Source organism: Equus quagga, chromosome 3 (genome assembly GCF_021613505.1).
Source record: "Equus quagga isolate Etosha38 chromosome 3, UCLA_HA_Equagga_1.0, whole genome shotgun sequence".
NCBI lineage: Eukaryota > Metazoa > Chordata > Mammalia > Perissodactyla > Equidae > Equus > Equus quagga.
In genome coordinates, this window is record NC_060269.1 from 121715136 (window position 1) to 121859314 (window position 144179).

The 144179-nt window shown below is 36.1% G+C and overlaps 2 protein-coding genes across 3 annotated transcripts in view; both read right to left on the reverse strand.

Annotated features, from left to right (window-relative positions):
- Positions 1-13060: 13060 nt before the first annotated feature.
- LOC124237240 (zinc transporter 9) lies at positions 13061-107790 on the reverse strand. Its single transcript, XM_046656702.1, has 18 exons — positions 107547-107790; positions 97661-97828; positions 79575-79637; positions 76775-76874; positions 74860-74952; positions 74405-74487; positions 58152-58210; positions 50456-50523; positions 48145-48247; positions 38885-38940; positions 36349-36484; positions 33633-33672; positions 32731-32802; positions 32160-32267; positions 30060-30225; positions 25189-25318; positions 23236-23349; positions 13061-16458 (listed from the first exon to the last, which is right to left on the reverse strand). The coding sequence occupies exons 1-18, from the start codon at positions 107656-107658 to the stop codon at positions 16414-16416; spliced, it is 1716 nt and encodes a 571-aa protein (XP_046512658.1). The 5' UTR covers positions 107659-107790; the 3' UTR covers positions 13061-16413.
- Positions 107791-130692: 22902 nt separating this feature from the next.
- The window catches only part of LOC124237180 (transmembrane protein 33), a 19473-nt gene continuing 5986 nt past the window's right edge, over positions 130693-144179 (reverse strand). For both annotated transcript variants that reach the window (XM_046656580.1, XM_046656581.1), the window contains exons 5-8: positions 142165-142232; positions 141143-141276; positions 136849-136932; positions 130693-132432 (exon numbers count right to left, since the gene is read on the reverse strand). In XM_046656580.1, the coding sequence (XP_046512536.1) occupies positions 132303-132432; positions 136849-136932; positions 141143-141276; positions 142165-142232 (416 nt within the window). In that variant the 3' untranslated portion in view covers positions 130693-132302. The remainder of the gene's footprint in view (positions 132433-136848; positions 136933-141142; positions 141277-142164; positions 142233-144179) is intronic.

Below are 144179 nucleotides of genomic sequence, written 5' to 3' on the forward strand. Positions count from 1 at the left end.
TGGGCCCTGGGCTCCAACCAGCGGGCTCGGGTTGGAAAGAATCAGCTATAGTCCCTGCGAGATCTCGTCTTGGTCCTGGGGAGACAGGGAAGTGGGCTCCACCCGCTACCGCGCCCAGCTTGGTTTCTCCCAGGACATGGTCACCGGGAACGCAGTAGGATCTGGGTGTGCCCCTCACACGCTGTAGCACAGCGTGTCTTACAGCTCTTTGTAAATGGCCCACACCCATTTTTAAATGGAGTGCCGGAAGGGAAGAGTTTCCTTCTAAAGTTCTACGGTTAAAGCCTATGTCGTAAAGAAAAATTCCTAGTTAAATCTTTCTTCTTAAAAGCATCATTCTTTTAGTGGGGTAGAAAGAAAAGGATACATTACTTTCAAAATAATTGCAGGTGACAGCCTAGAAACATTGTGTGAAAAATAAATCACTTGGGTTCAAGCATGCTAAAGTTGAATTGTTTTATTACTAAATAATATTACTTATGTCAGCTTCTAGCTTGGTGGCTTTGTCATAGTTTCAAAGTCTTCGATATGTTGGTGAAAGAAGAAAACAGCTATTCCTGTTGAATTTGTGGATAACGATGAACAGCCACAGGAATATCCTGGAAATTTGAAAGGAAAGTGAATAACATCACCCGGTAATAATTCTTTGGAGAGTGAGAGGGGTAGTTCCTATTTCTCCTCAAATTGTTCCAAATACGTCATCCTATTATCTATCATGGTATTCTGTTGCTTTCATAGCACTTATGACTATTATAATTATATATTTTTGTGATTTTTTGTATAAAGTTTGTATGCCTCATAAAAATTTTAGCTCTATGATGTCAGGGGACATAATTAATTTTTTCAGCTTCTTGTATCTTTTCCTGGCATGTTGCATGGAGCTCCAAAACATTTTTTAACATGTTAGTATCCTGTGCTCATATACGTGTATATACATAGATGATGAACACAGCAAAAAACTTTTAAAGATTTGAAGCGGTTTGCGGGAAACGGTTTAGTTGTGCTAATTGTGGTTAGTGAGACGGTGACATACAGCAATGTTTCTGGCTGATGACACCATCTCATCCCACTCCACAACTGGAGAGAATCTAGGCGTATCCTGACCTGTGAGGGAGAGTGAAGACAGATGGGGAAACACTCGAGAAATAATTTTATGTGGCTGCACTGTAATTTGAAAAGTGAGAATATATTTTAGTTATATAGGCACGCAGAAATTTCAATGTCAATCATATACACAACTGAGGAAGACGTAGCTTTAGTTCTCCAAATGATTCTACACACACAAGTAGCTAGAATGCATGCACATACAATACTACAACACCTTGGCATTAAATAAGGTGCATAGACCTTGGGAGACATGGAACCTGAACTGAAATCCCAGCCCCAGTACATACTGGGCATGTCACCTTGGGCAAGTCATTTAAAGGTCTCTGAGTCTCAGTTCCTCATTTGTAAAATATCTACCTCTTCGAGTTAATATACGAATTAAAGCTAATCTCACTATTTGTTTTCTGTCTCTTCTTGGTTCCTTGTTCACTGTCTTGTTTTGCATTAACTGAGTGTTTATTATGATTCCATTTTGCCTTCACTGTTGACTTATTAGCTCTCTCTCTGCGTGCGTGCCTGTGTGTTTTAGTGGTTGCTCTATGATTTACAATATACATCTTTAACTTATCACAGTCTGACTTGAAATAAAGTCGTACAACTTCATGAATAGTGTAAGAATCTTACAATAATGCACTTCCGTTTCTCCCTTCCGGTCCTGTGTGCTATTGTTGTCATTTTTTAATTCTACATTTTGTGGGGTTTGAATTCAATTCCAGTTTGGTCAAAGAACATGCTTTGTATGATTTAAATCCTTTTCTCTTTATTGACACGTGTTTTATGGCTAAGTATATGGTCTTTATTGGTAAATATTCTGAGTGCCTTTCAAAAGGATGTACATTTCTGTTTTGGGGTGGGATACACTATAAATGTCAAATAGGTCAATTTAGTTTATAGTGTTGTCCACATCTTCTATAAACTTACGGATTTTTTGGTCTACTTCTATTGATTATTGTGAGGGGGTGCTGTATGGATTTCTCTATTTTGCCTTTCAGTTCTAGCTTCATTTATTTTGAAACTCTGTTTTTAGAGACATAAATACTTAGGATTGTTTTGATTTTTTTTTTTTTTTTTTGAGGAAGGTTAGCCCTGAGCTAACATCTATGCCAATCTTCCTCTACTTCCTATGTGGGATGCCTGCCACAGCATGGCTTGATAAGTGCTGTGTAGGTCCACTCCTAGGATCCGGGCCAGCAAGCCTGGGCCACCAAAGCAGAGCGTGTGAAGTTAACCACTATGCCACCAAGCCAGCCCCTTGACCTTTTGAAGAATGAATCCCTTTGTCATTATGAACTAACCTTCCTTATCCCTGGTAATACTATTTATTCTAAAATCTACTTTGTCCTATATCATCTATCCCAGCTTTCTTTTGATTAGTGTTAGTCTGGTATAGCTCCTTCCATCCTATTACACTTGACCTATATGCGTCTTTATAATTACAGTGGATTTCTTATAGGCATCATATAGTCACATCTTGCTTTTTTAAAATCTAATCTAACAATCTCTGCCTTTTAATTGAAATGTTCAGACCATTTTACATTAACTGTGATTATTGATGCCATTCAGTTTAAATCTACCATATCGCCATTTGTTGTCCCATCCTGTTTCCTTTTTGCCCTGTTTTGGATTGTCTATCTTTTATGATTCCATTTTATGTCTTTGGTAGGCTTATTAGCTATCCCTCTTCGTTTTCTCTTTTTCTTTCTTTAGTGGTTGCTTTACAGGTTAGAGTGTGTAACTTCAACTTATCACTCTCTGCCTGCAAGTATTATCCTAGCACTGCAGGTGTAAGAACCTCAGAACTGTTACTTTTTCTTCTCTGCTAGTATTTGTGCCATTGTTGTCATACATTTTAGTTCTACATTTGATGTACACCCCATAATGTATAATAATTATTATGATTGCTTTAAACAGTGAACCATCCATTAAAAAAATCTTAAAAACAGGAAAGCATTTTTATGTTTAATCACTTATTTCAGTGCTTTTCATTCCTGTGTGTAGATAGATCCAGATTTCCATCTGGCTTCATTTTCCTTCTGTCTGAAGGACTTGCGTTAACGGTTCTTGTAGTTAGAGGCCTGCTGGTAATGAATTCTCCCAGCTTCGTGTGTCTGAAAAATTTTTTTTTTCACCTGCATTGTTCTAAGATAGTTTCACTGAGTACAGAATTCTAGGTTGAGAATTTTTCTCTTTTGGCATTTTAAAGATGCCGATCCATTTTCTTCTGGCTTGCATAGGTTCAGATGTGCAGTTCCCTGTACGTCTTGTCTAAGTATCTCATATTATATATATGTCTTTTTTTTCCCTCTGGCTGCTTTTAAGATTCTTTATCACTGGTTTCCCAAGTTTGATTATGATGTGTCTTAGGTAGTTTTCTTTATATTTATATTTATTCTGCTTGGGGTTTGTTGAACTTCTTGGGTCTGTGGGTTTATATTTCTCATCATATTTGGAAAATTTTTCAGTCATAATTTCTTCAGATATATTTTCTGTCCTCCTTTCTCCTCTCCTTCTGGTGCTCCAATTACATGTTGTGGAAGGCAAAGCAATGGTTCTCCAAACATGTCCACACCGTAGCCCCCAGAATCTATGAATGTTAGGTGACATGGCAAAGGGGACCTTTGGAAAGGGAGATTATCCTGGATTATCTGAGTGGGCCCCATCTAATCACAAGGGTCCTGAAAAGTGGAAGACGGAAGCATAAAAGAAAGTTAGAGTGATGCACTGTGAGGATCTGACTCACTGTTGCTTGTTTTAAAGATGGAGGAAAGAGACCATGAGCCAAGAAACACAAGTGGCCACTAGAGGCTGGAAAAAGCAAAGCAAAGGATTCTTCCTTAGAGCTTCAAGAAAGAAATGCAGCCCTGTCAACACCACTGAGACCCTAGTCGGTCTTCTAACCTACAGAACTGTAAGATAATACATGTGTGTTGTTTTAAGCCACTAAATTTATGGTAATTTGTTACAGCAGCCATAGCAAACTAATACACGCATATGTTAGGCTGCTTGATATGGTCCCAGAGGTCACATGGACTTTGTTTTCTTCTGTTTATGCTTTATTATGGATAGTGTATATTGCTTCTCAAGTTTACTAATCTTGTCTTTTGCAGCGCCTCATATGCTATTAATCCCATCCAGTGGCTTTTTTCTTTGAGGACATAGTATTTTTTATTTCTTGAAGTTCCATTTGTTCACTGCAGCATAATTTACAATAGCTCAGATATGGAAACAATGTAAGTGTCCACTGATGGATGAATGGGTAAAGAAGTTGTGAGATAATATATATACAAACATACACATATATACACAACGGAATATTATTAGGCCACAAAAAAGAATGAGATCTTGCCATTTGTGACAACACAGATGGACTTTGAGGGCATTATGCTAATAAAATAAGTTAGACAGAGAAAGACAAATACTGTATGATCTCACTTAAATGTGTAATCTTAAAAAAAAACCAAGCTCATAGACACAGAGGACAGACTGCCAGAGGTGGGGGTGGGGTGGACAAAATGGGTGAAAGTAGTCAAAGGTACAAACTGTCAGTTATAAAATAAATGTCATGTGGATGTTATGTACAGTGTGGTGACAGTAGTTAATAATACTGTCTTGCATATTTGAAAGTTGCTAGGAGAGTAGATCTTAAAAGTTCTTATCACAAGGAAAAACATTTTCGTAACTATGCGTGGTGACAGATGTTAACTAGATAAGTCTACACTAAGTGTGGTGATCATTTCACCATATATACAAATATCTAATCATTATACTGTACGCCTGAAACTAACGTATTGTTATATGTCAATCATACCTAAATAAAAGGAATTAAGTAAGTAAGTAACTTATAAGAAAGTTGAACCCCTTTAATGTGAAAACTCTGCCTAGCTTTGAGGGGCAATCCTATTGCAACACTAGGCCTGTCTTCAGGACATAGCAAGGTCCTGGGCCTCAGAGAAGTGAAGGTAGCCAAGAGACCCCAGGAGGAAGCTTGCAAGGCAGGCCAAAAAAGGAGTCCCGTGGAACAAATGAGGTGGAAACAGCTGTGACATCTATTTCTTCCCTTCTGGAGGTCCAAACTTTTTCCCATTTAGAATAAGCTGAGAAATTCTATATCAAATATAACTGCCTGTAAAATTTTAAATTGCTTCAATCTGAGTTTGAGTCACCGCTCATCTCTTACTAAGTCATCTTAAAGCTACATCCAGAATTCAATAAGAAAAATTACAATAAAAATGGGTTTTAGAGTTTTCTCAGATTTATTTAATACTTCTACTGAGAGAGATAAATCACAATTCAGAACTCCAGCAAGAAACAATACCTTGAAGCTACACTTATGAGGAAACAAGTTAAACATCCAGGACCTCCAGAGACACTATATATACCATTTCAAAATAGGCAGGAGACTGTCATCCGTTTTGATTCTCCAGATCCAGCAGAAATGGAGCAAAGTAGAATTCACTCAGCACTGAATGCTGGAGACGATCTGTATTAACACTCAGGGGAAGGGGCCGCGGGGATGGAAACGCACTCTAATATTCTTGTTAGAATAAGATTGTGTTAGCCTAACTGGACATGGCTATCAATTGAAGATCAATAGCCATATTTTTGTGCACGTTCTGTCCCTCCTGCCTAAAACACTCTCCACCCCGCTCTCTCTGTGCTTGGCCTTAAAAGGCACTTCCTTGAGGAGGCTTTCCCACCCCCACCCCCTGGGTAGTTATGAGGTAGGACAGTGCCTAGTGACACAAGGCATGCAAAAAATAGTTGTTGAGTGAATGCAATAATTGAAGGCTGTTTTTGTTTGCTTGTTTGTTTTAGAAGATCAGCCCTGAGCTAACATCTGCTGCCAGTCCTCCTCTTTTTGCTGAGGAAGGCTGGCCTTGAGCTAACATTCGTGCCCATTTTCCTCTACTTTATATGTAGGACGCCTTCCACAGCATGGCTTGCCAAGCAGTGCATGGGTCCGCACCCAGGATCCGAACCGGTGAACCCTGGGCCACCGAAGTAGAACGTGAGAACTTAACCACTGTGCCACCGGCCCAGCCCAAAGGCTGTTTTTAAAATTTTTTAGTTTTCCAATAGGACAGTTGCTCTAGTCTTCTCTCACATACTGTTTTTATGATGAACCATAGTGAGATCAGAGAGCATTTCAGATTATATAAACAGAGAATTAAGCACACCACCATGTTGAGTTCCAACATTACATGTCCCTATGGGCAGGGATGGAAATCCCTATGGGAAAATTTTGAAGTCTAATAGTATTATAAACCCAAGTTTAAAAATAATTAAAAGAGGGCCAGCCCCACTGGCTTAGCAGTTAAGTTCCGCACACTCCACTTAGGCGGCCCAGGTTTGGTTCCCAGGCATGGACCCACACCACTCATCAGTGGCCATGCTGTGGCAGCAGCTCACATACAAAATGAGGAAGACTGGCAACAGACACTAGCTCAGGGTGAATCTTCCTCAGCAAAAAATAAAAAAATAAAAGAAATGAGCTTATCTTCAATTCCCTTTAAAATTTTTGGTTCTCCTTTTGAAAAGTATTAAAATTAAAATTCTTATTCAAGGATTCTCACATCTTAGTTTTCTGACACTCTAATGTTTTCAATTATCTCGAGAAGATTGAAGAATTGATTTTCCGTTTTAATTATCTTTTTATTATAAAAGGCAAGCTCATTGTAGGAAATCTATAAATGACAAAAAAAGAGAGAAAAGAAAAACTACCCATGTATGAGCATTGTTAATATTTAGTGTATTTCTTTTCAGTTCTTTTCTATGTACACAACATTAGAATTATTCTGAATATAGTCAGTCATGTATCCTGTTTTTATTTCTCCACTAAATGAGTCTTAAGCACTTTTATAAAACTAACAAAACTAATAGCTGTTCATAAAAATATTTTTAGTGTGCACAATAAAAAGGAAGGCCGTCTCCCACTGCAATCCCAAACCTTAACAGAAACAACTGAAAGCGCTGGGTGTGGAGTCTTACATTTTTCTCTATCAAAGGCGTTTTGCCATATTATTAAATATTCTGCAAAAAATTCTTCCCAAGACTGCATTATATTCTACCTTATAAATATGCCATGCTTTATTTAACCATGTTCCTAAACTTTTCCGTTTTTTCACACTGAAGCAGCTCTATTTCCTTAGACTGTATTCCTAGAAGTGGGACGACTAGGTCTGAAGGCACAAACTTCTTCCAGACCCTTGATACTTACTACAAAATACCCTCCAGACACGTGGCCCCGATTTACACTCCCCTCAGCAGCATATCAGCACGCCTATCTCACAAACCTAGTTCTGATGAAGATTAGTATTAATCCACTTAAAGGATATTTGATAAGCACACTATCACACTGTACTGTAATCATTTGTATGGGCTTCTTCTTGTCAATTAACTAGACTGAGTCAGTAGAATGAGTATGCCTTTTTTATCTTTATACCTCTAGAGGCTGGCATCATACATGAAATACTTATTCAACAGATGTTTACTGAATGCCTGTTATGTGTCAGATGCCATTCTAGTTTATGGAGATCCAGCTCTAATGGATGTTTACATTCTAGTGGACAGAAAATAAACAAGAGTAAAATTATAGAATGCCAGGTAATAAACACTATGGTCAAAAATAAAGCAGAGAGGGGCCAGCCCGGTGGTGTAGTGGTTAAGTTCTGATGCTCCGCTTCAGTGGCCTGAGGTTCACAGGTTCAGATCCCGGGCGCCGACCTAGAACTGCTCAGCAAGCCACGCTGTGGCAGCATCCCACATAAAATAGAGGAAGATTGGCACAGCGACAATCTTTCTCAGACAAAAAGAGGAAGATTGGCAACAGATGTTAGCCCAGGGACAATCTTCCTCACAAAAAATCAAAAGAATAAATAAAGCAGGGAAAAAATGGCTGGGGGGGAGAAATGGAGAGGGTTTGCTATTTGATACAGGCAGTGAGAAAAGGTCTCAATGATAACATGGCATTTGAGCAGATATTTAAAGCAGCAGTATGCTGTGCAGGTATGTAGCAGGAAGAGTATTTCAGGCAGTGCAAAGGCCCCGAGTTGAGAGCACGCTTAGCATCTATGAAAAGTGAAGAGGAGGCCAGTCTGACTGGAACAGTAAGGGAGAGAATAGAGAAAATGGGGTCGGAGAGAGAGGGGAAACTCATCATGGAGGACTCGTAAGCTTTGTCATTCCATGTGCAATGAGAAGCTATTAGGAGGGCTTTGAGAAGATCATATCTGATTTATTTTCAAAAAGTCACAAGTTGCTATGCTGAAATAGAATGTGTGGGCTAGGATTATGTGGGAAACCAATTAAGAGGCTTCTTTGAAAATTCACGCAAGATATGATGATGGCCGACATTAAGATAATAATTGAAATGGTGAGAAACGGATTCTAAATCTATTTTGGAGGTAGAGCCAGTGGATCTTGCTAAGGTACTGAATGCCCTCTGTATGAGAAATGGAAAGGAGCCAGGCGTGAACCCAACGTTTGGGGTTACTGAAAGGATGATGATGCCATTTACTGAGAAGGGAAAGATTGCAAGAGGAGACTTTTTAAGGGTGAGGTGAAGAAATTAGGAGTTTTGCTTTTGGATATCTTGATTTTGAGATATTAGTCATCTCCCAAATCACAGCGATAACTCACCTGATGTTGGTTGTAGATTAGTTGTCTTGCTGTTACATGTGTCTTTTTCATTCAGGAATCTAGGTTGAAAAAACCCCCTATCTGGAAGGTGTCATTCTCATGGAGGAGGGAAAACAGCTATGGCAGAATCATGCAATAGCTCCTAAAACGTCTGCTGAGATACGGCACATATCACTTAGGCTAGCCAGAGCCTGCTGCCTGACTAAGCCTAATGTCAATAAGAGGTACTGCAAGTCGTATGGCAATGAGGTGATGATTCAACAGGGATGTGTAATATTTTTATATCAGGGAAGTGAATAAGTGGGAACAATCATATACCCTACCACATCACCCAAGTGGAGATGTCAAGAAGGCAACTGGATTTCTAAGGCTGGGGTTCAACTTATAGAGAGAATTCAGGTTTTAATGAAGAATGGTTTTTTAAGTCATAGGACTGAATCACTCAGTGAATGTGTGTAGAAAGAAAAGAGACACAGCCCTGGGACACTCCAATGCTTGGAGGTTAAGGGAAATGAGGAGAAACTTGCAAAAGAGACTGAAAAAGAGTGGCCAGTAAGGTAGGTGAAGAACTCAGAAAGTGGAGTTCTGGAGGCTGAAGATTCAGTGTCAAACGCTGCTGATAGGTCAAGTAGATGAGAATTTAACACTGACCAATGGAGGCTGGCCCAGTGGCACAGTGGCTAAGTTCATGCGCTCTGCTTCAGTGGCCCAGGGTTTGCAGGTTTGGATCCCAGGTGCGGACCTAAACACTGCTCATCAAGCCATGCTGTGGCAGTGTGCCACATACAAAGTAGAGGCAGAATGGCACAGATGTTAGCTCAGGGCCAATCTTCCTCAAGCAAAAAGAGGAAGACTGGCAACAGATGTTAGCTCAGGGCCAATCTTCATCACCAAAAAACAAACAAAAAGTCTGACCATTGTATTTAGTAGTAACAGGACAGGTTTAGCAGAGAAAGACTGACAAAACTCCTAATTAGAGTGGGCTTCTGAGAAAATGGGAGAAGAGGAGAGCAGCAAGTATAGACGATTCCTTTGAGTTTTGCTGTAAAGAGAAACCAAAATGGAAAAGTAGTTGAAGGTATTTTTGCTTTTAGGGTTTTTTTTTTTTTGTACATGTGTCATTATTTTAGTCAGTTCTTCTGAGAAGGGAGAAATGACAGCATGCTTATAAAAATCCAGAGATTTTGTGAAGATCTTATGCATTGTCAAACCTAGGAAGTTTAAGTGAACCTGGAAAAGCAAACACAAATTAATTCTTCATGGGCATTGCTCAGAATACCTTCCATTAAGTGGGCTCAGATTAGGATCCCAACACCTTCTATACCCGAAACAGCCTGCCCATCACTGGCCATGGTTACCAATTGCTTGGTTCTGATCCAGGCAGGCCTTAGTGACCCCAGGAAGGCCAGAGGTCACAGCCATGAGTAACTCCTCTGTTCCGGTTCTTGGAAGAGGGGATGATCTGGATGAGACACTCACCTCTCTTGACCGTCAGGAATGATTTAGCTTATCTGGTTGACAACACTGCCATTATCTTTCTTCTTCTAGAAGGGTCCCACTGGCTTCTAGTACAGCACATATCATAGTATATAGTTAAGTGCTCAATAAATTTTGACATGGGCTGCCAATCCATACAAAAAGTCTCATAAGAAAACTGAATGCATCTGACTAACTCCTTGGAACTTCAGGTACTACTGATGTTGGACCACTTATCACCCAACCCCTTAATGCTCTTCTAACCTCAACCTCATCTGTCATAGTTCCAGCAGTAATCTAGGGTCATATCTTCTTTCAACAAGATTGAACAAAACAGAGATAATAGCATTCACATTGCAAAAGGATTTCTTTAAATTGTGAGCTCCTCTAGTGCGTTTAAAAATAGATTTAAAAATATTTAATTTACACATCTTCCAAGAACTTATTTCTTGTATTAAAATGTGATAAACCTCTAACTCCTTCCTTTCTCGCCACTTGAACCCACTAACCCCAAGTTTTCATCCCTCAGGCCATTAGATGATAAATGGTGTCATACTGATTTAGCTCTTTGCTGGACCACCACATAAACTAACACCCCTCAGAATCACAAAATTTGTCAACCTGGTTAAGAACGTTTGATGGCTCATGGACTTCTTTTAGGGTTGACTTATTCCCTAATGTTCAGAATGTTGATTGTGTTCTTTGGAGAGATGAAGTCAAGTTCAAACTATTTTGAAGATGAGAAATTTTACCTGTCCAAAGCAACACTAACTAGTAAGTAGCCTAAAGTTATAGCCCAAGAGCTAACTATATAGCAATACATTTCTAAGAGCTAAGCTAGAATTTCTTGGCCCTGCTTCCAACAACAGAAACTACCATTTTGCTTTACATTTATAAGGATGCTCTCAACTATTAAACAAAGATTAGGATTAATTTAATCCACCATATTAGTGCTGTCCAAAAGTAGTTTCTGTGATAATGGAACTATTCTATATCTGCGCTGTCCAACAGGGTAGCCACTAGCCACATATTTAGCACCTGAAAATGTGGCTAATCTAACTGGGGAAATGAATTTTTAATTTTATTTATTTAAATGTAAACAGCCCAAGTCACAAGTGGCTATCATATGGTAAAGCACAGCCCTATATTGTGTTACACCTTCTTGATGTAATAATTTTCAGTGAACACAAATATATATTAGAGGAAATATACATTATACATGTATATACGTTACGTATGTATGTGTACATATATACATCAAGTATCTATAAGGATACATCACAAGCTTGTAATATTAGCTGCCTCTGGGAGAAGAAAATGAGTAGCTAGGGGTCAGACTTGGGAGAATGTTCCCTTTACATCTGTTTGAACATTCTTAATTTTGGATCATATGAATGTTTTTTCTATTCAAATACAATTTTAAAATATTTTTTAAAATTCTGATTAACACTAATTTTCATACCTTTCGCTAAATTTCTTTCCTATGTGGTTCAAATCAATGACTTGACAGTTGAACTAAATATCGTCTTCTGGATATGCCTTTAAGATGGCCTGTAAGTAATGCTTGAAAATCAATCTCAAAAGTGAGAGAAAATTCCTCAGCTTTCATAAAACATCAATGTCCCATCCACAACCCCACCCCACCATCCCCCTGTCCCAAGCAGTGCAAGTAAGATCCAGCTAGTTGTCTGACTACTGAATATTAATTTAGTTGCTTATTTTATAGCAAAATGAATACTTCATTTCCACTTTCCATACAGTGTTATGTTTCTTGGTCTCTTCTGCTCAGCAGAGTACCTGTAGAGAGCCAGACTTGAGTTCAAATCCTGACCGCCTCTTACCAGCTGAGTGTCCTCTTATCTACTGTATCTCAGTTTCCTCATCTGTAAAAAAGTGAATAATAATCCCTACTGCACTGGCTCTTTGTAAGGATTAAATGGGTTAATACTTATAAAACAGTACCTGGCATAAAGAGCTCAAATTATCCTGTTGATAGCTATCATAAAGCAAACAGGTATGTTTTTACTTTTAAGTCTATTTTTTTAATTGAGGTAAAATTGGTATACATTATATTCGCCCACCCCCCCGCAACCCCTTCCCTTCTGGTAACCACCAATCTATTCTCTGTAACTATGAATTTATGTCTATTTTAAAGCACAAGCCCTTAAAGACATAGATACAATTCTGTATTTTGCTATGCAAATTCTAAACTATAGTGCTTCTATTTTCAATAAGTTTTGATTTTGGAGAGGGAACTATGCCCTCCAAAATATCAAATTTCTTTGAATAATTACTTTGCTTTAGTTTCTTGTGAAAAAGAAAATAAACCTGGCATTTCTACAGGATTAGTAAAGAATTCAACTTGGATACCAGTGCTGGCTGGCTCCAGGTTGTAGCATTGGTGTTTTTATGTTTTGCATTTTTTTCTCTAAATACACTATATAGATACATCTCAAAAGAAATAACCTAATTAACATGTTTAAATAACTCATTTTCTCAAAACATAATGTTAATATGTATCACTAAGGGATATAACTTTTTGGATTTGCACTTTACTAAACACATGATTTCCTAATGGTGTATGAATAACAATTTTCTTTATACTAAAAACTGATTACAAAACGACTAAGAGTTGTTATATTTTGGTTTTGTAAAACCATGAAACTTACAAACTAACAAGCATACTCAATGAATAATAAATTCTGTTCAAAAACACAGACATGATTTTCAAGGTAAAATGTATCAGATTACAACAGTTTGTCTCAGCACATGAAGTAAACAAGGATTTATGTTTAACAAACATTTATTTATCAGGGGAAAAAAATCCCAAACTAGTAAGTGAACTGCTCTTATTTACATAAGACATTTATTAAGGAAAAAAGCATCCTGAGAGACCAGGACCATCTTAATCTGCCAGCAAAATCAGACAGATGAAATACAGTGTAATAGAAACAAAAATTTTCTCTCTCCATAAAACCAAGTGTGGGGATGCTAGTAAACTTAATTCAAATATAAAGGCTGCCAGACCAATCTTCTAAATAAATGCCTTCCAAAGTTCCATTTCAGAGGCAGGGATGAGGGATTTAGGGGAGACAATCTTTGAATCAACATTTTACCTTCAATTCTTTGCTTCACTGACTTCTGACAGTTTGGCAAATTGGGGGTCATCACATTTAAAAGAAATGCCAAAGCTTGACAAATGCAATCTAAGATAGAACAAATTCCAAATGACTGCAATTTTCTGTAGTTCCCAGCATTCTACCTCAAATAAGATTTAAAACTTAAGGCATCTCCTTTACATGATATAATTTTAGCAAAAAGCATTATTTAAATTATGGGATAATTAAGGTAACACTAAAATCATAACCCAAAATTCAAGTCATATCATTTTGTTATTCTGAGTTATTTGCTATGTGTGTAGGTGTATGTATGCAGAGATTAACATTGTTTTTGAAAAAATTGAAAAATTTTCCAATCTGATCCTATCTCATCATTTACTCAGTATGTTAAGGAATCTCCCTCTTTGGAAATGGATACTATTGACCACCAACATGGTCCACTTAAAAATAGGTCTCCATTCCTCATCCTTTCACTGCCAAGTCTAAAAAATGTGCCACCTTACGTAGTTTGGGACCTGATACTTACAGTTGATTAGAGATCCATTCTCAGCCAGAGCTGAAAACAAGTATACTTTACCTTTGATAGTTCCCAAATTTCAGCGTTGTACACATAGGCATTATGGGTCCTTCACTGCCCTCTTCTCCGTGCAACATTAGTTTTGCAATTATTCAACTACAGAAGCTATTTTCCTTGAAAATATTAAAATTTATATGCTTAAATATTCAAATACTATGCATCAGGGCAAGACTTAAAGTAAGAGGTATTAATTTGGAAAAAAACAGAAACAAGAAACCTGGACAACTAGATTATGTATTATGTTAATTTGTAAAGAAAGAGACCCCAATCCTTGGTTTTATATTCAAATTTGACTCTAGTTTAAAAGGAAAAAACAAAAGTACTAGTGATGTCATACATTGCCTGATTCCACAGAAATATTCAAAATTCCTAGATAGGCTGTAGCTCTTTATGTCAAATTTTGCTTAAACAAACTTTAAAATATCAGTGCAGGACAGAACTGGAAAGAAAAGTCAGAAACATAAGCCTTCAATTATTTAAGAAGTATGACCTCAATCAAAATCAAATTAGAAAACTCAAAGAAATATCAGGAACGGCCCTCTTTCAGGAAGTTCTAAAACAATCTACCATTTGGAATCACTTCTACACATCAACTTTGATATTTTTTTCAATGAGTTAATTATTCTTGTCTAGCTATGTGAAATTTTTCAGAGTAATTTTACGAGGAGGAAATTGGATATAATTTGGTACCCTCCCACATGGCAGTGACATGAAATAACAAATGGCAGGTGGGAAAAGGGAGACAGGAAGACATAGAAAGTATACAGTGAATTATAATGGGTAAAAAATAGTTTTTTAAAAAGTAGGGGTGAAGAATTTGAAACCGTAAGAACAGAGAATCAAACTGTGTGTGTTTGTGTATATATGTGTGTGTATGTGTGTGTGTGTATGTATATATATTAAAAAAACAATTTTATATCTTAAAAAATAAAACTGGAATGTTATTTTGCTTAAAATGTACAGCACACAAAATGCTCTGCAATGGTAAAAAAAAAAAGGTACACCAATGTAAACTTTCACAATTTTCCAGTAAATGACATTTCTGGATCAAAAAATTATCATTACAAACCCTTTAATCAAATGTTTATTTTTTGCTTCCAGCATTACAATTTGCTGTAGTTCATAAAGTTCAATCTAAGTAAGTTTTTAGACACTGACTTCACACTGGTAGTTAGGTCTAATGTCTAGCACTCACTTATCCAGCAAAGAGATCACCCAGCCACCACTCTTGCATGGACAATGCTCACTGAACTGGACAATGCTACCTGAACAACTTAAAGTGCGTATGAGTTGTTCTGATGAATGGAGACACAGCCGTAGTTTTGCACTGAATTTTCAATTACTGAATTACATGTTTTTCCATCTTGAAACTTTATGATCATTAGAAAGTTACTTACTTATATAAGTGTTATAGTCATATATTGTGTTAAATGCCCATTTGTAACTGCAAAAAACATGTTACAGACACACTATCGACTATGACATTATACAAAATCATGGCCACAAGTTTCCACGAGAGATTTGCTTTTCTTTCTCTTAAAGCAAGAAATATCCCACAGTCCAGATTTACATAAGTAGTGCCTCTTTTTAAATAAATTAAAAATAAAATGCTGTCCTGACTGTAAAATTATAAATATTTCTAGTCCATTTTACAGAATGTTAAAATGCTTATAAATGCATTATCTCCTAGTAAATACATATTATGGCACTGAAGCCACTTAAAAAACAAAAAGAAAAAACCAGTCATCACACTGGCCTATGGAAACATCTAGGGTTATTTTCTATCTTCTACCATTAGAAAAATTAAACTAAACAAGGAGAGAAAGCAAAGGAAAGGTAAGAAATTTTACAAAATGGCAACTACTATGACCAAAGAAGTGTACTGAAATGTCTTCCTTCAATTCAGTAACTAAGCCATTTCTGGAATGAACATTTACAGATAACTAGGTTAGAAGAGTGTTCCTCCATAGCACTCAGGGCAAAATTACAAGGTATTATAGAAATAATTTCTACACTCTATAAGGAAAGATAAACTTTGAAATGGAGTGACTGTTTAAAAAGCACAAACCAAGATTTAGCCAGAATGTTCAAGATTGGCAGGATGTGATGGAGTGAAATCTTCAGTGGCAACAAAATTAAAAGTCATAATCCTGTGGATGCTGCTTCTTTTTACCAACGTGAAGAAAGGAAACATGATTACAAGGTATAATACACTCTGACAGACTAAAGTGAGAAATTATGAACAATTTAAGTAACTAAAATGTTTCCTACTGAAACATGAGAACACGATTTCCAAATGGATTCCACTTGTAATACGTCTCTTAGAAGCAAGAAGTAGTTTTAGTTCTGTGGACTACTGAATTGCCCTTTACATAAAATATTTCCTCCATCTTCAAAAAAATGGCTTCTGAATGGCGTTGACTCCTTCAGCGTGGGAGAGTAGGCTGGACAACCTTGTTTCCAAGGCTCCCTCCGAGGTGATTCATTCCAGCAAATCTATAATATCTCCAAATCTACATGTCGAACTTCAGGATTTCGTTTCTGGAAGGAAAAATCACCACCATATTATTCAGAGCAAAGCAAAACCTTCTGTTTCCATTACTCCTTTTGATCACTAAGGCCACTGAAAACATCTGGTGAAACTATTTCATTCTATCATATCAGCAAGAAAAATATTTGTATAAATAAAAAAATAAGATCAATACATAAATAGACCAATTCCACACTATAAACAGTACAGCGAGTAGTCCTACCTCCCCGAGTGTGTGCATTCACTAATACAATAATGGATTAGGAATCTAGTACATGCCAAGCATTGCAAAGCACTGGAAATACGCTCTTGTTCGTAGTGAAGAGAAACCACCGCAAAACAACAGTAATCAGAAAGAGTAAACTGATACTCACTTATTTTATATATTTTAGTAACAATCCATATAGTCTTGGGCCAGGCACTGTGCTAGAAAGTGGAGCTATGATTATTACATAAGACTGTTCCTGACCCTGAGGGACTGAGTTTAGGCAGGGAGACAAGTGTATCAATAACCATCTAGGAGTTAAGACATTATAGCTGATAATAACAGTTAACATTTAAAGAGCAGTTACTCATGTCAAGTACTGTGATAAGAGGTTCTATATGCATGTGTGGGTTTTAAAATCCCTATAATAATCCAATTATTTCCATTTTACATATGAGAAACATGAAGTTTGAAGAAATTAACTAACCTGTCCTAAGTCATACAGCTAGTAAGTGATGGAGCCACGATAGATTCCAGGTCTGACTCCAGACCCCAAGCTCCTAACTATTACAATGTACTAAATAATAACTCTGGGGACAAAAATGTGAGATTACTTTTGCTTATGAGATCCAGAAAGAGGTCACTGAGGATATAATATCTAAGTAAGGTTTGAACGTGGTGAGTTTTCCAGATAGATGATGAAGAGGATGTAGACAGAAGAAACAGCATGAGCAAAGTCAGAGCCTGGAAAGTATACACTGGCAGTACGGTATAGTCAGCACAGAACTGTGAAAAAGGCAGGCTTAGTAACGAGGCTGGAAAGGCAGGCAGAAGCCAGGTTGTGAAAACTCTTAAATGCTAGCTTAAGGAACTTCAATTCAGTAACAACAAAAAATATCTTCCTTACACGACTACTCTGTACCAGGCACTGAAGTATACACAACAATGCACAGGACACAAACAGCACTTGCCTTCAACGAACTCACTTGTAAGTGAGGAGATGAAGGCAAGTAAGCAGGCAATTATAATAGTCTGCTACTACAGAGCAAAGTAAAGATTTTGGGGGTTTTTCCTTAAGAGTACATAAACTAAGGACACCTAACTCAATCTAGGAGTAATTAAAAGTGTAATAAAGTGCAATAATGATATTATGAGAATGCAGAACAGAAAAGAGTGTATAAAATAAGTAAATCTACCCCTAACAAAGAGGAAATAAACAGTGTTTAAATCAGGAGGAGCGATATAAGACTTTTATGTAGAAATATGGCAGTAAATATAAAAGAAATAATAAAAGTATTAAAAATAGTTATCTCAGAAGTAGAACTAAGGATTGAGGAGAGTGAGGGAGGTGACACATTTCTGTTATAAGCTTTTCAGTTCTGTTTGGCTCTATAAACTTTATGTATTATTTGATAAAAACTGTAAAAGTAAATCAATAAGGAGAAAAAAGCTCTTTAGGTGCCCAGTCCTGTGGCCAAGTGGTTGAGTTTGCACGCTCCGCTTCGGCAGCCCAGGGTTTTGCTGGTTCAGATCCTGGGTGCAGACATGGCACCGCTCATCAGGCCACACTGAGGCAGCGTCCCACATGCCACAACTAGAAGGACCTATAACTAGAATATACAACTATGTACCGGGGGGCTTGGGGACAAGAAGAAGGAAAAAAAAAAAAAAAGCTCTTCTACGTGATTCTAATAATCAGTCAGGATTAATAATTCCAAGCTGAAAAAATAATGTCCCAAAACATTTGAATATTACTCATATTAAAGGAATTCAATTATAAAGACAAAGATCTGGTATAATACTGGAGTTTAGCTCCAGTTAAGGAATTCTATTGAATGTGCACTGGGATTTTTCTTAAAACCAGTGTTATTCGAGTGTACCTAGGGATACTTTCCCCTTGGATCCTGAGTGGTCAAGGACCACCAAACATAGGGAGTACACTTTTGTTCTCAATGTTTTCTTTATCTTAAACTATTCCCTGTGTCTAGAATGCTTTAAATTCAATATGGAATAAAAAAAGATTTCCTCATACAGAAACGAAACAGTTTTATTTTCCCATTCCAATCAACCCTTACCCATCCAACATGAGGTGAAAAATTTTAGCTGTTCAAGGAAACTTTGAAATTACTCTATCTAAAAAGCACTATATAACAAATGTGTCCTAATAAAAATCTGATTTCAAGAAAAAGAAACTAAAAAGTTAATTTACTCTGCTTTTTTAAATCAAGTTTTCAGAGAGAATAGTAATCAAATTCCTAAATGTAATGTGTCCAATACAAAGCAGACACACATAATGTTTGCTGAATAAGTGAATAAAAGAAATAGGGTTAATATCCTTAAATTTGAATGTGTAGTGCCTAATAAAATATCACGTGCATAGTAGAAACTGAATATTTGTTAAATAGAATTGAAAATCAACCATTGTTATCCAACTTATAATTTTCATTCATTTATTCAACAAACACCTATAAATCTATTATGTCCCAGGCACTGTTCAACACGAATTGAAACATGCTACACACCACAGACAGATTTTATTCCAACACTCATATTATGGAGAGATGAAAATCAAATTACATAATTTATTTTGGAACGCTGCAGACTCAAGTTGAGAAAATACTATATAGGAGGATGCATTTAGAGAAGCAAAAGACAAAGTAAAGGGCAGAGCATTTAACTGGAACATTACTCATTAGGAATTTGCAAATGCTGTGGCATCTTCCCACTGAATTAATTTCCAACAGAATTATTTCCTCCCAAACACAAAATATTTCACAGAGGGATAGGAGAAGAGTCTATCCTCAGATTGAAATATAGACGCAGAACAAAAAAATTTAAGTTAACAGTTCAAAGAACTTCAAAATAAGAACAAGATAGGGACCGGCCCGGTGGCCGAGTGGTTAAGTTCTTGCACTCCGCTTTGGCGGCCCAGGGTTTCAACAGTTTGGATCCTGGGCGCGGACACGGCACCGCTCGTCAGACCACACTGAGGCGGCGTCACACATGCTACAAATAGAAGGACCTGCAACTAAGATATACAACTATGTACTGGGGGGCTTTGGGGAGATAAAGCAGAAGAAAATAAAGAGTGGCAACAGTTGTGAGCTCAGGTGCCAATCTTAAAAAAAAAAAAAGAACAAGATATATTTCACACTTACAATATGGGACTTCATAAATTAGCTTCTATTATTTTTAAAATCCTTACATAGAACTATGCACATTATAGACTTCAAGCCAAACAAATCACCTATTCTAATATATAGATCAATGACATTACTCAAGAGAGACATCTATACTGCTGCAGAATTTTATCACTGGCACCTTCCAAAGTAATTCAATAATTATTAAAACTTAAACTTAGAAGGCAACCATAACATGACACTAAAAAGGACGGAACAAGCTAATGTACAAAGTTTTAGTTTTCAAATGAAAATCGGCTTACTTTCTTGACAAGAAAAAAGAATTACATTCATGCATTCTCTTGGTTTGGTAGCACTATAAAGAACTTTTCCTTTGACTTTATATCAATTATGCCTTATTACCTTAGAGATGTTTGCACCTGAACATGGGGGTTAAACTTGGCTTCCTGGTTTGAAAGGCTTACATAATTCAAAAACACTTAAGAGAGAGTTCAATCTATTAAGGATTTAATAGCTTCTAATTAAAGCACAAAGTTAGCTAAACAAAAACAATAAGCTTATCTGATTGTGAAAATATAGTTAAAAATGACCAATTTGTTAATTATTCTTAATCTGGCTTCTGACTTACTGTTTCTATTAAAAAGTAAAGCTAAAATAAAAATTTAGTTTAAAAGTCCATTATTTTCCTTGCCAGGGAAATAAAAAGATAGAATGGAAAAGCAAAATTTATTCATTCTCAGGTCACCTTGCACAAAAATAATCACCTTGCATTTTATTTGTAACAGTGGTTTTCAAAGAGTGGTCCAAGGATCACTGGGGTCCTGAGACCTTTTCAGGGGGACTCCGAGGTCAAAACTATTTTTGCAAAACACTGATGTTATCTGCCTTTTTTATTATGGTGACATTTCCTCTGATCGCAAAAAGGCAATGGTGGATAAAACTCCTGGCACCTTTGCACAATTCAAGGCAAATGGCACCAAACTATACTGGTAGTCATTGTGTTCCTTTACTGCCAGGAACTCAATTGGAAAAAAAAAAAAAAGCCAGTTTCATTTTAAAGTGTCCTGCATGAAGTAGTAAAAAGTACTGATTCATTAAACCTCAACCGTTAAGTACACTTTTAAAAATATTCTGTGACAAAATGGGAAGCATGTAGAAAGTCCTCTGCTTCATACCGAAGTCCAATGTTGTCACAAGGAAATGGCCCTCTGTGACTGCTTGAGTTATGAGCTGAATCACATACTTTTTTATCTGAACACCATTTTTACTTGAAAGAATAATTAACAAACTATGATTATTCAAATTTGGGTATTCTTAAAATATGAACAACGTGAGTCTGGTACTTCAAGGAAAACAACTAACAGTATTTGTTAATAATGATAAAATGCAAGCTTTCAAGTGAAAATTAGAGTGTTTGAAAACTATCCATCAGCATGAGCATGACAGTTTCCCAATACTTAGAAATGTATCAACATTTGAAAGATGTGCATAAATTCAGTGAATCAATATTTTCCAAAGGACCAATCCATAATGTTATGGAATCATGCATGGGTTAAAAAATCTGTTCAGAGTACAAAAACAGACCAACAGATTTTAATATAATAGTTTTTAGGAGAGAATTAATCATACCCAAAGAGAGGTCTGACCTTTGCTGTTGGCTACTGGGAGGTGATCTCTAGGCCCTTGCAATGTCCTGTCTGAAAATTATGTCTCTGTTTATCTTTTGGCCACAGAGTACCTGCTCTACCTCCAGAAGGGGCTGAGACAAAAAGGCAACTATGAAGTCCCAATAAAATCTCTGGACACCAAGGCTCAGCTGAGCTTCCCTGGCTGGCAATACTCTGTATAAATTGTCATACATTGTTGCCGGGACAGTAACACTGTCCATGACTCCATGGGGAGAGGACAACTGAAGCTCCATGTTTGGAACTCTGCCCCATGCACCTCTTCCTTTGGCTAGTATCAATCTGTATCCTTTGATTGTAATAAACCACAGCCATGAGTACAACAGCATTCAGTGAGTTCTGTGAGTCCTTATAGTGGATTATCAAACCTAAGGGTGGTCTTGGGAACCCCTCAATCTTTGCACTTTGTGTAAGAAACCAGGGTAGTCTTGTGGACTGTGCCCCTAACTTCACAGTGTATGAAAAGTTCATTGATATGATTTCAGATTCCAAATTGCAACTAAGCTTTAAGAGGCTACCAGTTGTCAGGTTTTGGCATAATATCAAAAGAGAATAGCATAATTATCTGAAAAGACTATGACAATACTTATGAAGGCTCCTCCCTTTTCTTCACATTCTTCAACCAAAATAATTATACGGCAACAGAACAAATCCAGAAGCAGATATGGGAATCTAGTTGTCAGATGTGAAACAATACCATTCTTCCCACTATTTTTTTGTTTTGGAAGATACAGTTATTTTTTGTTAAAATGTAATTTACATTAACGTGTAATAGGTTTATTGTTTTTTAAAATGAATAAATATTTTTAAATTTCTCAGTTTTAATTTATAATTTAGTAAATATTGATAATAAAACTCAAATAAATAAAAGCTTCTTGGGTCCTCAATAATTTTTAAGAAAGTAAATAGTCTTAAAACCAAAATACTTGAGAATTGCTAATCCAGAAACTTTGAAAGCCATGCCGGATAAAGCTCATGAACTATACTATTAACATTAAAATCAAAATCATTTTATTTGAAGTGTTTCTTCTAAAAGAAAAGACAGTAGTGACAGAAATATTTCCCTTCAATTTTGGGGGTTTTTCCCTTCAATTTTTAATAAAACTAAAAATGGTCAACATCAACTGAAGAAAGTGCATTGCTTTAAACAAGGTACATATGTTAAAGATCACTTATAAGTTTTATTCATTGCAAACAAATAGAACTCATATATCAATAAATGACAATTTCAGAGCACTGAGACACTTTTAAAGGCAGTCTGATCAGGTATATTTCAGTAAAAAATCAATAGGTTGTAATGATCTCCAACTGAACAGAAACAAACAGAAAACATAAAATAATGTCAGATGGACTAAAAGCAAGATGTATGTATATGTTTAAGGTCATACTCTATTTTTTCGACTTTTGAACAGAATCTAAACTTTCCTTTCTACCTTTCTCTAGAAACTTTTGAAGTGCTTCCTGTTTAAAAACAAACCAAAAAACCCCTCTATTTTAGAAACTAAGCAAGCAGTATAGCATAGTGGTTAAACATACAGAGTTTGGAATTAAACAACAAAGGTTCAAATCCCAATTCCCCTACTTCCTTGAATAAATTATCGAACTTCTTGAACTCAATCATTTTCTCACCCATAACTACCAATACATCAGGAGGTTACTGAGAAGATAAAAGTATACATATGATGCAATTAGCATAGTGTCTGACATGGAGTCAAAACTAGTTGACATTATTAGATTATTATTATGAATGCATCTTACTTTCAGTTCCTTCTCAAGTCTATCCACTTCAGCTCCTAAAGTATCAATAATATTTTCTCCATGTTTAAGCATAAAGGTCTCCAGTTCTTCAGGAGTTTTCACTTGTTGAATTTCCTATAAAGAAAACGATAGCAGGAAAACAATATAAGTTTTTAAAAAATCACTGATATTTCTTTTATAAAAACTGTAACACACACCATTAAGTTTAATGAAAAATGAAAAACTTTCAAGCCATAAGCAATGGACCACCTATTTCTGAAAAGAATTCAATTCAAGAAAAAACTGTGTACAATGATCCACAGGTAGTAATTACAAAATTACTGGGAAAAGAATAGACTATTCAATATTAGTGCCAGGGCAATTATCTTTCTTTAAGAAAAAAATATTAAATCTCTACCTCAGACCATTAAACAAACAAACATTTCTAACTGGATTAAAAACCTAAGAGTAAAAAACAAACCATAAAACTTTTAGAAGAAAAAAGGGAATATTTTTATGATAATGGGATGAGGAAGGATTTCTCAAGCAAGATAAGAAAAAGAATAAAGTAAAAGATTACAAATTTGACATAAAATTTAAAACCACATTAAATCTTCTGTACGACAAAGTGAAATGGTAAATCATAAATTGGAAAAAGACACTTGCATATATGCAACTGAGGAAGGATTAGTATCCAGTATCTAAAAAAATAAAATGTTTAAAAATCTGTCAGAATAACAGAAATTAACTAAACAAATCAAGAAGCAAAGAGGAACTCCTAATGGTCAATAAATGTCAATGCTTATTAACCTCACTACTGCCAGGGAAATATAAATTAAATCAGCTAGATAAGATTTCACATCTATCATAAAGACAAAAATTTTCAAAACGCCGTTAATACAATCTAGTGAGAATGTGAAGCAACAGAAACTTTGAAACACTGATGGTGGAAGTTAAACTGACACACTTTGGAGAACAGTTTGCCAATATCTAAGGCAGCTGAAGGTATCGTTCATCCAATGGCTCACCTATTTTAAATTTAGCTCTATATTACCCTAAAGAAATTCTTGCACGTGAGAACAAGGAAACATGTATGAGAATGCCATTGTGGCACTGTTCCTAATAGTTTAACATTGGAAACAATATACATGTCCGTTGACTGGAGACTGGATAAATAAACTGCAACATATTAACATGGAGGAATCTCAAAAACATGCCAGGAAGCAAATTGTAGAGGGGATCATACAGTATGATACCATTTCTATAAATTTTTAAACATCCAAATTGTTATTACATATTATGCTAAGAAAAAATATGTTGAAAAGTATAAAAACCTAAATGGAAATGATAGGTACTAAATCCAAGATAATTGTTAGTTTCAGGGATGGAGGAAGCAGAAAGGGATCTGTAAGAAAACAGGGCTTCAATTGTTTTCATAACAATTTATTTCTTTTTATAAGATCTTAAGCAAATATAGTACAGTGAAATGTTAAGATTTGACAAAAGCAAGTGATAACTTCTGCGCTGCTCATTATATTATCCTCTGTAAAGTCTCCTTTCAACTACTCAACAAAAAAACATGGGTTCTGCAGTCCCAGAGATCTAAATTCATATCTGATTCCATATTATGGCTCTGCAATTTTAGGCAAGTTACTTAATCTTTCTGTGTCTCAATTTGCCTATATATAAAAAGGAACATATTATTTTTTTACCTCACAGGGTTGTTGAGAGTAAATTAGATAACACATATAAAATGCCTGGCACATAACAAGCACTTTAAAAAGGTTGCTCTTTTGCTGTCTTCTCTGACCCACTGTGTAGTAAATAAAAGGGTCTCTGTCAAATTTTAGAACCCTAAGAAGTTAACTGAAGTGACTTTAAGACTTGTAAAAGAAAAAGTTTTACTTTACTTACTTAAAAAGTAATTTTTCTAACCCTTGGCTATATAAGAAAACAATAAATACATAAACTTACTTGTAGCATTTGGTCAAAATCTTGTTTTTCCAAATAGGATCTTGTAACAACTCGTCCATCAAAATCTACTTCTGCCTTAAATCTTACTTTCCCTAATCCCAAATCTGTGGCTTTAACATCATGAATTGCCCTGCAATCAATAAGAATGCATACAAATTTATACACACACACACACACATTCTAATAGCACAAGGTCTAGAATTCTTTTTTTCCCACCAGTGATGAAAATGGACTAAGATGGCTTTCAGAGTGTTCACCATTAAGTGTCATCTATCATTTTCCAAACAAATGTCCATTTAGCTTCTTCTACATAATGCCAAAGGTACAAACTTAACAAATATTATTTTATGGCAATTCGTATATATATGAATTATATAGTTTGCGGATTAAAAACTCTAAATTGCTTTTCTACAATGTTGTTATTTTATCTCATAATCCTTTTTCCAATAGCTTCTTTAAAATCTGCAATACAAGTACTGCATTAGAATGAGGTTAATAATAAACCTAATGAGACTGATGTGGTAAATAATGAGCCAACGCATATACAAAATGTTTACTATGGTACCAAATAAATGGCAGACATTTAACAAATGGGGTTTATAAAGTAGGTAAGATGTCATCTTTACTCTACACATGATAAAATAACCCCAGAGGGGCATAAATGACTTGCCTAAGGTAATTCAGCCAGTCAACAGCAGAGCCAGGATTCATTCCCAGATCTTCAGATACCCAAACCCAGCCGTCTTTCCACTATACCATTATATCATTCTGCCTTCCAGAAAGGGGAAGCAGATGTTCAAGCATAACTGCTTTTCATCCCTCTTGCCCTAACCCTCAGGAATCAATCTTCCCTAGAAAACTGTGGAAAATTCTTTTCTTTCTTTACAGATATATAAAAAAATTAAAAACACTCTGAATCCTGGGGACATAGAAAGCTACTGGGAAAACAAGCCTAAATGAGGCTCCAAGTACTCTCAGAGCATTTGACCCTAATTTCTGAGTGATCTTGAACCGAGTTACTAAATACCGAGCCTAAAATTCTTTATCCATATAAATAAAAAAGCATAAGTGAAAATAAGAATTAATGATTTAATATTTAGAAAGTTCTATGTGCCCAAATTAAAACAAAACTTGCCCAGATTGGCAAGAGGCTATATAATTTATCCATTTAAAAAAAGTCTATCTTACCGCAGTCCTAACAAAATATTTTAGAATTTTATTATTTGACTAATACTTAAATAACAACTAATGAAAATATTCTGATATACTTTTTCCTTATGTTCTTACACATAACTAACTGTAGACATAAAACTGTTTTTGATAGGCAGATTCTGTCACAGCTTCCAATGATCCCCGTCTCCTGCATTCAAGGCCTTGTGAAATCCTCTATCCTTGGTAGGCGAGATCTAGTGACATCTCCTAGCCAACAGAATCTGGTAAAGTGATGAGTTGTCATTCCCAAGATTAGATGACTAATCGGTGACTTTTATCATGTTCACACTCAATATCTTTTGCCTTCTTAGGTTGCACGCTTTGATTAAGCAAACTGCCATGTTGGAGAGGCCCACATGGCAAAGAACTAAATCCTGTCAACAATTATGGAGTAAGCTTAGAAGCAGATCCTTCCCCAGGAGCTGACTAGAGCCCCAGCTAACACCTCGACGGCAGTCTGTGAGAAACCCTGAAGCAGAAGACTCAGGTAAACTGCGCCCAGATTCCTGACCCACAGAAACTGTGAGGTAATAAATGTTGTTTTAAGTCACTAATTTGTCACACAGCAACAGATAACTAATATACTGTTTAAAAAGCTACTTACATGTATTTTTTCCAACAATTTAATCTACACTCTTCCAGAAAGTTTCAAATTTGCCACACTGAGTCCTTCCCTTCACACTTTTTACAACTTTAATTATAAACAATATATAAAACTTATAAACTCACATGTACCAAACAACAAGGCACCAAAATACATGAAGCAAAAACTGATAGAAATGAAATGAGAAACAGGCAATTCCACAATAATAGCAGGAGACTTCAATATTCTATTTTCAATAATGGATAGAACAAGCAGGCAAGAAGATCAACAGGGAAATAAAAGACTTGAACACAGAGTGACATCAGCATCATGGCGGCGTGAGTTTTTCCAGTAATGTTTCCCCTCCAACATACAATCAATAAACATCCATACTCCAACAGAGGACATCCAAACACAACACAAAAAACTTGGGAGAGACCCATGCAGCCATGCGATGGAGGGCAGAGAGCCTGGAGCCCCCCTCAGAGGAGGTGGGACAGGGTAAGAGACAACTTCGCTCTTTCCCCTAAAGACTGCAATCCAGGACCGTGGGAGGCCTCCAAAAGGGAAGGAATGGCGGGAGGACACGTTCATTCGCCAGAACATCAAGGACTCCCGACGGCTCTTGCAGCCTAGAGGGAAGACCTCTACCAGGGTGAGAGCTTTCACAGGGGTGACCTCATCAAGCCAACACCCCAGGAGAGCACATAGCCAGAGCAGAGGGAGAAAACCTGAGAGCACGCAGGAGAAAGTGCCCCTCCCCCCACCCACTCAGTGCAGCTTCAGCCCTTGGATTTCAGCTGACGGCAGAGGGCTCAGAATACGTGGCTCTTAACCCCCACCCAGTGGCTATAGGTGGTAACTGCAACCAAATAACGCGAGGATGGGAAAAAACAGAGCCACTACCTCTAGCAAGACTTGAACACTATAAATCAACTAAACCTACTGGACATCTACACAACACTCCACATAACAGCAGAATATACATTCTTCTCAAGTACACACAGAACATTATCCAAGATAGATCATATGTTAAGCCATAAAACAAACCTCGGTAAATTTAAAAGGACAGAAATAATACAAAAAATGTTCTCCAACCATAACAGAATGAAATAAAAAATAATGAAATAAGAAATAACAGAAAGACATTTGGGCAACTCACAAATATGTGGAAACTGAGTAACACACTCCTTAAAAACCAACAGCCAAAGAAGAAATCCAAAGTGAAAGTAGCAAATACTTTGAAATGAACGAAAATGAAGCCCCAACATACCAAAATTTATAGGATGCAGCAAAAGTAGTGCCTAAAGGGAAATTTATAACTATAAAAGCCTGTATTAAAAAAGAATATAGATGTCTAATCAAAAATTTAACCTATCATCTTAAGACACTGGAAAAAGAGCAAGCTAAACCTAAAGCAAGCAGAAGGAAGGAGATACTATAGATTAGAGTAGAAATTCATGAAAAAGAGAAGTGAAAAACAACAGAAAATCAATCAAAACAAAAACTGGTTCCCTGAAAAGATCAATCTAACTGACAAACCTTTAGCTAGACTGACCATGAAAAAAAGGAGAGGAGACTCAAATTACTAGAATCAGAAATGAAAGAGACATTCTACTAACCCTAAAGAAATAAAAAGGATTACAAAGGAATCCTATCAACAGCTGTATGCCAATAAATGAGATAACTCAGAAGTAATGGACAAATTCCTAGAAAGACACAAATTACTGAAACTGACTAAAGAAGAAATAGACAATCTGAACAGGCCTATGGCAAGTAAAGAGATAGAATAATTAACCAAAAAACTACCCACACAGAAAAGCCCATGCCCAGATGGCATCACTGCTGAATTCTACCAAACATTTAAAGAAGAAATAATACCAATTCTTCACAATTCTAAAAAACAGACGAGGGGGGAACTGCCCAACTCATTCTATAAGGTATTACCTTAATAACAAAATCAGACAAAAGACATCACAAGGAAAGGATATGAACAGGGTTATCTCACATTAAGTTACTAAGGCTAATACTGATTCTAAGAATGCTCAACTTCTAATCTTAATCCAGCTAGGTAACTTTTTTTTTTCTTTTTGGTGAGGAAGATTGGCCCTGAGCTAATGTCTGTGCCAATCTTCCTTTATTTTGTACATGGGACACTGCCACAGCATGAGCATGAGCAGTGTGTAAGTCCATGTCCAGGATCCGAACCTGTGAACCCTGGGCCACCAAAGTGGAGTGTACAAACTTAACCACTATGCCACCAGGCCAGCTCCAGGTAACTACTTTTCAAGAGTAAGCACATAGGGCTTAGAACATAAATCCAGTAATCACTTAGTCATTTGTTTTACTCATTCAGATATTCAGGTCATTCTTAAAAGATTTAACTTAAAAGATTTTAATTATAACACAAAAGAAAAAATATTTTTAGTTTAATATACATATGTAGCTAGTAGAAAATTGGGATTTTAAAGGTTTGTTTCTTCCACCTTGCTCTGAAACCACACTGCTGCTGAATTTCACTAAAAAGTACCATAAGAACTCTATCTCTTCTGATTATCTCCTAAGTCTTCAGTTCTTTATTCTTATGTCATTTAAAAGATAAAAATTATAAGGAAAAACTTTTAAAACAAGCTAAAACAAGAAGTCTATTTTCAAAAGGAGTATAAATTATACTCAATTTGGTAATCACTTCCCCATAAATAAAAAAGTTCTTAAATTTAATACATTCAATTTGTAACTGTAATACAAATATAAGGCAAATATAAATATGAAGGTTACACATAAGTGGTTCCGCATGAAAGAGGCAACTACTTTGCAAACTTCTGTTCCCATTACATCATCTAACGGTTCTTTATTCTAAAAATTAAAGATATAGAGAATTTAAAAGGAAACTTCACACGTTTCCTAAATGCTTTCACTTGCTTTCTTGTAAGGCTACAGTTCTGAAAAGCAATAGATTAAAAAGTTTTGAAGGCTAGGGATCCAAAACCTCTTCTTAAAAGTATTTACAAACCGAGCATTTCTATTTCTTAGTATGTTTTTGTAAACCTTAACAGCATCACTGGAATAAGCTGACCTTACTGATGGGTCGTTCTCCAGGAGTTCAGTAAGCCGCTGTACTTGTTCTGGCTGGATGGATCGCCCTAAGAGTGCTTCTGTGTTAGTGTAGATGAGGAATGCTGAGACCACGCCTAATAAGGTACCCACACCCAAAGAACCTAGGCTGTCGTACAGTGGATTGCCTAAATAAAGCACATAAGAAGTCAGTAAATTAACATTTTCTGTTATTTCAATGAGCTTTAGCGAGCAAAGAACCAGAATCAGTAAATCAAGGGACCTGAAATTCATTCCTAATTTCTTTAATAACTTTCTCCAAATACTTTTACTGTACTACAAAATGGGGATGTTACAACTTGCTTTATACTACAAAGAAGCATTATACAGTTTAATTACTTAAGATCTGTTTTTTGCATCTGGTCATTACATGGGTGAGGGTCCAGAGCATTTTCAGATTAGAGACAATGATATACATATTAAGAATCTAATAAAGAATCCATTTATTTTTGATGTATCAATAGCACTTTTCCTATCTCAGGCTGACAAAATAATTGTGAGATAAAGCTGAGTGAAATAATCATTTTTTGTGTCTTATTCTTACCAAGGTTCTGTGAGAGAATTAAACCATACAAAAATGATGTGGGTCACTCTTTTCTCATTCAACCAAGGATGATACATAGCTAGTACCATTCTCCAAAGGAGAGAGATTAATTCACTGCATGCTACAGGTACCTTAGAGCAGTGGTTCTCAAAGTATGGTCCCTTGACTAGGAGCATCAGCATCATGCAAGTACTTGGTAGAAATGCAAATTCCCAGGGCTCACCCAAGTCCTTCTGAACCAGAAATTCTAGAGGTGGGGCCTGGCATTCTGTGTCTTCCCAAGCCCTCCAGCTGACTCTGATTCTATAGTCTGCCTTAGGTGGTTAGAGCTTAATTCTCTCTCGTTCAACCAACAAGAAAAACTGATTTATTATCTATGAATGTATAGGTTAATATTTATACAATAGACAACAATAAATATTATATTTTAAATCTCTATAATAAATTTTACACATAAGGATTTTATGATTAGAAGTCTTTTTATTCCAAAGATCAAATGTCAATATTAAATTTAACTCTCTTAATACTCGATAAAACATTCATTTTACTAAAAGAATCTCAATTTACATTCTAGTTTTACTAACATTTAGTCAAAATATAACACTAAAAAGTAAACTAACTTATCTATTAAAGTATTAGAAATGATCCAACTGTTTTGTAATTATAGAGTTTAAAATCAAACACTGCTCTTTAGAAATTCAAATTTAACTAATTATTTTTATTTAAAATATACATGTATAAATAATCCTACAGAAATCAGAGGAATATTAACTAGAAAATATTTTATTTATTTCTTGGCATGTTATTTAATTTAAATGAATTAATTTAATTAAATAAAACAATGTGAAACTCTTAAGACAAAAATTTTGTAAGTTTGATTTGACTGGTTTATATTATTATGCAAAAGAAAAGAATCTATTAAAAGCTGACTTATTCATCAAGTCACACTGTTCTTAATATTTTTGTCTCCTCATTCACTTATACTGTACAGGCCTTCAAAACACTTAACTAACTACCAAAATGAGGATGGAAACAACTAGAGAGTCAAGGAAACAGGAAAGTAACAACAGTCATTACTGGCACTAACAGTGGAAAAAGACAGACAAACAAGAGCCATAAAACATACTTATTTAGAATTTTAGAGTTTATTAAAGGTCTCTGTCATATTATCTTAATAAACCTGTGAGGTCAGTAGGAAAAATATTATCAATACTCTTATAGTAAAGAACTTAAAGCTCAGAGTAGCTACATAATACATTAAGTCACAGCTAGAAAGGTTTACATTACAGAAATGCCCTATTAACAGCCTTCTTTAATTCTAACTAAAAGAAATTTCTAACTCAGAGAAATGTGAAAATTTTACTGTCTTGTCTTATACAAAGAAATGGTTAGTATGGAATTAGCATTTAACTATCTATTGGTTTAAAATTATTCAATGAACATAAAAGAAAATACCAAACATATTAAAGAATTATTTAAGTAAAACAAATAAATCACCTGTAACGTAAGTATATTTACCTGTTATAGAAGTCAGGCCCATACAAGTGGCTGCTATTGTCACTCCCAGGACTGCTGCAGTATCCTCCAATAATATAACATTTGTACTAGGATCGCGACTTTCCATGACTTAATCATTGGGGTAAAGGCAAGAAAAGAAAACTTTCTGAAACCTTAACTTGATACTATCAGGTAACATTTTAGTAAGCATACATTTAAAATTAAGACATAAATTAAGATAAAAAATGTATGAGACTGTGATTTCAAAAACCCTGTCCAATGTAAATATAAATTCTTGGTTTAAATGTTAACAATAACTGATATTTAAAGTCAAATTACTTTCTCAAGTTACATAAGCATAGACAGGAATACTGTAGTTCAGTTAAGTTAAATCCAAATATAAACTATTCATGGTCAAATTACACTACATTTCTCTTTTTTGAAAGAGCTGATGTATATGTAACAGCCACACAGGTAGGAAAGATACTGAGATATATTTTGTACACATCTATAAGGAACAAAGTAATAGTTCTAGGCAATTTTAAGCAAATGAAGGAGATGAAATAATACACCTCATTTCTAAAATACGTACCATACTTGTAAAATGACATTCCTTTGGCCCGAGCACTCCTACGAAGTTCATTTACAGCAACAAGAAGTGTTGCTGAAAGAAAAGCATTCATATCAGCATGGAAGAAACTTCATGCCTCCAAACTTTAAAGATGGCATCTCAAAAGATAAATAAATAGGTACAAGACTTTAATGCCAGGTTGTCAATAAAGACAAGTTCTATATCAACTAGTCATTGTAAAGATCCCAATTAATCATCATAATACAATGAATCCCATATTTCTAAACCATAATAATTTAAATATCGTTACCACAACAGCTGCCTTAATTTATTGGACAGCTACTATTTGGCAGGCACCACACTAAGCACAGTCACTTTGATCCTCCCAACCTTTTGAGGCAAGTGGTATTATCACCATTTTACAGACTGTGAAAGACGAAGGGAAAATTTTGCATAGAAAATAATGTTTGAGGAGAAAACATACTATGAGCAGAACAGTGAATTAGGCAGTTTCATACATGATATTAGCACTTCTCTGTCATAATACTGCTATAGCTGAAACTTCCAGAAACTTTGAGATATCTGAATTGCAAAAAGAAATATCCTTCTCTGATTAACATTACTAAAATTTGACTTTTAAAACTCAGTATATAGTTATGTTTTTAGACTCCATTTAAAATGTTCTGAGCACTGTGATATGATGCTCAAGAACAAAAAACTAGTTTTTCCCTCGCCCCCATCCATTACAGGAACAACCATAGTACATCATTCAAAGAATTTCCTCCCTCGAAGTAGGCAAAACTTAGATTCCAATTCCTTCAGTTTTCTTCAATCAATGGAACTTAGCAAAGCAATCTATAGAAACTGACTGCTGAATATATATTACAAAATTAAGAATAAAGAGATACTGTGACAGTACATACCTCCTTCTGATACCAATGATCCCGCTAAAATACAATATGCCTAGAAAATAAGTATTAAAATAAAGCATAAGCTAATATTTCACTAAAGAATAACAATGGTTCATGCACAAAGTTTGTAATGTTTAAAACAGGAATATAGATTCAAATCCTAGCCAGATAAGCATCTTGATGGGAAAAGCTCAAATGAAGACAATGAGATAGACGGTATCTTCATAAGAGGAAACAAATAAAAGTTAAAAGAGTGATGACCATCTCATTTTTTAATACTTGGAAGAATAATCTATATATATATACTCCACAGAATGATATACCGTGACCTAAGTTAAATTCATGATATAAAAGATGAAAGAATTACTTAATGAGAATAGAAATTTTTTTGAAGTTCAAAACGAAAAACATTTGAAATCTGGGGTGTGAATACCAGATACAGTGAGATCCACACCCATACCCAATAACTTCTGGATTTTGTTCAGGTGCCCAGCACCAAGAGAATCCTTTCTGAATCCTGATTCAGAAAGATAAGTAGTTACAAACAGTAATCAATTTTTTGGGGGGGGAGGTAACACACTTTCCTTGCAGTTCTAGGACACTCTTGAATTAAATAAAGACACCAAGAAAAGCTTTAATCCAAGCTCTGTAGAAAGAGTTAATCTAGCAACACAAATTTTTAAAAATTTTAAATGAAACCAAACCAAACATCTGTAGAATTTTCAACATTACCTTTTGGGAACCCTAGCGCTTCCCTGAAACAGAGGTTTGAAAATTTCTAACCTAGTCTAACACTCTTATAATTCTGTTAAGGCAAATGAGATTTCCCAAGGCTATGGGATTTGCCTGAGTGCACAGAAACGACACAAGAGTAAGAACTAGAATACTAGCTTTACAGTCTCAATTCTAGGCACTTTCCACTGAATCTTACTGCCAATCTGAAATTTAATTAAAATAAAAGGCAAACTTCCCAATAATTCTTTTTAATCTTTCTATCTCCTTCCAGAAACGATTTAAGATACACTTCTCACTCAATAAAGGAGACAGCATATATCAGCCAAGGAATCCAAGATAATATCAATCAAACATAAACTGGTCTATGGTGTGTTAAATCTATTTATTAATGAAGAGTCCATAGTCTGATGGGACCCCATTTAGTTACAAAAAGATAAAGGAACTTCTAGAAGCTTTAAAACTTAGACACAATTAAAAATTTAACTAATTAATCAATCCCTAACTCTAGAGTCACTGGCCTCTTTGCCTCTGTAAAGTAATATTGTACAAATCAGATGAATGCTAGGAGGATGAGGTATCTATAAAATGGCCAAACTTGTTCAGAATGGAGGAAATATACTTGCTCTTTTTAATTATATGAAATGTATTATGGTAAGAAGTTATTCGATAAAAAATGTAGGAAAAACCTAGTTTAATAGGCTTGATATTGTGTAGGTCTAACAAGATGTTAAAATGAGACTCATTCTGGTTGAGAACAAAACAGGTTACAAGTTCCCCTACATTCCAAAATGAGGTTCTATACCATCGATTCAGGCCTTGCACAGAAAGGGGCCAAAGCCTGGTATTACAACTCCCAGCTCCACAGCCACTAGCCCATATAAGAGGAGCTGAGGTTAAGAAGGTCAAAAGTGAAGATTTCTTTGGAGAAAGCTGTTGAGCTGTTGAGATTGCTCAGAAAGCTTAATGTGTGTCCCTGGAGTTTAAGATCGCAGTGAACTGAATCTAACGAACACCTGAAAAATAAAGCTATAGGCAAGTCTACTAATTGATATAGGCTGTGGAAGCAGAGTAGATGTTTGTGTTTGAGAAAAAAACTGCACTCTCACAGAGAGTGTGTTAAAGATGTCTGTTAAAGATGTCCATTCCCACTCAGACATGGAATTCTGAGTAGGAGTGTTCTGAAAAGAGATCAATTGCCCAAAAGGCCTTCATGCCAAATGCAAGAAAACATCAGCAGAAATAGTCTGGAAGTGCTAAGATGCAGAAGCTGAGAGGGGGTGCCACGTGACCAATCTGTGCTTGTCAAGGAAGCTACAGTTAGAGAGGTCAAGGAGGGTAATCTCCAAGAAGTTCCCATGAGAGAAAAAGACAGCTTTAAGTACCTACCACGGCCAGGGGAAATCAGCGCAAAATGACATAGGTACTAGTTAAGTACTACTTTTCTGGGCCCTATCCCTGCCTTCAATGCTGCCGGAGGCAACCTGGGAAGTAGGAGAGAAGGGTAGGGGCCCTAGGTGGGAAAATACAGAAGATGACCATGATCCCATCCTCTCACTCTCCCAGTGCAGGCTTCCTACCAAGAGGAAAGCAGAAGCTTTAACTTTACATACAAGTCCAACATACAACACCTACATTGGACTGGATATTTTAATTACTGATAGGATTATTATTCTTGGGACTAAAAATGAAAAGAGGTCTTCTTGCTCTCCAATAGTAACTAGAGAAATTAACAGAACTGCCCAAGATTTTAACCAAAAAGGCCGTGCTTAATGATTGTACCTACAGAGATACTCTTGTTCAACAACATTGAATTACATGGATTTAGAGGTCATGGGCAGTTGTGTTCTAAGAATCACAACTAGAGATACATAACCCTATATTACAGTCAAAAGGTATATGTTAATCCCTTTAACATCAATATGGACAATGGCATTTTACTGTACTTAATCACTACTTCATAATACTTCAAAACTGAAGGAAATAAAAGGATTACCCATAGAAGAGATTCCATTGGTTGAGGATTAAGCAATCCCATGATCCCATGGTACCAAGATAATCCTGCACCCATCATGAAAATACCAACACCACTAATTAGCGAAACAATATAGCGCATATTTGAAAATCCATACCTGAAAAATAAAAAAGATAATATAGTTTACAAGAAATACAAATGGCTTCCTTTCAAAATCTATCTCTAATAGGTCAACGAAAAAGAAAAGAAACTTCTTACAATATTAAGATGTTATAGTTTTATACTTAAGTAAAATCTAAGTGCCAATCTCAAATCTAATAAAAAAATCAATATATAAAGTGGAAGAAACTGCAAGATCTTTGAAAATACATAAAAATAGAGTGAATATGATTTAATTCAGGTATTTTCTAATCCCTTTTCCACACAGTCTGTTTTGATTTACTAGAGTTACTTTACTATTATGGATCAGAAATGCTGGTAAAATTAATCTTTCTTTGAATATATTCAGATGTTTAATAAGAAGACAACACTTAAATTTCCTTGTAATGGAGCTTCTAATTGAATATTTTGGTCTTCTTGTACAGCCTATCAATGATTTATATTACCTATAATTTGAAGCTGGATACTTGTTGCTGGTTCTGAATAGTTTAGCACACAACAGCTAACTACTATTACTAGGACTAAGAGATTCACTTTTTTGGGTATTTTTACAGCAATGTTTATTTTTAAATCTCAATTATTTTTCAAGAATCTTCAGTAAATATGTGCATTATTTTGTATTGTTATTTGCACCAATAAAGTACTGAGAATTGACAAGTTCAAAAATACGACATACTGTAAGAGGGAAAGAATCTCTCATTAATAAAAATATTTCCTGAGAAATTTACTCCCAAATCCAAACTCTACAGCACCCTTCTGGCAGATGCAAATTTAAACAAGAGTTCTCAATTAAAATTATTTTTTGAATTATTTTTCCAAATACATACCTTGCCATTGTGAATTCTAGGTTTATAGATGTGACAATGTTCTACCAGTTCGATTTAGAAAAATTTACTTTCTTCTAAAGTCCCCCAAAGTAATACATGATACATATATTTATTTAAGTTACAGTAAATTAAGATCTAAATTAAACGGCATTACTTTTATTTTATATGTTTTCAAGGAATTTGTAGGTTCTTATTCAAACTTTTAATCATGTATATCTCCACTGTCCAATATAAGTCACTAGCCTCATAAGGCTATTTAAATTAATTAAAACTAAATAAAATTTTAAATGTAATTCTTCAATGCACCAGCCACATTTCAAGTGCTCAACAGTCACACTTAGTCATACTGGACAGATATGAAATCCTTCTGTCATTGCAGAAAATTCCATTGGGCAGCACCAAAGTAGACTTCAAAATACTTTAAGAAGAAATCTTCACAACCTAAAATTTTAAAATTTTACCCTGTTTTTACATTTTTGGTGTATAAAACTGGCCAGGAAAAAAACCTTTTTTCTTGAGATAGTAAAATATTGTAATATGTAATTAGCAGACTAGAAAGCTAGTTCTTTATACTAGCTGACTGATAGTTCTAGGATATTTAAATATGCTATTATTTATAAGAAAACAGTACTGTCTTCCTTTCAAGTAAAGTATTTATATAAAGCATAGAGGTAGATTCCTTTACAGAGATAAAAGTGCATTTTTTCTGCCTTAAGAATGATCAAGTTCTATTACTGAACTTTGCTAAAAAAACATGATACATGTGGAATTCAAAAACTTTATTTAGGGGCTGGCCCCGTGGCCGAGCGGTTAAGTTAGCGCGCTACACTGCAGGCGGCCCAGTGTTTCGTTGGTTCAAATCCTGGGCGCGGACATGGCACTGCTCATCAAACCATGCTGAGGCAGCGTCCCACATGCCACAACTAGAAGGACCCACAACAAAGAATATACAACTATGTACTGGGGGGCTTTGGGGAGAAAAAGGAAAAAAATTTTTAAAAAATCTAAAAAAAAATAAAAAACCTTAAAAAAAAAAACTTTAGCTGGTTATGTTAGTAGAAGCAGCAGAAAAAAATCTCTATCAAATAACTGATACAATTCAAAATAACATTCTAAAAAGTATACTCATTTTACAAATAAGCAATTTTGAAATATTAACAGAATACAATTTCCAAATTACAACAGGCGGATTAAAATATATTAAGTATGCATTTAACAGAACGCATTACTAAAATGTTAGATTGAGTGGCCTATTAGTCTAAATGTGGAATATATGTTTCCTTTGACCAAATGAAACAGAACTCTAAGATCAAAATATGTGCTGTGTTAAGTTATCAAATATGAAGGGGACAACATCTCTATGCTATGTTACAAAGCATAAAAATGAACTCCATTTTCAAACTCTATCTTGAAGTTACTCTGACACAGCAGTGAGTCTTGCATTTTAGATACATACTACAGTGGAAGAAATGACCAAATTTTTAACACAAAACAGGTTTCTAAAATTCAGCTGCTTTTGTTTCAATCACTTGCTACGCAAACAAACAAAAGCAAAATAAAAATGTCCTTACGGATGAGTAGGATCTGGCGTCTGAACAGACTTACTGATGCCCAATGCTAGTAAACCCTATGGAGAAGGAAAAAGAAAAGGTAAATTATCATCAGCAAGTTGGGGAGTATAATGTGGTAAAGCCAATCTGGAGGGTGCAATCTGACAATGACAAAGAAACACTTAACATGCATATGTCTAACAGCCCGGCAATTCTGGTTTCCAGAACTTACCTTAGAGAAATAAAGACGACCCCAAAGGAGTTCAAAACACTACTGCTTATAAAGATGAAAAATGTGAAAGCAACCTAAAACTCCATCAAAAGGAGTGGTAAAATAAATGATGGTATAGCCAAATCATAAATTACTTCTACAACAGTTAAAAAAAATGGAGTTGGGATAGAGCTATCTATAGTGACATGGTAAAAGCTCCCAGAGATACCATTAAGTGGGAGGGGAAAAAGCAAGTTTAGGAATAGTATGTACAGTACAGAAGAACTTATGTTTTTATCGTCTTTGTAAACTACATATAATGTAAAGAACAGGAAAAGGTCTGGAAGAACACACATTTACCTGTGTTTATACCTCTGAAGAAAGAAGTAGGAATAGGGTGGTCTGATTTTTTTAGAGGAAGCCTAACTTGTTTAGCTGTACAAATAACAAATAGTAAAAATTTTAAACAGTATATATTGTATATGGACACATACATTTCTGGTAAAACTGCAAAACCACGCACAGGAAGTATACACATCAATGTATAGAGAGCAGAGATTATCTACAGTATAGAAGGAGGAAATAAAGACGTAGGACTTGGGGCCGACCCCGTGGCCAAGTGGTTAAGTTCACACGCTCCGCTTTGGTGGCTCAGGGTTTCGCCGGTTCAGATTCTGGGCATGGACATGGCACCGCTCATTAGCCCATGCTGAGGTGGCATCCCATATAGCACAACTAGGACCCACAAGTGAAACAGACAACTATATACTGGGGGGGATTTAGGGAGAAAAAGAAGGAAAAAAAAAAAGAAGATTGGGAACAGTTGTTAGCTCAGGTGCCAATCTTTAAGGAAAAAAAAAAAGACATAGGACTAGTTATAACTAAGATTTTATTTCCTTAAAAAAAAACTAAAGAAAATTTGGCAAAAATGTAACATGTCTTTAATCCTGATTACCACTGTTCTCTCTTCCCTTCCTTCTTCCTGTGCCTTCATCTTTTCTTCCTTTCTTTGTTTCATTTCTATTTATTTGGTTTTTTGGTTCTATCTTTTGTTAGAAAGTGTTATCCACTGGAACCTCTCAATTTTAGTACACTTGCCCGTAGTGTCCTTTCCATTCTAACTTGATATGAATTTAGAAATCTGAAAAAGATTACCTTGTTAGAATTATTTATTCAATAAAAATACAAAGGGCTCTGAGTGAGTACCCTATGTGATTTTATTTGACTAAGCTGGGGCTTTTCCATTTTTTCAGCATGGTATCAAATAATCATAGAGGTAAAGCTTCAGGATAACCAAATTCTTCATGGATGTGGTTTCCCTGTAGATTACAAGACATTTAATAGAAACATTCTCTGTAGTAAAATATATGGAGATTACATCACCTTGAAAATGGCTATAACAAATACATATTGGATTTTAAATTTTGATATTGGAACTCCTACCCTAAATACACAGAATATTACAAGATTTTTCTACTGGATTCCAAAGGAAAAGAGGGTTAAAACTAACTAAGACACAGATGATGGCTTTTCAGTGAATTAAACCACGAGAATGAGAGTAAATTAAGAACATATAATTTTTAAACCTGTACATTAAAACTGAAATATTCCTAATACTCTTTATCAATTCGCACTCTGTGTGTATACATATATGTGTGTGTTCATGTGTGTTTATAATGCTTATGAAATAGTCAATGAGTATTCAATCATTTTTTTTCCTCGAGGCATGATTGACATGTTATATTAGTTTCAGGCGTATGACATGATTCAATATTTGCATACATTTTGAAATGATCACCACAATAAGTTTAGTTAACATCCATCACTACACATGGTTACAGAATGTTTTTCTTGTTATGAGAACTTTTAAGATTTACTCTCTTAGCAACTTTCAAATATGTGATATAGTATTATTAACTACAGTCACCACGCTCTATGTAACATTCCCATGAGTTATTTACTTTATAACTCCAAGTTTGTACCTTCCGATTCCCTTCACTCACTTTGCCCACCTCCACCCCGCAACTTCTGGCAATTACCAATCTGTTCTTTGATCTATGGGCTTTTTTTTGTTTTAGATTCCACATATAAGTGAGATTAAACAGTATTTTGTTCTCTGACATTTCACTTAGCATAATGCCATCGAGTTCCATTCATGTTGTAGCAAATGGCAAGATTTCATTCGTTCCCATAGCTGAGTAATATTCCATCGTATGTTTTACACACCATATCTTCTTTATCCATTCATCCATCAATGGACACTTACACTGTATCCATGTCTTGGCTACTGTAAATTATGCTGCAATGAACATGGGAGTGCATATATATTTTTTGAGTTAGTGTTTTCATTTTCTTTGGATAAATACCCAGAAGTGGAATTGCTGGATCATATAGTAGTTCTATTTTTAATTTTTTGAGGAGCCTCCATACTGTTTTTCATAGTGGCTGCACCAATTTATATGCCCACCAACAGTGCACAAGGGTTCCCTTTTCTCCACATCCTTGCCAACACTTATTTCTTATTTTTTTGATAACAGCCATTCTAACAGGTGTGAGGTGAAAGCTCATGATGGTTTTGATTTGCATTTCCCTGATGATTAGTGATGTTGAGCATCTTTTCACGTACCTGTTAGCCATCTGCATGTCTTCTTTAGAAAAATATCTATTTGGATCCTCAGCCCATTTTTTAATCAGATTGTTTGGATTTTTTTCCTATTAAGTATGAGTTCTTTATATATTTTGGATATTAACCCCTCATCACATATATAACTTGCAAATAATTTTTACCATTCAGTAGGTTGCCTTTTCATTTCGTTGGTTTCTTTGCTATGCAGAAGCCTTTTAGTTTGATGTAGTCCTATTTGCTTATTTTTTCTTTTGCTGTCTTTGCTTTTCTTGTCAAATCCAAAAAATCATCGCCAAAACCGATGTCAAGGAGCTTACAGCCTATATTTTCTTCTAGGAGTTTTATGGTTTCAGGTCTTACATTCAAGTCTTTAATCCATTTTGAGTTAATTTTTGTGTATGGTATAAGACAGTGGTCCAGGACGTTACATTCTTTTGCATGTGGTTGTCCAGTTTCTCCAATACCATTTACTGCTCATTGTATACTCTTGGTTCCTTTGTTGTAAATTAATTGACCATATATGCATGAGTTTACTTCTAGGCTCTATTCTGTTTCATTGATCTATGTGTCTGTTTTTACACCAATACTGTACTATTTTGATTACTATAGCTTTGCAATATAGTTTGAAATCAGGAAGTGTGAAGCCTTCAGCTTTGTTTTCTTTCTCAAGATTACTTTGGCTATTAGGGGTATTTCGTGGTTCCATATAAATTTCAGAATTGTTTGTTCTATTTCTGTGAAAAATGCCAATGGAATTTTGATAGGGATTGCACTGAATTTGCAGATTGCTTTGGGTAGTATGGATATTTCAACAATATTAATCCTTCCAATGCATGAGCATGGAATATCTTTCCATTTATTTGTGTCTTCTTCAGTTTATTTCATCAATGTCTTATAGTTTTCAGTGTATAGGGCTTTCATTTCCTTGGTTAAATTTATTCCTAGGTATTTCACTCTTTTTGATGCAATTGTAAATGGGATTGTTTTCTTAATTTCTCTTTCTCTCCTTTTTTTTTTTTTGGAAGATTTGTCCTGAGCTAACATCTGTTGGCAGTCTTCTTTTTTCTTTTTTATACCCAAAGCCCCAGTACATAGTTGTATATCCTAATTGTAAGTCACTCCAGTTCTTCTATGTGGGATGCTTCCACAGCATGGCTTGATGAGCGGTGTGTAGGTCCGCACCCAGAATCTGAACCAGTGAACCCTGGGCCACCAAAGTGAAGTGCACGAACGTAACCACTTGGACATGGGGCCAGCCCCTTAATTTCTCTTCCTGATGGTTCATTATTAGTGTATAGAAACACAACAGATTTCTATATATTGATTTTGTATCCTGCAACTTTACTGAATTTATTTATTAGTTCTAACAGATTTTTGGTGGAGTCTTTAAGGTTTTCTATATATAGTATCATGTCATCTACAAATAGTGACCTTTTGTACTTCCTCCTTTCCAATTTGGATGCCTTTTCTTTTTTCCTGCCTAACTACTCTGGTTAAGACTTCCCATACTATGTTAAATAAAAGTGGTGAATGTGGGCATCCTTGCCTTGTTCCTGATCTTAGAGGAAAAGCTTTCAGCTTTTAACTATTGCTTATGATGTTAGCTGTGGAGCTGTCATATATGGCCTTTATTATGTTGAGGTACAAGCCCTCTATGCCAACTTTGTTGAGAATTTTTTATCCTATCAATTTATTTTTAAAATCCTTAATATTCAGGTTGGCTGTGCCACGAAGTGTTGGATACAATCAAGTATTTTATAAATTGAATGTGGACCATATTTATTAGTTCTAACTATAAAAATAAGACATCACAGACCATCCCTAATCCTGTTACCCTTAGAGGTACAGTAGCATCAGTTATGTTTGATGTGTCCTTCCAGACCTTTTTCTCCTCACTTACAACATATCTAGATGTGCATATATATATACCAAATATGTATATATAAGTGACATCTGTTTGGTTTACAGCATCATGAATATTAACATCTAATGGCCAAGAAGCATTATTAATGCTCCCCACTCCATGATCATCTTTCCCTTTTTTGGTTTTCTCCTTTGTTAGCATATTATCACACAACTGCTTAAATGTTGCTTGGACTATCTTTCCAGTTTTTTGTGTGTATGACTTGCTTATAGAAGATAGAGCAAGAATTGTGTCTTCTTCTACACATTTACCACACTGCAACCTCAGGTGCTCAATAAATTCATAATTAATATTAAATGATGTGCTATGTATTATTTAGCAGAAAAGTTTTCTAAAATGAACTGTCAAAGAAACTTTAAAACTGGATATCATTAGAGACACAGGTCTAATTTAAAATTTGGAGGTGTTTTACTCTCTCAAAAGGTAAAGAAAAAAATACTATGGCATATAAATATTACAGCAAATTAAATTTTTTAAAATGTGACTACAGGTTTCAAAAGAAATAGTTTTCAAAAGGACATGAGAAATACAATTTCCATCGTTTCAGTAAGGCCCAGTTGAAATTTTTTTCATCAAAGCCTTTCTAATCACTCTAAACCATACAAACTCTTTACCAAGGAGTTCTTCAAGCACTTGCTATCACATGATCTCAGCTTTTATTTACCTCTATTGTTAATCTGTTACAAAAATTGTTATTGTAGTTACAAACCTAATACATGCTCATTGTAAAGAAATTCAAATAGTATAGGAGAACAGACCACTTAGGAGTGTGGAGTATATTTCAGACTAGGTTTATATACAAGGTTTATAAACTGTATACAGTTTTTAATGTTGCTTATGTGAATATGTTTCTGCCATATTGGGGGGGGGAGGTGTACACTTAAAAAGATGACCACAATCTACATATTGTCTTTCTGCACTTTACTTTATGGAAACATTCTAAAGTACAGATAGATAGATCGATAATACAATTCAAAAAACCCAACAGAACATTTCAATAAACGCATCTCATCCATTACTCAGCTTCAACAATTACAAATACATGACCCCACCTGTTCTATCTAATCCATATCCACTTCCCCATGAACATTTTAAAGCAAATTCCAAGCACCATACCATTTCATCTTTAAATATTTTGGGTAAATCTCTAAAAAAAAACCTAAGCCTTTTAGAAAATATAGTCACAAAACCATTGTCATAGTTTTAAAAATTAATACTAATTCCTTAATATTATCAAATACGTACTCAGTAATCACATTTCCACAAATGAAAATTTTTAATTTTGATGTAAAATTCACACACAATGAAATGTACAAATCCAGAACATACAGTTCTTTGAGTTTTGACAAATTCACACCCTTGTAACACACATTCCTATCAAGACACAGAACCATTCAATCACCTCAAAAAGTTCTCCTGTGCCTCTTTCCAATCAATCCTCTCCCAACATTAGAGACAACCATTTTTCTGAAATTTTTAAACCAAAGATTAAAGTTCCATTTTACAACTTCATATAAATGCAATCACTCTTTTATATTTGCCTTCTTTTATTCAGCATATTGTTGGAGATGCATATACACTGCTTACTAAGTATTTCATTTCTTTTTATTGCTAGATAATATTCCATTGTATGAGTATACCACAATTTGTTTATCTACTCCATTGTTGATAAGACATCTGGGTGGATTCTAGTCTTATGTCCATTATAAAGAAAGGTGTTATAAACATTCTCATCAAGTCTTTGTGGACATTTTTCCCCATTTCTTTCTTTTTTTTTTTTTTTTTTGAGGAAGATTAGCCCTGAGCTAACATCTGCTGCCAACCCTCCTCTTTTTGCTGAGGAAGACTGGCCCTCAGCTAACATCTGTGCCCATCTTCCTCTACTTTATATGTAGGATGCCTGCCACAGCACAGCTTGACAAGCGTGGGTAGGTCTGTGCCTGGGATCTGAACTGGCAAATCCTGGGCTGCCAAAGTGGAGCATGCAAACTTAACCACCATGCCACCGGGCTGGCCCCTCATTTGTTCTTATTTCTATTGGATAAATACTTGGGCGTTGAATTGCTGAGTCAAATAGTAGGCATATGTTTATAAGAAACTGAGAAAGGTTTTCAAGAGCGGTTGTAACATTTTACACTCCACCAGCAACGTCTGAGAAGTCTAGTTGCTCTACATCTTCCCCAACATTTGGTCGTCAGGCTTTTTAATTTTAGCCATTCCAGTGGACGTGTAGAGATATCTTGTTGGGGTTTTAATGTACATTTCCTGATGACTAATGGTGTTAAGCATCTTTTCATGTATCCACTGACCACCATTCATGTATATTTATTTGTGAAGTACCTGTTCAGATCTTCAGTTGCTTAAAAAAGTTGAGTTGTCTTTTTAATACTAAGTTGTAGAAGTTCTTTATTTATCCTGGATACCAATCCTTTGTCAGATTATATGCGTTATGAATATTTTCTCCCTATCTGTGGCTTGCCTATTTATTTTATTGAGAGTGTCCTTTAATACGTAAAAATTTTAATTTTGATGAAGTTTAATTTGTAAATATTTTTCTTTTATGGTTCTGTTTCTATGCCCTGTTTAAGAAATTTCTGCCTACCCAAAGACCTAGAAGATATTCTCCTAGCTTTTCTTCTAGAATCTTCATAGTTTTTTGCTCATACATTTGGGCCTGAAACCCACCTAGAATTTGTATACGGTGTAAGGTGGGGGTCAAAGTCCTTTGGTTTTCTTTCCATATGAATATCCAATTTTTCCAGCACCATTTATTGAAAAAAGTTTCTTGGGGCCAGCCCCGTGACCAAGTGGTTAAGTTCACGCACTCTGCTTTGGCGGGCCAGGGTTTCACTGGTTTGGACTCTGGGCATGGACGTGGCACTGCTCATCAGGCCAGGGTGAGGTAGCATCCCACATAGTACAATGAGGACCTACACCTAGAATATACAACTATATACTGGGGGGCTTTGGAGAGAAGAAGAAGAAGGAAAACAAAGATTGGCAACAGATGTTAGCTCAGGTGCCAATCTCAAAAAAAAAAGAAAAAAGTTTCTTTTCTTCATTGAATTGCTTTGATGCCTTTTACAAAAATCAACTGACCACATAACTATGGGTCTGTTGCTGGCCTCTCTGTTCTGTTCCATTGGTCTGTCAATCCTTATGCCAATACCTCACTATCTTAATTATTGCAGCTTTATAATAAGTCTTGAAGTCTTCTAAATTTCTTTCTTTTTTTCCCAAGATTGCTTTGAATATTCCAGGTTCTTTGCACTTTCACATAAATTTTAGAATTCATCCAGTTTGCGAATTTCTACAAAAAAAAGTCTGCTGGGATTGTATTGAATCTATAGATCAATTTAGGGAGATATGACATATTAAGCCCATGTTATTCAATCCATGATCATGGTATATCTCTCCATTTCTTTAGATCATCTTTAATTTCCCTCAGTCACATTTTAAATTTTCAGTATAAAAGTCTTACACACCTTTTGTTAAATTTACTTATGCATTTAATATTTTGTTATAGCACTGTAAATGGAACTTTTTAAAAATTTCAATCTCCATTTGTTTGTTGATAGTAGAAATGCAACTGATTGTTGCAAACCAACCTTCTATAGCTACTGATTTTGAATGTTAAACTAATTTTGTATTCCTGGAATAATGCTCACTTGATTATGACAAATTATCATTTTTATTTATTGCTGGACTTAATTTGATTATATCTTAAGGATTTTTGCATCTAGGGTTAGATTTGTAGTATTCAAAACTTGGATTAAAGGGGGTCTAAGAAGGTATTTTAATTTTATAAAAATCCTTCTTCATTTGCAAATTTAAGGAAAAGAATTCAAAATACTAGTCTAATGGGGCCGGCCCAGTGGCGTAGTGGTTAAGCTCATGTTCTCCACTTCGGCGGCCTGGGGTTCACAGGTTTGTATCCCGGGTGTGGACCTAGCACCACTCATCAAGCCACAGTGTGGCGGCATCCCACATAAAATGGAGGAAGATTGGCACAGATGTTAGTTCAGGGTTAATCTTCCTCACAACAAACAAAAAAACCCCCCCAAAATACTACAGTATAATGTGAAGTATAGTAGTATAATGTATAGTAGTATACTATGAGTATACTCAATTAGTATAATGTGAAAATCATTTTAATTCATCAATCATATGTAACTATTTTATATCTATAAAATTCACTGGCTCTTACAGTTATAAGAGCTCATATTCAGAGACAAAATTTCTACCTAATAAAAGAATCCCTTCTACAATAGTCTTTGCCCAAACACTTAGTGACTGATAATCTTCTACTTCATATTCCATTGCCGGAAGCTCTTAAAGCATAATAACCTTCTTTAAAATACTATGATCATATTTCTATGTACTTCATCATTTAAAACAATTTTCATTTTCTTCCACAAACTAACTACAGGAATCATTTGGTTTTTAAATAGGTCAACTTTTAGACTAAAGCTTAAAAAAAATTACTTTAAAATTAATAAGATAGAAGCTTTACCACTCACCTGATTACAAGTATCAGATAAAGAGTGTATAGCTTCTGAGAACATACTTGCTGAACCAGTATAAATCCAGGCAAGAAATTTAAAGAAGCAGTTTAATCCATTGCTAGGAGAGAAAAAGACAATTATTTAGCACAGGTTTGGATAAAAATTTCCACCAGAAGCTTATTTAATTGATATTCATACCTCTATACTAGATTCTGTTCAAAGTAAATTAAAAAGAATCCCTAGCCTTCAAGACATATTATGTTTTAGGTAACGGATACAAATTTGAAAAATACAGATTATGGTATCATTAAATACTCAAATGAAGAGGCACAATATGTGTAAGCAAGTTACTTAAGTGCATCTGGAGAACTGATAAGAAAAGAAGGTGTTCTACATTCGGACAGAAAGAAATTAGAGAAGAAATTATGTGTCTTAGGTATGTAAAAGAGGATTTGCACTTGACACAGTCCAGTAGGCCAGTGTCAAAGGCAAGACTTCAATGAAGGTCTGTTTACTTAATTAGACAGATGCTGGAGGTAAAGACAAAGCTAGACCAAGCAATCTCTGTATCACAGCAGACCACAGATGCTAAGAGAAACATGGTTAGCTCTGAGGAAGTTAGCTGTTCAGATTCCAATGATAACGACAGTACAATTTATCCCAGGCACTAGACTATAGTCACTTAACATGTTTTATTCTAACTCTATTATACAAACATTAAAAAATATTAATACCCTCATTTTATAAATGAGGAAACTGTACATCCCCTTACAGCTACCCTTTCCCCCTCTCCTCCACTTCAGGTAATTTCTTGAAAGAATCATATCTGTTCTTGCTGTCTCACTTTGCACTAAGTCTCCAATCCACTAAACAGTGGCTTCTGCCTCAAATACCTCATTAAATTGTTCTTATCAACACACCAACCATTTCTTGCTATTAAATTCCTGGAAACATTTTAATATTTTCCTTACTCTCACAGAAGTATCTGCCACTATTTTCTTAAAATACTGTCTTCCCTGGCTTCCATGATACTCCTGGTTTTCTCCCTACCACTCCCCTTCCTCTTCCTCGGTCTCCTCTACAGGGTTTTTTTCCTCAGTTCATTTCTTAAATGTTAGCAATCTTCAAAGTTTTTTCCTGAGGGCTTTTTCTTCCTTTTATTATATACACATTCTCCAGGTATTCTTAATTACTCCTAAGGCTTTAATTATCATCTATATACTAATAACTCTCAACTCTAAATCACTAATCCAAATGTCCCTCCTGAGCTTCAGACCAATATATATTAACAGTAATAATAATCAAGTACATTTTATGTACCAGGTACTATGCTAAGCAGTTTACACACATTACGTACACTCCTCCAATGAAGAAAGCTTTAATTATTAACCACGTTTTAATGATAAAAAGAATTAATTCTGTTGACCAACTCTACTGGGGTGCCCTACAGATAACTCAAGCTCAAAAATGAACTCACCATTTCCTTTGCTCTCACTCAGCCTCTCCTTCCAGTGTGCCTTCTCTCAGGGATGGTGTAATAACTATCTAATTATCCAAACCAAAAACCTGGGCCTCATCCTTAACCATACCTTCAAAATACTTTTTGAACCTAACCATGTCTCTCCATCTCTACCACCACCACCCTCGTTTAGTAAATCATTCTCTCTTTTTTATATTATTGCAAATGAATTCCTCTGGTCTAGCGTCCCTCCAACTCTTGATGATAAGAATTATGTATTATATCTTTATATTTCAAGACCCTGTGACAATTCCTGGCACATGTAATATGCATATTTTAGAAATAAAAGAACTAATGAATCATGGAATTAATGCTTTTAGACATCCTAAAATAGATTAATCAGCGAAACGTATAAAAGGTAAAGAAAACAAGAGAAATCAAGAAGAGGAAAAAAGAAAGGCGAAAACATCAAGTATGTTCTTCCAAGGTAAGTGGCAGAAAAATAAGAGTATAGATATTGTTCAGTAGCTATAACCCAGATTAGTTTAGTTACTGTGAAAACAACCTTGGGCAAGTCAACTTTTTAAAAAAGACTTCTATCAATTCCAATGAAATAAGAGAGGATTTTCAGGTAGCCACTATTCTTAGATCTTACTACACCAAACATACACATGGCACAAGCATGGGCATCTATGTGGACTCTTCATCACTTTATTGATAAGAACAAAGACTTATTCACTTCCTCCTAAAACAATATAAACCTGTAACTCTTTATCTAGATATCAAATAATAAATTTATTTAATCAGAGATATACACATTAAAAACAATATATTTTTATTTCGAAAGGCTTATTTTTTAGTACTTACATGCAAATGGCAACCATCACCACTTTTCCTGGCCCCTTAAAAAAAACTGATGTAGTTCTGGAGCGTGGCTACAAAAAAAAAGGAAAATCTCTAAAATTTCCCAAAGCAGCACTATAATACTTATAAGTGACTCTAACACACCAGAAGGTATCTCCTCTTTCAAAGCCTCTAAACAACTAGGTTAACTTACTGTTTTTGTGCAAAATTTTCTCTTTAAAAAGTGGGAAGGGGCTGGCCGTGTGGTTAAGTTCACGCGCTCCGCTTCAGCAGCCAAGGGTTTCGCTGGTTTGGATCCTGGGCGCTGACCTAGCACTGCTCATCAAGCCATGGTGAAGTGGCATCCCACATGCCACAACTAGAAGGACCCACAACTAAAACATACAACTATGTACTGGGGGGGGCTTTGGGGAGAAGAAGGAAAAATAAAATCTTAAAAAAAAAAAAAAAGTGGGAAGACGATAATTGAAAGTGCATCTGGGTCCTTTGCCAGAACCTTAATTGTTTTGTTTCTTGTCATTCATTTCCTGCCTACTTCCCGAAAGGATCTGAGCTGCTTATATAGCAACTAGTGGTAAAATGATAAAAATCTATTCAACTAAAATCAACATACTCTAAAATTTTTCCATTTCTTTAGCAACTTCTCAACTTTTAAACGAGCAACAGCCAAAGCCAACAAGTTTGCTGCTCTAATTTAACTCCTAAAGACCAAAGACCTCAAGTGACGATAATGTGTTTAACTCCAAAACAGACCAAAACAAAAGGAAATAAAACAAGTAGAAAAATATATTCAGAGAAAATATTTTTCTTGAGCTAAATGTTCTTTTACTGTCCCTTGAATATATACGCTCTGTGTTTTTTCTCCTTTCTGTGTTCTTCCTCTGCCTGGAATGCTATCATCTCCCACTGCAATCTGTCCAAATCTGTCATCCTCTTCCATTGCTAGCCAAGGGTCACCCTTCTACATAAATCCTTCCTTGGTACCCCACAGAGAATAAATGCTCACTATACTACAAATTTATTATAACACTTTACATTTCCACTAAAGAACTTCATACATTTCTGCCTTATGTCATTTATTCAAGAAATATTTATTGTGCAACTACTACATGCCTGGCACAGTTCTAGATGGTGGGGCATGACAGTAAGCAAAACAGAATCCCTGCCTTCATAAATCTCAGTCTAATACAGAAAGAGAATAAAGCCACAGACAGATATGTAATATCAGATAGTGATGAATCTAATAAAGAAAATAAAACAGAGTACTGAGAGAATAATGTATGTTGGGAGGGTGGTTGTGGTGGGAAGGGTTATTTTAACTTCACTAGACAGGGAAAGAGGCTCGATGATGAAAAGGAGGCAACCATGAAAAAACCTGGAAGAAGAATGTTTCAGGCAGAATATACTGCATTTTCAAACACTCTGGAACAGAAATAAGTTTGGTGTGTACAAAGGATAAAAATAAGGCCAGTATGGCTGAAGCACTGGGAAAATGGCAGGAGTTGAGGTGAGAGGAGGAAGCAGGGGCCACATCTCAAAGGACTTTGTAGACTATGGTAAGGAATGTGAATCTTACTACAATGGCAAAAAAAAGCCGTTGATGAGTATTTTAAGCAGATCCTTGATATAGCTTGATTTGTGTTTTAAAAAGATACAGTTTATGATGCAGAGAATGAGCTATGAGGGCAAAGCAAAAGTGGAGAGATCAGTCAGGAGGTTATTCCAGGTAAGAGATGGTGATGCCCTAGACTAAGGAACATGATGAGGAAGCAGTCATACCAGGTGTCTATTTTAGAGAAAATGCCAATGGGACTTGCTAATGGACTTAAATATAAAAGGCTCTATAATGAATCTCTAACGCTTGAAGTCTGGGTAAAAAAAGCAGAGTCTTTAGCAAAGGAGACAGAGGAGGAAGAGGAATTAATGAAACTAGAGGAAAACCAAGAGAAAGACTGTCTTTTTTTTTTTTTGAGAAAGATTAGCCCTGAGCTAACATCTGCCGCCAATTCTCTTTTTGCTGAGGAAGACTGGCCCTGAGCTAACATCCGTGCCCATCTTCCTCTACTTTATAAGTGGGACGCCTACCACAGCATGGCTTCATGAGCAGTGCCATGTCCGCACCCGGGATCCAAAAGGGTGAACCCTGCGCTGCCAAAGCGGAACGTGCAAACTTAACTGCTGCGCCACCGGGCCGGCCCCTTTATTCTTAATTTTTTGAGGAATTTCCCTACTGTTTTCCGTAGTGGCTGTACCAGTTTGCACTCCCACCAATAGTCTATGAGAGTTCCCTTTTCTCCACATCCTCTCCAATACTTATTTCTTGTCTTGTTAATTATACCCATTTTGACAGACTTGAGGTGATATCTCATTCTGGTTTTGATTTGCATGTCCCTAATAATTAGTGATGTTGAATATCTTTTCATGTGCCTGTTGGCCTTCTATATATCTTCTTTGGAAAAATGTCTGTTCAGATCCTTTGCCCATTTTTCACTTGGGTTGTTTTTATTATTGTTGTTGACTTGTATGAGTTCTTTATATATTGTGAATATTAACTGCATATCAGATATACGGCTTGCAAATATCTTCTCCTAATCATTAGCTCGTGTTTTCATTTCGTTAATGGTTTCCTTTGCTGTGCAGATTTTGCTTCTCTTGCTACTAGATTTCCTTGGACCTTGTCACTATTTCTGACTTAGTTATTACCAACACATTTTCACCTTTTCTACAGCCTTCTTTATCAGAACAATTTGAACTCAGTGAATCTCTTTTTCCTTATTATAACATTCTAGTCTGGTTTTTTTTTTTTTTTAAAGATTGGCACCTGGGCTAATGACTGTTGCCAATCTTGCTTTTTTTTTTTTTAAGGATTGGCACCTGGGCTAACAACTGTTGCCAATCTTTTTTGTTTTTCTGCTTTATCTCCCCAAAGCCCCCCTGTACACAGTTGTGTATCTTAGTTGCAGGTCCTTCTAGTTGTGGGATGTGGGATGTCGCCTCAACATGGCCTGACGAGTGGTGCCATTTCCGTGCCCAGGATCCGAACCCTGGGCCGCCGCAGCGGAGCGCGTGAACTTAACCACTCGGCCACGGAGCTGGCCCCTCTATTCTGGTTTTAAAGATCTCATTTCATTTCCCTATCTGTCTTGTTCATCCCACAAGTTCTCAAACTTTTCTTCTAAAGAAATCTTTTTCCTCTGCCACTTTAAGCAGCATATTTTCATTTATTTGTGTTCATTTTCTACTTACTCTTCCTATAATAATTTGAGTTTTTTCTCTATTCAACCAAAAGATTACAGCATACTCTCATTATAACAACATAATAAAACACACATACTCTGGTCTTTATTTATCAAGAATCAGTAGAACTCAGAAATCTAGAACTGTGGTTAGATTTTATAGTTTACAAATCTAAGTTCAAGTTGAAACCATATGGACAAGACTCGTCCCTGCCCAGTTCCTTGTTTTAGCCCTGAAAGCAATTCAAAACAGAATTTGGGGCATCTCATTGCTCACTGTTTGTCAAGACCTGGCCCTAGTGTTTAAAGCTTGAAGCTTCTTCTTTTGCTTCTTGTGCACAGGGAACTTAGGAGGTGATCTTTAAAGTCCTGGCCTGCAGACTTGACTGAAAAATGCTGTTAAAGTGCACCCCGCCCCCCCAAAAAAAGCATTTTTCTCCCCTAATACCTGAAATGGAATCCCTTCTCAGCTTTTCTTGGCAAAATTGGCCCAGATGCATCTGTACAATTCAAGTTTAAGCTACAGTAGCCTGTTCTACAGAACGTGCACTTTCAAATGATAGCTAATTTCTACTGATTCAAGATTATTGTGGCCTGCCTGCCAGGGGACAATACAGTACTGCCGTAAGCAGTGATGGTCTTACCAAAAACAAATTCTTACATGGCACAGCCCCACTATCAACCTGAAATTTCATTATTTATTTATTTTCCTCAGCTGTTTCTCAAAGTTCCAAGCCAGTGCATTAGATTTTAAAGACTCTTCTATTTAGACGTACCCAGTAAATTATAGCCAGCTCTATCCCTTTTCCCAGATACAGAGTCATGGTGGAACAGAAGAGAGTGTGTACCAAATCCCAAAGTAAAGGAGGTAGCTAAGTAGGCCCAGCATTCTCTCCCAAGCTTACCAGTTTACTTACCTCACTAAACTTAGTCAACCTGCAGGGGGCCAGTGGGGAGGAGGGGAGGTTAATATGCAAGAGACCAACAGTATCAGGGGAAAAAAAATCTCTCTTCATGGAAATCAGAGAAGGAAGAAGTGTGTAAGTGCCCACCACCAGTAGCAGGTATTCCGTTTCCTCTGAACACCTTATTCTCTAGAAACTCAAGACAGTCTAGGGCGACCCAGTGGCGCAGTGGTTAAGTGTGCTTGTTCCGCTTTGGCGGCCCAGGGTTTGCCAGTTCGGATCCCAGGTGCGGACATGGCACTGCTTGGCAAGCCATGCTGTGGTAGGCATCCCAAATATAGAGTAGAGGAAGATGGGCATGGATGTTAGCTCAGGGCCAGTCTTCCTCAGCAAAAAGAGGAGGATTGGCAGTAGTTAGCTCAGGGCTGATCTTCCTCAAAAAGATAAAGAACAGAAATACCATATGATCCAGCTATCCCACTCCTGGGTATTTATCCAAAGAACATGAAAACATGAATGTGTAAAGATATATGCACCCCACTGTTCACTGCAGCATTATTCACAATAGCCAAGACTTGGAAACAACCTAGGTGCCCATCAAGGGACAAACAGATAATGAAGATGTGGTATATATACACAATGGAATACTGCTCAGCCTTAAAAAGATGAAATCTTGCCATTTGAGACAATGTGGATGGACCTTGAGGGTATTATGCCAAGTGAAATAAGTCAGCCGGAGAAAGTAAATAGTGTATGACCTCACTCAAAAACAGAAGATAAAAACAACACTAACAACAACAAACAAACCTATAGATACAGAGATTACACTGGTAGTTACCAGAGGGGACGAGGGGAGGGAGCAGGGTGAAAGGAGTGACTGGACTCATGTGTATGGTGATGGACGGTAATTAGTCTTTGGGTGGTGAACATGATGTAGTCTACACAAGGGTCAAAATATAATGATGCCGGCTGAAATTTATATAATGTTATAAGCCAATGTTATCTCAATTTAAAAAGAATGGGGAAAAAAAAAGAGAGAGAGAGAAGCAAAATCCGGAAAAGCAAGAGATTCACAAGGAGCCAGGATTCACAAGCCTCTTGGGAAGCATCCTGTTAAAGCCACTCATAAGTTCCACAATAAAAGCAATTGGAGAACTGCTCCTTAAAGAAGAGAATGGCCAAACTGTTGATAATTATTGAAACTGGATGAGGAGTAGATAAAACATCTATTTTTTCTATTTTTGTATATATTTGCAATTTTTCATAGTAAGTTTTTTAAAACATTAGAACAAAAATAGAAAATTTGGAAAGATTTCAGAGAAGACTACCCAGAAAATCAGCATAAAATACTCAAAGCACTACTAGTCACTTCAAGGTGATACTATCATTGCAAGTGGAGATGAAGATACTTCTAATGCTCTGAAAGGCTACCTCAAGAAATTCACAAAATTAGGATTCTAAGGGAGGCACAAAAAAGCAGAAACACAAGGCACAAGAAAGTAGAAACGTAATAAAGGGGAAATGTATTAAAGGATAATGAGAAATTACACATCAGAGGGCTAGATATTGTTCTGATGATAGATTGCTTTAAAAACAGATGCATGGGTTGGTGGCGAGAGGTTAAGTTTGTGCACTCCACTATGGCAGCCCCAGGTTTGAAGGTCTGGATCCTGGTCACAGACTTAGCACGCACGACTCATCAAGTCATGCTGTGGCAGCATCCCACATAAAATAGAGGAAAATTAGCACAGATGTTAGCTCAACGACAATCTTCCTCAAGAAAAAAAGAGGAAGATCAGCTACAGATATTAGCTCAGGGCCAATCTTTCTCACAAAAAAATTAAAAATACAACCAGATGCAGAACATAGCAAATTCATATATCTCACTATTGGAATTCCCATAAGACAAAGAAGAATATAATAGAAAAACAAATGTCTGGGTCAGAAAGGAAAAAAGAAGTAAAAGAAGATATTTAACTCCGGCTACTGGCGCCACATGTTTTAGAGAAGGAAAGCAACCATCTTCAGGAGGATAGCAAGTGTTCCTAACACGAATATGGGAACAGTAGAGGGAAATTAAATACTCAAGTTTTATACTATTACTACAAAAAAGAGTGTAATAGAAAGAAATCCTATTTAAAACATGGAAGCTTTCGAAGCTGAGAAGTACTAATCTTCAAAAGGCCTCTGGTGACACAGATTTCAGAAGTTGACAGCTACTATTCAAAAATCTGGTGAGTATGATCCTCCATGTGAAACTCACATAAGGGCTAGGAATAAATCTTCCCAGGAGGCAGGTCTCATCAGCCTAAGTTATTCCACAGCAAGAGGCAGTGGCAGGAGCCGTCACGGCACAGAAATAAAATGCTGCCTCGTAAGACATATGGAAGCTTTACCACTGAATAGAGTTCATACCTCCAGTGCAGCACTGGGGTGCCAGAAATACAGGGCTCAAAGGGGAAATGGAAATTAAAAGGTTCTGAATATAATGAATGGGAAATAAAATTAAATAAGATATGATTAGAGTTGTCATCATAGCCAATTTCTAAATTTTACAAGAAGGGAGCAATGTCTCAAATGTAACTCAGAAGAAAAGAGACAATTTGCATGAGAGCCTTTTCTCCAGACAGGAGATGCACTTCTTAATAGGAGATCCACCTCAGCTAAGTTTAAATGCAAAGCTGATTCTGGACACGACTACTTGGTATCTTGGAAGTGTTGATGGCTCTGGTAAGAGCTATTTCAGTGGAGTGGTGGGGATGAAAGTTCAACTGGAGAAGATTCAGGGGAGAATAAGAGATGAGACGGTAAAGGCAAACTTTCTATTCTGGTCTCAATATTAATTTCTTTCTAGCAGGAAAAAAAGGAGTATTGTGGCACACATGTAAATAAGTTAGCAAATCTGGTAATGGAAAGATGAGGTACTTTTACCAGATTTTCATCTATTTTTTCAATGAAATGGAAACAAGGTCATCAGCTGAAGAGAGAAGAGAGGTTGTAGGAAATTTGGGAAGAGAGGAAAAGGTATGCGATATATCTCTCTCAGATTGGGAGAGCGAATCTAGCATGGAAGTTTACTAAGACTGTCAAATAATATTGAATGTCCATTGATTTTGTATACTCATATAATAAAGAAAGAATAATCAAAATGGCTGTGTAATTGTCTCCTCCGAGGGCTGAGCTTCTCTGGTTCAAGCAGAGAAGTGGCAGTTTGAATGTTTAACCAGGGTCAGAGTCGAAGGAAAGAGGATAAAGGAAATTAAGAGTATATATGAGAGAGCTAAATCTTAGAAACCTAAGAAAATAAAGTATTTTCCTTCATCTAATCTATATGCTTATGATTTATAATAAAGTTATGAATTTAAAGAGAACTTATGCCCCAATTTTTAAAATTTCAATAAAATTAGAAGCAAATAGAACGTAATTCAGTAAATTACAATGTGTTCAAGAAAATTTTGGATTAGGATCACTGACATGCTAAAATTCCACAACAGACTGATACTAGGATTTCGCTGTGCAACACATACACACATAACATTACCAGAAAGATATCCTTACCTTGGTGTTTCCCAGAAAGTCTCTATATTCTCTTAATATTTTTTGGTTTCTAAATAGTCCTATAAGAAAAGAATTACAAAACACATTTAGCTCATATATATTCTTGTCATTCACATTTTAGATAAAGAGATTAACACAATATATTCTCTTTAAGACTATGTTAAATATGCTAACTACCAGCAAAAAATCAGGTTATTATAAGAAATTTGGATTTGCAACCTGACTAAAAGATAGGCCAAGGACTTGAATAGATCTTTCTCTAAAGATGATATACATGAGCAACAAGCACATGAAAAGATGCTCAGATCACTAATGATCAGAGAGATGCAAACCAAAACCACAGGAAGTATCGCCTCATACCCATGAGAATGGCTACTATCAAAAAAACAAAAACAAAAACAAAAACAAACCCCCACTCTGCCCCAAAACCCAGAAAATAACAAGTGCTAGGGAGGATGCAAAGAAATTGGAAACCTTGTGCTTGTTGGTGGGATTGTAAAGTGGGGCAAACACTATGGAAAAACAATATGGAGATTCCTCAAAAATTAAACACTACCACATGACCTAGCAATCTCACTTCTGGGTATATATCCAAAAAGTTAAAAGCTGGGTCTCAAAAGAGATATTTACACATCGATGTTCATAGCAGCACTATTCACAATAGCCAAGAAGTGGAAGCAACCAAAATTTGTTCATAGGTGGATGAATGGATAAACAAATCATGGAATATACATACAACGGAACATTATTCAGCCCTAAAAAGGAAATCCTCTCACATGGATGAGCATTCAGGACATTATGCTAAGTGAAATATGTTGGTCAAAAAGACAAATATTGTATGATTCTGTTTATATGAGGTATCTACAGCAGTCAAATACACAGAAACAGAAGTAGAATGGTGGTTACCAGAGGTTAGAGAGCAGGAAAGGGGAGTCATTGTTTATGGGTATAGTTTCAATTTTTCAAGACAAAAAAGTTCTAGAGATCTGTTTTATAGCATTGTGAATATACTTAACACTTCTGAATTGTACACTTGAAATGTGTAAGATGATAAATTTTATGTTAGTTTTTTTACCACAATAAAAAAAGGGAAGGGGGGAGAAATCTGCATTTGCAGTGAGATAAAAGCAGTTTAATAAGATTCTCTTTTCAATATTACCTAAAATATATGAGTTATTTAAGCTTCATATAGGAAGGAATTCTTCACTTTTAGCTCAAAGTTGAAAAATACAGGAAAAGGGGCCAGCCCAGTGGCACAGTGTTTAAGTGCATGCTCCACTTTGGCGGCCTCAGGTTCAGATCCTGGGTGTGGACCTACACATGGCTTATGTGGCAGGTGTCCCACATATAAAATAGAGGAAGATGGGCACAGATGTTAGCTCAGGGCCAATCTTCCTCAGCAAAAAGAAGAGGATTGGGAGCGGACGTTAGCTCAGGACTAATCTTCCTCAAAAAAAAAAAAAAGGAAAAAATATTACTCTATTACTGTTTTCTCAAACTTTATACTTTAAATATTTCCTTTGACATATATATAAGGCTCTTCATGATATCTTAATAGCAAAAGACTGGAAATGACTATGGGGGAATGATTGAATAAACCATGTTGTATCCAAAAAATTGGAGTATAAGAAGGACAAGGAAATGTCTCCCTTTACTGTTATGGAATGCTCCCCAGGACACATTGTCAAGCAAAAAAAGCAAGGACGGAAAGTATGCATAGTATGCCTTATTTATGAAAAGGTAGGGGGTTAATACCAGTACATACGTTTTTTTTTTAATAGCTTTTCTTTTCTTTCTTTTTTTTTTTTAAAGATTTTGTTTTTCCCCTTTCTCCCAAAGCCCCCTGGTACATAGTTGTGTATTTTCAGTTGTGGTTCTTCTAGTTGTGGCTTGTGGGACGCCACTTCAGCATGGCTTGATGAGCGGTGCCATGTCCGAGCCCAGGATTTGAACCAGCAAAACCCTGAGCCACCAAAGCGGAGCATGTGAACTTAACCAATCGACCATGGGGCCGGCCCATATTTTACTGTATTTTTTAATGGAAAAAAATAATTCCAAAACTAATTTTTAAAACGCTTACCTATGAGAGAGGGAAAGACTAGGGTGGAGAGGACAGAGATGGAAGCTAGATTTCTCTGGAGTATTTTGTGAAGTACATTTGACTTTAGAATCACGTAAATGTTTTACAAATTATAAAATAAAAATTAATCAAAATTATTTCTAAAAATCGAAAGCAAAATGAAACAATGAACCTAATTTTATATCTGTTTGAGGGTCTATCCATACAGAGAGAAATTTCACGTGACTCTAAAACACAGAAATTTGACTATACCTACTGAGTGGGATATACACTAAAGATAAAAAGAAAAGCAAAGAAATCTTAAATCACCCTGAGAGCATTAATACTGATAACATTATTCTGAAATTGCACTACACTCTCTCTCTCTATATGTATACACACATAAGAATAAATGAAATATGTAATTATTTTGGTTATGTTAATGAATTAGGAATTAAGATTTTTCAGAGTGAAAAACAAAGATACAAAACCCAAAGAAAAAAACCTAGAGAGTTTATCAGAATAACTTATGTATTTTCTCTCTTAACAAGAAAAAAAGAAGTTATTTCCTAGCTCCGCCCACTGAAAAGACCTTAAAAATACGTCAACCTATTAAAAATGAGTACCCCTAATGCCCAGAGTACAGTCCCTCAATTTTATTTCCCACTAAGGAAAAGGGGCTCCTTTTAGAAATGGCAGATTCTCAATCTGGGGCAGGAAATATATAAGATAAACTGAAAATATCTTATTGTACCTAAAAGCAAGGATGTTACACTACCAGGGTATGACAAAAGGACTTAAAAGCCAACTCGAGGTACTTCCGCTGGCTGGCCAACAATGGGACAACTTGAGCACCACCCACTCTTGCTTTCCTTGCACCTCTTCTCCACCCTCTTCCCCTCCTCCTTCATCTCCTTCCTATCCCAGTGCTCTCTCTCAATACCAAACTCCCATACTCTCAACAAACTCTCTACCCCTTTTGACCATAATTGTCTCACAATTTCCACTCAGAAATTTCACAAAATCATCAGGGGAAGGAAATATTGTCAACTTTAAGCCTCGGTCCCGTGCAGAATTTAGAAATACAGTTAAAGAATTCGGAATCCTCCTAAATATATGTACTCCAGGGCTTCCAGTTTTACATCCTCTTATTAGGTTACTGGCTACTCCTTCAAAACAAAATGGGCTGGAATCCTAATGAGACCATTAGATGGGGTTGGCAAACTTTCTATATTGGGCGAAGGAGCAAATATCTTATGCTTTGGAGGCCAAGAGGCAATATAAAGGATATTATGAAGGTACTTACGTAACAAGAGAAAACAAATTTCCAATTTTTTTGACAAAATTTAAAATATAATAAAAATATGTGAGTACAATTCTTTATAGTACAGGTTTACTAATGAGAACAATGGAATTCTTTTTTGAGGGTGGAATAACATTTCACTTAACTGAAATTCAAAGTTAGTGTTCTCTATCATCAAAAATGATTGTGCTATAGAAAACAGTGTGAAGGTTCCTCAAAAAATTAAAAATAGAACTATCATATGATCCAGCAATTCCACTTATGGGTATATATCTAAGGAAAGGAAATCAGCATCTCAGAGAGATTATCTGCACTCCTATCTTCACGGTAGTACTATTCACAATAGTTAAGATGTGGAAACTAAGTGTCCATCAACTGATGAATGGGTAAATGTTATATATATACATATACACACACACAATGGAATATTATTCAGTCACAGAAAAGAAGGAAATTCTACCATCTGCAACAACACAGATGAACCTAGAAGACATTATGCTAAGTGAAATAAGCCAGACACAGAAAGATAAATATTGTATGATCTCATTTACATGTGGAATCTAAAAAAGTCAAACTCACAGAGCAGAGAGTAGAATGGTGGTTGCCAGGGACTGGGGGGGAGAGGGTGGGAGATGCTGCTCAAAGGGCACAAACTTAGTTATATGATGAATAAGTTCTTTGGATTTAATGTACAGCATAGTGACTATAGTCAATAATAATATATCGTATACCTGAAATTTGCTGAGAGTAGCTCTTAAGCGTTTTCACCACACACACAAAAAGGTAACTATGTGAGGTGATGGATGTGTTAATTAGTTTGTGATAATCACTTCACAACTATATTTATATCGAACCATCACACTGTACACCTTAAATATACACAATGTTTATTGTCAACTGTACCATAATAAAGCTGGAAAAAAAGTGATTCTAAAATGTGGCAGAATTCTATCATCTGCAACAACATGGATGAACTAGAAGACATTATGCTAAGAGTACATCTTAAATATATATGACATTTACTGTCAAGTGTACATCAATAAAGCTGGGGAAAAAACTGATTGCAAAGGGAGGCAGAATATGCCACTCCCAAATTATTTTGGCACAAGGTTATTTTAATCTAAAGGCACTTAAAAAACAGCAGGTTTAAGAATGTTCTGACCTCCCCCCTTTCTTCCTAAAAGTTGGAGATAAAAATCTCATGTAAAAGATAGCCTCTATACCAGGGAGAAAGAAACATTCTTATCACCAGAGATGGGGAGTTGAGGTGGAGAAAATTCTGTACAGAGAGACCTTGTCAAAATAACTTATCTTCCTTCCCATATATTTTAGTTACTCTTCCACAGCTGTCCCTTTGTTCAACCTAGTATAAAAACATCTAGGTTTGCCACTTCTGTGAGTCTTCATTTCCTTATAAGAGCTACCATATCACGTAAAGCTTATATCAAATAAATCCGTATGTTTTTCTCACGTTAATCTATTTTATGTCAATTCAATTCTCAGGCCCAGCCAAAGACCCTAAGAAGGTAAAGGCAATATTTTGCCTCCCCTACAATTGCAGATGTTCATCTGTTAATGTTGATCTGTAATGAGATTTTACATATTTCCTAATTGAAAATTTCTTTTCTTACAGATAAGTACTGCCAAATACTGGTATCAATACAGAGCATATGCTTTTTTAAAAAAATTTTTTTTGAGTTAATGATAGGTTACAATCTTGTGAAATTTCAGTTGTATATTATTCTCTGTCAGTCGTGTTGTAGGTGCACCCCTTCACGCTTTGTGCCCACCCCCTACTCCCCCCCTTTCCCCTGGCAGCCACTAATCTGTTCTCTTTGTCCACAGATTTAAATTCCTCATATGAGTGGAGTCATACAGAGATTGTCCTTTTCTATCTGGCTTATTTCACTTAACATAATTCCCTCAAGGTCCATCCATGTTGTTGCAAATGGGACAATTTTGTTCTTTTTTATGGCTGAGAAGTATTCCATTGTATAAACATACCACATCTTCTTTATCCAATCATCTCCTGATGAGCACTTAGGTTGCTTCCACATCTTGGCGATTGTAAATAATGCTGCAATAAACATTGGGGTGCATAGGACTTTTAGAATTGCTGACTTCAAGCTCTTTGGATAGATACCCAGTAGTGAAAAAGCTGGATCATATGGTAGTTCTATTTTTAATTTTTTGAGGAAGCTCCATACTGTTTTCCATAGTGGCTGCACCAGTTTGCATTCCCACCAGCAGTGTATGAGGGTTCCTTTTTCTCCACAACCTCTCCAACATTTGTTACTATTTGTTTTAGTTATTTTTGTCACTCTAATGGGTGTAAGGTGATATCTTAGTGTAGTTTTGATTTGCATTTCCCTGATGATCAGCGATGATGAACATCTTTTCATGTGTCTATTGGCCATCAGTATATTTTCTTTGGAGAAATGTCTGTTCATGTCTCCTGCCCATTTTTTGATTGGGTTGTTTAATTTTTTGTTGTTGAGTTGTGTGAGTTCTTTATATATTATGGATATTAAGCCTTTGTCTGATGTATTACTTGCAAATATTTTTTCCCAGTTAGTGGGTTGTTTTTTTGTTTCAATCCTGTTTTCCCTTGCCTTGAAGAAGCTCTTTAGTCTGATGAAGTCCCATTTGTTTATTCTTTCTATTGTTTCCCTTGTCTGAGAAGACATGGTGTCCGAAAAGATCCTTTTAATACTGAGGTCAAAGAGTGTACTGCCTACATTTTCTTCTGGAAGCCTTATGGTTTCAGGTCTCAGCTTTAGGTCTTTGATCCATTTTGAGTTTATTTTGGTGAATGGTGAAAAAGAATGGTCAATTTTCATTCTTTTGCACATGGCTTTACAGTTTTCCCAGCACCATTTGTTGAAAAGACTTTCTTTTCTCCATTGTGTGCCCTCAGCTCCTTTGTCGAAGATTAGTTGTCCATAGATGTGTGGTTTTATTTCTGGGCTTTCAATTCTGTTCCATTGATCTGTGCACCTGTTTTTGTACCAGTACCATGCTGTTTTGATTACTGTAGCTCTGTAGTATGTTTTGAAGTCAGGGATAGTGATGCCTCCAGCTGTGTTCTTTTTTCTCAGGATTGCTTTAGCAATTTGGGGTCTTTTGTTGCCCCATATGAATTTTAGGATTCTTTGTTCTATTTCTGTAAAGAACGTCATTGGGATTCTGATTGGGATGGCGTTGAATCTGTGGATTGCTTTAGGTAGAATGGACATTCTAACTATGTTTATTCTTCCAATCCATGTGCATGGATTGTCTTTCCATCTCTTTATGTTGTCATCCATTTCTTTCAGAAAAGCCTTGTAATTTTCATTGTATAGGTCTTTCACTTCCTTAGTTAAATTCACGCCAAGGTATTTTATTCTTTTTGTTGTGATTGTGAATGGTATTGTGTTCTTGAGTTCTTTTTCTGTTAGTTTGTTATTAGAGTATAGAAATGCTACTGATTTATGTAAATTGATTTTGTACCCTACAACTTTGCTGTAGTTGTTGATTACTTCTAAAAGTTTTCCAATGGATTCTTTGGGGTTTTCTATACAGAAGACCATGTCATCTGCAAACAGCAAGAGTTTCACTTCTTCCCCCGCTATTTGGATTCCTTTTATTCCTTTTTCTTGCCTGATTGCTCCGGCCAGGACCTTCAGAACTATGTTAAATAAGAGTGGTGATAGAGGGCATCCTTGTCTCATTCCTGTTCTCAGGGGGATGGCACTCAGTTTTTGCCCATTGAGAATGATGTTGGCTGTGGGTTTGTCATATATGGCCTTTATTATGTTGAGGTAGTTCCCTTCTATCCCCATTCTGTTCAGAGTTTTTTTTTTTTTTTATCATAAATGGCTGTTGGATCTTGTCAAATGCTTTCTCTGCATCTGTTGAGAGGATCATGTGGTTTTTATTCCTGAGTTTGTTGATGTGGTGTATCACGTTGATTGATTTGCGGATGTTAAACCATCCCTGTGTCCCTGGTATGAATCCCACTTGATCATGATGTATGATCCTTTTGATGAATTGCTGTATTCGGGTTGCCAAAATTTTGTTGAGAATTTTTGCATCTATGTTCATCACTGATATTGGCCTGTAGTTCTTTTTCGTGCTGTCCTTGTCAGGTTTTGGTATCAGCATGATGTTGGCCTCATAGAATGTGTTAGGAAGTGTTCCATCCTCCCTAATTTTTTGTAATAGCTTGAAAAGGATGTGTATTAAATCCTCTCTGAAAGTTTGGTAGAATTCCCCAGGAAAGCCATCTGGTCCTGGGGTTTTATTCTTTAGGATGCTTTTGATGGCTGTTTCAATCTCTTTCCTTGTGATTGGTCTGTTCAAATTGTCTGCTTCTTCTTGAGTGAGCTTTGGGAGATTGTAGGAGTCCAAAAATTTATCCATTTCCTCTCGGTTATCCATTTTGCTGTCACATAGTTTTTCATAGTATTCTCTTATAATCCGTTGTATTTCTGCGGAGTCTGTTGTTATTTCTCCTCTTTCATTTCTGATTTTGTTTATTTGAGCTTTCTCTCTTTTTTTTCTTTGTAAGTCTGGCTAGGGGTTTGTCAATTTTATTTATCTTCTCAAAGAACCAGCTCTTTGTTTCATTGATCCTTTCTACTGCCTTTTTTGTTTCAATAGCATTTATTTCTGCTCTGATTTTTATTATTTCTCTCCTTCTGCTGTCTTTGGGCTTTATTTGTTCTTCTTTCTCTAATTCAACTAGGTGTACTTTAAGATTGCTGATTTGGGATTTTTCTTGTTTGTCAAGATGTGCCTGAATTGCGATGAATTTTCCTCTTAATACAGCTTTTGCTGCATCCCATATGAGTTGGTATGGCATGTTATCATTTTCATTTGCCTCCAGGTATTTTTTGATTTCTTCCTTAATTTCTTCAATGATCCATTGCTTGTTCAATAGCGTATTGTTTAGTCTCCACATCCTCGTGCCTTTCTCAGCTTTTTTCTTGTAATTATTTTCTAGCTTTACAGCATTATGATTGGAGAAGATGCTTGTTATTATTTCAATTTTTTTAAATTTGTAGAGGCTTGCCTTGTTTCCCAACATATGGTCTATCCTTGAGAATGTTCCATGCGCGCTTGAGAAGAACATGTATTCTGCTGTTTTTGGATGAAGTGTTCTATATATGTCTATTAAGTCCAACTGTTCTAGCTTTTCGTTTAGCTCCACTGTTTCTTTGTTGATTTTCTGTCTGGATGATCTGTCCATTGATATGAGTGGGGTGTTGAGGTCCCCTACTATTATTGTGTTATTTTTGATATCTTCTTTCAGGTTTGTTAATCGTTGCTTTATGAACTTTGGTGCTCCTGTGTTGGGTGCATAGATATTTATAAGTGTTATTTCTTCTTGATGAAGTGTTCCTTTGATCATTATATATTGTCCCTCTGTGTCTCTCTTTACCTGCCTTATCTTGAAGTCTGTTTTGTCTGATATAAGTATTGCGACACCTGCTTTCTTTTGTTTGCTATTAGCTTGGAGTATTGTCTCCCATCCTTTCACTCTTAGCCTGTGTTTGTCCTTGGAGGTGAGGTGTGTTTCCTGGAGGCAACAAGTTGTTGGATCTTGTTCTTTAATCCATTTTGCCACTCTGTGTCTTTTTATTGGAGAGTTCAATCCGTTTACATTGAGGGTGAGGATTGATGCATGAGAGCTTAATGCTGTCATTCTGTTGCTCATTTTCCGGTTTTCCTGTGTTTCCTTTGTTTCTCGTCCTGTGTGTTTTAGCTACCCAGTGACTTCTGCAATTTCTTATGCTGTGTTTCTTAGATTTTTCCTTATTTATGTTTTGTGTCTCTGTTCTGTTTTTTAGTTTAGTGGCTACCCTGAAGTTTGTATTCAGAATCTCATGTATAACACAGTCCATTTTCTGGTGGTCTCTTACTTCCTTAACCTAGATTGTTTCAGTCCCTTTCCTCTTCCCCTCCTAAATTATTTTCATCTCTTATTCCAACTTGTGTTGTGAGTTTGTGGTTAGAGTGATAAGATTGTCTTTGCTTTTGTGATTTCCTTCCCTTTATCCTAATGCTATAATTGAAAATTTGCTATCCTGTTCAGATTCTATCTGTCTCCCTACTCTGTGTTTTGTGACCCTTTATTCCCTTTTTTTCTTTTTTCAGGTATGAGAACCTTCTTGAGGATATCTTGTAGTGGAGTCGTGTGACTACGAAGTCCTGAGCTTTTGATTGTCTGGAAAAGATTTAATTTCTCCCTCATATCTGAAGGATATTTTTGCTGGATAGAGTATTCTTGGCTGAAGATTTTTATCCTTTAAAGTTTTGAATATGTGACTCCAATCTCTCCTAGCTTGTAAGGTTTCTGTAGAGAGATCCGCTGAAAGTCTGATGGGGGTTCCTTTGTAGGTTATTTTCTTCTGCCTTGCTGCCCTGATTATTCTTTCTTTGTCCTTCATTTTTGCCATTTTTACTACTATGTGCCTTGCAGTAGGTCTTTTTACATTGACAAATCTAGGAGATCTGAAAACTTCCTCCACATACATTTCTCTCTCAATCCCTAGATTTGAGAAGTTCTCTTCTATTATTTCGTTGAACACACTTTCTGCTTCATTTTCCTTTTCCATGCCCTCAGGAATTCCAATGATTCTTAAGTTGCATTTTCTCATTGAGTCAGCTATTTCTCTGAGATTTTCTTCAGTTTTTTTAATTCTTAGTTCTCTCTGTTCCTCTGTCTGGAGCCATTCAGCCTGTCTATCTTCGATTATGCTAATTTGCTCCTCTATGGTGTGCACACAGGCATTCAGGGAATCCGTATTCTGTTTTATCTGATCCATTGTATTTTTCATCTTTAGTATTTCTAATTGATTCTTCTTTATAATTTCAATCTCTTTTGTGAAGTAACTCCAGAACTCGTTGACTTGTTTCTCTATATTTCCCTTTACACCTCACTGAATATTTTGAGGATAGCTATTCTGAACTCCTCTTCACTTAGTTTACCCATTTCCAAGCCCTCAGGACCTACTTCTGTATTTTTATTGTTTTCCTTTTGGACCGGAGCTTTTATAAATTGCTGGATGGCAGAGGAGCGGTTTTTGCACATGATGCTGTTATTCGGCTGAAATTACAGCCTGTCGCCACTAGATGCGGGTCAAGAGGCTTGTTTTCTGAGCCCTGCGCCTTCAGCCAAGATGGCGGCGCCCAGCGTGGGTTGCGCAAGGAGGGGCACTTTCACTCACACCAAGGGGTATTGGATCAGCTCTTACTTTCTGGTCTCCCAGGGCCCTGGCTTGCTGGGGCTCCCCCACGTGAAAGCTTTCCCCTGTCAGAGGGTTTCCACAGGCGGTGGGAGTCCTGGACGATCCCCCGATGTGCAGCTCCTCCCCAGCTCCTTTCCGCCCCCCCCCCCCCCGGCAGCGATCCCAGTCTCTAGGGGAGGGAGCGAAGTTCTCTCCTACCCACCTCCAGCTCCTCCAAGGCCGGCCGCAGCCTCTCTGCCTTCCGTTGTTTGGCTGCTGTGGGTCTCCGAAGATTTCTGTTATTAGGATTGTTTTTTTGGTTGGAAAGCTGTTGCTCTTTTTGGTTGTACTTTGGAGGGGAGAGAGTCCTGGGTGAGCTCTCGCTGCCATCACTCCCAGAGCATATGCTTTTAAATCACCATACTCACTGCTTAGAAAGCATTTATAGAATTCTATTAAACTCTCTCATATTTGCCTTTCAGCACATCAACAGACTGTTTTTATCACTTCCAAGTGAAGGTTAGGTGGAAGCTCCTCAAATGCACAGCTCAATGGATTTTGGAATATGGGAATTTCCTCCGTACTTACATCAAGGTCTGAAAAACACTCCTGGAACTGAAGGTTGGGCCTAGAAAACATATTTGCTGCAAATTTCTTCTGTTTTAATTTTTAACAGCATGGGAAGTATATAAAAGTAGATTGACGTTACTTGTAATTCAAACAATGCTAGCTACTGTCAAAATTACTGTAGAGTAAGTTTTGTATTTAAGCAGTTTTGCCTTGTAATCTTACACTGAAAGCACTAGGAAACATTATCTGGTGTGCAGGAAAAGCTAATTTTCAAAACCATTCAGTGTTTGATAATAGTGGTTGAGGAGTATGTCTTCTTAATCAGAAAAATTTCAATCTTATCCCTGAGCTCAAAACACTGCAGTAAAACTGCTAAGCCATTGAACTGCCATATAGTAGGGCAAATGAGGATAATCAGCTTTTATTTCTGACAAAAAATTCAGAGAACAGTGATAATGGTTAAGTCCACAAGAGTGAATGAAATTCACTGTTGATGCTACTGGTTCAATTACAAATGAGAGGTTAAGTATTTTCCCAAAGTACCTGCTGACGACAAGTATTTTACACCAACTATCAACTGATGAATAGGCTTTAAACATCTTACATTTTTACAAGCTTTGTAAGTTTGCCCAACTAAGCTTTTTTCTGCACCACACATATTTTTACCACCAGCAGCTTAACACATCTTAGTGGATTCCACTTCATTCAGATTTACTGAATTAGTATTTTCACATATTCTTTGAAAATACTCTTTGCCTGTAATTGTTTCACACAGACTATTCATAAAGGCTAACTGTTCAGTTGCTTCAAATTCAGCATTGACTCCTCAAATAAACAATGATGGAGTAGTTTCAGTAGCGTCTGTCAACTTATCAAGAGCCAAAGAAAACCTCTCAAAATCATCTGCAGTGTTTTTTAATTGAGTATCAATGTTGCTCCCAAAGTCCTCAACTCTTTGAGCAACTATTATTGCCTAAAGACTGCTAGACCTGGACACATTTCTCTAGCTGCTCTATTTAATTTAATTTAAAAAGCTTTCCTTGCTTGGCTAACAAATGAGCAACTCAGAAACTGCAACTTTTCATTTTTTCTATTTGTGAAAAATCCTGCTGTGATGATATTCCATTTTAAATTTTCTAGTTTTTCTGACCATTACTTTCAAGTCAGTAAGGAATACTGTGAAAAGTGATTTGTCTGATAATCTCAGTGTTAATTGTATTCTTTTTTTGACTCTTACACCACTGCATAATAATCACAGTGCTCCACTGTCTAATTCAGTAACAAATAATCCACACTCAACAATGCCTTGAAAGCATGATACAAGACAACCACTTTTCTCTTATTTTGACAAGTATGCAGTGTTATTAAAAAACAAAATGTCATGTACAGTGATACCCACAGAACTCAAAATACTAATGAACTATAAATGTGTTACTGCAATTTGTAGTGCACTGATCAGTTGTGCAAAGCAAAAGGAGTGTCATATACGGTCACTGTTGGGACTACTCAACTCTGCTGTTGGTAGTGCAAAGGCAGCCACAGACAATATGTAAATAAATGAGCATTGTGGCGTTCCCATAAAATTCTATTTACGGGCTCAGAAATGTAAATTCCATGTAATTTTCATTTGTCATGAAATATTCTTCTTTTGATTTTTTGTTAATCACTAAAAATATAAAAATCATTCTGGGCTCACAGACTATACAAAATCAGGCAGCAGGTCAGATTTGCTTCGCCGGCGATGGTTTGCCAATCCTGGCTATTGAAGATACATTCCACAGCACCAAGAAAAGTTTAAAAAAAGCCAAGGGTATAGGTTGTTATAAGCTATCCAGAAAGCCTCCTCCTATTAAAATTGATAAGACTATGCTCTAAAACTATAAACAAAAAAACATAGAATCGATAGGTAATTTTTGAATTAGACTTGCTAAAAATGAACAATATTTGAACATTGACCCTGAGGCACAATGCCAAAAGACCCTTTAAGCCCTCTTTGGCAAAGAGCCTTAAAACAAAAATAGTTACAATGATAAGTATTAGAATGCACTAGCAGTTAGTTCATTTTGGAAGAATTCAAACAAACTGCAGAGCACTGTCAGCAACCACAAGAGAAGATCAAAGGAAAGGAAGAAACTTATGCCATTAAAATTAGACGAGAAGAAACTAAGGGTTTTCAACAGCCATACAAGCCAAAATTTATTAACTCCTCCAACACTAACCAAGTCTACCCCCTTTTTAATACTGATAAAAATCAATGTCATTATTATAAGGAATATGGACCCTAGGAAAAAGAAGGCCCTGTCAAACTGAAAAAGGGAATCATAGCAATGACACACTTCTGGGAAGCCTAAAGATGCTCAGTCATATATGTTAGTCAATTTACAGATAAAAATAAAGTAAGCCTGACTGTCAAAGAAAAATGTGTACTTTTTTTTTTTTAAGATTTAAAAAATTTTTTTCTTTTTCTCCCTAAAGCCCCCCAGTACATAGTTGTGTATTTTTAGTTGTGGGTCCTTCTAACTATGGCATGTGGGATGCTGCCTCAGCGTGGCTTGATGAGCGGTGCTATGTCTGCGCCCAAGATTTGAACTGGCAAATCCCTGGGCGCCGAAGCAGAGAGCGCAAACTTAACCACTCGGCCATGGGGCTGGCCCCAAAATATGTGTACATTTTTTGTAGATACTAGCACCTCTATCTCTACTTTATCCTGACACATTACCATATCAGTTCCCTAAAGTAACAGAATACAACCAAGTGCAAGTATCTAATTCTCCAATGGAATATGCCCTATTGGGACACTATTTGATTGTTATCCTATATTAACACCTGTATAACCTATAAAGAAACCCAATGGAAGCCATTAACTGAATAGTGATACCAAAATTCCAGGGCTCCCTGACCACAATATGTATTTCTTTCAATGAAAGTAAATATTCACTCTTGTGGATTTAAGTGCAGCTGTCTTCAGCAGATCAGCAGACATAAAGACAGTCAACAAGTGTTTGCTTCTTCTGAGGGGCCAAAACCCCTTAGATACTAGGATTCACTGACTCTCCCTCATACTTTTCAAAATGAAAAACCAATGAATTAAAGGACTTGGATTTTGCAAAGAAATCTACACTTATTCAATATGTAGATAACTTAATATTATATATTTCAGGCCTACAAGAATCTCAAATATGTTCCTTATTCCTCCCGACTAGATTAGCTAGAGAAGAACATAATGTTTTCAATTTTGTCAAGAAAAGGAATCCTCAGCAGAAGGTCACTCACTTTCTTTACCAGAATTAAAGCTATACAAGAACATCCTAGACCTTTACTCAAGGGGCAAATGAGAGGATATTAAGACTGACAGGCTACTGAAGGCAGTGGATAGCGAACTTTTCCAAAACAGTTCAAGCATCACTATCACATGAACTAACAAAAACAAACTTCTGATCTATTAGAGATATATATGAAATATTTACAGATGAATGATATAATACTTAGGACTGGTTTCAAAGTAATTCATCAGAGTGAGTGTTAGTGATGGGGATACAGATGAAACAAAGTTGGCCATGTTGACAACTGCAAAGCTGGGAGATAGGTACTTAAGAGGTTATTATACTTTCCTCTGTATTTCTAAATGTTTGAAATTTCCCTACTAAAAGGAGGGAGGGGGTGAAACAAAATTTGAAGAAGGAATGTTAGAAAATATTTAGAACATACAAAACTAAGTATTAAAATCCACCAAAAACTCGTGAAAATCAATTTTAAAAGACAAACAATCTAACAGAAGAGTAAAGGATATAAAAATTATTATGAAAGAACAAAAACCAATAAACAAATCAAAAAATAACCAACCTCAGCAGTAATCAGAGAAACTCAAAATTAGATTAGAGGTACCATCTGTTGCCCATTAAATACACAAAAAAGCTAAAACATTGTTAATATCCAGCACTGTCAAGAATATGAAGAAACAGCCACCCTCATACATCTTGAGTGTAAATATAAATTGGTACCATATTCCCTTTGGAGAATAATTCTTCAGGATCTATCAAATTTTTAAATGCCCAAGTCTTTTCACCCTGAAATTCTATTATTAACATTTTATCCTCCATAAATGAGAATAACAATAGCATTACATGTTAAAGAAAAAGAAAAAGTATGAGGACATTCATTGATTATGCCTTAAAATGGTAAAAAATTGGAGAACATAAAGTTTGCTACATCCATACAATAGAATACTATGCAGCTGTTAAAAAAAAGAATGAGGTAGAGGTAGATTTCTATATATAGACATTAAAAAGATGTTTATTATTACACTGGCAAATGTAAAGAGCAAGATGCAAAACAATATGTATAGTGTCATCCAATTTATGTTTAAGTGAAAAATGTGTGATATAAATTTGAAAATGCATTGAAAATATTCTGGAAGGATATACAGTAAACTGTCAACAACAGTTATCTCTAAGAAAGAAAATGAGAGGGTATCAAAGGAAATGAAACTTTTTATTCTTTATATTTCTGTATTCCTTTTTAAATCACAAATGTGCATCACTTTTGTCATTAATAAATATATACATATATAAATAAAAGAATTATCTAAAACATACTTCACATCAACCTAAATCCTAATTCTATAAAAGTAGTTTTGTCACTAAATCACTGGATTGTTAAATTCCCTATGTTTTATATGCATCTGAATCTCAAGCACCAAGCACAGCTTCTGGTACGCTTGATAAATATATGCTGAATGAATTAAAGTAGAAATGTGGTAGCTGAATTAAGAGACTTTTCTATAAAAAGCACTGTCTAGAGTCTATCATTTTTAGAACAAGTATAATCTTCAAATCAGACCATATGTTTTAATATTCATATGTCTTATAGAAACCACAAACTAGCTTTGCTTCCTCTCATCATTTTAAAAAGCTACAGAGGAGAAAACCAAAAAATAGATACTGTTTTTATAAAATAATTGAATCCCAAAATGGAAACTGATATTTGCTAGAACCAACAGAGCGAGAGCCAAGAGGTGTGCAACCACTAGGGAGTGCACAGTTATTACAGACACGGGTCTTACCTACAAGCTACTTTTCAATTGACTCAGCTTTAAGTTGAATATACTTACTTTCCCTGTATTCTATTTCTGCTTCCTTCCGCAGCTTTTTCTCTCTGGCAAGAGCTTCAGGGCTTCCCCAAACTTCCAAAGACCTGTGCATACACACATGGCAACCAAAACAATGAGCAATTTTAATGACTTTATTGTAACCATATTTAAATGTAGATGAACTATATGAGAATTTTACAAGAAAGCATAAGGTCTTTTAAGAAAAATATAAAGCACTTAAGGAACTTTTCTAAATTAAATCTAAACAATCAGTAAATTCAACAGCAAATTTTCTTATAAATTATGACATATTTTTACTTAATTAGTATACACTAGTAACTCTCAGATAAATTTGCAAATATAAAAATGTTCTGCTTTTAAAATGTCATTTAAAGAATTCTGAATCTGTCTAAAATGTGTTTTTATTAATCCCAAATTTGACTTTTACTTTTATTCTAAAAGAACTATGTTCTTACTTTGCCTCCACATCTGATCTCAAGTATACAGTAAAGGACTCGGTATCTTCATGGGGACTTCGTCGTCTGATTTTTCGAAGTTGTTCTAGATCACTGAAGAAAGAAACATTGAATTTATTCAGACAAAGTTTATATAGTTTATGTACTTAAAAGAATTATTAAGGGCAGATGAAAGGAACTACATTGATCCTCATCTTAAAAGATTATAGATGGGTATAGTCTTTAAAGATCAGTTTAAAGATTGTATTTTGTACACAAAAATTAGTCTAGAGACAGTGAAGAAAACTGTATTCTTGATGCTCAGTATAGATACCATAACATGATATGTAGAGATTCAATTTGTTCATCAGTGCTTGTATTTTACCTGCTATGGACATACCACTGCAATGTGTAACGTAGGAAAAAAAAAGAGAAAAGTAGAAAGAACATGGATCAGAGTATCATTCCTCTATTTAGGAATTTAAATTTAAAAGTTTAAGTCATATTTGTTTACATCCAGATTAATAGTAAATGGTAATACCATTGAAAGGTATCAAGTCATAGAGTATACGTCAATTCCATGCTAATAATTTTTCTTCCTCTAAATTCTGAAAGGTTTATATATAGTTATCAAGTCATTGCTAAACAGTCTTTCTATATCTGATCATTCATCTCCCTAAGGAAATTTTGTAATGGCAATAAAAAGACCTATAAATAAAAATCCAGAGTTAAAAAAAAATCAACAACCAACTATCACATTAGTTAAAAAGTTTGGACATGGGGCTGGCCCAGTGGCCGAGTGGTTAAGTTTGCACGCTCCACTGCAGGCGGCCCAGTGTTTTGTCAGTGCGAATCCTGGGTGCGGACATGGCACTGCTTATCAAACCACGCTGAGGCGGCATCCCACATGCCACAACTAGAAGGACCTACAACGAAGAATATACAACTATGTACCGGGAGGCTTTGGGGAGAAAAAGGAAAAAAAATAAAATCTAAAAAAAAAAAAACTTTGGACACAGTATCAAAAGATATGTATGCTAGTTTCTTCTCTGTCACTGACTCACTAAATGAGCTGTGTCATCACTAACTTCTTTATTATGTTTCCTGGCCTATAATGTGGAGACAGCAATACCTAACCCACTTAATTCACAAAATTTTTGTGAAAAACTAAATGAAATACTTTTTTGTGAAACAGAACATATTTTTACATCATTACAACTGATTGTTGTTTTAATAGTTACGAAAGTTATAAAACAGATTACAGGAATCCTTATTTCTTGATATTATACCATAGAGGATGTGACTACGAGGGAGAAGGAAAGGAATGCTAGATCATGTGATCTCTCTAAAAAGCCAACAAATCTTCCATATAATTAGGGCTTTTGTAGGTAAACATGCAAAGGAGGGGGAAAATTTTTAATTTGTGACAAACATAATCTCAATAAATCTCTACTATTACAAGAAAATTAGTAACAAAAAACAGAAGTAAAAATAATTTATACTCAACAGAAACCGCAGTTGGAACGTGAACATAAATACAACCAGCTAATTATGTGCTCAATTCTGCTGGCCGAAAAAGCAACAAAACTTTAAAAAGTCAAATACAACAAATATGAAAATAATTTTATTAATAAGTATGCCATATATTAACATAACAATAAAACACATAAGGTCTTCTGTGATAGAGATTTTGAAGTACTTGCCTTTTTTAATTTAAGAAGCCCAGAAAGACTGAAATTGCTCGTGCTGGGGTAGAATTCAGTTTATTAAGTTAACATTTTTAACATTTTCTTAACTGAATAAAAATATTTCTTCAGTTTAGGAATGAGCCATGGGAAAGTTTCCACATGGATGGTAGCAGGTAACACATTCTAAGAAATAAATGGTTATTTAGGTTAAATAGAGGAACCTACCACATTTTTTTAAATCACTGTACCTGGATTTAAGGCAGAACTCATTTATTGCTCTGACTCCAGTAATGAAATTATTTTGAGTATACTTTGGTCCATACTCCCTCTTCTTAAGGACTGCTTTGACTAAAATCAAAAATATAGGGAAACATAATAATATGTACATTGAAAGTCACATTTAAAAATGAACATATGCTGAGAGTCGCTAATGAGTTCCATAGAATATTGATCTTTTTCCTGACCCACTGAATGGCAACAGAAAAAAAATTCTTCAAGTGCAGAACAGGATGGAATTACATTTCTAGTCATCTAGGTTTTATCAACATAGTTCATCTGTATCTGATGTCAAAATGCCATTCCTTTGTCTAATGTACACCTTGTATAGTTATTACTGGTCAGTTTAAATTGTACTAATACAATCCAAATTGCTTAGGGTCTAAATGAAAAGGAACTGAGGTTTCAATTAAAAGTTACAGGCTAGTTCAGTGTTTTTCAGACTGTGGGGAAACCAACATTTTATAAAAAAATGAAAATAGAAAGCAATTAAAGAATACCGCACAAATAATTAAGAATACAGTCATGTGCCACATAACAATGTTTCAGTGAATGAGGGACCGCATATACAATGATTGTCCCGTGAGATTAGCATCATATAGCCTAGATATGTAGGCTTGTATACACAATCTAGGTTTGTGTAAGTACACTCTATGATGTTCGCACAATGACAAAACTGCCCAACAATGTGCATTTCTCATAACAAATCCCTGTCATTATGCGACACGTAACTGTAGGTAATTTCTGTGAAAACTTCTGTTCCAGTTACATATAATAATTTATATATATACTAAGTCATTAAGTAATATTTTTTATGTGGGTTCAATCAAAAAAGTTTGAAAGCCATTGGACTATTTCACATAATGTAACAAAGGTAAGGTAAACAAAAGGAATATTTTTAACAGTTAAAAATTATAGGAAGTTTATTACAGATGATTATAGGTAAAATATCACCTTCTACTAAATTATTTGCCTATTATCAAGTATCAAACTGTTCATAAAAAGGCCAAAGACATCAATAACAAAATATCAAGTTGGCATTAATTATAGTCTATGAATTAAAAACTACACTCAACATGGGTCTATGTTTATAAATTGAGACTTTTGGTTACATGATATAGATAAACAACATAAGTAAATATCTGAAGAGCAAGAGCAAAACAATAGAAACTCATGTGTTCCGTTTCAACCTGTCACCTAGTCACTTTCATATTCTATTCTCATATATATTAATTTATGAATTTTCTGTTCTACTTTCAAGTTGAAAATTAAGCAAGTTCAAGTTGAAAATGAGCAAATTAAGACTAAAAATCCTTCAAAAACCAAAACAAGCTCATAGATACAGAGAACAGATTGGTGGTTGCCAGAGGCAGGGGTGGGAGGGTGGACAAAATGTCTGAAGGAAGTCAAAAGGTACAAACTTGCAGTTATAAAATAAATAAGTCATGGAGATGTAACGTTATGGTGACTATCGTTAATGATACTGTATTGCATATTTCAGTTACTAAGAAAGTGATCTAAAAAGCTCTCATAAGAAAAAAATTTCTGTAACTATGTATGGTGACAGATGTTAATTAGACTCGTGGTGATCATTCTGAAATATATACAAATATCAAATCATTATGTTGTACACCTGAACTAATATAAAGTTGTATGTCAGTTATACCTCAATTAAAAAAAAAACACTAAAACTATCCATCACTACAGTAGGTAAAACGACTCTTAAAATAACATTATTAAAATCAAATGCACAAATAATACTTAATTAGAACATTTCAAAAATAAAGTTCAATGTAAAAATCAAAAGCTTATTTGGAAAAAAGTATACAAGGAAGTTAAGGTTTCTTTTTGCATGAGTTTCAAATCTCTAAACTGCCTTACTCCAATAATACTAAAACTCAAAATCCAGATGAACTCCTCAGGAGCACAGAGGAAAATTACATCTCTCTTTTAAAAGATCAGTTTTTTTAATAAAGTACTTTTTAAAAATTTCTTCAAAGTAGTTAGAAATCCCTGTTGGCCAGCCCTGGTCCAGATTATTGATGATGATGACTGCTATCACCGCACTAATTATGCTTCATTGTGACTGTACACTGACATGTACACCATGTATCATCTTCAAAGTTGTCCTAGAAAAGTCCCATTTTTAGCACCATCTTATAAGAAAGAAAATTATGGTTCAGAGAAGTCAAGTAAATAGCCCAAGGTCATAAAGGTAGTATCTGCTGGAGCCACAAATTGAACACAGTTTTATCTGACACCAAAGCCACAGTGCTTCTAATCATCGAGTTACTGCTTCCATGAAACATGCTGCTTTGGAGATGGGAGCCATAGTTCATTATAAACAGCAGAGCTGCAAACAAGAATTCCTTCATCACTCAGTTACTCCCAGAAAAGAAAGTCAAACAAGAATGGCCAAAATCTATCTGGATCTGAACAAGCTGTAGCTCAAAGATGTTGATTTCTTGTTCTTTAGTCATATTACTTTTCTTAAAATGATCAAGCAATTGATGATTTTTATTTGTCATTACTCCTTTCTTTGGGCTTTTGAAAAAACAATTATGACCAAAATGCAAAGTAAACTTCAGCATAGTATTTATCCTCCTTAAGAATAAATCGTAAGAATAAATCTTATGGTCAATATATTTAAAGAAAATTAAAGATGAACTATACCCTTAGAATAACATAACTATAAAGAGCTCTATATAAACTAATTTTATATATTTAATTCAAAACACCAATATAATAAAAAATAGAATAAAATATATTTACCTCTTACTTGGAGAGGTTCTTGCTTAATAAGTGGAGCTTTGAGTTCTGCACCTATATTTTCAGCTGTAAAATTTATTTTAAAAAAGTTACATTAAATAGTTGCTTTCATACAACCCCATAAACTTAATTAATATTAGCTAACAAACTGGCAATGTATAAAAAATACGATACAAAATAGACCAAGCTGGATTTACCCTAGGAATGTAAGAGTGGTTAAACATTAGAAAAGCTATTAATTCTCCTCTAACAAATTGAAGGAGAAAAACTATAGAATCATATTGGGAGCTAAAGGAAAAGCATTTAATAAAACTCAACACCCATGCAAGTTTCAACCTTTTTAGAAAATAAGGACAAAAACGAATTTCCTTAAGGGTAAAACAAACCTATAACAAACACTGTATTCAATGGTGAAAATTTAGATGCATTCCTTTAAAATAAGAAACAAAACAAGGACACACGCTGTTGATTCTTCTATCAAAACTATTCCAGAGATACTATTCAATGAAGAAAGGATGACTACTAAATGGTTAATGGAACAACTCCACAACTCCCTCTGCCTCAAAAAGAAATTAAATAAAAGGAAATTGGAATCTACCTCACACCATAAACAAAAAATTTCAGGTAGATTAATGACTTAAATGTTAAGGCATTTACATGTCTAACAGACAACAATACAGAACATTTTTATGGGAGAGACAGATTTCTTAAACAAGGAAAACCAGATATATTCTGCTCAATTAAAATTCAGAACATCTGTATATCAAAAGATCCTATAAAAGAAAGCAAAGAGAAGCCTCAAACTGGGAGAAAATATTTTCAACAAATAATCAACAAAAGAGAAGTATCAAGAATATTTAAGAATTCCTCCAGATCAATACGAAAAAGACAACCCATTAAAAGAAGGGCCGAAGAACAAACTTGTACAGGAAAGGAAATACAAATAGCCAACTAAAATATGAATAGATGATTACCTTATTATTAACAGAATCCAAATGAAACCACAAGATGCCATTTTACAACCATCAGATTAGGAAGAATGAAAAAGTATGACAATATCTAATGTTGGCAAAGGTATGGAGCAATGGGGACTTTCACAATGCTAGTGGAAATATAAACAGGCACAATTACCTTGGTAAACAAGTTGGGATTAACCAATAGAGTTGAACATAGGCATAACCTATGACCTAGCAATTCTACTTCCAGGTCAATATACTTGGCTTATAGAAACTTGCACAAGGGTACAATGAGAGAGCTACATGAATGTTCAGAGCAGCACTGTGTTCTGTTGTTTCAAATTGGAAACAAACCAAATATCCATAAGCATGAGAACAGATACATAAACAATGTTATATTCATACAACAACATTTAATACAGCAGTGAACAATAATAAACATGATAATGGCTATCTTTCTTTGAGCCCTTACTATGGGCCAAGCACTGGTCTAAGCACTTTACATGTATCAACGCATTTAATTCACAAAACAGACCTAAAAATGATGTGCTATAATTATCTCCATGAAAATTAATGGACTAGACACATATACCATTAGGATAAATCTTAGCAACAAAATTTAATGAAAAAAGTAAATCACAAAAGAATACATACAATAAGTTATAACAATAAAATACAAAAACAAGCCAAACTAAACAATCAGGGATATATACAAATGTCTAAATCTATTCCTTTTTTTTTACATTGAGAGACTGAAACACAAAATTCAGGCTAGTCAGAGAGATACACAGAATGAAAGGGGATGTAGAAGGAGAATGTGATCAAGAATGTAACGTTCTCAGGTTGGGTGCTAAATTCCCAGGTGTTGATTTTACTATGTTTTCTAACTTACATATATATGGTATGTATTCTCTTATATGTATCAACTATTTTGTAATAAAAATCTTACCCTTAAAACATTATCCATTTTATTTATATTCTCATTAAATAATAAAATAACATTTCAGAGTTTATTAATAACAGCTAACATTTACTAAGCACTTACCATGTGCCATGTACTGTACTATGTGCACTATTTCATTTAATGCTCATAAAACTGCTTTGAGGCAAGTACCATTATTACCTTCAACTTACAGATGAAGAAACTGAGGCACAGAGAAATTTTGTAACTTCCCCTCAAAGTCAGACAGTTAGTATTTTAAACATGGAGGCACAGTCAGAATTGTAACCCAAGTCATTTTGATTAGTCTATGCTCTTAACCACTTTCCTATATTGCCTTTATGTTTAAAAAAAATTTGATTTATGAGTAGATATTTGTGAGTTTTTCATGGAGGGGGAAAGGATAGCAGTGGAAAATGGAGATCCCTGGTAACCGTTTGACAATGGCAGTTTCAAAGGGAAGAGTGGGGATGGAGGCTATAGGTTGAGGTGAGAACGGGAGACAAGGAAGTGAAAGCAATATTTGGACTTTCAGCAGGAGCTAGAAAGGAGAATGGAATCAAAGAAAGATTGATTGTATCATAAGTAGAGATCAGAATGATGAAGAGGGAGAAACTTTTAGTATAGTAGATTAAGAGGATAATCACAAGAACAAAGTCCTTGAGCAGATGAGATAGTAGAGGATCCAGAACACGTCTCTGAAAACATGTAATGAAATAGAAATTAACTGTTTCCACATATTTAGAATATGAGTGTATTTAAATGATATGCCACACCATGAAACCTGACTGACTACTTGATTAGTGGCACATTTGGACTTCTGCCATGTTATGGTCAGTTTTCGCTTTACCTTTCTTCTTTTCTTTCATTTTTACTTTACCTTTCCTGCCATCTGCTAGATTGATAGTTTTCTATATCCTTCTCCCGTCCCATCCCCCATGCTGGTCTGGAATTTCTTTTCTGTTTTTTTTCTTCTTTTTCTCCCCAAAGCCCCCCAGTACATAGTTGTATATTCTAGTTGTGGGTCCTTCTGGTTGTGCTCTGTGGGGCACTGCCTCAGCGTGGCCTGGTGAGCGGTGCCACGTCCTTGCCCAGGATCTGAAACAGAAAAACCCTGGGCCGCCTAAATGGAGCACAGAAACTTAACTACTTGGCCATGGGGCCTGCCACCTAGTTTGGAATGTCTAAGACTACATTTCTATTGTTTTCATGCTCACACTTAATAACACACATACTCTCCTGTAAATCTTCCTCACCATCTGTGAAGTTATTTAGTATCTCTACCTTCATCTGGACAAGGAAAACACCTTCAACCACTGAAAACTTCTTTCATCTTATTACTCTTGATTAAAATTCTGGCATTTAAAATTTTTTACTGAAGTTTGCTATTTTACCATCAATAGGTAATTTTATCAACACATTTTATCTTTTTCTTGCTCTTCATTGTCTCTTTTACATCCCAACCCTCCTTTCCCTCTGGGTTTACTCTGCATCTTACAGAAATACATACTTTAATAGTTGTTTTTTTCAATTTGGGGAGTCAGTAGTAAATGACATTTATCTTTATATACGTGAAATGTTTTTATTTTGCCTTCACTCTAGAATGATTATTTAGACCAGTGTAAAATTCTAGGGTAACACATTGAAATTTCCTCTTACCTTTTCACGGATATTACTCCAAATCCCTCCTGCTTTTGTTTTCTGCATATTGCTGCAAATAATCACTCCTTTTGTTTTCTGTATATTGTTGCAGATAAAAAGTCTACTTCAAAAGAGTAACAATTGGACTGACAGCATTCTGACTTTTTTGGGGGACACTTTTAACTTTTGTTGTTCTTGGTTTTGGTTTTTAAATCTGTGGATTTCCTTTCACTTACCCAGCTTAGTACTCAAAGTGTATTTTGGATCTAAGATTCTTGTTTTTCTCAAATTCTGAAAAATTCTCATTCATCATCTCTTTACATTTTTCCATCATTTCTCTTCTCTCTGAAATGCCTATTAAATGTAGGCTAGGGCTTCACACTTCTTAAACACTTTTTCATTTTCTCTCGAAAATCTTTTTGCTTTCCTTATGCACATTCAGGATTTCTAGTCGGCTCTTTGCCAGTTTCATTTGTTTTGGTTTTATTTCTGCCAGTTTGTGTTTCAAAATATGTAAGTACTTCAATCATTCTTTTGAGGATACCAAACTTACTGTAAAGCAATTCAAGCTGTTATTATTATTATTTTTTTTTTTTTAAAGATTGGCACCTGAGCTAACAACTGTTGCCAATCTTCTTCTTTTATTCTTTTCTGCTTCTTCCCCAAACCCCCCACAGTACATAGTTGCATATTTTAATTGTGGGTCCTTCTAGTTGTGGCATGTGGCACGCTGCCTCAGCAAGGCCTGATGAGTGGTGCCATGTCTGCACCCAGGATCTGAACCGGTGAAACCCTGGGCTACCAAAGAGGAGTGCGGGAAATTAACCACTTGGCCACGGGGCCAGCCCCTCAGGCTGTTCTTTTAATACCACCTCGAGTTGATTCATATTTGATTTTGTTGTCTTTCTTAGCATTAAAATTTTTCCTGTTTTTTAATTAAGATATAATTGAGATATAACATTTTATAAATTTAAAGTGTACAACATGTTGATTTAATACATTTTATATACTGTAATACGACCCTTTGTGCACTTTTAAATTTTGGAATTTGCAATCTATTCTGATCTGATATATCCTTTCATGCTCTAGTGCTCAGAAATCAATCTGATCCTTCTGTCCTGAACCAGATCTCATACTACCAGTTTCAAATTCCTACATCTCAATCTACTCTCTAAGCCAGCAAAGAGCAGGCTTCAGCTGCTGTTCTTCCTCTGCCTCCCTACCCTACAGCCTCCAACAAGACATAGCCTCAGGTAACAAATGGAGCAGGCTACTCTCAGCCTCCGTATGGGGTGGGTGGGTAAGTTCAAACAGTCTGACTCTAGTACCTGGCTATGCCCGTAGCATTTGTAGATCCATTATTCCAAGCAAGCCAAACTCCTGGCTGCCAGGACCTGCTTACAGACCCAGAGGCAAGCACTTTCTGTTCCACTTCTTGGACACAGTATATCTTTTTAAGAGCCCAGCTGTTTCTTCAGTTTTCTCTTTCTGTATTTTATTTATCATGGCAACTTATAAATGAGAAGCAGAGCGGGTACCTCAAAGCATCTATTCACAATGCCATCTATCAGAATTTCTGCCTATCCACTGATTTACCTTCTTTCAAGGTTTTTATTCATAAACTAAATGCCAACAGACTCAGCACTACCAAAGGTAAAACTCTTTGAAACAAAAGCAAAAAATCTTATATGTAGCTAGTATACTTCTTAATTATTTCCACTAAAAGCCACTGGGGAAATTACTTAATATGGTATACTATGTTTTGATAACTAAAACATATACAGAAAATCCAAAAAGGCTCTATTTTAACTATTCATCAAATCCTAAGTAAGTTATGATGGCATAATGGTAAATTAAAGATAGGCTTAACAACAATTCTATTTAATTAGTAACTACAGCTTGTAACATTTGACATTGAACAGTTAAATGACTAATATGATTTTATTTTTGTCCAGCTACAAAGCAGAAAAATTCTAAAGCAACTTTATAGAATCTATATATCAATTTCTTAAAATTTTGTTTTAGGGAACATGTGCAGGGCAGAGAAAAGTGAAGGGAAAGGGGTGGTAGAATAATAAGCTTTCAACACTCACCTAATGTCTGAACAACTGAAATCTACTGTCAAAAGTTTCAAAAAGAACCCTCCTTTCCACAATGATCAAAGTCATTCAACCAAATAACTCAAAATGAGTTGCTCTAAGAATGATATTTCTGTATATCCTTCTCACTACAAACTGTCTACATGGTACTAATTATATAGTGTTAAGAATTACAAACAAGAAATGCTAGTAAGAAGTGATGTCAGCAACATGGTGAAGTGAGTGGTTTTGTCTCTCCTCCTTCAAACTACAACTAAATGGACATTCACTGATCAATGGAGGATACTCACACAGCACCTCAGGATGCCTGAGAGACCCTCGCTACTATACATCAAAAGGTGGGCAGACGACCCTGAGGAGGAGGTGGAGATAGATGAAAACTCCCCAGCCCCCAAACGGCCTAGTACCTGCGAGCAACTCTCTCTTGGCTGACATGCTCATAGCACCACTGTGGCCCCAAGGGTGGGCATGTGCATCAGTGTGACTGTGGAAACAGGTGACTACAACCTTAAGGCCCCCGTGATTGCCCTGTGGCCCAGTGGGAAAATCCATAGTCCCACAGTGGCTGCAGGGAGAGTCTCTGGTCGGCCCTAGTGAAGAGGCCCCACCCACCAAGCACAAAGGCTGGGCAACCTTGGGGCAGGAGTGACTCAGCTGGGTGAGCTACTCACTAGCTGCATTAAACACCCACAGCTCTGCTGAGCCCCAAGGGGGCAAGTGAGATCCAGTAGGACCATGCAGGTGGGTGGTGACAATCCGGAGCCCCAGCGTGATTGCTCCTTGGTCCAGTGGGAAAATCCACGGTCCCACAGTGGCTGCAAGGAGAGTCTCTAGTTGGCCCTAGTGGAGAGGCCCCACCCACCAAGCAGAAAGGCTTGGCCACCTTGGAGCAGAAGTGACACAGGTGGGTGAACTACCTACTGGCTGCATTAAACACCCACAACTCTGCTGCACCCTTGAGGGGGCAAGTGAGATCCAGTGGGACCAGACAGCGGCAGAGCTGTGAGTCTGGGTGAACCAGCTCCCAGCTGCCATGAAAGCCCATAACACCACTGCAATCCCTAAAAAGGGAGTGTGTCTAAGTGGGTCTGTGGGAGCAGGCAGCAGTAACCCAAATTCCCCATGCGACTGTTCCCACAGTTTACAGGAGACCCCATAGAGCCACTGTGATCCCAAGGAACAGCCCAGGCTCAGTCAGGCAGCTGACAGGGATCCTGGTCGGTGCAGATTACACAGCTGCTGCCCCCTCTCCCCGAGTGGCACAAGTGGAAGCAGTAACCAAACTCTATCTCTGTGTGGAGGCACAAATCCACGCCATCAAGCAGTATGAAAAAATATATTAGATCTCCAGAAGAGAAGGAAAATGACAAGTACCCAGGAAACAATCCCGAAGACAAGAAATCTATAACCTAAATGACAAAGAATTCAAAATAGCTATCATTAAAAAACTCAACGAATTAAAAGAGAATACAGATAGACAACTCAACAAATTCAGGAGCTATGTCACTAAAGAGCTTGATACTATAAAGAAGAACCAATCAGAAATGTTGGAGATGAAAAACACAATGGAGGAGAGTAAGAAAAATCTGGACTCCCTGAAGAGTAGGACTGATATACGGAGGACAGAATTAGCAGTCAGGAGGATAGGAATATAGAAATGCTTCAGATAGAGGAGAGAGAACTAAGACTAAAAAGAGATGAAGAAACTCTCCAAGAAATATCTGACTCAATTAGGAAATGAACATAAAGGTTACAGGTATCCCAGAGGGAGAAGAGAAGGAGAATGGAGCAGAAAGCTTGTTCAAAGAAATAATAGCTGAGAACTTTCCAAACCTGGAGAGAGAGCTGAAAATCCAAGTGACAGAAGCCAACAGATTTCCAAACTTTATCAATGGAAAAAGACCAACCCCAAGGCATATAGTAGTGAAGCTTACAAAAGTCAATGACAAAGAGAAAACATTAAGGGTAGCAAGGCGGAAGAAAATAACCTACAAAGGTATCCCTATCAGGCTGTCAGCAGATTTCTCAGCAGATGCCTTGCAGGCTAGGAGAGAGTGGAATGATATATTCAAAATTCTGAAAGACAAAAACTTTCAGCCAAGAATACTTTATCCAGTGAAAACATCCTTCAAATATGATGGAGAAATAAAAATCTTCCCAGATAAACAAAATTTAAGGGAGTTCATTGCCAAAAGACGCACCCCCTCCCCCGACAAGAAATGCTCAGGAAGGCTCTCATACTTGAAAGAAAAAAAAGGAAAGGGGTTACAAAACCCTGACCAAAGGAGATATGTAGACAGACAAAATCAGGAAATTGCAGCTCTCCATCAGAAGAGTTAGCAAATGCTTAAGTATAACATTAAATATAAAGGCAAGGGAAACACCAAGAATAAACATAATCTTGTCATTTTAACCACAAACTCACAACACAAGAAGAAAAAAAGATGTGACAATAACAACTTAGAAGGGGAAGAGGAAAGGGATGGAACCAGCTTAGTCTAAGGAAATAAGAGGCTATCAGAAAATGGACTATCTCATCTATCAGGTGTTTTATACAAACCACATGGTAACCACTAAGCAAATAATTAGAACAGAGACACAAATTACAAATCAGGTGAAAACTAAGAATACCAACATAGAAAACTCACTAACTGAAGTGCTAGTCTGAAATTCATGGGACAAGAAACAAAGGAAATGCAGGGGAACTGAAAAACAAGTGATAAAATGGCAGCATTAGGCCCCCACATTTCAATAATCACTCTAAATGTAAGTGGACTGAATTCTCCAATCAAAAGAGACAGAGTGGCAGGATGGATTAAAAGCAAGATCCAACAATATGCTGCCTCCAGGAAAGCCACCTCAGCCCCAAAGACAAACAGAGACTCAGTGAAGGGATAAAACATGATACTCCAAGCTAATAGTGAACATAAGAAAGCAGGTGTCACCATAATTATATCAGAAAAAAGAAGACTTCAAGGCAAAACAGATAAAGAGAGACAAAGAGGGAAAGTTTATAATGATAAAAGCAACATTCCACCAAGAAGACATAACACTTAGAAACATATATGCACTCAACAAAAGAGCACCAAAGCACGTATAGCAACTATTAACAAAACTAAAAGGAGACATCAACAACACTACAATAATAGTAGGGGACCTCAAAACCCCACTAACACCAACAGATAGATCATCCAGACAGAAAGTCAACAAGGAAATTGTAGAATTAAATGAAAAACTAGACCAGATGGACTTGATAGATATATATAGAACACTCCATCCAAAAACAGCAGGTTACACATTCTTCTCAAGTGTGCAGGGAACATTCTCAAAGATAGACCATATGTTGGGAAACAAAGCAAGCCTCAACAAATTTAAGAGGACTGAAATAATATCAAGCATCTTTTCTGACCATAATGCTAGAAATCAATTACAAGAATAAACCTGGGAAAGGGACAAAGATGTGGAGATTAAACAACATGCAACTGAAAGACCAATGGATCATTGAAGAAATCAAAGGAGAAATCAAATATTATCTGGAGAGAAATGAAACTGAAAACACACCATATCAACTCACTTGGGATGCAGCAAAAGTGGTCCTAAGAGGGAAATTCACTGCAAGGCTCACCTCAATAAACAAGAAAAATCTCAAATAAGCAATCTCAAATGACACTTAACAGAATTAGAAAAAGAAGAACAAAGCCCAAAGTCAGTAGTAGGATGCAAATAATAAAAATTAGAGCAGAAACAAATGAAATAGAAACAAAAGACAGTAGAAAGAATCAATGAAATCAAGAGCTGGTTCTTCAAGAAAATAAACAAAACTGACAAACCCGTAGCCAGGCTCACTAGGAAAAAGAGACAAGACGCAAACAACAAAAATCAGAAGTGAAAGAGGAGAAATCACAACGGATACCAAAGAAATACAAAAGATTATAAGAGAATACTATGAAAAACTACATGCCAACAGATTGGACAACCTAGAAGAAATAGACAAATTCCTAGACTCTTACAACATCCCAAAACTGAATCAGGAAGAAATAGAGAATCTGAATAGACCAATTGCAAGTAAAAAGATTGAAAAAGTAATCAAAAACCTCCCCCAAAATAAAAGTCCAGGACCAGACAGCTTCTCTGGAGAATTCTACCAAACATTCAAGAAGATTTAATACCTACCCCTTCTCAAACTATTCCAAAAAAATTAAGGAAGATGGAGCACTTCCTAACACATTCTACAAGGCCAACCTCACTCTATCCCAAAACCAGACAAGGACAAAACAAAGAAGGAAAACTACAGGCCAATATCACTGATGAACATAGACGCAAAAATCCTCAACAAAATATCATAAACTGAATATAGCAATACATTAAAAACATCATACACCATGATCAAGTGGGATTTATACAAGGGACACAGGGATGGTTAAATGCCCACAAGTCAATCAACGCGATACACCACACTAACAAAATGAGGAACAAAAACCACATGATCATCTCAATAGACGCAGAGAAAGCATTTGACAAGATCCAACATCCATTTATGATAAAAACGCTCAATAAAACGGGTATAGAAAGAAAGTACCTCAACATAATAAAGCCCATATATGACAAACCCACAGCCAATATCATACTCAATGGGGAAAAACTGAAAGCCATCCCTCTGAGAACAGGAACAAGACAAGGGTGCACACTCTCACCACTCTTATTCAACACAGTACCGGAGGTTTTGGCCAGAGCAATTAGGCAGGAAAAAGAAATAAAAGGAATCCAAATAGGCAATGAAGAAGTGAAACTCTCGCTGTTTGCAGACGACATGATCTTATTTATACAAAACCCTAAAAAATCCATCAGAAAGCTCCTAGAAGTAACCAACAATGACAGCAAGGTTGCAAGGTACAAAATCAACTTACATAAATCACTAGCATTTCTATACTCTAATAACGAACTAATAGAAAGAGAACTTGAGAACATAATCCCATTCACAATCACAACAAAAAGAATAAAATATCTTGGAATAAATTTAACCAAGGAAGTGAAAGACCTATACGATGAAAACTACAAGACTTTCCTGAAAGAAACTGATGACGACAAAAAGAGATGGAAAGACACTCCATGCACATGGATTGGAAGAATAAACATAGTTAAAATGTCCATTCTACCTAAAGCAATCTACAGGTTCAATGCAATCCCAATCAGAATGCCAATGACATTCTTCACAGAAATAGAACAAAGAATCCTAAAATTCATATGGGGCAAAAAAAGACCACGACTTGCTAAAGCGAAAAAGAACAAGGCTGGAGGCATCACAATCCCTGACTTCAAAATATACTACAAAGCTATCATAATCAAAACAGCATGGTACTGGTACAAAAAGAGGCACACAGACCAATGGAACAGAACTGAAAGCCCAGGAAAAAAAACATACATCTATGGACAGCTAATCTTTGACAAAGGAGCTGAGAACATACAATGGAGAAAACAAAGTCTCTTCAACAAATGGTGTTGGGAAAACTGGACAGCAAGATGTAAAAGAATGAAATTAGACCATTCTTTTACTCCATCCACAAAAATAAACTCAAAATGGATCAAAGACTTAAAGGTAAGATCTGAAACCATAAGATTTCTAGAAGAAAATGTAGGCAGTATACCCTTTGACATCAGACTTAAAAGGATCTTTTTGGACACCATGTCTTCTCAGACAAGGGAAACAACAGAAAGAATAAACAAATCGGACTTCATCAGACTAAAGAACTTCTACAAGGCAAGGGAAAACAGAATTGAAACAAAAACACAATCCTTCAACTGGGAAAAAATATTTGCAAATCATATATCCGAGAAACAGTTAATCTCCATAACATACAAAGAACACACACAACTCAACAACAAAAAATCAAACAACCCAATCAAAAAACGGGCAGAGGATATGAACAGACATTTCTCCAAAGAAGATACACAGATGGCCAACAGGCACATGAAAAGACGCTCATCATCACTGATCACCAGGGAAGTGCAAATCAAAACTATACTAAGATATCACCTTACACCAGTTAGAATGGCTAACAGAACCAAAACAAAAAATAACAAATGTTGGAGAGGTTGTGGAGAAAAATGAACCCTCATACACTCCAGGTGGGAATGCAAACTGGTGCAGCCACTATGGAAAACAGTATGGAGATTTCTCAAAAAATTAAAAATAGAAATACCCTATGACTCAGCCATCCCACTACTGGGTATCTATCCAAAGAACCTGAAATCAGCAATTCAAAGAGACCCATGCACCCCTATGTTCATTGCAGCATTATTCACAATAGCCAAGACATGGAAGCAACACAAGTGCCCACTGACCAATAACTGGATAAAGAAGATATGGTATACATATACAACGGAATGCTACTCGGCCATAAAAAAGGATATAATCGTCCCATTCACAACAATATGGATGGACCTTGAGGGTATTATGTTAAGTGAAATAAGCCAGATAGTGAAAGACAAACTCTGTATGACACCACTAATATGTGAAAGATAAACACACGGACAAAGAGATTAGTGGTTACCAGGGGAAAGGGGCTTGGGGGTGGGCACAAAGGATGAAGTGGTGCACCTATAACATGACTGACAAATAATAACATACAACTGAAATTTCACAAGGTTGTAAACTATCATAACCTCAATTAAAAAAAAAAGAAATGCTAGTAAATGGCACAAATACACGTATAAATACTTATTTGCACACCACCATCTTAATATACTGACACTGTTTCACTGGAGTAGAATCCTTATGATTTCAATAAGTAACTAGACATTCTAGCCATGAATATCTCTAGACATTTTGTTTTAAGCTCAAGCCCTGGCTGTATGCCACACATCTGCTGTCATTAGCAAAATTAAAACTAATTTTACTAAAATTTAAAACATCTGAATGCTCCTTAAAAACTTAAGGATTCCTCAGCAGTCTCTGCCTCTTAATGAACTGTTCCAGACTTTATCATGTGATTTGAATTATTCAAAAGTCAATCTCAAACCCTTATATATACAAATTATCTTTCAATCAAGCAATTACTTGCTGTCTATTTGATGGCTAACAAGGTCTAATTTGGCCTAAGTAAATTCTGAAAATTGAGCCCAAAATAAAACCATCAATAAACACCATATTTCTAATATAAAAAAATAAACTAACATTTTTATTTCAGTCAGCAGAGAAAAAGAAAACCTAGTCATGGATTTCTATTTCAAGCATTTTGTATAGTAGAACCAACATTAACTATTTTTGCCTGAGTCTACATTCACCTCAGAAGAGCACTATAACAGGTTTTACCCCTAATTATATTATTTCATCACTTGTTTCTTCTTCCATTTCTATGTTCTAATAAATATGCTAACTTCTAGAACTTAGGGACAAATCACACTCTCCATTTCTTCATCCTCCAATATCAAACTCTCAATCAATTATTTACCCCAGCAATTCTCCATCATCACAAGGAAAAGAGAATAAATTGGCTAAAACTGCACAGTAAGCCTAAAGGGAGGATGGGGCTTAGAGATAAGGATGAAAAATAGACTCATAAGCATAAATATAGGTTTCTCAAGGAATCTGTAAAATCTTCCCCCGTGAAAGACATCCAACTAAAGGAAAGATGATCTTGAAATGTTTATTATTCCTCACTCTCTTCTCCTGACACCATACACTCCTTGGTTTTTCTCCTACCTCTCTGAGCTGCTCCTCCTCAAGTATCCTTTGCAGGTTCCTCCTCTTCTACCTGTCCCTTACTCAGTGAGGATTTTGTATAAGAAAATCTCACCTCCTCATTCTAAACCCTCTTCCTATACTGTCTCAAATGCACTCATGACTTCAGTTACCACATTTGTATAGCTAGTAACTCCTAAATCTCTACCCCAGGATAGAACTCTATCATTCACTCATTTACAAATATTTATTAAACCCCACTATGTGCAAACCACTGCTCCAGGCACTGAGGTTCCTGCTGTCATGAGGCTTGAAAACAGGTGAGAGATGAAGACATAACTAAAACAAATACTGAAAATAGCAGTCAGTAAAAGGTGTTACTTACACAGAGAATTAAAATTAGGGTAATATTAAAGACTGACTAAGTGGCTACCTTAGATTGAGTGATTAAAGAATGACTGTGCAGAGTTGACATTTCAACTAAAATGTAAATGCCCAGAAGGGGTCAGTCATGTGTAGAAGGGCACCTTGGAAAGAGAAAGCAACTAAAGTAAAGGCCTTTATTACGAGAACAAGCTTGATATTTTCTAAGAACCAAAGGAAACTGATTTGGCTGAAACATAAAGAGCAAGTAAGAGAGTGGAAGCAGGGAGCCCAGGGAGAAGGCTACTGTAGTAATCCAGCCAAGAGATGACGACGTCTCACAGCAGAATAGTAGTAGGCCTAATCACCTACTAGTCATCTGTTAAGATGTCCCAGAGGCACCTACAATTCAGATGTCCAAAACCGAAACATCATCATCTCATTAAAATATGTTTTTGCTTTGGTATTCCTAATTTTAGAAGTCAATGAAATCACCTACCCAGTCACCTAATCCAGTAACCAGGCACTGTCCTTTCCTTGACCCTCTTCTTTATTTACCCAAATACAATCACCAAGTCCTAATCATTCAGCTACTAAATCTCTTGCATTTATCTACCTCCTAAAAAAATCACCGCCATTATCCTAGTCTAGACCCTCATCTGTATTACTGCTTTCAATTTCCCTCCTTTGCAGTCTGTTCTCCAGCCTGCACCTAGTTATCTTTCTAAAATCTTAAATCTAATCAAGTACTCCCTCTACTTAAAATATTCCAATAGACCCTCACTGCCCACAAAATAAAGTCCAAACTTCTGAACAGGACCTTGATCTGATTACCACTTACTCCTTCAGTTTCATCCCTTGTACTGTCAAAACTACCAACCAAAGGGCCTAGTGGCGCAGTGGTTAAGTTCGCACATTCTGCTTCAGCAGCCCGGGATTCACTGGTTCGAACCTGCGTGAGGACCTACACGCTGCTTGTCAAGCCATGCTGTGGCAGGCATCCCACATATAAAGCAGAGGAAGGTGGGCACAGATGTTAGCTCAGGGCTCATTTAAAAAAAAGAACAAAAAAAACTACCAACCCCACCACCATGTCCTCTACTCACTAGTCTAGTCATACTAAATTACTTATAATTTTACCTTCTTTCTCCACCATTCATCACACTAATACTACTTTTTTTTCAGGTCCACAACTAGATATTTCCTTATGGAAACCTTTCTCAACCACTCAAGACTCAGTTAGGTGCCCCTCCTATGTGCTCCCGCAGCACACAGTATTTCCTTTATCACAGTACTTACTACACAGTATTATATTTGTTTGCTTAATTTTCTGTTTTAGTAATAAAGAGAACATAAACTCAGAGTCTTTCTCACTTGCTGTCATATAAAAAGTACTCAACAGGGGCAGGCCCGGTGGCGCAGCGGTTAAGTTCACACGTTCCACTTCAGTGGCCCAGGGTTCGCCGGTTCAGATCCTGGGTGCAGACATGGCACCGCTTGGCAAGCCATGCTGTGGCAGGTGTACTCACATATAAAGTAGAGGAAGATGGGCACGGATGTTAGCTCAGGGCCAGTCTTCCTCAGCAAAAAGAGGAGGATTGGCAGCAGATGTTAGCTCAGGGCTAATCTTCCTCAAAAAAAAAAATTGCTCAACAAATACTTCTTGAATACATTAATGAATAAATAAATGAATAAGGGACTTCTTTTTAATGCTGCACAGCAGACTGGATATCCTGAACAAAATCTTTTCAAATGCATCGCTAAGCTAGCAAAAAATGATCTGAAGAGGGCAAAAATGAAGAAAAAGCAGGACATCTATAGAGTAAGTGGACACACCAAAGCCAGCTTTTTCCCTGATGATTTCTTTGAGCTTTTGAGCTTCAGAACCTTTAACCTACTGATGCTCTTTGAGCTTTAACTTCCACAGCTGCAAGGGGCATGGGAGACCAGAGAGTAAGAATAGATTCTGCTCAAGATGGAAAGTCTAATAGGACACACCCAGAAAAAAAGCTATTCACATGGTATAAGTGTGAACGAGAAAAAATACACACAGAAGGGAATAGCAAGGAAGCACGCCTGCCTTTATTTTGGTGTTAAGCAGCGCGGAAGGAAAACACTCCCCTGAAAATCCTAAGGATAAGCCAGCTATCACACAAGTTTGCAGTCTGAATTCATGCTACCAATGCGGTCTAAAAAATCTAAAGCAGAGAATTTAATTAAATGTGGTTCCAAGTTGTCCACAGCAGCCAACAGAGACAAAAGCAAACTCTCTATGCAGGAACGCATCTTCAATACAGAGAGACATCAAATAGTTCCAAGATATAAACTTGTATGGAAAATGAAAATGAACAACTCTCAGTTAAAAAAACAGATCTGGCAGAATGAATGAGAGCAAGAAACAGAGGAAAAAAATGATCTAGTGAGAACCAAAAGATTTCAGACAGCAGAATTTTCAGTCACAAAATATAAAATAGCTATGTTTAATATGGCTATAACAAAAGAGAAATTTGAAAATTTCTCTTTTCAAAGAGAATTTGGTTGGAGACTAACCAAGCAAGGTGAAAAATAATCTCTAGAAATGAAAAATATCATCATTGAAATTAAAAGGTCAACATATGTACCAACCAGCAGATTAGAGGAAACTAAAGAAGGAATTCGTGAACTAGGTAGACCTAAGAAAATAATCCAGAATTCAGGACAGAAAGATAAAGAAATACAAAATATGACAGAGAGGTTTAGAGACACAGAAAATAAAGCAACAAGATGTAATATATGTCTAATTGGAGTTCCAAAAGGAGATAAGAAAGAAATGAGAATAAGTAATACTTGAAGGGATAGTGACAGAAAATTGTAAAATTCCAGAGTTGTAGAAAAATACCAATCCTCAGATCCAGGAAGCCCAACAAATCTAAAGCATGATAAACACAAATACCTACCTAGTCACTTCATAGTAAAACTGCACTTTACTCCACAGAAAAAGACTCTCAAAAATAAAGTTAATCAAATTTAAAAAGCAGTTAAATAGAAAAGAATGACCACAAAAGCATGATATCTGATTTCTCAACAGCAACAATGGAAGCCAAAGACACTGGAATAACATCTTAAATGTGCCTTTGCCATAACAATTTCCAGACCTAAAGGAACTTCTATAGGGATACACATGAAACAGAAACACAGAGAAATAAGAAAAGGTGGTTAACAAAGATTCCCAGATAAATTTAAACAAATAGCAATGTACATTTTATAGAAAGGAAAGAGCAGAACAGACACAAAATACTAGCCAACAAATAGCATTTAAGTTGGGAGGGGTGACCAGAGTAAGCATTCTAAGTTCTTTACATTTTTCAGAAGGAAAGTAAACATTCCAATTAGCTTTAGACTTTAAGTACAGACAGAGAATACACAACTCCTAAACAAGTGTGTGTATGTGGAGGGAAAAGGGGGGTAGGGGGAATAATAAAATGAGAAAAAATTTTAAAAGGCAAAAAAGGAATTAAAAAAATAGCACAAGCAAGCTCATGATACAATGGGAGAAATACGTCCAAACATATCAGCAATTACAGCAAATGTAAACAGACTAAACTTCCAGTTGAAACACAAAGATAATCCAATTAGGAGGGAAAAAAGTTAAAGGATGGGAAAAATCATATCAGGCAAATACTAATGAAATCTGGTGGGAGATGCCACTAAAAAAAAGTCGTTACATAACAATAAATGGTGTAATTTATCAGTGTTATGTAACAATTCTAAATGCGTATGCATCTAGTAACACAGCCTCAAAAACATATAAAACAAAATTTTAGGGAGAGCTATAAGGAAAGACTGTCAAATCTACCATCACAGCTATCATGGTTTGAATGCCTACTTTAGAAAAGAAGTGAGGTTCAAAACTAATGAGCAAAATAGCTAACTGATAGTTAAAAAATGAATGACAGAATAAACACAAAGTAGAAAGGAGGATATAATTAAGGTAGGAGTAGTAATTAATGAAATAGGAAACACATATTAAAAGATTCAAGGCAAAGACAAATTATTACTTGGAAAAAAATAAAATGGACAAAGTTCTGGCAAGATTAATCAAGAAAATAAGACAAACACCATTAAGAATGAAACAAAAGGAAATAACTACGTATGCTACTAAGGCTATACCGAGTATCATGAACTTTATGCCAATAAATCAAAAATTTAGTTTAAATGGATAAATTCCTAGAAAAAATAGAACTTACGAAAACAGCACCAAAAAGAAAGAAAAATTAAAAGAAATTAAATTAGCAGTTTAATAGCTCCCCACAAAGAAAATACTAGTCCAGATAGTTTTACAGGTAAGTTCTATCAAACATTAAAGGAACAAATCTCATACAAACTATTCCAGTATACAGAAAAAATTATTTTAAAAGATCTATACATACCTGTTTCATCAAATGATGGTACTTTTTCCACTCTGACAGTTTGTGACCCCGGTCCTTCTTTCTGAACATTTGCAGAGTACCACTTTACTTGATTCAGTGTACAAATGCATGGATGGCTATAGGGAACCATATTTGAAAAGCTTCCAAATGTCACTAAATTCTGCCATTCTACAAGAAAAAAATTTTTTTTTAATTTCAACCTCACAATAAGAATTTTTCTACCCAATAAAACATACCTACTATAATTAGAAAGAGAATAAAGTTGCAGAATAAAAATAACAGTAAAACCTTCATTCTGTTAGATACTCGAATGCACAATGCCAAGCCATCCTCTCCATGGAGGTGTTTCACTGACCCCCTAAGTGTACAGAGACTACACTTCGTCAGGAAAAAATAAGGATAGTCTTCCTATTCTCTAATTTGTAAATTTATTTGTACGGACACTTTTTAAATACATAAAATCAAATAAAACATTCACATTATTCAGCCATTCTGAAAGGTCTCTGTCATATAATAGATACTTTTTATTTTGTATGCTGGTTCCATGCTAAAAAAATGTTGGCATAACATCTAATAGAGAACTCTGAGAGAGGGGAGGTCAGGAGGGCTTCCTACCCAAAATCACCACGTGTCCTCCTTCCAATGGCTAGAGATTTAGTCTTCTTTCATTTCACAATTAATAAGTGAATTACATTAATCAGCCTTTCGTACTATCATGGATTTTTTAAAATAAGATAATTAAATCAACATTTGGTGAGATTCCTCAGTATATGGGAATTCTAATTGAAGGAAGAATAGAAGACTAATTACGAAGCACTTCAGCTGCTGCATCTGGACTGACTGTAGGCTTTGGAGGGCTGAAACACAGAGGAAAAATATATTCCACACTTGCAACAGAGTGCTAGAAGAGTAAATCTGTCTGACTCTACTCTCATGTGACCCTCTTTCTGTTTTATTTTTTACTATAAGTACTTAGAACTCAAAAACCCTGTCTAGATACAATTTATGTATTTTCTAAAGTTTTAGGTAAAATAATGAAATTACATCATCAGAGAAAGCCAAGTTTTTCCAAGAGTGGAGGGTTAAGCATTTACGAGTTGAAACTTTTCTAGCTGCTTATAATAATCTTCCAAAGCTGTTAATTCATGTATGTGTATGTGCAGGTATATGCTTTCTGAAATCAAAAAAATAAACCTTTTTTTAATGGCTCAGAGAATTCATCAGGATAAAAACATAAGTTATTGTGAATGTTGAAGATAATTTGAAAAGTATGAGGGACATAAAGCAGCATAAGTAATCACTCAAGTTTCAGGCTTGTTCTCTTGAAAAACTTCCTGAAGTCTACTTATTCTTTCATTTATTTGGCAAATAATTGTTGAAGGCCTAGCATGTGTTTTTCAGTCATTTGTCTCTATTTCTTAAAAGCTGAGTAAAGCAAATATAACAATGCATCTTCTTGCACATTAAAACATGTAGCCTACTAGTAAAAATTCATTAGAAAAGCAAAAGCTAAAGCAAATTCTCATAAGACACCCACTCTCCAGGAAAGCCTGTTCTTCACCACGGCCGCTGGTGTTCTGACTTGTTGGCCCTATTCAAAATATCTTTTGTGATTATTACCTAACAAAGCAATATGCCACCAACACTTTTTTTTTTCCCTCCCACTGATAAAATGCTTTTACAGAGATTATGCTAAGGTGTTTAAAGAGGGATTACTCCACAGTCTAAAAATCCTTTCTCAGAAGATGACAGTATTTCCCTGACTTGATCCTGGAGTTTTTTCAAGGTCCTTCTTAGTTTTTAAAACATTTTATTACAGAAAATTTCAAACATATGCAAAGGTAGAAAAAACAGTCCAATAAATGTCCATGTACTCACTGCCCACCATCAACAGTTATCAACTTATGGTCAGTCTTGTCTCATCTCTACTTGCACCAGTATCTCCTTATCTCCATAGTAATTTGATGCAAATCTCAGACATGAAATAATTTCATTCATAAATATTTCCATATGTAGTCTGAGATAAGAACTTGTGAAAATACAGAGACACCACCATTACAAGTAAAAAAAGAAAGAATTCCTTATCCTTATTATTATCAAATATCCTCAATTTTCAATTTCCAATTGTTACAAGCATCAGAATTTTTTTGTGTGAACAGATCCTAATGAGGTCCACATATTGTGACTGAAATGTCTTTTGAGTCTCTTTTAAGCTACAGGCTGTCTTTTTTTTAGGGCAATTTTTATATTGAAGAAACCAAGTTGTTTGTCCTGAATTTTGTAGTTTTTCAGTCTGAATTTTCTTGACTTAATTTCCATGGTGTTGTTTAACCTGTTCTTCTATAAGTTCTATAAATCAATGGATATAAAGGCTGTATCCAAATTCAGGTTCTTTGTATTAGGACAACACTACTTGTTAAGTGACGATGAGCTCTTTCATCAGGAGCCACATAATATTTGTTTGTGATAGTGTCGCTTTTGTTCAACGCCTGAACCATTTATTCATTAGGTGGTTACAAAATGGTGATATTTTATCACTTCTTTATTTATTAGTCAGGGTACTTCTACAAAGAGAAAATTCCCCTCATTAATGTGGTTATTCAGCAGTATAGTTCATACAGGAAAGTCAGGCTAAATGGTTCATTCTTTCCCTTTGTTTACCACTTCCTCAAAATAATGAGTTCACTACCTACCATCCTGCAATAGTGACACATTAATTTGTATGTGTATATGTATCATTATGATTTCATAGATTTAAACATTATTTGATGTATTTCAATCCATTTTAGTCATTACCTTGATTAATGCTCAAATTGTCCCATTTCTCACCAGTATGGGTCTCTCCAAATTGACTCTTGTGTCCTTGTGACACTATTCTAGTTACCTTTGATAGCTTCCTAGCTAGCTGTTTCAAAAAGTCCTTACTGTTTCAGGCATTAGCAACTTTAAAAGTACACATCTGGCATTAACACAAGATTGAAAATTGCACAGAATTTGCAGAATACACTACCACCTTTAACATTTTATATTCTAAAAATATATAGGACCACATTTGACTCAACAAAAAAACATAATATCTAACACATAGCAGTAAAAACACAACCATTTGTTAAATAAATTACTGAATTAATTAATTAATTCTAGGAGGCAGAAAGACAGTAAAAAAGTATTACCACTCTTAATAGCCTTTCTTCAAGGTAACTTCTAAAATAAGCTACACAGGGAAGATTAGTTTGGCGCTCGAAGTTCTATGGACCTGGACAAGGACGATCTCACTGCTGCATATGTATGGGCTGTTTCTTCATCTAGACCACAGAGCTACTACTATCTTATCAGTCTAGGAACAACAATCACTCTTATCTGCTGTTATTTTACTGCTACTGCTTCTGCAGCTCCTAACGACCACTGCTACTGATCACTACTTGTCCTCTCTCTCCAATCTGGTCTGTCATCTACCATTTACTCCGGCTTTCAGAGGAAATTTGGCGGTCTTTTCAGACTCCAACAACAAACCACACAAGAAACTCTTTTCCTCCCATGCAAACAGACAATTCTGTCTACTGTGTATGTTGCTTCTGTACTAAAAACAAATGATTTCTTGCAGTTTGGAATATTTGCTTTCTGGCTAATTTCAGGACCAGAGTCAAAGCTGTAGCCTAAGTCTTCCAGAGGTCAGTCTCTTTACTTAAGAAACTATTTCAGGAGTTTTTCCCAAAATTTCTAAAGCACCGATATATTAAAAAATAAATCTAAACTAAAATTTAAATTATATTATTAAATATATTAATAATAATTAATATTAATATATTATATATTAAAAACTAAATCTAAAACTAAAAACTAATTACATTTATTTTTAAAGAAGTTAGTAAGTGTGAAATTAAAATACACAATAAGAAGGAGGGTAGCACCGCACAAGCTTGCTGGGCCCATAAAACACACAACATAAAATGGAAAAACTATTCTTCATGGTACTATTTATCACAGCAAAAAGAGAAAACCACTTAAATGTTCCTTAATAGAAGAATGATTAAGCTATGAAAGGTTCCTAGATTTTCTTTCTTTTTTTTTAAAGATTTTATTCTTTTCCTTTTTCTCCCCAAAGCCCCCTGGGACATAGTTGCATATTCTTCATTGTGGGTTCTTCTAGTTACGGCATGTGGGACGCTGCCTCAGCATGGCTTGATGAGCAGTGCCATGTCTGCGCCCAGGATTCGAACCAATGAAACACTGGGCCGCCTGCAGCGGAGCGCACAAGCTTAACCACTCGGCCACGGGGCCAGTCCCTTTACTTTTTTTTTTTTTTTTTTTGAGGAAGATTAGCCTTGAGCTAACTGCTGCCAGTCTTCCTCTTTTTGCTGAGGAAGCCTGGCCCTGAGCTAACATCCGAGCCCATTTTCCTCTACTTTATATGTGGGACGCCTATGACAGCATGGTGTGCCAAGCAGTGCCATGTCCGCACCTGGGATCCAAACCAGCGAACCCCATGCTGCCGAGAAGCAGAACGTGCGAACTTAACCTCTGGGCCACCAGGCCGGCCCCCCTATATTTTCTTTACATATTCATTAAAGACTCTTAATAACATGGAAAAACACTCATGTTATAATGCTGCATTAAAAAAGGCAGGAGATAAAATAAAACAGTATGATTTCAACCATTAAAAATGTGACTGGTTGGGGGCCAGCCCTCTGGCCTAGTGGTTAAGATCACACGCTGTGCTTCGGTGGCCCACGGTTTCGCGGTTCAGATCCTGGGCGCAGACATGGCACCGCTCATCAGGTCACGCTACCAGGCGGTGTCCTACAGAGCACAACCATAAGGACCTACAATTAGAATATAGAACTATGTACTGGGGGGCTTTGGAGAGAAGAAGAAGAAAGAAAGAAAATAAATAAAAAATTTGTTCACAACAGGTAGTTAAAAAAATGTGACTGGTGAAATATCTGGATTACACATACACTCAATACTTTCCCATATATTCAAAAAAATGTCTAAAATTTAAAAAAATGAAAAACATATCCACCGCTAAATGACTTTTAATATCATTACTGCTAATATTAATACACTATCTCTAGTTTACTTTTATGCTTTCAGCTAGCCAAAAATGCAGGAAAATCCCTTTTATGTCTAATCATCTAGCAAGCAAAAGTGTGACCTAGACCAGGTAGCTCAACCTAGAGGACTACTGCTGATGTGAATTTTCTCCAGAATAGAGTAAGCAACAGGGAATCCATTTTCGTGAGTATGAATATGAGATGCTGGCAACTTTCCGCACTGCCTCTTGGCATACATCTCTACTACCTTGCTTAATTCTTGTTAATAACTGCTGAGAAAAAGTAAAAACAATAACAGTATCTAATACATTAAGGATTTACCAAGTGCCCTTGTCCTAAATGCTTTACCTATAGTATCACATTTTATAATTTATATCCCAAAACATATTTCAAAGCCATCTACTTCTCTCCTTTTCCATTCCTAACTACCATGCCCAACCACAATCTTGTTCGCCTATATAACTTTAATAGCCCCCCAATCATCTCCTTATTCACTCTCTCCCCTTTCTGATCCATCCTCCACACAGTGGTCAGAGTGATATTTTAAAAACATTGCCTTTCTTTTTTTAACCTATGGCCTAAAAGGCTCTGATATCTCTCCAACCTCATTTCACACCACTCCACCTTACCCAAGCCACAGCAGGTTTCTTCCTGCTCCTGAATACTAGTCTGGTTACTGGAGTTCCTATTTGTTCTGCCTGGATTGCTCTTTGCCCCAGATCTTCACCTGGCCTGCTCATTTTCATTCTTTATGCCTTGGCTCAGTCACCACCTCGTCAGAAAAGCTGGAGTCCCAGGCCAGAATATCTAATGAAATGGTCCCTGCTGGCTACTTTCTAGCCCATCACCTGCTTATTTCTTTTATAGCACTTAGATATGTTTTCTCATTCTTAGCATCTGCCCAGTACGGGTGGAAACTGTGCCTGTCTCGTTCAGCACTACACCACCAGCAACTACAAGGCCTGGCAGCTCCTTGCTGAATGATCCTCACTCGCAACAACCCCATGAGGCACATACTATGGTTAGCTTGATTTTACAGTTGAAAATTCTATCATTAACTTGAACTACCCCTGCCAAAATGGTCTTTTATAACTATCAATGTTCCTATTAGTCATTTAAGGTGGTAGAGGGGAGGGAGCTGGACACAAAAGTTAAATTCCCACTCTACTTTTCTTATAATAATAAACACTAGCAGATTAGAGATAGGAATAAAATACAAAGCTTTAATTTCTATATTCTTATTTTAAAACTACACTTTTATTAATCTTAGATTTAAGGAAAAGCATGTATCTGTTAATTTGGTATGCAGTACTTAAAGGAGCATCCTCATCTCAAATTTTTGTCAAATGAGACAAGGCATAAGTACATGAAAAAATAACTGCTCTATGCAAAGCCAAAGGTACTTTAAAAACAAAAAGGAATATATTTACTATAGAAACTAAGTAACATTTTTATTATTTAAAAGTGTATGTTTGGGGCCGGCCCAGTGGCACAGCAGTTAAGGTCGCACGTTCTGCTTCTCGGGAGCCCGGGATTCACCAGTTCGGATCCTGGGCGTGGACACGGCACCGCTTGGCAAAAGCCATGCTGTGGTAGGGGTCCCACATATAAAGCAGAGGAAGATGGCCACGGATGTTAGCTCAGGGCCAGCCTTCCTCAGCAAAAACAGGTGGATTGGTAGTAATTAGCTCAAGGCTAATCTTCCTCAAAAAAAAAAAAAAAAAAAGAAAGTATACGTTTATTGTAGGTCATCTGAAAAACACAAAGTTAAAATTTTTCTGGGGCCAGCCCCGTGGCCAAGTGGTTAAGTTCACGTGTTCCGTTGCGGCAGCCCAGGGTTTTGCTGGTTCGGATCCTGGGTGCAGACAGGGCACAGCTCATCAAGCCATGCTGAGGCGGCATCCCACATGCCACAACTAGAAGGACCCACAACTAAAAATATACAATTATGTTCCAGGGGGCTTTGGGGAGAAAAAGGAAAAATAAAATCTTAAAAAAAAAAATTTTCTAAAGAAACTCACTGTTAATATCACAGTATATATAATGAACTTACCGTATTTTTTCTAGTTTTATCTAATTGTTCAGCAAGAGCATTGTCCCATGTCACTAAATATTCTTCTAAATTATGATATTTTTAGAATTTGTTGCATATATCATCAGCCCATAATAAATGTATCATATTTCAGTTTCCAACTCTTCATAACTAGTAATGTTACCAACTTATTACCATGAATAATGAACTTGTGCACACATTTTAACACATATCTAATTATTTCTTTAAAGTAAATCCCTTTGAGTAGAATTGTCGGGTTAGAAGGCATAAGCCTTTAAAGTTCTTTTTGTACAAAGAATAACTGACCTCTAAAACAATTGCCCTAATCAGTGGTAAGAGAAGTTCCTGCTTTCCTGGACTCGAAATATGAGGTATCATTATGAGAAACTTAGCCAATATGAGACAGGCAAGTAGTAAAACCTTTAAACTTCTATTTCTACGCTTATTAGTTAGTATGGAACATTTTTGCATTTTTATTGGCCACTTGAACTCCTTTATGAACTCCTTATTCATCTCCTTTGTCTATTCTTCTACTGGAATGTGCAGTGGTTTGTAAAACTTCTCTATAAATTAGGGATACTAGCTCTACACAGCAGTCACTGTTTATTGAGCATTTGAATTGTGGCTGGTCTGAATTAAGATGTGTTCAAAATGTAAAATACACACTAGACTTCAAAGATTTAGTAGAAAAAGATAACGTAAAATGTCTCCATAATTTTTATATTGCTTTTATACTGAAACATTTTGAATATACCAGATAAATTACTAAAATTAGTTTCATCTGTTGTTATTTTTTTACTATGGCTATCAGACAACTCAAAATAACATGCGTGGCTCACATGGTATTTCTTTTGAACAGTGCTGCTCTAGACTACTGTTTTCCTTTTCACCTCCAAATGTTTTCAGTGCTGGTTTGCCATAACAGGCATTTTTTATTTCTAAGTATGCAACTAAAGCAATTGTATCTCTCTCTCCTTATTCTTTGTAAGTTTTTCCCAGCCACACAGGAATTTTCAAAGCATAAACTAAACTTTACTTCTTGATAAGAAAAACATCTGTTTTTAGAATTTCTTCCCAAAATATTTTCGAGTATTCTTTTCTTCTTACATGCAACCAACTTAAATAGTCCTCTTTTTTTAAATGATTTTTAAAGTTTCCCATAATTATGATTGGTCTTTTTAAAACTGTTTCAGTATTACGGAAACTAAATTTTCACAAACAAGGTTACTTTTAAAACCTACTAAGTGTTTTTAAGTGTGAAAACATATTTTAATTTTTTGGTACTAAACATTCCGAAGAACTTTGCAAAGTCATTCTGACTGGTGAAATAGGTAATTATTATCTGTGGTTCACAGATGGTTGAGACAAAGAGCATATAATTTTCGACATGATGACAGCTACAGAGAATAGAGATTACAAATTAGACTATTACAAATCCTTTTACCAACAACCAACACTTAAAGGGCAGTTTAAATTCAACAGCCACTACATCTAATTTAAGTGTAAAATGCTGAAATTGCTTGGTCAATAGAAGCAATTATGCCAGAAAATTTACTTGGGGATCTTGTAGTACAGTGTAACTAGATAATTCATTTTGTTCATAAGAAAACCAACTATATTGCCAATATAAGCAAACTCAACAATTATACTTTTCTATCACCATCAAAAAGCCCCAAGAACAGTGCTGATAAAATTAACCCTTCTGAAATTTTAAGACCCAGTATTTACATTTACTGCAAATAAAAGATATGAATATACTCTAATTTATTTGCACAGCATGGGCGTTACTATAGCTTATATTACTAACAAACTTGAATGACCGGACTACAACTTGCAACTTCCGCGAAGTCACAAACGTGCTACAAGTTTTTTCAAACATAAATTTTGGGGAAACGTTTCTACAAATACTCTTTGCATCCCCAAGAATCTGGGGGATTAGATTAGGGGCAGATTTGGTTCTGTCTTCTCCCTCATTGTTCCTATCAGTTCTCCGGTGTCAAGCTACAGCGTGCCAAGGTATGACAAAAACAGAGGTAAGCCTGATTAAAAACTTACGAGTACAACGTTATTTTGGAAACTCTCAGACAACGTAAATTTCAGTCAGAAAAGAATGTTGAAGGAGAGAGATAAAAATTCTCATCCACCACCTTTTTCTAGGTTACAGCCTCCAGTAGACACTTTTTCACCAAAAAGACTCTTCAACAGAACTGATCAGTTCTTTTGTTTTTCCGTCCCAAACCGGGCTCATTCAATGACTGTGAGTTGGTCAGACCTTCACACTCATGAATGACTCATATGCTGAGTAGCATCCCTCGTCTCCTTTTAGGAAATTTAAGAAAACAAGTTGGGGGTACGAAAAAATAAGCAAGGCAAGAAAATCTACTCAGCCCAAAGTGCTCACTGAAGGTGAGTCGGTGAGCTCAAAAGACCCAGGAACTTTGGGGAGTCCGCATTTCTCACTGCCTAGGGGGTTTACCGAGGGACACTGCGGTGCGCACGTAATTTTTTATTTGGGACAATGTGGTCAGCTTCAAGGATGCGACCCGAGCGGAGAGCTGCCCATAAGTTCCCGCGGGGGCGAAACCAGGGTTAGGGAGGCCTGCCGGGAGGCCCCGCGCGCTGGGCAGGCTGAACTGCAAAGGCGAGACCCGAAAGAAAGGTTCTGGGGCTGCGGAAAAGCAAGCCGGCGTCCCGTCTGGGACGCGGCGCCGAGCGCCGAACCCGACCCCGTCCTCCAGGCCGGCTTCCGCAGAGTCAGCGACCGGGGCGGGACACTCACCCTGGCGCTCGCTGGAGCCGCGGGCCGCCGCCCTGCAGTGCAGACGGAGCCGGCACAGGGAGGACCAGCTACATCTGTGGGCCGCAGCGGCGGCGGCCAAGCCCGGTAACATTCTGGCGGGGCAAAGGCCCCCACTGGGACACCGCCTCCTGCCTCCGCGCCGCCACCAGCACCAACTGACTCCATAGACCACACATCAGCTAAGACGGACGCCGGCGCCGCCGTGGGCGGCCTCAGCCACCCGGAAATGGCCACGTCATTTAGCGTCGCCGGCCATCTAGGCAGCGGAAGTGACGTGTGTGCGGAGCGAGAATCGCGAGGCCTTGCCTGCGCCGACCCGTCTGGGCCGCGTTAGGAGGGCGTGGCTGCAGAGGAAGTTTGGGCTCCGCCCCGTCTTTTTTCGCACCTGTGCTTGGATATCGCTGCTTAAGTTGTTTGCGTTTTAGCAGCTGGAGAAGCCTTGAGAGAAGTGACAGCCTTTGGGACCTCTGCTTGATTTTTATCTTCGGGGCTGCAAACCTGCGCCACGGTGTTGGAAATGAGAGGAAAGGTGGGAAGAAAGGACTGCAGCCTTCTGAGCCTCTCTCCAGAGCCTTCCTAGATAAGCCCAAGCGGTGGCTAAGTGTTCTCAGTACCCTCTGATCCTTTACCACGGTACATCGTCCCTTGTAACACCGTTTTGTAGCCAGTACATGAAGGCAAGTACCCACTTCGGAATCAGTTACTTGCCCTACTAATCTCTGAACCTCAGATTCTCGAATGTAATATAATAAAATAAGACTTGTATATATTCAAGGTTTGTCTGGGTAAACGGAGATGTGCAGATACCGGTACAGGCGTTAGTCTGGTCCTAGAGAGAAAGAGACCGGAACAGTATTCACCACGGCGTTAACTGTATTTATCTGTGATATCGTCGCTCAGGTCTGACTTCAACTTGAGAGGTCTGCCTTGACCACCCTAGCCATAGTAGGCCTGCTTATTGTCTACCCCGTTGTCCTATATACTTTTCTTCAAAACACTTGTCACTGTTTGAAATTATCTATGTATTTATTTTTTTATTTTCTGTTTCTCAGAATAGAAAATAAGCGTCATGCTGCTGGAATTTTGTGTTTTGTACATTGGTGCTTCCAAGGGACTAAAACAATACCTGGCACAAATAAATTAATTGAATGGAATGCATGATAGTTTGTTTTAAAATTAATCTGAGTCGCTTTATGTTACTACAAAATAACTATTTCAAGGGGAAATAAATTAGCATGTTACTAATTTTGAGAGAATCAATAGTCTTTTATGCTGATTGAGATAAATATAACCAGATTAGTGAGGTCATAGTGATTAAATTATCACAAGAATGGTAAGCAAATTTAATTCCTATGAAAAACATAGTTTAAAACATTAAGTGGTGAAACATTAAAAAATGCTGTTCCGTAAATATTCATAACCTCAAGATTACTCAAAAATCTGAATATTACTGGAAAGTTCTTATCCCTTCCCTGTAAATAGATTTTACAGATTGTAAAGAGATTGCAAACAGAAATTCAACTTTATAATATAAAATACATAAAGTCTTAACCCTAATTTTATGGTAGCTATATGTAAATATCCATTAACCTTTGCTATAATGCTAACCTAAAAGCTTCGTATTCTTAAACTAGCCCCTGGTTTCAGATATCGTATTACTCAAAATTGATCAAAGCTTCTTAGAGTTTATTTTTATTATGTATAATAGGATTTTAATTTTCTTTTTGTTTATATGTATTTTCTAATCATTCTTAGAGGACTATTCATTCCTTTTGTGATAAGAAACATTTTTTTAAATACTTTTTTGCAGGGTTATTAAAATAATTTTAATAACACAGCTGGGTGATGTATAGAATGTAATGCTGGTGCATAGTACATTTTGACTATATGTTTTTTCCTACCCTCCTTTCCCCTGATATAGCTGGGGTATAACTTGACTTAGACACTGTGTTAATTTTGATAAACCTCCAGAAGCCTTGACTGGCCCAATGAGTTTGAAGAACAGTGGCTCACGCTGTGTTATCTTGTTTAACTCGCACAATGCTGCATCACATAATAAGGTCTCTGTGGACTTGGATTAAAGTACTTCTGCAGTCTTGGTGTTTACACCTCTATTGTCATGATATACTTGTCCTATTGGATAGTCCTCAAAATTTTCCCAAGTGCTGAAAATTAAGGCAATGTCAGTTTTAGAGTTCCTTAGGGGAATTTCCTTTGACCCTAAATTCTTTGAGAAATTCCATCCTTACAAAGAGACTTGACTTTAATGTGCCACTTGTGACACATTCAGCAACTGCCTATGTGTACTAAACAGGTAAGATTCCAGCACCATGGAGCTTATTTTCTATTGGAGGAGACAGAAAATTTAAAAATAAACACATAGATAATTTCAAATAGTTATATTATTAATAGTAATATTGATCCTTTACTAATTGCCATACTCTCTGTGCGTTATCTCATTCATAACACCTGAGCAAGTTATAGGTGAGGAAACTAAGTCACAAACATCTTGCTCTTAACCACCACACGTTACTTTATAAGTCAGTGGGTTTGCCCTTTGGAAGACAATATGAGGTCTTTCAAAAGACTTAATGACAACGTGGTCTTTCATAGTTTTCTGAAATGTCAGTCAAGAGAGAGCATTTCTCCAGGTTTTTTTACACCATTTTATGTGTGATCAACATGATATTAAATTGTCTGAGTTTCACGAAGATTTGTCATATAAATAGATGCCTAAATATAGGTAACTATTAAGTCAGACAGATGGAAATAGAAGTAGAAAAGGGGTGAGGTGTCATTTGATTATTACTGTACACCACAACTCCTGCAAGATTTTCTGTCAATTCTGAAGAAGTTCCAACATCTTTCAGAAATTTGCTTCTCTAATTGAGCTGACTGTCCCTTAATTTCATCTTCTCTATAGCTTTGGGAAAATAATGATTTTCATCATAGGACAAACTTGGCTGTTTATCTGGGAAACTGACTTTGATAATCCATTACAAGATAAAATGAGTGGTTTACAAGATAAAGAGAGTGGTTGTATCATGAGGCTTACCAAAAACACAAATTTAATTTTGAACACAGATATATTTGTTGGCGTAATGTTTTTTGCCTGAAACTGAGGGAGAAGCGAGATTGCCCACCTGAGCACTTCAAAAAGAAAATGGCTTACATGTGGATAAAAGGGAGACTATCTGGCCACACCCAAGGGTGTCATTCCCTGCTGTCTAACCACAGTTAGGAGCAACGTGGGTCTGCACAAACACATTTTGTGTGTAGGCAAACTTCTCTTACATAAGCAAAGGAAGCAAAACTCAGAGTTGATAGGGTTTCTGACCAGGTTGCTAATCCTGATCTCCATTATTCAGAGAAGTCGTGGGATTTTCCCAAGATCACTCAGCAGGGATGGGCTAGAACATAAAAGCAGACTCAAGTCCTCTGACCCCAAATCTGTGTATGTGCTTGAGTGAGCATGGGGCTGGGCGAGGGGCATGGCGGGGGGGGGGGAGGTGGTTGCTCTGATAGGTTTTCTCTCCATGTTATTCTGTGAAGTTACTTGTGAGGTTTTGTAAATCACAATTATTACGTGAAATAACCATATAGTACTCCACTACCAGTAAACAGGTTCACTCTGCTGCTTCCATCCAGAAATAAAAAGGAGTATGATTTCTCCAATGATGACCATATTTCTGGGTTCTAGCTCTCTTATTCAACTCTTCTTAGCTTCTCCAATAATACCTCCTTCTCAGAAAGTTGGGAAAAATACTTATATATATATCTTCTACCATGCACCCCTCCCCTCCCTTTCCTCAGAGATTAGTGAACAAGATTGGGATTACAGGTATTACAGATAGGAAAATCAAGTTACTAAATACTCCTGGGGGCAGAAGAGACTGAACTGCTTGATAACCTTCATCTTTGAGGAAATAAGGTGGGGACTGAGAGCATATAGATTTGGTACTTTGGGGGAGGGCAGCATTTGTGAAGAGTCAGTTTCTTCCCCAGAGTCACAGGTGGGGACACCAAGAAAAATTCTCATTAAGTTTTTCAAAATTTAACTTTTTATTGAAGTATACTACACAGAAGAAGGCACAAATCTTAATGGGTACAGCTGTAAGAATTTTAACTAGTGAACAAAACTGTAACCAGTATATAGCATTGCCAGCTTCCCAGAAGCCTCCCTTCCAGTCACTACCCTCCCACCCCTCAAGTGTACCACTAATTGTTGCTTCCAACAACATAGATTAATTTTGCCCGTGTGGGGACTTTATATGGATGAATTGTACACTTTGTGCTCTTTCAGAGTACATGTGAATGAGTCTGGCTTCTTTTTCTCAACATTATGTTACAATAAGGAATAAGTCAATTGAAGAATTTCACATTCGTCTTCATACTTAAACAGAAGTACATAAGGGATTTTCCAAACCCCTTTCCAAAGAATTGGGGTAAATGGAGAAATTTAATAAATAGAAAAGAACTAAACAAGCAAAAGGAAATAAGCAGCAAAAATATTTTTAAAAAGCTAAAAGTATTTTAGAAAGTGCCAAAAGAATAATTACTAAACCTATATGGCTGTGACAAATGAATTGTAATCAGAGGCCAGAGTACAAAAAAATATTCATTAACTTGCACTGTAGCACCTGCTACATGTTATTTCAGCAACTGAACTGTACAGTAATGACACTGAATTCTAAACTTTAATAATTTAGCAAAGTCATTCCTGTTCCACACTTGCAAAAAAAAAAAAAAAGAAAGGTTATAGAAAAAGTGGCTAAATAGTATCAAGACTAGTCGTAGAATCTAATATATCATTTAAACTGGCCAGCAGGCTGCTCCCTGACCTAGCTGTTGAATATAGCAGTTTTTCTGGTAACAGGTGAAAAGCTCTGAGACACCCCAATATTTTACACCCTTGCTGCTTTAAGTTCTGATAATGGGCTCACACTCATTCCTTTTCCAGGAGTAAAGCATCAGGTTGTTTACTCACTCCACCCCCCAGCCAAGGAGTACGTCTTCATGATGGAAACCATACTCCAGGCAATGGGTTTGGGCTGTTATTTACCAGATGTCAAGTCAGAAAATATGCAACTGATAAAGCTTAGAAATAAGGTCATGAATGAAGAAAAATAAATTTGAAAGCAAACATATTGTTTAACAGTTGCTATCAGAAACAAATTCTGGATTAAACATAAAATTTTTAACAAAATTCAGGCCTCCTGACTTGGAATTTTTTAAAAAAATGATAGAATTCAGTGCCAGTGAAGGACATTTATCATATTTTCTGTCTGCCCAGCATATTTTGAACATACTTCCAATATCTGGTGAATTTTCCACCTTGTAGGTCCACCTCCCCAAGGTAGAAGGTTGGAACTTGCTTTCCCAGGCTCCTTTGCAGCTAGGGCCCACAGATATGACAAAGGCTGCAACCAACCATCAGAAATCCATGAGAGGCTTCAATTTGAAAGAAAGTAATGGGAAAAACAGAGCATCTCATGGAATATATTTTCATGAGGGGAGAGGTGTGAAGCAAAGATACATCCAGTTTTAAGAGGTGGTAGGGAGAAAAGTGCTGGAGAGTGTCCCAGCAATAGTGGTGGCTGTCTCCAATGGAAACTGCAATAAGAAGCTGCTTCGTTCCTGGTTGTACTTTCCAAGCCTGATTCTCCACTCCTTCCAGATTTTCTTAGCTACACAATATTCTTTTAAAAAGGATCCTTGGAGCCGGCCCAGTGGCGCAGCGGTTAAGTACGCACATTCCGCATTGGCGGCCCAGGGTTCACCGGTTCAGATCCCAGGTGCAGCCATGGCACCGGTCATCAAGCCATGCTGTGGCAGGCATCCCACATATAAAAGTAGAGGATGATGGGCACGGATGTTAGCTCAGGGCCAGTCTTCCTCAGCAAAAAGAGGAGGATCGGCAGATGTTGGCTCAGGGCTGATCTTCCTCAAAATAATTAATTAAAAAGAAAACAGGAATCTTTTCTGTTTCACTAACTAGGGTGGATTTTGTTTCAAGGATTCAGTGTGTATTTTTGGAGTGCCTACTATGTTCTAGGAACCTGCTTTTAGCAATGAAAAAACAGAAACAGATTCTTGTCTCAGTGAAGCTTACACTCTGGTAGGGGAGACAAATAATAAACAAAATAAATAAATATAATGCTATGTGCTATATGATAGCATTATAAGACAATAAGTACTATAGAGAAAAATAAAGGAGGAAAGGAGAAGAAAGGCCAGTGCAGAGGTGGCATGTAGTGTATTTAAACAGGTCGTCAGGAAAGGTTTCACCAAGGTGGCATTTGAATAAAGATCTGAAAAGGGTAAAGGAATGAGTCAAATGGGTATCCAGGACGACATTCTAGGTAGAAGGGACACAGGGAGTACTTGTGTGCTTGGAGCAGGAGTGTGTTTGGCACATTCAAAGAAGAGCAAGGAAGCCAGTGTGGCCAGAATACAGTAAGCAAAGAGAAAAGTAGTAGGAGATGAGCACTAAGAGGAAAGTGGTGAAGTAGGCGCTGGTAGGTCACTGCAGTGACTGCTAGAGTGGAAGCGGCTGAGGGTTTTGTACAGAGGAGACGTGTTTGGATATATGATTTAACAGGGTCATTGTGACTGCTGCACTGAAAACAGAAATGGGAAGGGGGCTGGCAAAAGCAGAAGAAAGAGAAAAGTGAGGAAGTCGTTGTAAGGGGTGAGAGATGAAGGTGGTTTGGTCCATGGTGGCAACTGAGGCTAGTGAAGAGAAATAGTCTGGTTCTGGATATATCTTGAAGGTATAACTAATATGATTTATTGATGGATTGGTTTGGGGATATTCCAATGACTTAACACTTCTTGACAATAAGGATTAGCATATATGAGTTAATATGCTTTCTAAGAATCAAAAGGTAGAAATATATGCCCTCTCAACATTATTAGTAATAATTATTAGTAATAATCTTTTTACATTGATATAGAGCTTTAACATTAATACTATCTGATACATATAATGATGTATATTATCATTACTATGCTGTCATTTTAAAAATATTTATTTTCAGTGCTTACAATGTGCAAGACATGGTAATTTGACAACATCACCAAAAATTTAAATAGCACTAGAGTTTACAAAGCACTTTAACATCCATTATTAAACTTACAACCATTTTAAGAGATAGCTATTATCTTTTTTTTTTTTTTCGTTGGGAAAGATTCACCCTGAGCTAATGTCTATTGCCAGTCTTCCTCTCTCTTTTTTTTCTCCCCAAAGCCCAGTACATAGTTGTATAGTCTAGCTGTAGGTCCTTCTAGTTCTTCTATGTGAGCCGCCACCACAGCATGGCTACTGACAGACGGATGGTGTGATTCTGCAATGGGGAAACAAACCCGGCCACAGAAGTGGAGCTTGCTGAACTTTAACCACAAGGCCATCAGGGCTGGCTCTTATGTATTTTAAATATAAGGAAACTGAGACCTAGAAATGTAAATGACTGGCCTCAGGTCACCTACTAGTAAGTGGCAAAGCCAGCCTTGAACATGGCCAGATCCTTTAACTCACAGATGAAAGTGCTATATCACAGCTATACTCTAAAGTGGCATTCCACCATCTCCTAAGTTTCAGTTTTATTTCTTAGTTATAAAATACTTTGTGCATTTGTATTTTGAACACTAAGCCCATAGACTATGGACAGAATTGTGCCCCTGCCACCAAATTCTTATGTTGAAGTCCTAACCCCCAGTGTGACTATATTTGGAGATAGGGCCTTTAGGAGGTAATCTAGGTTAAATGAGGTCATAAGGATATGGCCCTTAGTCAGTAGGACTGATGGCCTTATAAGAGGAGGAGGAGAGTGGCATCTTTCTCTCTCTCTCTCTCTCCACGTACACATGCCAAGGAAAGGCTAGCTGAACATGGAGTGAGATGGTGGCTACCTACAAGCCAAGAAAAGAGGCCTCAGAATGAAATCTACCTTGCTGGCACCTTGACCTTGGACTCCCCAGACTCCAAAACTGTGAGAAAATAAATTTCTGATGTTTGTCACTCAGCCTATGATATTGTATGGCAGCCCAAGCAGACTGATACACCCTATTATGGAAGAGAAAGGTGGTTTAATCTATAACAAAAGTCTTAATGTTGGCCAATTCAGTGTACACATAAAATCCCAAAGAATGTTCAATCACAACTTCATTTTCAAGCCATGTAATGCAAACCCCACAAAGTCCACAAGTCCACAAGCCAGTCACGGTTTGTTTTTGTTTTTTCTTTTTCTTCCCAAAGCTCCCCAGCACATAGTTATATATTCTAGTTGTAGGTCCCTCTGGTTGTGCTGTGGGACGCCACTTCAGCATGGCTTGATGAGCGGTGCTAAGTCCACACCCAGAATCTGAACTGGTGAAGCCCTGGGCTGCTGGAGCAGAGCACACAAACAACCACTGGGCCAGCCCCTAGAGTCACTGTTTTAATCTATTCAACTTGCTGCTAAGCTCCCTTCACAGCCATGGAGTCTTAGTCCTAGACTCTTGGGGAGAAACATGTAGTAACACCAAGGTCTCTGACAATCTCCTTCATACCTTCAGTATCTGCATTGTCCAATACATTAGTGACTAGTCATATGTGGAGACTGAGCATTTGATATGTAGCTAGTCTGAATTGAGATGTGTTATAAGAACAAAATACATACCGGATTTTGAAGACTTAATATGAAAAAAAGAATGTAAAATATATTATTAGAGACTGTTGAAATGATATTTTTGATATAGTGGGTTAAATAAAATATATTACAAAAATTAGTTTCACCTGTTTCTTTTTACTGTTTTTAATGTGCTACTGGAAAATTTAAAATGACTCATATGTGGCTCACATTTGTGCCTTGCATTGTATTTCTGTCGGACAGCGTGGCTCTATACACACACAGTCTCTTAGTCCTTCTAATATACTCATTCTTTGCTTAAAGTCTTCTTGGGTCTTGCCTCCAAAGGATGTTGTCAATCTTTCTCTGCTCCAACTGGTTCTGCTTTTGGTAGTGGGCAGGTTTCAGAACTTGAGTATGCACGAGGCAGGGGGGAGAAGTCCTCATGGGGGTCTGACCCCCAGATAAAGTATCTCTTGCAATTAAATCTTTCCTCACTGCACTGATACTTTTTCTCGTTCACTACTTTAGGTAACATTATTTTAAAAACACCCTTCTATTAATGTAGCCTTTAGAATTTAACATTCTAGAAAATAGAAGGGAGTGGCAGGGAAGAAAATCTCATCCCACCATACATGCACTAATGATTTTGATCCTATATCATTCTATTTTTCAAAAGAGAAAACGTATGAAGAGTGGTTAAATGCATTACCCAAGGTCACAGATCTGTATGAAGTACTTACTACTGAAACCTGGGTTCTGACCGTTATTCTGTGCTCTTATCATTATATCACAGTATCACATAATCTCCAAAATTTAAACTTTTTTTGACAATTGAAAATTTTACAGTACCTGGGTAGGGGAGAAAATGGGAAGTGGTCATGGTTACAAACATCAATTATTACTAAACATACCTGGAAAATAATTGTAGTTATTTTCTGACCGGGATATAGATAAGTGGCAAATTACATTAACAACTACTCAATTTATTCAATAAAGCTCTCCACAGAATTGTTCTAAATTACAGATGATGACAGCCAAAATGTTTTGAGCCCTTATATGTGAAGCACTACGCTAAACACTCTGTGCTTGAGCTCATTTTATCATCTCACAATGTATGGGGTATTATCCCCATTTTACAGGAGAAACGGAGATCACATTGCTAAGACCTGACTGGAACCAGATCTGTCAGGCTTCAGAGCCCTAGATCTTGGCCATGCTCTACTGTCTTCCAATGATAATGGTCTTACCTCCACAACTTCCTAGGTGTCTCACTTGGGATAAGAATCAAGTCACTCCCAATTTCTGGCAGATTCCCTAAAGAAGATAGGATTGTAATTCTGGGCCTCATTTTCTGCACATTAAGATAAATTTAGTTTCGAGCATTTCTTAGACTATTTTTTGCATCCTTCTTATGCTTTCATTTGGGATAATTCAGAAAGAGCATACTTTGGAAAGGACTTTTAATCATTTACTCATTTTGAAGATGTCCTTCTGGAGAGAGCTCTTACAGAGGTTGATCTGATTTTGCCAAGTAATAGCACTTTTGCTTTCTGTCCCTTGCATAAGCCTTTATGCCCCTGGAATTGTGAGAGTAAAAACAATCTGTCAACACAAGACTTTGCATTTTAATGAGGGAAAAAGAAAAAAAAATTCTTAACAGGTCCAAAGTTTCTTTTTTGCCCAGAAAGATATTGACTTAAAACTTGGTAACATAAGTTTTAACCAACACTGATTCATCAAGTAGGATCTTGAGGGAAGTTCTTTAAATTCCAAGAGTCCCAGAATCTCCTAAGGTAAAATGAGAAACATAATATTATATACAAGTAGCTATTTTTTGTACAAACCTTTACAGTATACAAATATGTCCCCCTCAAACAATCCTCAAAATAATTCTCTACTGGCCACATTCTACGAATGAGGAAATTGAGGCCCAGGGAAACTGAGAGAATGTCTAAAGATTGGAACCACCATTTATGGACTTTCTGACGTTACTCCTGATGTGAATATGTGTTTGTAACTCCTTGATCATATTTTAACATATGAGCTAGTATGTTGGTTGAATCCATCACCAGGAGGAAAACTGGAGACATCCTGAATAAAAAGGGAGCCCAGAGAATGTGGCAAAACATTTATTTACTTTTCCCATGGAGTATTTTATCAGATCATATCACAGAGTCCACCTCAGAAAGACCGTAGTCCCATTTCTTTCTTGGCTCCTTACCTCTCCACTGTCTCCACCCCTCTACCCATGCCTTCTCCCAGATCTTTTCCTGCCTCCTGCCTCCTGTTAGGTTCCCATTTCTACCTTGGACTGGCAATAAAGGATCATTCAGGTTTCATCTATCTTGAGAGGAGGCTTTGGGTCCTTCAGATTCTTCAGAATGAAACCCTACCAAACAAAACGTTCTCTTGTTAATGCTGACCAGCTTTCAAATCTCAAAGCCTAACTTTGGACTGATTTGTTTCTAGTAGTATGGCTGACTAGACACCCCAAATAATCTTTCAGCTAAAATCAACCTAAAAAAATCATGTTAAATAGGAAAAAAATACACCCTCCAAACACACACACCTTAAAAGCAACCCCAAGATGGCAAAATGTAAAGAATTTTCAGAATGAGTGAATACACACAGGTAATCTATTCTAGCTCCTCATAAACTTGAGGTAAGGAGTGGGAGCCAGTACTGGACACTGAAGGCAGCAAGTAAAGAAGCAGGCCCACCCAATGTGGGGAATCTAATAGATGTTTGCATAACAAACCACTTCATTTAAAGTCTAAAGAGACACTAGGAAAGTTGCCTTTTTCTACCTTGGTGCCAGCGGAAGGGAAGAAGAATGTCCCCTAAGAATTCATAACCACAGGCCACTATTCATAACATTTGTACCCCGAATTTACACTTCCTATATAGGAAAAAAGAAATCTAGAGCTAAGAATTTAAAGTGGTCCCAGTTTGGTAGTGCCCCGAAGCATCTGGCAGAAGCAAATTTAAATTCTTTTAATTCAAAACTTTGTTAAGTAAGCATGTTCAAATTTCTAAAGTTTAATGGGAAAAAACAGTAGGAAGTATATAAATTCCAAAATGGTAGAGGGAGTAAAATGGGATGGGAAAAAATCCAGAAAAATAAAAACAAAAACAAACCACCAAGTAAGAAAGGAGGTAAAAAGGAACAGGAAAAGCAGGACAAATAGCACAAAATAAGACACTACAAATAAACCCAAATATATCTGTACTAACAGTAAGTATAAGTGGATGAAACTATCCAGTTAAAAAACAAAGTTATCAAACTACTAAAAAAAATTTAGCTATAACGTTATTGTCAGTCAGGGTTCAACCAGGGAAGCAGAGCCATTGTGTTATGGGATAAGGGATTTATATTGAAAGTAGACTTTATACAATTGTGGGAGGAGAGGAACATCTGGAATGGGGAGATGCTAGTGCTCCTAAGCACTGCTGTGAGTGTTGAAGATTGTAGGGAAAAAGTGAGAAACCAGGCTCATCCCATCCAGTTGCGAGGTGGGAACACAACAGGAATTTGTGGAGAGTTCTATGGGAAGCTATTGCCGCTGTGCAGCTCCCACCTCTGTGGGTCCACAGCCAGGCATCTGGGGGCTGACCAGGCAGCATCAGGAGGAAGAGCTGAATGAAGCACAAAGAGCAAGAACACGCTGGACCCTGCTGGGCACCTCTTGCAGTTATTCATCACCCAGTCTTCAAACCTTCAAAGTAAAGGCCAGTCCTCCACTCCTGCCTGTCAATTCTCACACAGATTTGTCTTCGGGCCAACTCGAACCCAGAAAAGGAAATTCTGGGAAAATGTAGTTCTCAGTTTGACCAAGCTGACAATATAACAAACCAGAACAGCTGTTTATAAGAGACACACCTAAAGCATAAAGGACAAGAATGGGAAAAGATACATCAGGCAAAAACAAAGCAAAAGAATAATATACGTGTACCTATATTCAATATAGGTACCTATATTCAAATCAAACAAAATAGACTTTAATGAAAAATTATTTTCTAGAGTTAGAAGGTCATTATATAATGATAAAGTGTTCAACTGAAAGATAAAATTCTAAACTTGCATACACCTAATAATATAGCCTTAAAATACATAAGGCAAAAATTGAGAGGATTACAAGGAGAAATTGACAAATCTATTATCCCAGTGAGAGACTATTACATACCCTTCTGAGATTTAATAGTAGAAGCAGATGAGAAATAAAGAATATACAAGATTGGAACAACACTAATAACAAGTGTAAAGGAAAAATAGTGCTGTGAGAGAGAAGCAGGGGAGGTATGCTTTAGATTGAAGGTTGAGGTTTTGCCAGGTAAATGCAACAGGACAAGTTTTGAGGACACTGCCAAAAGAAAGGCTCAAGAGATGTCCTGAGGTACTTAGAGAAAAAAGGAAATAAAGACAGGACAAAGGTGAGGAAGAGGGAAAAAGTAGGACTCTCTTGGAATGATGGGTTCCCCCACAGGCCTTCCAAGCATGCTGGGGGGCCGCTTTTCAGCTAAGCTGAGCTCTAGACCTTAGGGAGTTCCTTCTCCTGTATTTGTCTTTCTGTACCTCAGAGAAGAGGGGAATGGTGCCTGGGAGCCATTCAGCTAAGCATTAGGTGACAGGGGCCTGAGGATCTCCCCCTACTTGAGAGGAGCCCATTCTCCTTTCTCTTCCCTCCTCTGGTCAAAATTGAGAATTGTTGGCAAGAGAGTATGAATAAAATTGAAGCACTGCAGGGCTCAAACTTAGTTATTTTCTCTCCGAAAAGGCATCTGGGTCAGGGACAAGGCCTGTGATAAGGATGGAGCACAGGGGAAAGAAATGGGGAAAAATCTTTACACCTGTATTAGTCAGCAAAGGAATGAGTTCTTGGAGTTAATTAAATGTCCAGCCCAATTTACCAGGACAGGAAGTCAAAGAGGGTCTGGGACAGAGCGCTTCACTATTAAACAGTGTGCACCGGTCCAAGGCAGGACCACAAGCTGGTGGCTCATAGCTAAATTGGGTCCACAGTGTGAGACTGGCAGTGTTTAAAACTTTTTAAATTTGAACTTGAATGCCTTTAGGGGAACCATGTACTTTCCTGCTCAGTTCAGACTTCCCATTGCTCCTGACAGTCCTGTCCCTAGACAATTCATCTATTCTTGTTAGGGTCCCTAAATACTTTGGTGGGTGTGGCATTATCCTTTTAGTTTATTTTCTTTGAGTAATAGTAAATATCTAGTTGAAAACTTGGCCGTCTATTTCTTTTTAAGAGCCTTGATCAACATTCAATAGCAACAATAAGAAAAACAGAAACAAACAAAAAATCCTGAAAAGATTCTATGTGACTTTGCACATGATTTATAGACAGATTTACTGAGTAATTACAACCCAAATTTGTTTTGTATTTTTCAAAGGGCTTTTTGTATATTCCATTTAATAGTGAGAATAAAATGTGAAAATACAGGGGATGGGCTAAATAGTCTATAAAAAAAGATTATACAAAAGTGACACTAAGGTAATTAACCAAAGGTCTACTGATGTCTGTGAGTGATAATGTATAGTTTCAAGGAAAAAAATTGAATATTTGGTGTACATGGTTATGTAATATTTTTTTTTCTGGGCATGGTAGTTAGGAGATCCATTTATAAAAGAACCATTATTGATAACCAAAAAAATGTTCATTAACAGGAGAAGAATATCTCCTTTTATCCTTGCTCAAAACTTTGAAGACGTGTGTGTCTGAGATGACCTTCTGAGGCTGGGCAAACAGTAAATGTATAGAGGCATCTCCTAAGTATGGACTCATTTATTTTACAAATTTTTTTTTTTTTTTTTTGAGGAAGACTAGCCCTGAGCTAACTGCTGCCAATCCTCCTCTTTTTGCTGAGGAAGACTGGCCCTGAGCTAACATCCGTGCCCATCTTCCTCTATTTTATACGTGGGACGCCTACCACAGCATGGCCTGCCAAGCAGTGCCATGTCCTCACCCAGGATCCGAACCGGTGAACCCTGGGCCACCAAAGTGGAAAGTGCGAACTTAACCACTCTGCCACCAGGCCGGCCCTTATTTTTATTTTTTATTTGAGTTCATAATAGTTTACACATTGTGAAACTTCAGTTGTACATTATTTCTTGTCTGTCACCACATAACTGCTCCCCTTCACCCCCGGTGCCCAGCCCCCACCCCCTTCCCCTGGTAACCACTGAACTGTTTTCTTTGTTCATGTGTTTGTTTATATTCCACATATGAGTGAAATAATCTGGTGTGATTCTTTCTCAGTCTGGCTTATTTCCTTTAGCATAATCCCCTCCAGGTCCATCCATGTTGTTGCAAATGGGATGATTGTCTTTTTATATGGCTGAGTAGTATTCCATTGTAGATAGACACATCTTTCTTATCCAGTCATCGGTCAATGAGCACTTGGATTGTTTGCATGTCTTGGCTTTTGTGAACAGTGCTACAATGAACATAGGGGAACATGTGTTACTTTAGATTGTTGATTTCAAGTTGTTTGGGCAGATACCCAGTAGTGGGATACCAGGGTCATATGGTAGCTCTATTTTTAGTTTTTTGAGCAATCTCCATACTGTTTTCCATAGCGGCTGCACCAGTTTGCATTCCCACCAGCAGTGTATGAGGGTTCCCTTCTCTCCACACCCTCTCCAACATTTGTTATTTTTAGTGATTATAGCCATTCTAACAGGCATAAGGTGGTATCTTAGTATAGTTTTGATTTGCATTTCCCTGATGATTAGTGATGTTGAACATCTTTTCATGTGTTTATTGGCCATCCGTATATCTTCTTTGGAAAAATGTCTGTTCATATCCTCTGCCCATTTTTTGATCAGGCTGTTTGTTTTTTTGTTGTTCAGTTGTGTGAGTTCCTTATATATTATGGAGATTAACCCCTTGTTGGATATATGATTTACAAATATTTTCTCCCAATTGGTAGGTTGTCTTATTGTTTTGGTCCTAGTTTCTTTTGCTTTGCAGAAGCTCTTTAGTCTGATGAACTCCCACTTGTTTATTTTTTCTTTTGTTTCCCTTGTCTGAGAAGACATGGTATTCAAAAATATCCTTTTAAGTTCGATGTCAAAGAGTGTACTACCTATATTATCTTCCAGGAGTTTTACGGTTTCAGGACTTATCTTCAAGTCTTTGATCCATTTTGAGTTTATTTTTGTGTATGGCATGCGATAATGGTTTATTTTCATTCTTTTGCATGTGGCTGTCCACTTTTCCCAACACCATTTATTGAAGAAGCTATCTTTTCTCCATTGTATGTTCTTGGTACCTTTGTCAAAGATTAGCTGTCTGTATACGTGTGGTTTTATTTCTGGGCTTTCAATTCTGTTCCACTGATCTGGTGTCTATTTTTGTACCAGTACCATGCTGTTTTGATCACTATGGCTTTTTTAGCACATTTTGAAGTCAGGGATTGTGATGCCTCCAGCTTTGTTCTTTTTTCTCAGGATTGCTTTAAAAAAGAACTAATCATATGAGTACCCAAATTATGATGGCATCTCAAAGAACATCCATGGGTTGCTATTTCCTCTGACTGTCACTTAGACTATAAAAATGTACATTGAGAGAACATGGTCTGAATGAGGGTTGTACTCTAATGATTTCCTTCACAAATGATCAGTCAGGAATTCTCTGCTGACTTGTCTGTGGAATTTTGGTTTCTCAGTCTTAAAACAGAGACAAAAGAATCTACTTGTCTCGTGAATATAATGAAAAAATTCATCAGCTCATTTAGGCATCTTGAAAGCTAAAAGTAATTATTAACCAATGATAATGGTCTAAAAACACCTTATAACATTAAAAGGTTGAAAAAGTAAGAAGCCCTTTACAACCTTGATTAGGAGTTTAATGTAAAAACCAACTGGAAATAAAATCAAGAGTCAAGTTATGTTTCTCCCCACCATGGTTTTTCACTACATGCAAAATGAGAGCCAATAGAATTATTTTTCAGAAAACTTGCCACCAGGGGGCAGTTTGCTTGTATTAAAATAAGATTCTAATGTTTTAAAATTTGAGAATCTGATAACTACCAGTATATAGAAAATAAACTTAGAATGAGTTTATAAACCTACTTCAAGGTTATTTGTATTTTAATGTCAAAGCATTAAAAGATATTGTTATTGAGCATATTAGTACTATATAATTATGTATAGTTAATTATAGCTGCCACAAAACCATTTTATAGCAAGTATAATGAACATAAAAACCCAAAGAGAGTTGTAATAAGCCCTATAGGTCCTTTGACTTTACCACAATATTAAAAGTCAAAGAAAAATAATCCTCTGGTAGGTTCTAATTATTCAGGTAAATGTTTAATTACTCACTTTGAAAAAATACTGTATTCCCAGCAATATATCCATGTAACTAAAACTATAAAAGAGCTCAAATTAAAATATTTTTCTAAAAACTGTTCCGATATTTTTGTAGTAAATGTTCTTCTACTTTTACTTTGAAATTGAGGATTGTCCTCAGGAAAGAGAAATATAAAGTTCGTATAAAAAAAATTCAAAATAAGCCCAATAGTACAATAAGCCTGAAAAGGAAGTTTAGCCTTTTAGATAAAGGGGTAAAAGGGTAATTTCTAAACACTTCAAAAGATGAACTATATGCTTTGGACCATGATTTCAGATCAGAGAAACCTGTGTATACAACTGTATTTTTGTGAGTTAATGGCGAAAAAAAGATATCCATTTCATTCTAGATCACTGCAGGTTTCATTTCTGTCTTGAGGGTTTTTGGTTTGTTACATCAACGAAATGGCCTATTACTCTTGAACTCTAGGTAATGTTTGTAGAGCTCCAAATTTAAATAATTTAATGAAAAAATACTACAAATTACCAGGTGTTTTTTTTTAAAGGATATAAATTTAAAAATAAAATTGAGAATAAAGTGCCCTAAATCGCAATTTATTTGGAAATATTTACACTTTTCTTTTTTTGGAGGAAGATTAGCCCTGAGCTAACATCTGCCACCAATCCTCCTCTTTTTGTTGAGGAAGGCTGGCCCTGAGCTAACATCCGTGCCCATCTTCCTCTACTTTATATGTGAGACACCTGCCACAGCATGGCTTGCCAAGCGGTGCCATGTCCGCACCTGGTACCTGAACTAGCGAACCCCAGGCAGCCTAAACGGAACGTATGAACTTAACCGCTGCGCCACCGGGCTGGCCCCGGAAATATTTACACTTTTAAAGGCAATTTAATGAGAACAATGATTCTAATACTAAATCCCTCTTAATTTAACGGCATAGCCCCAAATTGCTTACCTCCTTTTTGGTTAACAGCATTCCCTTCCTTTGAAGAACTGATTTGCCTCCACTGTTTCTGGTAAGACTGCAAAAGTCCCATGCTCCTATGTTTTCAAGGAAAAACCACTGGATACACTATCTCCTTTAGGAGGAAGAGAGCAGAGTGGGAAGGCAGTATCTCCATTCCTATCACTTTGCCAAGAGCGTGGTAGTCTCTGTGTCTTTCTTTGTGGGCAATATAGGCAGAGAAGTCGTCCTTTTACTGAAAAATACTAGGATTTTTCCCTCCCTTCATATTATGCTTATTGTTATAAAATCATGTAAGCCTTTTTCGTATCAAGTCATTCTTCTTAGTCAATCACTTCTACTTATCCAGTCTAAAAGACCTATGTTATTTATTAATTTTTAAATTTTGATATTAAAAAGAATCTTTACCTTTTCGAGATATATAATGAAAACTTTACTAAGTGATATAAAATAATAGAAGATGCAGGGTTGGTCATAGTGGAGGATTGTGAGGCCTGGGTGGTGATAACACAGAGGTTCATTATACCATCCTATTTTAATGTATGTTCAAAACTCACCATAATAAAATACATTTAAAAAATAATTTTGTTGACAAATCACCTGGTTCAGACTGATAATTCTCAAGGATCTCAGTTGGCCACTTCTTTGAGGAGTCTCTCCATTCAATCAGCCTTGAGGAATGAGATGACCTTTCCCTTCCTAAAGCACAGAATTATTTTACAAACAGCACCATATATCCCCATGTGCTAAAGCAAAGAGCATTAGGAATCAACAATGTGTATGTCCCTATAACCCGACACCATTAAATATTTAGGAAATCAATATTCCTAATACTCTTTTTATTTATGGGGCTACCATACACTTTTCCCCTGGTGGGGAAACTCATTTACTAATTCAATATTTATTCAACTATCTTTTATACAACTGATTTCCATTATGCCCCTTTTATCATAATCTCTAAGTGGACAAGTATTTCTTTAACTTGCTTGTACAGTGTTTTGCTTTGTACAAGTTGTTACAATTGCCACAGAAAATATCTGCCAGTTAACTCTAAAAACCTAGAAGGGAATACATTCCTCTATGTCATCCTGTGTTGATTTATGACTTCAGATATGTTGTATATTGTGAGTCATTTTAGGGTTATAAATAACTTATCCACTAGGCTGTAAATTTCACTAAACAAAAAAGTACAGAAACAAGCAAACAGCTGAAAGACCCACTATAATTTTTCTTTTTTCTTCCCATTTCACCTTAGGGCACATTTTTCCCCCCAATTTCATATTAGACCACAAAATTACACCATTCCTATTATTTGTAAAGAGCTTAGATCAAAAGAAGTGTTCAAATTCATCTGATTCTAACAGTAAGGCAATGAAGCACAATGGAAAGCTAAATTCTAACTGTAAATGCTTTTTTGCAACATAATATTTTCAAATCTGCTTAAGCCAGAGAGATTTTTATTACACAATTTGATTTTTACATCAATAAAATCTTAGATATAACAATACAGATGAAAAAACAACAATTTAATTTGTATTGAAATAAATAATTAGATATACAAAGCACATACAGTGAAAAGGGGTCACAATAAATTACAAGTGGAGACATTATTTTGCTCAATCACCAAAGAAAGCCCTTGACACTTCCAATTTCACACCATCAAATTTATCATTCTTGCTGATTTAAGCAGAACACAAAACAAATATGGATCCCAGGGCTTACTTTCACAGGTACCAGCATAGATAATTTACTATAGTGATCCAATTTGGAAATCAGTAGGGAGCAGTAAATCGCTGCATAAAAGAAAGAGTGAATGAGGTCCTTTTTCCTTAGTGTCAGCAGGCTATGATTATTATGTTTATTAGATTTTCTTGAAAGGACTGAGTATTTTGTCAAATATTCAGGAGAAATATATTTCCCCTCTGAGCCCTACATTAGCATTTATGTACTTTGGTCTTGAATACAGGGGAATGATAAATTTTTCAACTTATTTTATAAATTTATACAGTCTGGATAGTATTGGCTGGTAACCCCAACTTGTACAATATTGAATATTAAAAATGGATTCAAGAGAAATTACTAAGAAATGCTGACCTACTGTATACACAAATTTTTTAGTTCAATATTACCCACTGTATACAGCACCAGAAGTAATGCATTTATAAATCAAGCAGTGTTGACTCTTTCTAATCTTTGCGACCCTTTTACATTTGTTCCAACATATATACTTCACAGATGTTACCTGCTCAAGATTTTGCCCATTTGGTCTTAACTTATACAAATATATATCTAAGCAAAAATTCATGTCAAAAGCACTTGTTCTATTTTAAAGTTACAAAAGAAAATGGTCAAAGTTTGGAATTAATCAGTGATGAACCAAGAAAAAAAGGTAAGTTTAAAAGTACTGAGCTTATCAAAAAAGTAGCTTCAGAGGGCTATGATGGAAAAAGTGAAATGATTCTTGAGCCTGCCTTTCTCCGGGAACATGAGCTAATTTTTAGATTCTAGCGAAGACATCCATCAATACTTTCTTCCTATCATTTTCTAAGAAAAAGAATCTGTTTTAGATTTTAAAAATACCGTACTTTCTCTCTTATCAAGTCAACTCAAATTCAATGCAGGTCAGTTTTCCTATTTGCACTGCAAAAAAGACTACTCTAGGGTTAATCCCTCACACAGGAACAATGTGTTCCCTCTAAGAGCCACCTGAATACCACCTTAGAAAATAAACATGTCCTAGAACAATGATTACCAAACTTTTAGCAGCTTCTTTCTTATCCTTAATGCCAGATCCAGTAAGAACTTTCCACCTAGAACATTTTAAGAGGACTGCTCATTAAAACAAACTGTGGAAATAACTCCTGGATTTATAAACGGATACCTTTGGTATACCATCTGTTGAGCTATACCATCATACAGCTCTCTAAAATTCTCCTAATCCTAGACAAAGTCCAATGAGGTGTTATGAGAAACTAGTTGTCTTTGCATTGAATTGGATTTACAACTTGAATTGGATTTACAAATCTAGGTACCATTCCTGATATGATACCCAAAGATTTCAATCTGCTTTTATTCTACTGTGAAAAGCCTAAATTTTAAGAGGCTGAACTGGCTCTATACCTTGTGTACCTACAAAATGACCATGAAAAAACTTTAAGTACCATTTTTCTACACAGTTGAACATGAAAAAGAAAGAATAATTTTATAATTGATGTATTTAGGTGATTTAGGAACTTAAATGAAATGAAAAAAAACCAGATTACGATCTGAATAATGCCACTCTCAACTGTGGCCAAAACTGTTTGCGTAGAAAGCAGATATTAACAGGGTACTTCTTCCAGCTTTTGAACATTTCAGTATTTAAAAAATCTACTCATAGTAAATGCTTACTAAATATCTGTTGAATATTGAATAATTACATATTAAAAAGGGTCATGGAATTCAGATCCTTAGTTTTATGGCTGACTCAGTACTTTTAGTGGCATTTAACCTTCCAACATGGTATGTGAAACAAGTGGGGGGCTACTTGAGGAAAGAGTGCCACCTACTGCTCTTAAACATAACTGTCTATGGTTACTCTCCCCCTTGAGGTTTTCATTTCACAGAATAAGTATCAAAGTAGTCTAAATGTGGTGATAGCTTTGAGGCTAGCAGATCCTAAGGGGATCTGAGCAGGAGTGGAGGGGGAGAGGCTTCAGAGTAACTATATTAATCACATAAATTCCTTAGCATTAGATAAGGAATTCCTCAATATTAATTTCATTCCCTCTGATATCAAACTTTCCAAAAACCTAAGTCTCAGTTCCTTTTGTCTTATTACATATACATTCATTTTCCTTTCCAGGATGAATAATATTCATGCCCTAAACTTAAAAACCTAATTTGATTTTTAGGAAGAAAGGAAGTTTTCCAATACCTTTACAATTCTTAGTTATACAACAGACCTCATAAATCTTTCCTAACTTCTAGTTTTAATATTAGCTTGCTTTGATTTTCCCTGTAAGGGAGGTTCCTAAATATCTAAATTTAAATTTTAAAAAAGTTAGCTTTCTTTCTTGCTTACTTCTAGGAACATCTACCTTGATGAGTTTTATTCCAAGAAAATTTAAATACGAATTGCTATTTAAGAAATTTCTCTTTGAACTGATGTTAATGGAGTTCAAATTCATGATATATTCATGATATATAAAAGGTATATAAAAAAAGGAATATAGAATCCTTGTTAGAATTAAGTAGGTTTTGTATGAGGTTTCCACCTGTCAAAGAGGGTTTAATATCTAAAAGTGCTGGAGTGAGAAGAACGGCAGCACTATACCACTTCCTAAAGAATTATACGTTCTGGTTGTTAAATGAACTTTTTTTAAACCAGTAAGTAAAAATTAGTTCCGCTCTGCAACTATAATTTCTCCTGCTGCATTCATTCTATATACTGCTGTTGTATTTCCTTAATTGCAATTTGATACGTGTACATGTTACACTATAATTTCAGATGCCAAATCAGCTGGTTATACAAATTCATATCGCAGAATTTCTCACTACAAGTTCATGCAAACAAAACATCTAGTAATGCTCAAATTTTAAAATTTACTTTTTCATGAGCTTAGAAGTATTTTCTTTATAAATCAAGCCTTCCTTTAAAGAACAGTCAGACATGAGCATATCAGAAACATAACCCTGCTATGTGATAAAAAGCCTTGACTTTTAAAGCACAGGGTGTTCTAAATTATAATAATTAAATTAAAATTCTTCTTTGTTAAAACCAATATGAATTATTTCCTTTAGGAAAATCTTTCTGACCAACAGAAATTTTCAAAATAAAGAGGAAAAACTTAAAACAAAAGCACACTTGTAAGTCAGTAAAAGACAATCATGGTAAAAACAGAACACCCCAAAAAATTAATAAATGGAAAAACTGGTGAAATCTGAATAAGTTCTGTACTTTAGTTGACAGGATTGTTTCAGGGTTAATTTCTCAATTTTCATGAATGTTGTGTATTTATGTAGGATGTTAACATAAGGGGAAGTTTAGTAAAAGGTATACAGGACCTCTCTGTACTATTCTTGCAATTTTTCTATAAATCTAAAATTATCTCAAGATTAAAAACAATTGTAGAAAACAAAAGAAACTAGTAACTTAAAAATAAATGCCTTCAGCTGCCAAAATGTGACATAATTCAAGACTTAATTTTTTAAAACATTAGAAATCAATAATACACTGTTACTTAACATTATAGTCACTTTATTGCTCTAGAAAATTTAGTTCTTAAAACCATCAGATTACATATATAGAGATAATGAGGCTAGCCCCACACATACACAGACACACACACAAAATCAACTGAATATCATGAGGCTGCTTCTCTAACTTAGTAGATAAATATTACAAAAATACAAAAGTAGCTGATTACAGTTGAGCTATCAAGTAGATATCACATTTCTAGAGATTGCTAAATTGAACAAAAAGAAAACTGACGTTACTGAAAAGTTACTAATAAATGTATTAGAGAAACTCCAAATTACATGCAGACACAAGAATATTGGTTACAAAAAGCATTATTACATTATTTTGGACTAAAATTTTTGCAATGTTTTAAACATTTCCAATCATGCAACAGTAATAAATATCAGACTGAATTTTATAAAGGAGTTAACGGAAGCTCAATGAACAAGATTTAACATATTATACAACTCAAATCAGTTGCATAATATATCCAATTCCCCTAAATTTATCTATGAAATTGAAATGTACACTTATTCCCCCATAACTCCACCTCTGGCCCTATTCCCAATCAATTACCTTACCTATAAACGTTTTAATTTAACATTTTAAAGCAGATTTAATGGGTAAGTATGTAATCTACAGGATAATCTTCATTATTATTTCAGAATAGACACCAAGTATGCTCAATCTGCAGTTACATTCCTTTCAAAAGGCATCTGAACTGCTGCAATTGTCTAGAAAAAGTGAAGCCTAAGAAACCGAGAAAACTGGCAGTCAAGAATCTGGTCTAGGTAGTTCTATAAACTGTAATAATACTAATAAAACCCATGTGTCCACATTTATAAAAGAAGGATTTCCTATTTGAGAAATGTTACCCACTGGGTCTCTGAAAGGAAAGCTGTATGACTACCGCTTTCTGACATAAAACAGTTAGGTGACCCCAAACACTTACTCAACTGGCTAACTTAAAGCTGAGGCTTTTAAAAAAATATTCAAAGCCACAGAAGTAATTAGGGAAATAAAATTTTGGAAGGTAATAGCGTAAGATACATGCAGAATTCCTCTTATAATCGTACATCCAAAATAAATCTGTCCTAACAAAGCAACAAAAGATCAAATAACAATAAAATACAGTGGAAAATGCCTCTGTTAAAATCATCAACCAAAATTACTGAATGGCAAAAGAATACTGCCTCAAAACATACTGAATTCACATATGTTAATATCACCATAATGAGCTCATGCCAGATATAAATTCAGGTTACCAATTAGGTTGAAACAAATTTTAGAGCTATTTTTACAAGAGAAATAAATGTACTTCATGATAAAGGCACAGTATCATCTAAAAAAAAAAAATCTGATAGATTTATCACCAGACACAAACTTCCTTAATCCTTAACAACACAGCACAGTAAAATTTTCTTGGAAACTTTTTAAAAGGCTTGATTTAACATGCCAGGAAGATGATTATTTTTCCACTGAGATGCATTTATGTAGATTATGTAAATTGGATTGAGGTCAGTTTTACATCTGGAATTAACAAACCCTAGCGGAAGTACCAGCTGCTAATAATGCTTATTTATATTATACATAACTTAGCTGGATGTTAAACTACGCAACTGTTGGTGCCAGTCTGCTTATAAAGGCAATGCTCTGGAGACAAAGTCTTCTCACAAACAGTGGGCAAGCAGGTTTCATTATTATATGTTCAACAATAATCCTCAGTTCATTAAACAAGGTCCTGTAAGATAAAACAGTTTTCTTTCAGAAACACAAGGCAAAAGCAACATAATGCAAAACAAATGGTGATGATGGAATGTTCTACAGCCATTAAAGAATTTGAAGTAGTAAAAAGAAATAACCAGAATGCACAGGAATATACAAAATTCTCAAAATCAACACCTGTGTCTTTGAGGGGGCTGGCAGGGGAGGGGTCCATTTAACAAAAGCATTTAATAAATGGCTTTCTCTGAGGGCTAGATTAGGGATGATTTCTATGTTCTTTATTGTAGAGTTACATCATTTTCACATTTAATTTAGGCAAATTCAACTAGTTCTAAAAAAGAGCAATAAAGTGAAAATTATATAATATGGGCAATCCCACCTACTATTTCCTTAAATGAACATATTTCCTCTTAGGGCTTTCCTCATCTGTAAAATAGAACTATGTACTTTAAGGAGTTGTAGTGAAGTTTAAACAAGACAACATAAAATATACTCAATAAATTTACTTCCCAGTTGGATCACTCCATGATTTAACTGGCTCTTGTTTGCCTTCAGACTAAAGCCCAACTCCTTAACATCCAATGCTCTCCAGAATCTGGTCTCTGTTGAATTTTCTGCTTCATTTCTTGCCACTCTCTGCCATGACTGCTATGTTCCAGTTATGTTGCATGTTTGTGCCTAAAACAGGTTGTAGACTGACTTTGCCTTAACTGTGCTCATTTCCTACAAAGTACTCTATATTACATACTATACACATCACACATATATTGCACAGGCTAGCAGACACAAAATCATGTACACTGTACTGTAATTTATAAATGATTTGAAGGAACATCAAGGGTAATTTTATTCACAATTTTCACCTTATATGCTGAGTCATCCTGCATAAAGACAAAACTCCTGTTCTACGTTTCCGTATCCTCTGTATTATTTTTATGGTTAGGAAAAGTAATAAGCTACCGTTTTAAAAAAGAATGTAATAAACTCTCACACAAAGATAGGAAGGAAATTTAGAAAGATGCACATTTATCAAAAAACCTGACCTTCTTCTTGTAACTCCTATCTTTCTGACAGCCCCGTTGCTCACAATTCTCCAGGCCAGAAACCTGGAGGTCTTCTTTATCTCACTCTTCTTCCCCAAGCCCTAAGTTCCTACCCTCCTGAATAGTTTTCAGATTTATCCCCTTTTTCCTAAAACACTGAATTAGTTCAAGCTCTGGACTACTCTAATAGTCTCCACACCGTCTACCTTTGCGTTCTCTAGGTGAGCTTGCAGTCCATCTTCTGGAATGATATTTCTAAATCACATCTCATCACATTCTCAACCCCTCCACACTGAACTTCAATTAAGTTCCAGACCCTATCATAATCTGGTCCCTGTCTACCTTTCTGGGCACAGATCTTTATTACTTCCCTATAGACTTTTTCAGCTCAAGCAACATCTAACTGTTGGTATGTCAGGCACTTTCAGGCACCCATGTGCCAGAACTCAAACTTCAAGAGATCTGGCTTTTATTACCACCTCCTCAGTCTCATCTGTCTCCCTCTGTTCCCTGGGCCTCCACAGCACCTTCATCACCATATTGACTTACACGGCTGTCTAATTCACTCAGCTCTAAGTCCCTAGAAAACAGGTATTTCAATCCTATATAACTTGTTAGCACCAACAAACAATCACTGTCCTCTAAATAAATGAGTCTAATGAATAAAGCTAGAAGGCATCTTGAAAATACTCTATTCAAACATCTGTAGGTTACAGATGAGACCTAACGCCACATGGCTATTTCTCTTATTCCTAACTCTATCACTGGCATAATCCAGACCAAGTCACAGAGCTCCTTTGGAGCAACGCTGACATTTGAACTTTCACTGATGATGAAAATGTCTATCAGTGCTGTCCACTACAGTGGCCATCAGCCACACAAAGCTTTTGAGCACCTGAAATGTGGTTAGCGTGACTCAAGAATTTAGTATTACATTTTATGAATTTTAATTAATTGAAATTTAAATGGTCAAATGTGGCTAGTGGCTGCCATATTGGACAGCACAGCTCTGGACAATCTACACTAGACATCTACAAAAGACTGATACCACTAACTTGAGAATAAATATCATGATAGGCAAAAATGGTACAAAGTGTTGATACAGAGTGTCTCAAAACCCTTAACAAAAAAAGTCTAGTGTAGAAAGTGTAGTTTTATAAACTGTTGGTATTTATAAGTGCAAATATTTTCCATTACCTTTACACTTTTTTTTAATTTAAAGATTGGCACCTGAGCTAACATCTGTTGCCAATCTTTTTTGTTTGTTTCTTTCTTCTCCCCAAAGCCCCCCAGTACATAGTTGTATATTCTAGTTGTAAGTCCTTCTAGTTCTGCTATGTGGGACGCCACCACACCATGGCCTGATGAGTGGTGCTGGGTCCATGCCCAGGATCTGAACTGGGAAAACCCTGGGCCACCAAAGTGGAGCACGAACACTCAACCACTCGGCCACAGGGCCAGCCCTTTTTCCACTGTTCTGATTAAAATGTGTGCTTATGGGGAAACTCTGAAGATGCTCAATGACACATATTTGTGTTATCTTGATCCACTGCTATCCTCTTTTTTATTCCAGTGAACACGTCTAAATTTCTGTATGTGTTGATCTGATTTAAGGGTATATGGGAAAATGGGAGTGGAGAAGAAAAAGCATATTAAAAAAACAAAGAAAAACAAATCTGCTGATGAAAATGGATGTCAGGGCAGGGGACCAGAAGATAATGTCTGAAATGAATACAAGGACAAGAAAGAAAAAGGGCAAAAACTGACAGAATCGAGTAAAACTCAAGGTCTACTTGCAACCAGAGATTCAAAAGACATTTCCTAGAGAGCATAAAAACCCCTCAAAGGAGAAGAATCAGAATCATAGAAAAAAGAAAATAAACTATTTATTAAGACCTTATTAAATCTAAGCACTTTTAAAACATTACTTCATTCGACCCACATAAGGAGGTTTTCTCCCTACCAATGAAGAAATTAAAATTTAAATAACTTGCCTAAAGTCACACACCTGGCAAATGATGGGTCGGCATTCAAATTCACTTCTTTTTACTTTGCTTGTGAAGATAAGACAGAGATCATGCTAATACACTCACTGGCTTTATGGGTGAATTTCACTACATAATAAATTTATTTTCAACTTGAAAACAAAAACTATGTTAACATTAGTATCTGAGTAACATATTTAAGAAGCTATCAAAAACAGCTATTCGATTTGGTTTTACTCTAACTTTTGAGATCAGCATGCATAATTTACAGTTTAATTTAAGCCTCCATTCATGAACATTAAAGTAATTCACTAAAATATTTCTCTGCTTCCTCATTTTTCCATTCCTAACTGTTCTGTCCAGGCTATCAGAAGAATATTATGATCACGTCAAAACCATTATTCTCATACATCTAAAAGATAAATTCTAAACTTCTTACTCTGAAACTCAAGAGGTTTTATGATATGGCTCGAATATACCTTTTTTTTTCTTTTTTTTTAAAGATTTTATTTTTTCCTTTTTTCTCCCCAAAGCCCCCCAGTACATAGTTGTATATTCTTCGTTGTGGGTCCTTCTAGTTGTGGCATGTGGGATGCCGCCTCAGCGTGGTTTGATGAGCAGTGCCATGTCCGCGCCCAGGATTCGAACCAACGAAACACTGGGCCGCCTGCAGCGGAGCGCGCGAACTTAACCACTCAGCCACGGGGCCAGCCCCACGAATATACCTTTTTAATCTTAGCTCCAATCACTCACCATTCAGAATCTCCATTATAGTCAAACAGGTCTACTCAATGCTCCTTAAACATGGCTTATACCTTCTAGCCTCTGAACTCGTGCTCCTACTGTCTTCATATCTAAAATGCTTTTACCTATTTTATCTATTCAAAGGCTTTAATTCTTCCAGAACAAATTAAAATCTCTATTTTGGGAAACTTTCCTGGGCTCTTCTATCTTCTGGCTCAGAAGACAGAAGATGACAGATGCTCTCTCCCTCCTGTGGACTACAGTACTCATATGATAAAGCAAACATATGACAGTTCTCATATACTGACTTGTTAATACTGTATCCTGAACTACTGTTTCCTTATTTTATCATCTGAAATATGTTTTTGTTTCTTCAACTAGGAAAGCTCCTTGAGAGTGGGACTTATGTCTTACACATCTTTAAATTCCTTAAGCTTTAGTACTATCAGAGAGGTAGTCGAGATAACTCCAGTCTCAGTTTCTGAAAAGACATACAATCACCTCCTCATCAATCCTAGAAGCCCTGGAACTTAAATTTATGAAAACATTGCTTGCTTCTAACTTCTAATACAAAAGCTAAGTAACTCTTAAAAGTTACAAACACTATATTTCACAATACCTTTAACAAATAAAACAGATTTAAATTAATCACCAGCTTACCGACAATATGGATTTCTTCGAGAGGAATATCGAAGAGTTAGAAATCTATAGTATATAAAAGGCTGGAGCAAACTTCCTTGACCACTGAAATAAACAAATAAAAGGAGAGTAAATATACATTATCAATTCACATGTGTACTCACAAAACTTAAAGGCAAGTTTATTGGAGAATGTGTCCTCATTCACCAAAGAGTCATAGTAATATCTATGACATCTAAATCAAATTTATTCTTAAAAAGGAAATAAAAGAATGTATATGATTGGTAAAGAATAAAATGTATTGGTTAAATTTTTACAAACATGTATTCATGTATGTATTACTTTTTAAATTTTTAAAAGCTACTAAATGAGTCAGGAAATGTTATATAAATGCTTCCATAATTACCACTAATAATTGATAATCAAGTTTTAAAACTTTATAACATATTAAAATGAAAAGTGGTTCATTTTATACAAACTAATAAAATCACACAGGCTAACAAGTAAATTTACACAGCCTATTCTAATTATTTCTCTTGGTTAAAAAAACACCATTACAGGGGCCGGCCCCGTGGCTGAGTGGTTAAATTTGCACACTCCACTGCGGCAGCCCAGAGTTTCGCTGGTTTGGATCCTGGGCGCAAACATGGCACCGCTCATCAGGCCATGCTGAGGTGGTGGCCCACATGCCACAACTAGAAGGACCCACAACTAAGAATATACAACTATGTACCTGGGGTCTTTGGGGAGAAAAAGGAAAAAAAAAAATCTAAAAAAAACAAAACAAAAAAAACACCATTACAATACCCCAAGAGTCATATATATATCTATGAAATCCTAAGTCTGGAATTCTTTGCTAGGAAGAACTATGTGGATTAATATATTTACTGAAATAACTACAAATGAAATGTGACAACAATCTAACATGGATAGTTAAGTAGCAGAACTAAGTAAATTATATTATGCTTATCTGATGGACTTAGTATGCAACTACTTAAAATCTTGATTATGAAAACTATAAAGCAACTTTGAAGAAAGTAGGATAAAAACTACATATAGTATTACAACTATATTTTAAAACTTTTTTAAAGGAAATACATTAAGATGCTAAATGTGGTTTGTTTTTTGGGTTAATTTTTTAGCCTTTTCTTCTAAATTGTGTGATACTACTTTCATCATAAAAATAATTTACATGATTACAAACTTATCACTAAAATAAATGTTACATCCATTTTTCCCAATAAATCACATGACAAATCTTTAAATCTTTAAATTGAAAAATACACATACTACAGAAAATATAGAAAGAAAAGAATATTCAATGAGAAACAAATCTTCCACCAAGCTAGCTCCTTCCTCAAAGTTATAGCACAGTCTCTAATATATCCTTCCAGAAATTTATACACACAGTGTATAAATGACTAACACTAATACAGTGCTCACTTTATAATTACTGAATCTGTTGAACAACTGTAGGAGGGAAGTGGTCTCATCATTCCCATTTTAAGGATGAAGGAACTGAGGCAGAAAGGAATACGTACATGCCCTTAAACTTATACATACATACCTCAACATATAAATGGGGAATACCCTACATGGTCCCTTACATGGTCCCTTTTTTTTTTTTTTACAAACTTTTAAACTTACTATATCTTGGAGATCATCCTCTATCACAACACATAAATTTAGCTCATTCTTTTTACAATTTCAAGTATTCCACCTTATACATGTACTATTACGTAACAAGTTCTCTACTAATGAATAAAGCTACAAGGATCATCCTTTAATCTGTCTTTGCACACGTGTGTGTGCATGCATATGTAACATAAACTCAGACTTCATGTTCATTTTTAAATACAGAGCTTTAAGCATTATTGCTAAAAATATAACTTAATAAAGACTTCTAACATTAGACTGTGCTTCTACCATGAAGGGTAGCATTTAAGGAATAATGAACTAAAATTATTTTTAATTTTATAGTTTGTGTTATATTCAAGAGACATACTTAAAGCATTAATAGCTTTTCCTATTAGGGATCGAACAAAACTTCCTAACTTTATTTTAATTTTTTAGAATAACAAAGTGATTTCTCTATTTAAATATTTCTGGTAAATTCTCCTTTCCTTTACAATAATCTTAAAAATTAGGGGCTGGCCTCATGGCTGAGTGGTTAAGTTCACGTGCTTCGCTTCGGTGGCCCAGGGTTTCGCTGGTTCAGATCCTGGGCATGGACATGGCACCACTCATCAGGCCACGCTGAGGCGGCGTCCCACATGCCACTAGAAGGACCTACAACTAGAATATACAACTATGTACTGGGGAACTTTGGGGAGAAGGAAAAACGAAAAAAAAAAAAATTAAAAAATTAAAATCAGTTTGCACAGTCAGTGTTTAAATAAAAGATTAAGTAGCACAACTGAGTTAATGTAGTCAAAACTTGGTGCTCCAACCAAAAATTCACTCCAGTTCCAAAAATGAGGCTTTTGTTTTAAGTGTGCATGGCATCTCAGCATTCCATTATAAATCTTAGGTTGATTTAAGAGGAAAATTAATTATTTTGCTTATTAAACAGAATCTGGAGGTTTCAAATGCAGACATCAATGATCTCTACACAAAGAACTAGTTTTGGTATCTTCATTTTTTTTTTTAATTTTTTTTTTTTTGATGAAGATTAGCCCTGAGCTAACATCTGCTGCCAATCCTCCTCTTTGCTGGGGAAGACCGGCCCTGAGTTAACATCTGTGCCCGTCTTCCTCTACTTTATATGTGGGACGCCTACCATAGCATGGCTTGACAAGTGGAGCGTAGGCCCACACCCAGGAACTGAACCGGCAAACCCCGGGCCGCTGAAGCAGAACCTGCAAACTTAACCTCTGCACCACCGGGCTGACCCCTGCTATCTACATTTTAATTTTCACCCAGTTACATGAAACAAATCACAGAACCTGGCACGACCCAAGAAAACAGAAAAGTGAATAAGAGGGCAAAAAGTTGCCTTTACTAATTAAATGTTTAAGTGTCTGATCACTATCACAAAAGAGGGACATTAACTTTTAGGGTGAAAGTTTTAGAGTGAATAACGGACAAATAAGGCAGTATCAAATCCTATGTTCAATGTTCATGGAACGTTGGAAGGATTTCAGGGAATTACTTATTTCAACTACCACTAGTTTTTTAAATGTGGAAAATCAAGGCTCAGAAGGCTAAGTTAATGGTCAAATCAACTAGAATCCAGGTCTGCTAACACCCAGTAAGTCTTCCCATTGTATCATTCCAGAACTTTTATATTACCTAGTTTGCAACCCCACAACTTAAGCGACATCTGGTGATCCTGGAGTTTTCAGAGGAAAACATTACTTAAAAGAATGGAACAGATGTATTTATGAGGAAATCTATAAAACTCTGTTACTAGCTTGAAGAGAGACGGAAGGAAAGGAGTAACTGTTAGGTATATACATTAAAAAAAAAGGTTCATAGCCAAATGATACTTTAGCTTTTTTCTTGTTTCTTTTTTTTTTCTTGAGGAAGATTAGCCCTGAGCTAACTGCTGCCAATCTCCCTCTTTTTGCTGAGGAGGACTGGCCCTGCAGTAACATCCAGACCCATCTTCCTCTACTTTATATGTGGGATGCCTACCACAGCATGGCTTGCCAAGCGGTGCCATGTCCACACCTGGGATCCGAACCAGCGAATCCAGGGCCGCCGAAGCGGAACGTGTGCACTTAACTGCTGCACCTCCGGGTCGGCCCTGATATTTTAACTTTTATCTCTAATGTCCTATTACTTGTAAAACTAAAAATTAAAAAAGCAATAATCGGGATTGAAATGTAGTTTTAAAACCTAAATGCAGACTATTGATGGAGAGGTCAATACTTTGCTATTCTAATGTTCTAATTTTTAAAAGGAAGGCTTTCTTTATTCATACATTACTCCGATGCAAACAAATACAGAGGTGATAGTAGGCAGCTATAAATACCAGACCTAATTTTTCTCTAGTGTAAGAAAAATCATCTCAATAATGGCAGAATGGTCTAAAATAGACCTCCTAAGATTCTTTCAAAGGTAGTAATTCTGAAATTAATTTTCAGAATGTTAAGTGATAATTCACAAGGAACAATAAGTAAGACAAGTTCCTAGGTTTACTATAATCTCAGATTTTCTACTATAAAGTGAAAAGATGATTGCTAAGATCCATCTAGCTAAGTGTATCAGTATCTACTTCAACAGATTTAAGGAGGATAAAATTTGAGCTAATATGTTTACTATGTTCACGAAAGTCATCTGCCTCCCAAAACAAATATATTTTCGTTCTTACCTAAAAAGCATAAAAACTGTAGCAGGCATCAAGAATATTTCGTTACAAGCAATGAATTTCAAAATATTCTGTTGATTAGCACTTAATTTATCCAAGACAGATCTCAGCAGAGGTAAACTATTTGAACCCTTTGCCTAAAACATAAGAGAACAAACATTAGAAATAACAAAGCATTTTTGATCACTCAGTTATTTTCTTTCTTTAGATAAACAGCATATCCAACAGGCAATACAACCAAAAGACAATTATTTGGAAATGGTGACATAAAAGTTTACAAAAGTCAGTGTATTTTCCTGCTTTATTGTATTTTGTTAGTTGAAGAGTTAAAAGTCATTTTCATGCTTTTTCTTAAGAAAGATTAGATCATTTCACAAAAAATCGTCATTTCTCTCCAACCACGATAAAATCTGACTACCCAGTAATACAGCTAAAGTATCTGTGACTCCTTAGCTAACGAAAGGTAGAAATTATGGAATCCAATTACTACTGTGAAAAAAAGGGCAACACAAGGCAAAAATAATGGATATTTTAATTCAAATTTCAGTGCATGTGGAGCCAATCTGCCCGGCACACTGAAGCCAGGCTTAATGTTTCAACCTGGGAATACGAAAAAATTTTAGGAATTTAGCAGATTGAACATCAGTGTAAAACAAACTCAGTACACTCTACTTACTTGTTATGTTAGAAGTAAACATTGACAGAATAAGACATCTCTGACAACCTATCAAATCTAAAAGATAGGACTTTTTAAAAAAATAAAGAGATCTATTTCAAACTTCAGAAATTCCTCTGGCAACTGAGGAGTAATCTGAAACACAATCCTTTATCTATAAAATGTACTATTTTGTGAAACTTAAACAATAAAAAATTCCAAACTTAAACCTTGCAAATCACTAAATAATTTAGAACAAGTTTGGAAGGAATAGAGGAACTTTTTGTGACAAATGCCCAATGTCTTAGAACTCAAATTCATGTCAACTATCTGTAATCCAGGAGTTAAAAAAAAGCATAGTTTTACTTACATCAAGGACCTTTTTTGTATACGTGGCAGCATGAAGCAAAGAGAACAACAAGACTGGGAAAATGCTCACTGAAGGAAACAATTAAGGAAAACATTTAAAATTCATCAAACACTTTGCAAAACAGGCTATGTATTACGTCCAACTACATAAATCTGAAATGGCATCTGCTAAAATGAGTTCAGCAATGGCTTTTGTTTTACTGACATTCTTGATAACCAAATGAAGTTTTTAAAAAAATCTGTAAGGAAGAACATTACTTCATTTTCTAAAGCTCACAGTTCTGAGATGAAGAAAATAGTGAAAAAAGTTTATTTCTATTGGATAAAATATTGTAAACGTTTGCTAAATTAAATTGAAATCTAGGCCACCTCAAAGTGTTCAATACAGCTTTTAACCCCACAACAGTCACTCTGGCCAGAATAACTTAGCCTTCAAATACAAGGATAGTCTTTTGTGCACTGCTTTCACTATCTCAACTCCTTAGGAAAGAGTCTGGGGTAATGGTTTAAAGAGCAGTTCCCAAATTCTACTCAACTAAAGATCTTATTATTTCTTTCCTACAAGGACCGCATTATTTTGAGGTACTGCACCTATTAAGCTTTTACAGTTAATGTGTTCTCAACTTGTACAAATAAAAAAAGAGAGTGTATATTTGGGTTTGTGTCTACTCAACTGAGAGTCTCATCAGACTAATTACAGACATAAGCAAAGAATCCTTATATTAGAGTGCAACTGTCTGGCTCTACGTCATGAATAAATATACAATTTTCATTCAGCTTTTTGAAAAACAGAAATTGTTCAAAAGATCCTATTCACTCCAATTTCTGCCAGGTTGATAAGAACAGTAACAAAAAATTTGTCAAGTATTTCCATAAAATGATATGAACCGTCAGTCAATCACAAATGGCAAAAATAGTTGTCCTAAAAATATTAAGAGGTTCTAATAAGCAAATTTTTATATTTTATATTTTTCTACACTAACTGAAAGCCTGGTGTGACAGGAAATGATGACTGCTGTGACACAATACGAGTATCACATTCATTATAACCATAACTCAATTAGGACCCAAAAGTTCCGAATTTCCACCTGGCAAGCAAGACACTGACCTTATACCTAAGTGTTAGAAGACTCCTCTTTTACATTTTTTTTTTTTTTTAAAGATTTTATTTTTTCCTTTTTCTCCCCAAAGCCCCCCAGTACATAGTTGTATATTTCTCGTTGTGGGTTCTTCTAGTTGTGGTATGTGGGATGCCGCCTCAGCGTGGTCTGACGAGCAGTGCCATGTCCGCGCCCAGGATTCGAACCAACGAAACACTGGGACGCCTGCAGCGGAGCGCGCGAACTTAACCACTCGGCCACAGGGCCAGCCCCGTCTCTTTTACATTTTTTAATGAATCATAGATCCCTTTGAAACTGATGAAAGCTACAACCCTCTCCTAAGGCCACTGTAAACTCTGTTGCTTCTTAAATAATTCAATCTAAACTGTGACATACATCCTAACTTGAAGCCTAATTCAATAAAGAGGCAACGTCAGGTAGTGAAAACAGAACCTCGAATTGAGAGTCAAGATACATGGGTTCCAGTCACGGCTCTGACACTAACTTCATTTCCATAGGCCAAGTTTCATATTCTGTCAAATGAATATGTAGCAATCAAAGCGAGAGATTTCTAACGTATCTTTTACCTCTAACATTCTATAACTCCCAAATCCTTGATAAGAGATTCATAGTCTTAGCTTTCAATGTCATTTTTAGACCACTTAGAAAATATAAGGGGTGAAAAGTCTACAATTTAAACCCTGTCATTGTTAGAGCAAGGACAATATATCACCTTTGTAAGAACAAAGATCAGAATCTAACTTTGTAATACGACTTTGGGCTCACCTTTATTTATTAACATAATACTCAACTACTTTAGATTACTGTTTCTTACCTATTATCAGTTTCTGTTACTCCCACTGTTCACTACTCCTCCCCACCACTCTAAGAATTTAAGGAACATGAAATCTTAATC

Bases quoted from the DNA above. Each gene is read 5' to 3' on its own strand.
- LOC124237240 (XM_046656702.1), bottom strand. From the start codon at position 107,658: ATGTTACCGGGCTTGGCCGCCGCCGCTGCGGCCCACAGATGTAGCTGG. The intron at 58,211-74,404 runs GTAAGTATATTC...CTTTTCTTATAG, and splicing joins AGAAATAGAATACAGGGAAA to GACTATTTAGAAACCAAAAA. The intron at 50,524-58,151 runs GTAAGGATATCT...TTTTTTTTGTAG, and splicing joins ACTTTCTGGGAAACACCAAG to CCACGCTCCAGAACTACATC.